Below are 135,587 nucleotides of genomic sequence, written 5' to 3'. Positions count from 1 at the left end.
AATGAAAATAACTTTAACAAAAATGGTCTCCTACCCATTTTTAATCTTATTGAATCGGTACCAAAACTACATCAACTTAAGATAAAATAGCTATCACGAATTGATAACCCTTTGGATACGGTACCATAAAATCAGACATCTTTATGTTCAACACAATTTATGTAGAGTCTAACGAGTAACTGATTGCGATTTTCAAAACGTTTGGTAGAAAGTTTATTTCTAGCTCACATTATGTAGTGAAGATCAACATTAAACATGTCCGCTAGTCGACGGGAAGCAATATTCCAAGCTCTCGCAGCACACACAAACAAACAAACACCGCCTATTTATTTCCTATGTTATTTCAAGATATTAACAGTCCCAGTGTTATTGCAACCACTCGAAATCGCGATGGAGTGATATTCACGATAAAATGGCGACTGCTCCCCTATGTGTCGGTTCATAGATAAAAATTAATGGACGATTTTATTTTTTTATTGCGTCAGCTTCTGCGCGGTACGGTATTCATGGCATTCAGCCTAATGAGGTTAACGTGATAAAAAATCTATGGTCGCGATATTGGAGAACATTATTTGTGGGCACGTATGTGTTTTAATATAGGGGTTGTTCAGTCTAGGTAATGGCTTTGTGCGGTCTTATTTATTGTTTCGTGTAGTTCCCTGCGAGGTTACCTTTACCCTTGAATTCTGAAAGGTCTCTTAGCTTTGGTAGGTTTAGTAGACGTATTCAACTTTGCTTTTACTCACAACCAGCCATTCTTATTTTTGGTACTCGTAATACGTATTATGTTAAGCAAATATATTGACTTATTGTACAAATACAAATAGCTTTTTAAGAACTATTAAACAGGTGTGTGTAGTTAACAAAACCAACATGGCTGAATAACGTGGAAGCCAATTGTGTCTACACACTTTTTTCATAGCAGAAAGTAAAATTCATTTCCATATTTTTTTGTTTCTATAATATAAGTATCGACTGTGGCTTTACCAGTTATTTTTAATATTTTCGATATTAAATTAACACACTCCTTTTATTATTTACTGTAAATTCTGGAATATCCAGTTGAGCACTCAGAAATGAAAATTTCATTTAAAAATACAAAAAAAATGACCATCATATCTTACTTTTTAATTAAATTTCCAGTGTGAAATGGAATCATCGGCTGCCGACCAATCATAATAAAGTTGGTAAAGCGGTAAAGTACAAAGAGTCCGGATCATGGGGATAGCCGGAGGCGCAGGGCGCGGGGCGTGAGGGCGTGGGGGGCGCGTGGCGCGATCTACTGTGAAATATTGAGAGGGTCATCGGCCAGAGGTGCTCAAACTATCCACCATACAATATACATGGGTCATAGCTGTTGGCTCGCGTTTACGTGATGTTTGCATCCACTGAAAGTGTATACTGTTAGGAACAAATGACATTGAAGGCTGAAGTGTTTGGTGATAAATTCGTCTTCATGTCGCGCACGTAAAGTGTTAGGGCTGTCTCAATGACAAACACATATGTACGTGTGTTGACTGCAATGACATCAATTCAGCATTAAAGGTATAAAATAATAAAATAAAGGCTCTTTCTTGGTTAACCCATACTTTTGAATAAATCGGTCTAGAGTTACGTAAATTAAACTCGAGCCGAAACAGTATTTTACAAAAACTACGCGCGACATAAAAAATAAGAGCACCTAAACAAAGAATCACATTAAGAAAAACACAACTCGAGCACATATTCAATTCATGCATGCATAATGCATAACATATATTTTCATAGGTGCACTTACGAAAGCGTGCGAAATATATACGAGAAAATACAGAAGCTCTTGTTCCCGAAGGCAGCCTCTATGAGAATTTGATTACCAGCTGTGGTTATTTTATATGAGATATCGGTATCATGTATACGTGTGTTAGCTACCTGCATAGAAACGGGCAAAAATGTGGATTGTAAGCGGCAAAATATGTAAAGCTATTTTTAAAAGTCTGAAGAAAATTTGGGTAAGATGTAAAAGTATAGGAACGTCAATTAAATCCCTGGAAAGTATTTATGACTACTGGTATAAGTTCATAATCGTCAGCTATGACAAAGCTGACGATTATGATTGAAGTAAATGATTATAAATTATATATAGATAAGGGACTCGATAAGTGAGGAGCTCGTGGCTAAGCTATAACCGCATAAGTGATTCAATCACATGTTAAGCTATGCTTGACGCGGTTGGTCCGTAGATGGGTGACCATCTTTGTCATAACGAGTTTCTCCGTGTTTCGGAAGGCACGTTAAATTGTGGGTCCCGGCTGTTATTCCTACATCTTTGAAAGTCGTTACAGGTAGTCAGAAGCTTGAAAAGTCTGACAACCAGTCTAACCAAGGGGTATCGTGAAATGAAATGAAATGAAATGAAATTATTTATTCTGCAAATAGGATATTTTTTATCACTTTTACATGTCTTTTTTGAGAACGATGAAGCCGACATTTCCTAGCTGACTACCCTAAGAAGAAATGTCGAAACAAACTCAGGGGTCGCAGTCTCTATCTATCTATCTATCTATCTCTTTTAAAGTCCAGACAATTTTCAAATTCGAGTGTATAAACTAATGCAGAGTATTTCAATAAATTGATAATATACCTGCATAAGGTTCATACTTACAAAAAAAAAAATATAAACCGATTTAAAAAATAATAACGCAAATGAGTTGCATGTTATTAAATCAAATAATAATTAATATTAACAAAAATAAATTCATGCAAAAGCACAAAAAATGTCACGTGTTGCCCAGGTAACTGGGTTGAGGAGGTTAGATAGGCAGTCGCTCCTTGTAAAACACTGGTACTTAGCTAAAATCAGTTAGACTGGTAGCCGACCCCAACATAGTTGGGAAAAGGCTAGGCCAATGATTATGTAGATAAGTGACTAATTCGAAACAATTACATACTTAAATCGAGTCAAGCAAGATTTCGTTAAAGCAATCAAAATCATTGAAAGATTAATAAAAAACCGTTCAAGTGCAATTCCGACTGGCGACATAGACGGTGTCGCCCGAATAGCCATACAGCCAAGTGGCAGGCAATGGGACCTTAGTAAAAGGGTTCCATATTTCCTTTTTTAGACCGGCCTACCCTAGCCTAAAACAAAGACTTCTTATTCCTCAAAACACGTACTTCAATCGCACAAATATTTATACAAATGACCCGATGTTAATTTAGGTTCGACATTCCCGACGTACACAAACATGGGAGGATGCCAAATAAACTAGGTCTCATCCACGAATACGTAACCCACTTCGAAGTCAGGTAATTTGTCTGCTACATCTCAATAATTTATGTAAATGTACTTTTATCTCTTTGTTGAATTTTCGACTTAATATTTACGTATAATTAAGCTTGTGTTTCAATGATAGAGTATGAAATTAATGATGTTGTGTCAGCTTATTTAATTTTAGCCTTACCAAAACATGCAACTCTTTACATTCTAGAGGCATCTAATGATATATGAATAATTAATTAAAGTCCTAATATTTTCAATGTATTATTCTAAGACACACTAACAAACGGTATAGAAAAACATCATAAAAATACCTTCACGAGCTAGATCAGTGGTCAATCCTCCTCTACACAGAGGCAGTGGTACGTAATATAGGCAATAATTATCAATAGGTATTATTATCAATCAGACGAATGTGTCTCAAAGAATAATTCATAAGGATTTACTTTTTTTTTAAACTAGAAAGAAGGTTTTATTTCAGTTCAAGCTGTTAAAATAAACGTCTCTTATACACAAAGTGCTGTTAATATAATTCAAAGTTGTAATTGAGATAATATTCCTCTGAATAAGACCGGTTTGGAATCCTAATTATTTTTCTTCGTTACTTTAAATCGACGTGCAATTAGTACCTTAGCGTTTTTAATTAAGATTCTTCCAGCAGGAATGTTTTACCCGGTGTGGTTCATCGGATCCGTACAATGTCCTGCGGTTTTTGTCTCACTGGATACGATACGTTTTTAGTTTTGAATCAATGGGTTCAAATACTTTTAGACTTTTCTTAAAACAAACGTTAGTAAATACAGTAACAGAGCTATAATCATGAAGAAGTATGATTTCAACTCGCGCCACTAAGGTTTCCGTACAAATAGTTGGGTGATAAACAAATTTATTTATCACTAAAAAAATTTATGACTATTGAAACTTTGCTTTGAATTTGTTGTTATAGCGGCAGCAAAAACACATTATCTGTGAAAATCTTTACTGTAAAGCCTGGTGACAGACGGACAGACAGCGTTACCTCAATAATGTTCATTTTTCACCCTTTAGATGAAGAACTCTAAAACGTCTTATTTATTATACCTACACACAGACCTAAACACAAACAAACGACTTATTTCTACTTTACTAAAATAACGTATTCTTAAATTACGTATACTCGTACTGCAGTAGTAGATATCAATACCCAGTAGTTATTTACGTAGAACCACGTAGGAGTTACTTAATGGCAAGCAATCAGTAACTAGTCAAACGTTACTTTATTTTATGGCGCTACTTAAGGTCCGAGCTAAAGTAGGTTTGTTCTGTATTGTACTCAATGAATAGGAGGAAAAATATTGCCTTTTATAATTAGACATTGAACATACATTAATTATGTAAAACACATAACAAATTGTAGTAATTATTACCCTTCATTTTCCGAACACTGCGCGGATGCTTTTTTAACTACATATAAAAAAGGCTAATTACGAGTATGAAGACAGGGCATTGTTGAGTGGTGTCATGCTCATCTATTCATCTTATCCATATCATCTAATCAATCCCCCCAATAATTTCAGGTTAGCAAAAAAACGAATGTAAAAAACATATCAGTAACAAATATATCTACCTACCTCAACATTTTTACTTTGACATTAGGAGCTCAAAGTTTTCACGAAAAGTTTAAACCTACTTAGAAAATTTTAAACATCAATCAACTTCTAAGTGATGATAACATCGGCTCCGTTACAAACCTAGATACCTGTTGGTACTGTTCAAGTCTGTAGGTCTCATGATAACTCTACGCTTATAAACCCAACAAAATTAATTAGTCCAACTCAAACAGTAACGAAACGCCACTTAAAACAACTGCGAAGAAAATCCACAGCAAAATTTAAACAAAACAAACACAAGCATGTTTCTCTTTATTACTCATTTCTTTAAGTTTCAAAGGTTCCCTTGAAAACTGAAAACTGTGGGAAACTTGTCACTAACAGAAGGCTGTTGTAATTAAATTTTAATCCTCAACGAACTATTGTCTGGGACAAAACCAACAAAGATGCGGGAAATGAAAGTTGAAGCGAAGCAGCTGTATCTCGCGAGTTCGACAGAGTTATGTAAGTTTAGGTAGCGGCCATGTTTGTGCCGGGAGCGGGAACTGCCAGCAAGGGACGAGAAATAGTATTGAATAGTGCCACTACTGCCGTACTACTGGAACCAGTGTACATTACTTATTTGCTTTCTGACTGTCGCGTCTGTTTCTCCTCTATCACATTATATTATTAAAAAAATGCTTGGTGATGTTTAATTTTAATGAAGCTAATAAAAGCGTGTTAAAAAGGAAAAGCGACAGCTGAAAGAATAATGTATCTTGCGATTATTACTCAATTCTAAAGCGATTCTAATTTACCTACATAGTACATTTACATAGTAAGGTTTTTTAGACTATTTGTCAGCACCTAATATTTTCTCTACTATCTGAGGTTCCGTAAGCGCTATTAAAGCTGAATGTCAATGGTCAAATGTTATCTAATAAACTCAGTGAACCAATTAGTACAGCTAAGCATTAAGTTTCCTCCAAGTTAGAGTGTGGGTCGGAATCGCAAATAAAGCTTGGGCGCAATCAGCAAAAAGTTCAAATTGAGTTTCAATGCAACAGACAACTGTTTCTATTAGCTATCATCACAAATAATTAACGCTGTGATATCTATACAAATGAAACTGGGTCCATCCACTTTATTTGTTGGCTGTACAAATAAAAACAAAGTAAATTATAGGAATGTAAAAACCGTTATTCAATTATAGAAGTCATATGTTTCTGACAGCAAGGTTAAGTTTTTCCTTATCAAGAATTCCTGATATTTCTCGCATGGCAACTTATTTAACTGTTGCCATGGTTGATTAATTATAATATTAACCGTTATATTGCAAGATGATGTTAAACGGTAACCAATAATTTTAATATTACCTATCAAAACAAGATTGGACTTATGGCAAAACGTACTCGTATTTGTACGGATGAAATCTTGGCAGTAGTATCTTGGTGTTATATAAAATAACAATAGCTTATTTTTTTAAACAAAGTTAGCATTGCAGAGTACCATTTTATATTACATCTCGCTGTTTAGGAGAAATGTAAACAAGGGGAGAAATAAAGTCATTCCATCAATTAATCAACTCAGCCTATCATGGTCCACAGCTGGGCATAGACCTCTCTCAAGTTGCATACCCCATAACTCAAATAACACCCTTTCCTTTAATTCATTTAAGATTGATGCGAATATTGAATATTTTACTAATACTAAAATGTGAACGAAACGAGAAAAATACTTAACCGATCGTCATGAAACTTTTCACACATGTTCTTAGAGGTGTTAGAAATAACAAAGGGTATGTTTGCAACATGCTTTAGAGCGATATCGCACGCGGGCGGGCCTAAGACAGGATTATAATATTCCACGCGGATGGAGCCGCGGGCGAACACTAGTTTTTCATATAAATTCACTACTCCGCCCCGCTTTCCACCGAGTCATGAGCACAACCGGTAAAGTGGTAGCGATCGCAATCGATAGACTTATCCCAAGTTAAAGTGAAGAGCACTCTACAATATATGTAAAACTTAGTCGCCTATCATCTGGGGGCACGAGCCAGTAACGAGATCTTTATTAACTTAATACCTAGTTATAAACCAAGTTCCTAGAAATAAGGTCGAACTTAAAGCCTTATTTGCGGTATTTGAAAGGAGAAATTCGAATTAAGTATTACGTGTGTATTTTAACGCTATGTTCCAAGAAGGACGGTCGGGAAATTGTTGTAGGAAATTATTCATTATAGCTGTTTCCCGCGACTTCGTCCCCGTGGGTAGAAGATAAAAGTTATGATTTATACCTGCCCTGTTTTTTTTTCACATTTTCCATTGTATCTTCGCTCCTGTTAGTCGCAGCGTGATGGATTATAGCCCAAAGCCTTCCTCGATGAATGGTCTATTCAACACAAAAAGAATTTTTGCAATTTGGACCAGTAGTTCCTAAGATTAGCGCGTTCAAACAAACAAACTCTTCAGCTTTATATATTAGTATAGAGTATAGATTAGTATAGAAGTATAGATATAGATAATGTGGTTTAAAATACGTTGTTTATGTCAAGTTGGACAGTCAAACATATGGGCAAAGGTGAAAATTTATCTGTTAATTTTGATTTAATATAAATATACGATGTTTAGCCTTTTGAATATCTTATTCTTATCATTCATGCGAAATTTTATAAGGATTCGTCACATTTCAAACTACTTAATGGAATTTGGATTTTTTTTTATGTAATAAGAATTGTGTTATAAGGACGAAGCGGCACTGACACTAAAAAGAAGAATTTAATAAAATTATGAGATTATGCGTGTGGTGAATTCAAACTAGATACTTATTAATAGTTCCAGCTAGTTGCACAGCACTTACCGTACCATAATCCGGTATAATCCAGAAAAAGACAACGAAATTCATCCCCGACTCACTCCCAAAGGATTTCGTACATTTCGGGAAATTACCATGGGGGTCCCTCCACAGCTATTGTCTCTACATTTATTTACTGTTTAGTAGGTAAAAGGGTGTATTTTAGATTATGTTTACCCAAAATGCGTAAAGGAAAGAAAACAATACATTATCATTAGTATTGATCGGTCCATCTATCTAAAACCGATGATTAATGGCTTCAGTCGAGGGATAGGCATTATTCGTATAAATACCTGTTTCAAAAATAATCACTAACAATTTAACGGTGCTCAAAATTAGCCTTCTACGCAAACAACAACATTAAAGCGTTAAATAAGCAAGGAACAATAATAGTATCTACAATTAAGACATAAACCTTTGAGAACCGCTGTACTTACTCGCTGTTGTGTTATCCCAGACCCATTTTGCAATACATTGTTTGTTCAATTTATACCCCCCAGCTCTCCAGAGATGCGTTATTCTATTGTTGCACTCTATAAATTGCACGCAAACCTTATCTCTATACAAATAAAGTGCATTTCTGTGTAAGCTAACGATAAATGGTCGTGTTGTTTGTTGTTCAGGCATCTTGAGGAAATGTTACGTTTTCGGCACTTAGAAGTCAATGAACTTTGCATAGGGCAGTCGACACTTGAATATACTTCATTTGCAATAACCTTTTGTTTGACTACTTCGCGTGTCAAATTGACATTCGAATTTAATTACTTATTGACCACAGCTATTAGCCGGTAACACATAAAAAAGCTTTGCAGGACCTAGTTAAAATTATAATAAGATTTTTTTTAATTGTTCAAAATTGCGTATAATGAACTTCAACGATCAAAATGGCGTAGTATTAGAAACGTCACTTCATATTAATAGGCACAGGTATGAAAATTATACAGCCTTACCAAAATTACTGTATTAAATGTCAGTTCCAAAAATACCTTATTGAAAGTTTTAATAACACAATGGAGCCACAAAATAAATAACTTTCAGAGTATTTGTCAAATTTTGTTCGTTGTTCATTTATTTTATAAAGTAAAATACCTACATTATTACGCATGAAAAACTTCAGCTTTCATTCGAGTTTTCGTTGAAATAACTTTCCGAATCAATTTACTTACATTTGAGACTAATTTTCGTGAACAAACTTTATAATGGCAGCCTCTCTGTAATCCGGCTATTTATAATGAAACTACTTAGTAAGTACTAATCTACGTAATATAAAATGAATAATTCAAGAATTGGCGAAGTTAAAAACGAGCTAAAAGAATTTAATCTGATACGTCAACAGATTTAGTTTTATATTGAACGACTTATTAAATACTAGCTGTTGCCCGCGACTTCGTCCGCGTGGTTAGAAGATATAAGTTATGATTTATATCTGCCTTGTTTTTTCCACATTTTCCATTGTATCTTCACTCCTATTAGTCGCAGAATGGTCTATTTAACACAAAAAGATTTTTTCAATTTGAACCAGTAGTTCCTGAGAATAGCGCGTTCAAACAAACAAACTCTTCAGCTTTATATATTAGTATAGAGTATAGATGTCGTCATAATATTTATAACTATAGTATTAAAATTAAACATGACATAACGTAGATACACTACAAATGCTCTGAATATGTATTTTATTTACTCACCACACATTGGGTAGTGAGTGGACAAAGTAAAACATAGCTGAGTTTACACAACATAAAATGCGATGAGTGTTGTAACCAGTTGGTACTTGTTATTCATCATTAATATGCAATGTTTAATACCTCTGTAATTATTGAAAAACATTTACACTCGCGACTCGCGATTCCGCCGCATCATTTCATGATTAAGGACTCCGGTTGGATCCGAAACTAGTCGGGCACCCCGATAAATACGCGTGAGTAAACCGTTGCATCATTTAATAATGAATCAGTCTCACGATAGTTTCTATAAAAACATTTACACTATTTGAAAATAACCGTTCAAGCGCGAATCGAACCCGGTACTTTCTATTTTTCTAACAAATGCGCTGAAGAGAACAATTTCGCAAATAATAAAAGTTACCTATCACAATTATGACCTTAGCAAACGTCCCTTAACCTAAACTTTGTAGTTTTTATTATTTGTAAGTAAAGCATCAAAGGGAACATCAATATATATACAATATACTTAGAAGTTGCATAGCTATTATGCTACTAGGGTTTTTACTCTCTGGTTACGGAACCCTAACACCAAACGAATGATTAATAAAGTACTCGCATAAAATTTGCAATACCATTATCAGGACAATACTAAACACACAGACGTTACCTATTCCATTTAAATTCTCTTTTCACAGCTGCATTCATTTAGTAAATCTACCCGAATTTATTGCACGAAAATAAGAACTAAAATTTGTAACAAGATTAAATTTTCAAAAGCAATTCGTGTGCGGTAACCAGCCTTGCGTGGTTGCCGAAGGCTTTAAATATAACATTGTTTTATACGTGTATGAAGTGTTTGTTAGCTGACAGAATGGATGGAAACTGGTACAGATACATTTTTCATGTCAAACAGTATACAATAGGCTGTTATTTTTGTGTGTTCTTTGATGTTACAAGTTGAACTCAAAGGTAATACAACAAATGGTAATAATGATAAATTTAGGTGGTACAATAAATAATGCGAACAAAACTCAAACAGTTGGTCATTAAAAAAATATAAATATTGAAAAAATCTAAAAACCCACTTTTTTAAATTCCAATTCAAATTTTATCAAAATCGGTCCAGCCGCTTTTATAGTAGTAAAAATTCAACCGGAACGACAAACAAACAAACAACAAAGTGAGCGTATAACAAGAAAATGAATTTATAAAAACGTAGGAATAGTATGAGTGTTCTTTTCGTTGCACAACAATTTTTTCGGAATCCAGTAGTACGGAACCCGCAGTGTAGCTGGTCCGACTCGCACTTGACCGTTTTTTCTTTACGACGTTTATTGTACCTACGTTGATTTATAATCATACTATTTGATAAGTTTTGTATAACAAAGTAGTACAAAAGACATTATTTTTTCTATCACAATTCATCTTTCAATGTTATTCTTATTTCGTCTAATGACGCTTGTCCGTTGCGTGAGATTTCTTCATCTCTGACTATTTATCATGTACCTTCTAACGTTTCCTGCGAGTAACATTGATGGACGTTAACTAATAGTGAAGTGACGGAAAAAAGGTTCTATTCACAATGTTACTTATCAGTTTTCCTCACCACTTCCCGTCAAGTAGGTATGTCTGTTGTCTCTATAATTTTATATTGGCTAGTCTTTATACATTAAAAGAAACTGTAGTAAAAAAAATCAAGTTTTATTTCCGACTTTAAAAAAAAAAGCCTGCGTATTGGATGTTTTTGTTGGAATTGTAAGACAATTTCAAAACTATAATAAATAAGGTAAATTGGTATATTTAGCAGGACTGACGCACATCAATTTAAAACGACTCAAATACATCGACTTACTACGACTACAACTTAATAGAAAGATTTAATAAAAGTACGGTCTAGATGGATTTGAAATAAAGTTCCTATTAATAAAACAGTAAGTACATCAAATCCGAGAGTTACGAAATACGGCACAAAGGCTGGATTAGAGCACGTTCCGTTTTTGAATATTAATAACAGCGTAACGTCCGCGAGAATTGACACAAAAATATTAAATTCGTGAAATAGTGGCTTTATTCTGAACCTGGTTTTTATACAGCTATGTCTTATTTTGTGCATTTTAAAGATATCTGTCTAAATCTGTGTTTTAAGGAATTTTGAAGATAGGCGTACAAAAGACATCGACAAAATGTTTGACAATTCCAAAACTAAACAATTCAAAATCGCCATTGCCCTTGAAAAAAAGTAACATGTGTGTGTATAAACATTACACAGTACAAACTATTACGTCCTTGTCAATCTCACACGAAATGAAAAGTGTTCCAAAATATTTAAACACAGACACGGAGTTGTAAAAAGTTTAGTTCGTTTAAATTGTTCTCTCATTCAAACATGACAGAATAAAAGAATAAAAAAAGTGTTGTGTGCATCAAAGGTAGACCAATATTAGAACGATAAACTTTTTATGGTACGCCTTTTTGGAGCCCGCATTGGCGCCTCTAATCCCAGTTTACACGTAACTTTATCAGCACGTGCCATGTTTCCGAAACACAAAACATTACCGCATACTTTGTTACTGAAAGGGGGCTGAAAATAAAAAGGTAACACGACGAGACCTCTAATTAAGCGTTACTCTGAAGTTTGGTAAGAACCGCGCATTTTCTCCGACCACATGTGTTGTGCACAGCCTGTATCAGTAAATTCGATTAGCTACCGTTACCTTGGGCAGTATCGGTTGACCTGCCCTTGCCTTGCCCCTCTACGTGGATATATTAGGGAAATGGGACAAGTATTTTGTACTTGTTCCAACAAAAGTGTTCATTTGTATCCTTTTTTAGTGACTTCTAGAAAAAGAAGTTCGGTGAAAGTTTTAATTTGGGTGTTACAGAATATCTTGTATCTTTATAGATGTATATAATATAATTGTACTATGTTTATTTATGTCAGTAAACTTCTTTTAAACGGCTGGAACGATTTGAGTGAATTATTTTCTTATAAGCTTGAGTGGTGTCCTTGGTAACGTCTTTGAGATTCCCAAATCAGAACAGAACGCTGGATCAGCTAGCGTAGGTTTAATTAGGTATATGTACCTAAACCAATCATCAACTAGTCACTAATAAATCCAAGCTCTTGGAAATCAAAATTTAAAAAGGCAGTCTGAACGAGTAACAGCGTCTGTCAATGACTATGAGTTGAAGTCGATAAGTTTGAAGCGGCTCTAAGAGCGTGGCTTCCGACAAAGGATAGAGCCACTTCTCCCCCCTCCCCCCCATCTGCTGGGGTATTAACTGAAGGGGATTAGCACTAGACGAGGATATAGTCTGAAGGTAGGTATTGAGGCAATAATTCTTAGTGCATATGGTAAGTGACTGAGCTATTATATACGAATAGTTCTTTAACGTGACCTCAACAAACTGTTAAACTATTCTTCAAATTAAAATTACATGTATCCACTTTTGACACGTCAATCACAATTTTCGTGCTAACCAATGATCGATTTGATATTTTCAGTTTTAAATCGGATCAGTAGTTCCTGAGCGTAGCGCGTTCAAACAAACAAGATCTTCTACTCTATTACGAGTTCTCTGACTTTAGAGTGTTTATTTTGTTTGAAGTGAAATGACTCTTTGAATTTGTTTTGGTGATTTTTTTTTCTATAAAAACAGACTTGACAAATAAATGAGTATAAAATCGTCAACGCCAACTCTTCCGACTGCAAACCATATTCCCTGTACCTTCTAAAACAAATAAAAACAAAATATTTATTGAAATACAATTACAATTTACACCTACGTTCTCGCTAACGATATGGATAAAAACATTTCCAGGACGATGCACTTTTCGGGCCTGACCCTCGTCCCCGGTATTATTTAAACTGACGCCCCTCTGACTCCCCTTTGTACCAGGAGAACAGACACAGGTAGCGAACACACATGTAACTAACACTTTGTATCATTTAATATGCTGCTCTGGTATATAAGTTTCAAATACTAATTGATATTGACAAGGGTGTGGATCGGTTTAGTTCAAGGTTTATAATTTATTTTCAGTTTAATACTACATACATTGGGATAGATCCGAAGAGCTGGTAATCAACCAATTTCATTACTGAAGTGATGAATTAAGGTTAAATCTAATATATAAAATTCCCGTGTCACAATGTTAGTTACCGTACTCCTCCGAAGCGGTTCGACCGATTTTTATGAAATTTTGTACACATATTGGGTAGGTCTGAGAGTAGAACAACATCTATTTTTCATACCCCTAAGTGATAAGAGTCGCTCACACTAAAAAAATATATTTTATTTTTTGGACGAAATTGTTTGCTTTTACTTTTTTTATAATGTGGCATTAGAAATACATACAACTAGAAAAAAAATCGGCCAAGCAACGTTTGCTGGGTCAGCTAGTAATATAGAATAGTGAAAATAATTTAAGAAAAAGAGAATAACCAAATTAACTAACTAATAATTTGTCGAGACGTGACCTCATTTTCATTTTCATGACAAGGAGCATAATTGGTTATTTGACTAAAAATCTAATAAGTTCATCAGATAGATTTCCAGACTGATTGTTTTTATCGCGTAGTAAATTTACGCATATTCTATTAAAAAATAAAGATGACACTCAGTTACGTTATCAGCCCCCAACTTTCGTACACACTTTTGATGCTTTTCTTGATTTTGTCATATTTTGTCATCGATTTAATAAAAAGTAATGTTCATAAGTGCATTACAATATCTTTCAATCTACGTAACGAACTTATTGGTTGCTTTCAACCCAATACCCAATTACATATAAAAGCCGCAATTCACACGGAAAGTCAATATACTCTTCAAAATTCTATAAAAAAGCAATACCAATACATTCCCATCGGGTTACCATCCATCTCACTTTGTTTACCCCCAACAATGGATAAAACCAACTAGTGATTCGCAAAACTTTAATAAAAGTGCATTCTTCGCGTTGCAACGTATCAATGTTGCCATGCAGCTAAACTGAACAAAGCCAGCCAAGAGAATGAAACCCGCAGATGCCGCAACAGTTCAATACTGAAAACCTTTATAGAGTGGAAAAAACTGGGAAAAACAAGTTGGAAATCAAAGAAAAACTCGTACGGAAAAAAAACGAACAGTTTACCTATTGGTCGATTCATCTTCTGTAAGCAAACTACCACAATTTTTTAGCAAGTCTAGCAAGTCTAGATCAGCAAGTATTTCATTAGCAATTACAGAACTTAGAGCATCTTCCATTCATTTATGAAAATCAAAATTTTCATTTTCTCATAACTCTATTCACCACAAACATCTTAATTAATTACAAAAGTATTTAATATAATATTCATTTCTCCATTTAGATAAATTACTTTGCTAGCAATCTAAGCATGAAAATATACCAAGAGCAACCAATACAAATTTCTAACTAACTATACATCCATGCCTTTTGTTACGTAACTAGAAATCCACTCGGCATCCTACAAGCCAGTAAGTAGGTTATTATCTGGCAGCGGTTCGTTACCCCGTGACGTCACCTGAACCGGCCACACTTACGTAAGAGCTCCTACTAACTCATGTGCCCCTGGTACCTAATGACCGCTCCTCGTAAAACTGAAATACCAGATCATTGGAACGGTTTCGGCAGTTATTGTAAAATGGAATTTGCACACAACTATAAAACCGGTTTTATTGTTTTCCAATTTTCTATGTTGACTTATGGAATTGAAATACAGCAGTCGATGGATGATATATTTACGACTGTATTCTATGGCTTTTTTGATTGAGTGATTGATATGGATGAGATATCAAGTAATCAGTTCTAGTTAGTTGTCACAAACAACACTTGATTATATTATACTCGGTTTGTCTCACGTGATATCACTCTGCCAAGAATGGTGCAGTGTACAAAGACAAAAATATACGTTAAAGACTTATTATTCCCAGCACTTTATTCTTTTCCTTTACTCAACCTCTAAAAACAATAGTGCATCACACGAACGAAAATAACTAACCATTTTTCCCTTCAATTTATTTACAAAACCTTTCCTTCTTCTGTAATAGCCTATTATTTTTGAATATGGGATTTAACATTAAAATGAAATTGTTGCAGAGAGAAGCATTGCTCACCGTATTTTTTCGAAATTCAAAATGAAGTATAAAGCTCGAGGTTTGTAAAATAAAACAGTACAAAACCGCAAATGTGATTAGATTTCCGCGGCTAAGCCGCTGGCTGAATTCGATTTTATTTTATCTTTGCAAAATGAATGCGAGAGATGTCTGGAAGCCTGTGTTAGATTGTATAATGTTTATTGGTAAGCTGCATTATACTGTGCGAATAAGGGTTAAAAAGTTAAAAGCAAATCTTTCATTTATTAACGTGTTTAAGCTATGCTTAGCTGGAGAGCAATAAGGTTCATAATTATACAGTGTACTGAGAGTGTACCTACAGTATGAACGCATGGAATATATTTTTAAAAGCTAGGAGAGCATCCTGTACCTCAGGGTTTTGGACTTTTGGTTTATTAATGGAACTCAATAAAAACTCCCAAACGCATCTTTCGACTGTCAGCTGTTACATAGCTATGACCGACAAATACTAACTTTGAATTGCATCGAAAGTTCCGCTCAAAACAGTATTCAAATGTATTTTTCTCCTTTTTTTGGAAAATAATAAAAGCTTGTTTTAAAACAAACATTTGTTAGGCCATCCAACAAGAAAAGATAAATACGAAAATTCGCATTTATCAGACAAAGGGAAGTTTGTGAAGTGGGCGCTATGAGCGTCAAAAAGAGTTTTGATATTTTTGTGTAATATGCGGGTCGGGTCAAACTAAAACCTTGTTTTGTTTATGTGTTACATAATTATGAGCAAACCTTCGTACTGACTGTATTTGATTAATGTGAAAAAGGTTTATTTTCATCTCTACAAAAACGACACTGTTGACAAAATAAATTGACAATTAATTTCTTATTATATTTAAAGAAAGTGTATTACGTAATTTTAAGTTTTAATCGAGCCAAGGCTACTACAGACACCTCGAACCTCTTTCTATTTCACTATTTCTTTAAAATATCAAAGTGTGCGAAACAAGAGTGTGAAGATCGTATCAAAATGTTTGTCGCAAGCAGGAATCGGAAACACAGCACGTCACTCATAGTGGGAAATGGCATGTTTCGCCACTCTTCAGTCCGTTCAAACAGTATTAAAAAAAACGAATATTGATTTCAAGTTGTTCACCGTCGTGTTAAACTTAAAAACAATTTTATATTTTGTTAACCCGATTCTTTAAAACTTAATAGATCTTTTAAATGAACTAATAACTTCTGTCTAGACGAAAATTTGAATTTAAAGGCCTAAACATATTTAGGTTACTCAAATTCTTTTAAGATCAACGAAAACTTGACCTACGCTAATCTAAATTAAGGTTGGTTTGTAAGTCCCTTTCAATTTATTTAAGGAGTAGAGTAGGGGTATAAATTGATATTGAGGGTCGTTAAAAAGGTACTTAAAGATCTGTGCTTGAAGATTTGTGATGTAAAAACAGTGGTTTTGTTATTCGACCTAAATTTTGATTTGGAAAATGTCTTAAATCAGAGTGAACCTCTAAAACCCTATGTAAGCACTTGTTTAGAAGTAAAAATCATTTTTGAAAACCGTACTAAAGATTAAATACTCGCAAATTAGGGTTCCGTCGCATTCAAAGATAAATCATTAAGTATAAATGTAGAATTTTGCTAGTTATTGATTTAAAAGTAAACAATTTATCGTATTGGCCATCACAATACCCGAACCAGCCGAAAAAAAAGAAAATTAAATCAATAATCTTAACATCACGTTCAAATACTTTATGAGTGACTTATGGATTTTGTGTAGGTGCAATATAAATTGCCTTTCGTGGAATAAATCCGAATTCAGTTATTATTTGTGTGTATATTGTGCTTTATTTGTCTATAATTATTTCAGATAACACCAAAATGTTTAGAAACAACATATTCACTAACAACGTTATTCTCGGAACAATATCTAAGTTTAAAATAAACCTAATATTTAGCTGTATCAGTTACATCACTCGCGTAAATGTAGAATTTTGCTGAATTGATTACCCTGTTTTACTAAATTAAAAAAAATAAATACAATATCATTATATACAAGATAATATCGTATTTTTTTCACAAGCTATTTGTACGTAACCCGGCACTATTCCGACTGTTATCTGAATAGGTTTTGTTTCACACTAGTCGCCGACACCGAAGTAAGTGAAGTTTTTGAAGTTCTTCAACTTTTACACCAGCTTCCACGCGACCTTTCTCCAAAGACTTTCGCACATCCGTAAATAAATTCAGCGTCATAGACCAAGTCCTGAACGGAATGCGGAATTAATTCAACGTGCCATAAACAAGTGATCCGTGGTGTGAATACATTACGGGTCTGGTCGCGAGAGCCGGGCTGACAGCCGCCTGACAACCGCGATTACTCTCGTAGGATATACATATTAAACAGCCAAGTAAATAGACTAATTATGTTGCTTAAGACATTTATTACAAGTCACGATTTTCAGGCGAGTATTTCAAAGCAAAGGATGTGGTTTTGTAATAGTCTACACTGGCAAAAAAAATGTGGAACAGATAATTAACCATTAAAATACTAAACAAATTCGAAAGCTAAATACTTAATCTTAATTTCAGGTTAGAAACTCGTGGAAGGATTTTGGAGAGGTCTTTGTGCAGAAGTAGAACACAGTGGGCTAAATAAAAAACATGGGCTCGAAACATTCGTATAAAACAATAATTGTAAAATGATACAATCACACACACACATAAAATGAAAACTACACTGGACCGGGATAACTACAGAAGAAGACCTATTCCGTCAAACTACTATTAAGGAAAACTACAACAGGCTGAACGCTAACCTTTACTAGTTTAAGATGCACTGTCAAAAGAAGAAGAAGAAGAATGAAAACTAGTATACTTTATCATTCAAATATATGCGCATATGATTAAAAATACATTTCCTTCACCTCAAAAAGCCTAACATATCTACACATAATACCTACATGATTACAACATCAACATAAGAACCGCCCTAATCGCGAAGGCGTTTAACGGCTATCCATCTACACATCCCCGTCTTCAACAGATTTACTTAGTCACAAAATGATCTCCCATTATAATACCAAACTATTACTCTTGCCACATTTCTTTGAATCAACCTTAAGTTTTAAGGTGTTTTTTGGAACAACAACATTTAACAAGTCTATTAAGTTATTCGATTACCTTTGTTGCCACAGTAGTTCTGTGAAAATTAATCTCAGTAGGTATAAATGTTTGATCGGCACAAAATTAACCATGCAAAGTGCAAGGTAAAGTAAGTCAACAATAAATAGCCCCTGTTTCACAACCCAGCTCCAGAATAAGCGAGTTCAATAAAACACAGAACAGATTCCACACATGTAGCTCATTGCATGTCACATTAGCACAATATTGATCCAGCCTATATTTAAACAACATCGATACTGATTTCCAGCCAAAAGAATTATAAATCAAACTGTGTTGATTTCGTATAGGCAAAACTTCCTTTGATAACAATTTTGTCAATTTAATGAAATTATTATAATCGAATACCATCTTTAATTTTATTTAAGCAATTTATACACGTTCGGCAAAGGATAGGTATATGAGTGGCGAATATAAGTCTCATTTTTCATTTTTATCATACTTGATTTTTTTTCTATGGACCCTAGGTGACGTCAACAACGAATACTTGATATACACTCTTTCACACAAAACACAGTTTAATCTAAACTGTATGGTTAGAATAGAGGAGTGTGTATAGACGTGTAAAGCTGCGCAATTTTGGCTGGTTTGCATGTGCAGTAAAACTGACGGAAAACTCATTTTTCTTTTTTACAAACACTTAAGTCACATGGAGCGGACAAAGACACCCAGACTTAGGACAAGCATTCGCGAATCACAAAAATGCTTGTCCTACGTACTTAGATCGAACCCGCGACAAGTCGCACTCAGTAGGTTTTGCATGGTGACCTCTACCGCTCGGCTATCCATGCAGTCAAACTGACTTATACCTAATATGCCAAAACTCAAATCGATTAAAATATAAATGGTGAATATTCGCATAAAAAAGGTTTCCCCCTTTCATACCCCAGGGAGCACCAATAGGTAAATGTTCAATTAATACAAGGTATTAGTTCTCAATTCACGATCGACATTACAATAGCTGCTACACAATAGCCTGATGGGTGTAAAGATAAAAAGGTTGTTCTGAACGGCCCGGTTTAGTGAAGTAAACCCATTTCTAAAACACACATTGGGCTATGGCATGACAGCGCTACAGGCCGTTTCGCTAAAATGTTTCTATTTATATCTATACCCAGTATTTCAGCCCTAGTTTTTAATTCAAACCACTATCAGAAGTTATAATTGATTTGATAAATATACCATAGATATATCACTACGCCAATAGGCATTTGAGTCGACCGCGAATTCTTGTTCTGAGTCCGGCCTATAATTCACGAAACCAAATAGTCTTTGTGCGACTTGAATGTTTGTAAAAATCATCTATTTTTTAGGGTTCCGTACCTCAAAAGGAAAAAACGGAACCCTTATAGGATCACTTTGTTGTCCGTCTGTCCGTCCGTCTGTCCGTCCGTCCGTCCGTCCGTCTGTCAAGACCCTTTTTCTCGGGAACGCGTGGAGGTATGAAGCTGAAATTTATATCAATTACTCAGGTCTACTGTCCCTTGAAGCTGTGAAAAAATCAAACTTCTAAGGCAACGCAATCAAAAGATACAGCCGTTTATGCCGCAAATTTTCGACACTTGCAAGGGAATCAAAACCTACAGGGTGCTTCCCGTGAACTCAGAATCTTGAAATTTGGTACGAAGCAACGTCTTATACCATAGATAAAGGAAAAATTACAAAAACCATAAATTTTTAGTTACATCACATAATATTTTTTTTTTAATAATTTTAAACTTACTACCTATTTCCTCATAAACGCGTAGAGGTATTAAATTGAAATTCATACCAAATACTCAGGTCTATAATACCTTTAAGCTGTAACAAAATCAAACTTCTATGTCAACGCAATCAAAAGAAACAGCAATTTAAGCTGCATATTTTGAAACTCGCAAGTACTCGCAAGGGAATCAAAACCTAAAGGGTACTTCCAGTCGACCTAGAATCTTGAAATTTGGCATGAAGCAACGTTTTACAATCGAGTCATATATATTTATATGACTCGATTGTGGTAATGAACGAACTTTGTAAACCTTGCAGGTTTGTACGGAACCCTCGGTGCGCGAGTCCGACTCGCACTTGGCCGGTTTTTTTTCTAGTCATCTAAAAAGTGCAAACTTCACTGCTTTTAATAGCTAGTTACAGACTTATTTTATAAAACAGCAAGCAAGAAGGTTATAACATTGAAAAGTCACGTTTTCCATTTAATCGTAGAGCAATTCTGAAAAATTTAAAACCTATTGCAACGATGTAAGGACCATCTCTCGCAATATCGATACAATAAGCTTTGTTCCAATAACAAAATGATAGTTACGGTAAGTGCATCCGTACGGAACAGGATAATAGCCCATTTCCTACATTCTCGTTCACTTGATACTTAAACGAGAGGAATTTAAGCACAATATCATATTAGTTCTGCGATATTATTTTGTGGAAGCCTTAAGATTTTTATAAGATGGTCAGTCAGGGTATTATCAGCAGCAAAAGTTTATGAACACGATCAGACTTAAAAACTCTCAACAATGTGGTGTCCGTTGGCTGTTATGGATTCATTGTGTTATTTATTCTTTTTTTCTTTATCTGAGCGCCCATAAGTATGCATAAGTTTATGTACATGTTATTGTCTTACGGTGTTCTAAAAATCTTCTTAAAAAGGTTTTGTTAGTGGCAGTACAAGTTTGGACACCTAACCTGAACGTCCACCACACTGTCCCAAATGACGTTCCCAACTTTGCTCCAAAAACTGTCGACTCATCCGAGGCTAATAAAAATCATTAAAAAAATAGCAACAAAACCTTTGGTGTCGAAAAATATGTAAATACCTAGTGTTGGCAAAATGATAAATGACACTCGAGTGATTAATGATGTCCGTCAATGGCGAAATTATATCTATACAGGAAGGGGTTACCCTGGCGAGCAAAGGACAACACATACAAGTACCCATGAGCATCAATAGTCGTATACAAATGGGTTATTAATTATTTTTTCCTCAGCCTGAAGAGCGAGGTCAGTGGCGTGCCATGGAGAGGCCTTCGTCCAGCAGTGGATGCAGACAGTCTGACTGATGATGAAACCTGTGGTACCTATGACTACTTTATATAATGTTCTGTTAAGTAAATCCTTTCGTTCTCACTAAATAACATTTTGTAAAATTTTTGAATTCTTTTTATGGTGAGCCTGTAAAATTCTCAGCTTTACTCACTTTAGAAACTGCAGCATGTAAAATTGACTGAAAGCACTTTTTATAGGTATGTGAGTTCACGGAAAATTAAGCTTTTATTACCCTCGGTGTTAATTGGTTATTTTCTAAAAACATAGGTACTTACTTTACAATTAAATTAAAATTTAAATCTTATATCCAAAACAGTTAAAGCTATATTGAAATAGCATTTAACGCACGTACATTAAACATTTTCGTCCTACAGAGTTATTGTTAATATGGGGCCGTATATGGGGCATGGCAGGAAAATTAAATGTCCGAGTTCCAATAATGAAATACAAACATGTGACGAGGGGTAAAAAGTTATTTCTCTTACGTTAAACTGTTTGAAATAGGAATTGTTTTCGATAAGTGGCGTTTTAACGAATCGGCCATTTTGTTTATTTTTCTCCTTTTTATAATATGGTTTCTTGTGTTTTTGGTCAGGAGTAGTTTCATAATAATGTTATTACGTTTTCGTTGCATTGATTACCGCGAAAATGAGTTTTTTTTTTGTTTCGTCTGTATTATTGTGATTACAAATAAACAAAAAAGGTTATATATACCTATCCGCCTTACCTATCTAGCCTTACGTAACTTTTTCTCAAGAACTGACTTAAAATATAATAGGTTAACTGAACAATAGTGGGTAGGCAAGTATAAGCTTACGTGGTATACTAATAAAGATGATTATTATCGTACATATTTGATAATAGCCGACCATTTCTAAGGAACCGCAGGACCGTCTAACATTATTGCAAGACCGCTGCTTGGGGATTAGTTTCCAAAATACTTCGATATTCTTGCAAAATATAGACGATAGAAACTGCGATATAACACTGAATAGTTATTAGTTCATTGTACCTACATTGAATACATTAAATAAGAAATATGCATTGGAAATACTTGATGGTGTTGTGAAAGATCAAAACGGCAATTTTTTATGTCTCTGACACCGGAGGATGATATGTTCACTCCAAATTAATGCTCGGAGAAAAAATGGTCTCGTATCAGAGATTTAGACAGCATGGAAAGCCGAGTTATATACATACATAAGTCGCGACGCGATTTGAGGTACCGCACGCTTTATCGAAGCGTAGGGCATATATTTCAGCGAACCACAAATATCTGAGTCTGTGTGTCTTCTGTGCATGTGACTTGAAAGTGTAGTGAAACCTCTCGTGACACAAGGATTAACTAATACAGGACGGGAATTATTTTTAATCTGACTTAGTTTAGTGAGGTAAATAATCATTTTTCAAATAAAAATAATATATGCTATACTCAGAAAAGTGCTACAAAATTCGTTCGTCAAGGACTGATCCTCGACATTAAAATTGAAGATTTTTCTTTTAAAAGAATTAAAGAATTTAAAAGATTTAAAAGCATACACACCATTCCTCCATATTTTATAAAGCACACAAAACCTCTTTCTAAAAACATATAAATGACACAAAATACTTTACTTAATAGACAAAAAACGACTACCACTTAAATATCCTCTAACTAATTTAAATCAACCCCGTACCGGCACCGACAAAAAACAAAAGAAAACAAAGAGCAGTCACCTTATAAGGCCCTTCCACTAATAAGGCCGCCTTAAAGACAACAAACAAAACATCCGATGTCAACGACCCTTACGCACGTAAGGTCGCTAATAAAGCCTTAAGCTGAAACCTTAGAACTTGCGTATTGATTCGCCAGTTAACAAGAACCTTACTTGAATGTTTACTTCACTTTTACCCTGACAACGTATAAGAGAACTTTACCTAAGAGGTTTTAAAAATAGTATTTATTAAAAAAACGTGATAGCTGGCTGATATATATGACTAAGTATGAATGTAGTAAAATATCGGTAATGTGATATGTGAAAAAAAATCAGATGAGGAACAAGCTTTGTCCTTACTATTGACGGTGACAAAAGCAGCAAGATTCCATATTAAAACTTTTATCAATACGTCGTACAAGAATACGAGAGAAAGATTATACAGACAGCATTATCTATCTGTTCTCATGTTAAATTCTGTAAAAATGAAAGAGAATGTAACACGAGAAAACTCTGATTAATCACATATACATAATAGCAGCTTCATTTCAAACAGTAAAGTCACTTTCCCACTATCATCACTGAAATATAACCGTACAACCTGACCCTCGTACAAAACAAACCATCGTCGTAAACTGCACGGAACCTAAACAAAAACTTCATTCACAAACGTAATTAGTTCCGTACTCAAATAAAAAACTGTTCAAAGTACTCGAGTCGCGTGTTCTGACATTTTTAAAGCTGTTTTTACTACTGTTTGGTTTCAACCTTCATTTGTTTTTAAAGGAAACTTATGACGTCACAAATACCGCTACCAGAGAGACCAACCATCACTTCTGAAAGTAATATCTTTGCATCTGAGAAAAAGAGAAATAGACGCTATGTAGTACGCTATCACGTTCTCTCAACTGAGCCCCAATTATGCTATTTGCAATGGCAGATGAATGAATGGAAATTAAATTAAATTGGCACTATTCGTATTATTCTAAGCATTTTTCCAACACAATTATCGGTCAATACAATGAATTTCCAATTATTGTGTTGACAAAATGCTTAAGACATTAGGAATAGTTTCAAATGTAATCCAATTGCCATTCATTCGTCGGCCAATGTTAACAGCAGAATCGGGCCCCTGTAACTTTGAGACATGGTGATAGGCCCCCTGTCCAATTATAGGTCACGGAGTTAATAAAGTAATATTCAGTTTGTTCGGTTTATATTGCACGTATACGGGCCGCAGACATCGCGATGTGACCCAAATGCATTGCTTCACATTGTGTAGCTGTGAATGCGAGCAGTGGGCACTTGCCTGTTTCTGCGCTTGAAATGTGCTATTGTAGTTGAGAGAAGGCTCTGAGTTTATTTTTGTATGAGTAGCTCACTTATAAAGTGTTTTGCCTGTTTTTTTTTAATCTGACGTAGAATTGACAAGTATGTAGTCTGTTTTATCAGATGATACCTACAAACGATTATGATTGAATAATTTTGATTCAAATTCTTAAAATATTTGTAAACTTGTTTTTAATTAATTGGGATAGCAACAGAAATTCAGTTACCTTAACAGACTATCAAATAACATCTATACCAAAAGTAACATGAACGCACCAGTTTAAAAAAACACAACTTACTTCTTCCCTTTATAAATTAGCCCCTTAGTCGCCAGACAAAGCATCACAAAGTAAGTTAGCATGAAAAAAACCTTAGTCAAGAAAAATAGCTGCAAAGTACAGTAGCGAGAATACAAGCTAACGGAAGGTGGGGTAACACTATCTCAAACACTCCAAACCTCTTAAGCTACTTTACTCACATCAACCTCACCTGATCAAACCACATTACCCTTAAACAAGCTTAAAGTTTCCGAGATACAATCTTCCCGTAAAAAGGACAAACGCTTCGCCTGACTAAACACCAAAGAGTTTTCACTGCAGTCCGTAGCGAAGCTTATTTGTCTGTAGCAAAACAACAAACATGAGTGAACATGCCACATGGCAATGAATTATAAGGACGCTCACACGAAACCGCTCCGTCATTCGGTCCGGCACGCGAGCCGTTCACGAACGGTTCCTGGAAAACTTTATGAGGATGGAAGCTATTAAATCTAGAGGTCGACGATAGCCCAATGACAAGGTGTAAACAGGATTAGTTTTTGGAAGAGGAATTTTACTGTAGAAACGTGGGGAAAGTTAAGGTATTTTGGGTTTAAAAAGTAAAAGTATAGTTCATCGACACAAAATAAAACGTTTTCCCTTCTCCCGCTGGTGCTGTAGGCATTGCAAATGTTAATTTATATTTTATCATTAAGTTACTTCGTTTATTTTGAACTGAAGCCATAAATCTGTTTTCTTTTTACATCTACAGTCACCCACGCCCTCCTAAGACCACAGCTGCCCTTGTTAACCTAGCTACACCCTCGCCACAAATCCTCTAAGGAACAATTAAGCAATCGTCTAATCTTTATCGTGTGATAAACGTTTAAAGAAATACCGTGAAATTGTGAGGGTGAACATTGTGAGTCAGACTCAAAGGATTTGTCCGACGATCCAAGAGGCGAACCCCCGGTTTTAGGGATAAAAATCTTTGATATCGTGTCTTATCCAATACAATTGGTATAGGTATACAAAAACAAAAGAGGATAGATTTTTTGAAATGTTCGGTAAAAAGATCGATATAAGATATAATGCTTCGAAACCTAAACAAGGTTATTTGTCATATGTGCAGTATTCAGGAGCCTCGTAAATCTAATAGTGCTTACGGACTTATGTTGCTGTCTGTACAAGTAATGTAATAATAGTGTGGTCAGGAGTACGGCCAACCAGACATGCGTATAGAATGCGGTGTGCGGCTTATATATCAATGCAAATCAGTGAGCGAGGCAAAGGGGTAGAGCAGGCATGCAGCCTGTGGAAATCTGTGGTCTCCCGGCCCCTCCGGCGTACAGGCATGCAAAGTCAGTTTAATATTACAATATCCTCACCAAACTTATAAGCCAACAATTACAACATTGGAAACATAATTTTACTAATTACTAACAATGAAAACGAACAGTTTTATCTACAGAGCAATATGGTTTCAAAACACCAAAAGTCTCATCGTGCAATAGGCTTTTCAAACGGCACCCATCACCATAAAATGTTGCCAGCCCTCGTACAACAATATAAAACGCCGCGCTCATTTGTCACGAGTTACATCCCGGGTGTGAGACCCAAACAAAAAACGACCAACATTTTTCAGCTAATCTGAAACTACACAAGTGAAAAGCAGTTCGCGTGGAACTAGCTAGTACGGTAAATCTATCTCAGTCTCTCACACATCTAATTTTATTCTTTACTGCCACTAAATCAGCAGAACCGATCAGTTCAAGTAGGTGTGTCCGGTAAAAACGGCCGCTTGAGGTAGACCTACATTCTGAATTAACTCTACTTCACGCTCAAAGAACTCTTCTCAAAGAAAACACAAAGTAAATGGAACGGACGTCTGCCGGAGACATCTTAACACATTCCGACTAGAACGATTTCAAACCAATGAAGTCGAGGCTTTTGTTCGTCAATTTATCGCTACGTTTTGTTAGTTCATTTGGAAGCGCCTGGCGGAAAACAACAGAAAGTTAAGTTCAGGCGACGAGTTTATTCTTGCTCTTATTATTTATGCAGGCGTTTTATTGTGCGCTAAATTATTTTGCGAGATATGGATTCGTAATGGAAAAAATGCTGGGAGAATTCATTAATACAAGGGCCATAAATATTCGCATTATTTCTCAGGGGGTGCGTAATAAATTTGTAATAAAGATGAAGAGAAGTGCGTCGATAAAGGCTCCCCACCATGAGTGCGGGCGATATATTATATAGCGCAACGAATTCGCAACGCCTTGATTCCTCCTGTTCATGCTTGTGACATATTTTACATGAAAATGTGTGTTTCGATTTTTGCGTTGACTCGGGGAATAAGTCTTAAATGCCGAATATAGGTAGGTACAGGTAGGTAAGTGTGGGATGGATGGGTGAAATGTTTATTTTGTGATATCCCATTCCACCTGTCATGGCAATCTACCACAAAATTTTACGAGAGAGTCGAGCCGCGGTGAAGTGGCACATCAAAACGTTGCTATCACCATCAAAATCGAATCACATACATTATGATGTAAGCGTAAACATTAGTTATTAGGGAATCATGGGCGACAATAAACTTGTACTTTATGATGCAACAAACGGCGCTGTATAACCTTTTCGGGCTTCAGAGATCCGTATGTTTTGTTTCTTTACCTTGGATTCTGCTTTTTCATAATTTACACATCCAAAGTAATCTTATCTTTACCAGATAATGATGAATTGTATGGAAGGTAAGAGACTTAGATCCTAGCCAATGTAAAAGTAGATCTACCTGTCCGTTACACTGCTACACTACTCGACAAATTCTGATAAAAATAATAAGGATATCTTGAACTCTAAGAAAAGATGTACGCTATCTATTGCGAATTATCGGCATACAAGTTAGACAGTGTAAACATTTATAAAAGCACGACTTCAATATAACATCTCCAAAAAAAACTGGTAGTTAAATTTATTTATTGTGTAAATCTATTATTGTACCCATGTCCCAATACAAATACCCAATATTTACCCGTGAGTTAAAAATAATATTCCGTCCGTTTTATAATCATCCAGGTATTACCGCTTTACCCAGTTGTGTAATACCTGTATTGTTGTTATTTCATTGTTTTGTGAATGTTAATTAACCATATCGATTTCAGCTTTATTTTACAATGAATGGTACATAATCACTTGTTAAAGCAGTTACCATCCCATGGATATTTATGTCAAAAGAGGTCTCCGCCAAGCTGAGAGACAGGCTGGTATTGTTATTTATACTGACTATAGTCTATTATTAGACGCACTAAATTCACACCTTTATTTAATATACAGATTCATTGTACCTCTATGTAACACCCAAAATAGTCCGAATCTTGTTACCAAAATTGTCAGTGTTACAAATAAACGAGATTTGTCACGTCAAATAAATCGTTGCCGTTCCTAATTCAAAACTCAGGATAGCCAATTATCGAAGAAACAAAAGAACAAAGGATTTATTTATTTTAAATTGTAAAATCAAAATACGTCAGAAGAAACAAATGTCCATCAATTTCTTGTGCGCGACGCCGACGGTCGGCAGGGGGCGCCGTTTATAATGAAGTTGAAAATGTTTGACAACCCTTGCCTGGAATGATGTCGCGCGTAAATTATGAAGGCGTCCCTAGCAGGGCTGGCACTCCGCTAGCTACTTGAATTTAGTTTGTTGAAACTTACCGGGAAAGTTGTCTTTGATCTGAAAATAAAAAAGTTGTTCTTAATATTTTACTCGTAAATGTGAAATGAAAGAGGTTAAATAATAAACATATTCATAGTTTATACATTCCAAAGTTTGTTAAAAGTCCTAAACAAGAAATTAAAATTGTATTTAAAACTTTCAAAGTAATAGATAATAAAATGACATTAAAGTCGAGAAAGGAAACTTTTCCGCACATTGGCTTCTGAACACAGTTACAGAAAAATAAACTTAATTACAGTTGAAATTAAAGCGAAAGTAGTGGTACTTTATCACGAAGTAAATAAATAAAGCCATGGAATGTATGAAATCTTTTCAAAGAAAATAAAATACTACAAGTAAAGTGAATAAGGAAAAACTCTTGAGAGTTATTAAAGTTAAAAGTGGCAACACACGCCAGACTCAGCGCCACGAAAGTAAAGAAAACTTTAGTTCTAAACATTTAATATATTTCTTTTGGATGTCCACGTGTTAGATAAATAACTAAATGTTTTTGGAGAAATATTTATTGTTCACTATCTGTGCCTCGCTGTGTTGCCTGTCTCTCACATTCGCTCTGTAATCACCTCTTTGGAACAATGTACGAGATCTTAAGTGTCGAAACTACGTGTCAAATTGTGTCAAATTTCATCGAACTGTATCCAACCGTTTAAGAGTAAAGAAGTAATAACAATCGCACAAACCTACACTCATAAACTCGCCTTACTAATATTTGTACTATTTTGAAGAGGCGTAATTAGAGGTTAGTGTCACGTGTCGACTGTCACTTCTTATGACAGACACTTCACTAGGCATACATTTTATCCAAATATTTGAGTTCAGTCTCTAACTCAATTGATACTGTATTAGTATTCTACTAAAGATCATTTTGTGTTAGCAAAAAAATAACAAATACGTAAAGTGCCAATAATATATCGTTATTTGTTCAGAAGATACATAGGTCGTGTTAAAAAATATATAGCGAGTTTATTAAACCGAACACGGAAACAATTTTTGCAGCCATATTTTTGAAATACAGCTTTACCTTTATGCATATTCATACAAAAAATTGAAACATCGAAAAGTCAAAAATAAAAATGGCAAACGGCAATAGTTATACTCTCAAAGTTTTATTGTTATGAACTGGCAAACAATTTGCATTGTTACAGAACGTGGGTAGTAAATAATAATAGCTGTAAAACACGCATACTTGTACCATAAAAATACCAGACATGGTAATGGATTGGATGAAAACACTAATATCCGGGAAGTATCACTAAAACCACAGCATACATTAAAAACAACAAACTACACAACAAAAAAAACAAAACACGGAAAGATATAAAGATAGCACATTTATTAGAATTACACACGCGACGAAATTAGTTGTAATCTTGTCTATATTAAATAAAAATACATTAGTCACGCGACAACCCTAGGCCGGGACCCTTAGGAGGGTGATTTCATAGACGATTTTGGGCGGACAAGTAACGAGAAGTCGCAATTTCTACATTTGAGTTATTACCGCGCTTTGTTAAGAAAATTGGAGTTACCTGTAGATTTTTTTGACGTTTCCATTTTTTAAATTGCAGGGTTTGTAGCTATGGTTTTGTAGCCGCTTTTTTCGTAGCAAATGAAGGCTACAATGATACTACGCCGTAGTGTTATTATGAAAATTATTTTTAGTGCCCGAACTTTTTAAATTGCGTCTATTGTGAATGAATGTTTATGTTCACACCACGTATTGTATTTTGAAAAGAGAGGTATTTGACCGACCACGAACCAATAAGGTACCTACTAGTTATAATCCAAACAAGTGATATTTATTATTTTCTGGTATTAATGTTGATATAAATACAGATCTGATTTTATTTTTAGCTTTTTATCAGAAAACTTTCTAGACTTCAATTAAACAAAGATACAAATAAAATAACCGTAGAGCTCAGTATTAATGTGCAGAAAAACATGTCCCTTTCATTGAAAAACTTTGTTTTGAACACGGCATTAATTTTCATAAGTTACTTATTAAAATAACAAACTCTTTTGAAATAAAACTTTGTTACAACATAATCTTCACTTAGCAACTTTTTAACCTGCTTTATCAATTTGCAAAACTTTGTAAAAAAGTAGAACCGGTAAAACCCCTTCAAACTTTCTGACTAACTGGATCAATACCGGACTGACCTACCACAATCAATAAAAAAATTACCGCCCCTTACTAAACATATGCACATGACAATATTACGTGCAAACGTGTAACCAAGTACCGTGGTGTGCGTGCATCCTCTTTGTAATCACATTAACGCCCGTGGCTGTTTGATTAAAACCCTTGCCTAATACCATTTTAGACTACACTATGACATTTTCTAAATTTAAACAATTGTCAAACATTTCACTTTTCAACTTTTCGCAAATTCTGATCTTATTTTGTTTTCTTCATTCATGTATTCAATGTTTTTGTTAGTGTGTGCGTTAATTGTGTATGTGTGTGCAGACGGATCGGGAGCGGCGCCAAAATGCGATCGCGTCACGCACTGAACTTAGGGCTGAATATTGATTCATACTTAATAAGGGGAGCTGCTGACTGTCCTATAAGTCGTATTGCGAGTACGAATAATTGATGGATTTAAGACTTAGCCGGCTTCTGTTGTGTTGTTGTATAATGGCAAATTGTGTGCTGACAGAACACATTATTATACTAATTTATATTGATCAATGTAGGGTCGAGTTATAGGTTAAATAAATATGTTATTCTTATTTTTTTGTGTTCCATATTGTCAAAACTATTGATATTATAATGTGTAATTAATTTAGTTATTTTTGTTACTAATGAATGACAAGTATTTCAAACTTTGTAAGAAAACTTAAACTATGAAACAAAAAAAAAGGCCGACTGCCAAAAAAACATTTAAATAACAAACAGAACACGATCAACATTTAAAACGACCCCGGTCGCATCGTACCAACAGTTGTCGGTCAGTGAGTAGCACGCCTTACGTTCCCCCCTCGTTTATCCCTACACCTATGGTTGCCCAATACTGCACCTTATAATTTACGATCACAATTCGCCACCCTACGCATAAAATGCAATGTCTATACGGAGTTTATTGCTGTATTAACATAAATACTAACATAAACCACACCTTTTTACCCACGGCCTCGGTAGAAATGAGATCGTTTCTGTTGTTTTCTTTTCTCAATTTGCGAATTTGCTCAAAAACTAGTCAACCGTTTTTGATAAAATATTTATTTGTCGTGTTTATGCAAGTACAAGAAAAAGCAAAGAAACTTAACAGAAGAGAGAGACCTTGAATGCTTTACAACATGCCAAAATTATAGTTCTGAAATTACAAAATAGCACTTTCTTAGAAAATGAAAATGACTTTTACCTTTGGCCATTTTTAATGTCGATTAACTATTGTAGTCCCTGTCGTGCAGGCAAATGAAAAAGCAACGTTAATATTAAAGATAATAAATACTTTAAATTGAACATTTAAAATTTCATACTTCATAATATTTCAATTAATAACTTAATAAATGTAATTAATATAAATGTCCTAATTCGAAAAATATTTAAGTAATTGGATCGAAAATTCTTGGAACAAATTGCTATTAAAGTAACTTTGTAGCGAAGGTCACGCAAACTTGACCGGAGGGCATCGATTTAGGGGTGAAAGCTGAACTGACATTTTATTTGTACTAATACTAGACTAGACTGTTTCTTGGAAATCTTGCGATTCGTCATCCCTAAAAAATTGACAGGTTTCTTATAATCAGACATCGAATTTGTTGTTTCTGATTTGTTAGTTATGTGATGTTTTGGCAGACCACTATAGTATCTCTATTATTCTGATCTGATACGCAGAATGCGCTGTGAATAAGATTTTCATTTTGTGACTTGAAACTGTGATAAAATATTTTAAAGAATAGTTACGTTGCAGATACAAGTACTTTATTGATAACTATTTAATGATATCCTACTACTTGACATAATCTATAATAGCGACCTCCTTCAAGTACGCAAGGACAGTTACCAGTTAGCCAGCATTTTTTCAAATCAGGTCACTCATTCTAATTCAACAATAAGGAACATAAAATTTCATGTTTTTAAACTTTTAATAAATCTAAAAGAAACTGATCTCAAAACCAATCTCAATTTAAAAGACAAAAAAGGAGTAGAAAACTTCGAGCAATTTATCACAAAGAATCAACGCGATGAATACTTTACGATACTCGACCCGTCTTACCTTTCAAGGTAATATCAGGGACAAAATACAACCCTGAGGGACCCAAAAGGGTTGTAATTTGAGTTAGTATACGTCACTACGTCAAAATTCGTTGGAAATCGCGAAGGGAACTATGTGGCTACCGTCATTTGTGGGCTTGTAGCGGTATAGAATAATAAAATGAGCGGTTTATGTAAGACTGGTGTAGGCGTGTCTGGGCAAATTAGCCTTGTCATTTAAGGGTCTATTCGAAGAGTAAATTACAGACTTTGACCGTGAAATTATGCCAAAATTAATGGATAGTCTGTAAGATTATTTTAAAAGGCAATTATAAAGAAAAGTCTTGTTAATTTAGTCTTCTAAAAAAAAATAATTAATAATTCTGACTGAAACTTGTTCGTTTCATAGCCTGTTTTCATTTGTTTTTTTTTTCATCCTGTAACGATTTGATAGAATCCCTACCTACCCACGATTTCTACTATTTAATACCTTTGTATTAAATTAATGGTAATGACAATAGTCACTAGTCATACTAGTCACGTGAACTGTCAATAAGTAAAGCATTTGCCATTAGGTACTTTTAGATATGTTTGATGTATTGCAGGTATACATTGGTATTTGGTCTATCTTCTCTAATACTTGGTAATTAATACTTGTCTACTTGGGAGGTCATTGTATCTCTTCATTAATTGAAAGGTGACACCAGTGCGTCAAGTCGTGAACCTAAACCACACATTACTCCCTAGCTGGTGTCGCGACCGCTTAAATACTTAGGTAAGTGGTAACACTTTGTTATAACTACTAGTTAATGCACGCGGCTCTTCTCGCGCATATGTGAAGTGCAAATAAATAAAGAAAAATGATATAGTAGTTTTATTTTTAGGAATTAATATTGATAATGCTACTCATGTAGCAGATGTTTGTTATAAATCATGTCTGTTTCTTATGCTAATGAAGGTAAAGAAGACCAACAAAACTAAAATGTATAAAGCTTTAACAAATTGATGACGACAGAACAGAATTTAAGTGTTACTTAATACATCATCTTCCATTGATCAATCCCACAATCCAAAAGCATTCCTGCAAAAATTGCGAAATATAGGTCTTCAAAATATCGAAGGTATTTCAACCTATAACAAACCATACGTTGGCGTCAGTATTGAGCTCGGATCGACACTTCAAACCGTGGCCGTCATGAAAAATAAAAGTCTACCTCCCTCCACGCAAGAGTGTCGACTTCAATTGTGAACGAAAACTGACGTTCCATCAAAATGGCACACATTTTGAGGTTAAAAAACAGGTGCGCTGTGAAAGCTTAATTGTTATCTCTGTTATTCACTGGATAAATTACTCTCGATGTTAAAATATTGTGGTTTATGTCGTTAAACAATGGGAATGTAGGATCTACTGTTGATCTACTACCTGGTTGTTGTTTTTGTATATGGTAGTGTAACAGCTAAGTATGAACTATTGTTCTGAGGAATCCATGAAAACCTGCCTTTTGATCAATTGAATCAAACATTTTCGTCACAGTAGTACGAAACAGAATCAAATTGTACATAGTTACCAGTTTTAGTGACTGCTAAAGCTGAATCCTGAAAACCACTTTCATATAACCTCAAAAAAGGTTTTAAGACATTTGAAATAATTTTCCCGGATTTTCAAGTTTAACCTCAGCCTCATATAATAGTGTATCTCCAAAGTGGAACAACAGTTTTCGCCCTCTATTATTTATGAAACCGCTTCCTTATCTCTTGTGATTAATTCTGGACAATCCACCATCCCGTAGCTATTAGTAAACATAATCAAACTGACTGAAGTACGAGTTGAGAGTTCGGAGAATACAATTAATTGCTCTTGGGAATTTGCGGATATGTCCCAGGCACTTATGCCATTAGCCGGGTACTAGTGACGGGAGAAACTTCTCCCACTGCGGATACGGGAAGTCGTGTTTGTGAGGCATGAGGTTACCTTACACACGTTACATCATAAACATGGTTCCCAGCTGACTATTTACAAAGATTGACCTATTTTTTTACCGATATCTTTGCACTTCCATTAAAATGGACGTTAAATACCAGCCCTGTCGATCCATTAGCATCGTAAAAAAACGGATAAAGAGAAAATAGAAACTGCAAACAAAACCGTTTGTGCCTGAATACTTTGTGTCAAAACACTCGAAATCCTTAAATAACGGATCAAAATGATAACATTTCTTTTGTTATAGCGTTTATTACTTTAGTCTTTATATATTTTATGAGACGTAATATTAATATATTCATGTACTGTCATAAGTTTATGTCTCATCCTTGGCACGTCAACCTAAATCCAGGGTTACCCCTACGCAGGCTCATGACAGGGATCATCTATTCATCAAGGTTTAAGACAACTAGGCATTTCGGACTGTCAGCATTTCGTCAAGATCTCAAGACTAGGACCATATTTATCTTCGTCAAAACAACAAAGTTGAGCCTTTGTCTGTCTGTCTGTAAGCCCATCACGACAATTATACAGAACCCTTTAAAAAACGATTAAATATTATTTGTTTCCGAAATATAAAGCGCTGACTTCGTTTTCAGCCATCCACTTTTTTTGTACTTTACAATTTATACGTTACATGAGTGATTTTTTTTTAATAAAATTTTATAACGACTGATATGTATTAAACTTCGCCCAAATTACATTTTAATTTCAGTGTGCAATGAAATTCAATTTCACTATACCAATTACTTTACAATCTATGAATGCGAGTCTGTGAAACATTTTAAACGATTAAATACTGAAATCTTATTGTGTGGAAATGAGCGTTCTGCCGAGTGTCGTCTTCCAGTAATATATTTGTGGATGTGGAGAGAAATGTCACTTTCGCCTAGTATTTCGCTATCACACGTCTACAACCATAATAATATAACTTAAGGACGCGGTGTTAATTTTTCTTTTTTTTATTTTAATCGACGATCATGTCACCGAAGTCCAGAGCAATTATATTTCTCCGTAAACTAACGTTGAACCAAATCCAAGTAATTAACCGAAAAATAATGTCAGTCCCATACATGTAGTATGTGCCTGTAAAATATAAACATCTGGAATGGTGTTCTATGTGATCTATTAAATCTGTATTCGTATACTCAATCATAAACGATTGTAGGAAAATACTTCCTTCAGACAGATCATGACTCTGTTATATGTCTGCCTATAACTTATCCCTACAACAAAACAGACTACTTAACAGTTCAAATCGAACACCATACTTGAAATCGATATTATTTAGTTCCAGAAATTGCTTACACGACTGAACCTTGGCAGCTACGGGATATTTGATTACAAGGGCATACGGCTTCAACTGTATTACGAGTCTCGAGGAAATTAACTATACTTAGTAAGCTTACGTCACAATCGTTTAGTGACATTCTGTAGATCCGACGTCAGAAAGAGGGATCGGTTTTATGTTCCGTTCTATCACGTTCTATTTAGCTTATAATAGCTTTTGATAAATTTGTAAATTCTGAATAATATGATCATGAAAATAATGTGATGAGACGTTTACAAACGTCTTTGTTTCGTTACCGCTCAGCTAGTTTTGAACTGAGTCGAGCTCGGAGTCGCGAGTCGCACTTATTGATCTAGTTGAGGAAAGTCAAAAGTATTTAAAAAATCAATTCCATGAAATTCTCGTAGCTAAAAATATACAACAACAAATAATCTACGTTATGAATAACTTTTTACTTCACCAAAACTGTCAAATGGTTTCAGAATAACAAGGAAAAATGAGCATCAAAAATAAAAGCTCAAGTACAAATAATCTCCTGCCAAAGATTAAATAAATCTGAAGGCGGTTCTGAGAGGAAGACAAATTAAAATACAGTCAGATTCGAGTAAATCAAATTGTTGTCAGGGGCCACGGCAGGACTTTGTTTCTTGGATTGTTGACCTCTGACCCTGTTGTGTTGTGGCCTCTATCTCTTATACAAGAAGTTTATAAGAAATACCTACTAATGAATCTTGAACTCATGGTTAAGATGTTATACCTCGCGAATGCTGTACTTAGATTCAGCCCGTAGCCGTTTTTAACTGTTGGCCTGAAAAATATTGTTAGCAACACACTAATTTGAGGATACTCTTAGTGAACGATGCAAACGTAATTAGTTTCTATCTTAGCTTAAAATATGTCCGGTAAAGCAGTCAAAACCTACACCGAGGCTACCTGCAGTGATCTGATCAAAAACAAAAAGAGGTCCGTTTACTGAAATAGAAGACAACTAACAAATCACTAGTCCGTATTACTACAAAACAGTTTTTGTACCTGTCGCTTTAATAGACCATCATTTCCCGAACCAATAACTTATTTTACAATGTTTTAGACAGTTAACAAGGAGGTTACGAGGCGAGTCATTATAGTAACAGTACTTATTGCTTACATAAAGTAAGAAATTGTCATCCATTTACTAGATTACATACCCGTACAGCTCTTCGTTAATTACAATTATGTCACGACACACGTTCTCTTCCCATTATCGAAATGAAAATGTAACAACCGTATTGGAAATAATTTTCCTATAATAAACATTCCGTCTTCACGCAACAATGGAAATCATTCATCCTGACAGTCCTTAAAAGCGAGAGATGGAGATGTTATGTTTCCTGCACAAAATTAACAAATCAATCAAAACATTGTTCAGGAAACAATGGATCCAATCTCAGGAGTTTGAACGAAAATCGAGGCATCGTTGAAATATCGACACCAATACTAGTTTCGATTAGTAGTCGATGAATCAACACTATCGGATATCTGAGCCCTCGAGAAAATTAATCTATCAAGTAATGCCCACTGTCGAGTAAATTGAAACTCAGTATTGAATCGCAACGATACTTTAGGGTATCATAGTATCGAGTACATCGCTTAGATCAAATGGAAAAGTGAATAGAAGAAAAGTTTGGGATCTGAAGTTAGCTGATTCTACTAAAAACAAAGCTCTGTTCATCCAATTCTAAATATAAACTGTGTCTAACTTCGAAGCCACAAAAATACTCTTTGCGGGTTGAAGTTCAAGACTTAAAGTTTCTTTGGTATGGAACATGACATGGTCTTTTCTTTTAAGTGAAAAGTTGGAAAATGGACCGATGGACGTCGCTACCAAGACTTAAAAATTCTATTTGAGAAAGCAAGTTCTATTTTCACTAAAAAAAATATAATGGTCTTAAAGTCCAGGATTCCTTTCATATTTATATTACATTCAACTATTATTTTTATTTTACTACATGAGCTACCAAATATAATTCTCCCATAAGAAATTAACGTCTCTACATCAAGACAGGAAATTGTAGATTCGTAATTTTACCATCTTTTTTGAAGATAAAATAAACTGACTGCCAAGCACAAACATGACGAGAGATTAATATTAAAACCTAAACAAACTCTAGGTATTGATCGGCAGCTGCTCTGTCACTGGTCAAATAACTAAGAGTCCTCTGAAAGCCACTACTTTTTAATTGGACCGTCTCTATGCCCTGTCTCAACCAAATTGAGTCCGCCAATCTACGTTCCCGTATGTATCTTGTTTTGATCTAATTGCAGAGCTAGCATTGGCTTTTGCTGTGCTACTCCATAAATGATTGGTGGAGATTGACTGGCCTCGGCTGTATAACACGTTTGTCAGGTGAAGGATTATCGAGGTCTTTGATAATGGTTCTACGGTTATTTTTTCAGCCATACTGTCAAATTGCTCCTTGATGATTTCTTGGATTAATAATTTTATCTCCATCAATGTTAATGAATATTCGTTGGATGAAATTGATGCAAAATATAAGTACAACATACATCTTAGAGACATTAATACAGAATTTTTACTTCAAGTACAAAGATTCACAAATAAATCTCCTATAGAAACCTCCACTGGTGCGTAATTGGCGCGAAGCTTTTCCCGCTCTATTTCCGCAGTGTCACGACAACTATTAATATCTCCGCCTTCTCAAAGATTGAGCACAATCTCAGGACCTATTATTCCTTTGGCGTTACCAAACAAAGCATTTTTGCACTCGTTTTCGACCAGTTATTGGCCCAAAAACAGTTGGCCTGCGTAATTTTAGTAGATCTTCAGAATTGGGTTTCGATTGGCAAATACCCAGATGTATGCGCGGTTCAATGGTTCCATTACTTGATCATCGACGTTTTGAGCTAACCAGAGGGTAGAGTCTGAGAAAATCTTTTATTTAGGACACAAGTAGCTGAGTACCGAAGAGATAAATTTTTATGATGTAAATGAGAAATGCTAGCAGGTGCCTGTCTATGTTTCTCATATTTTCCATTTATTTTTAATGAACAGTTATGAAAAATATATAATTTTCTTTTCAGAGTTTACAATGATCTTCTGAACCCAAACAACACTCAGATAACACTGAATAAATTGCTGCTTTTTATTTAACGCGCAAATTATGAAAAACGGAACGCTTAAGGTGAGAAGGGTCATTTAGGGCGAGTTTGCGCCCTAAGCTATTCATAGGGTTAAAATTGTCTGCCATTGTATTTAAAACTCTATGGTGCTAGTGTTAAAGCCTTTAACTCGTCGTAAACATTTTTGCCTCGCCTAAAAACCCACGACTACAGTTAAAAAATATAAGGCTACACATGTAAATAAGGAACTTAAAATAGGCTTGAATATTTGTAACTAAAAATTACCTACACTTATTTAGAGGAACTAAGTACGAAAATTAAATTTATAACAACGTATTTCTTACACAGGCTATCATAAGATTGGAGCGGCACTGAGGCAGAACAAAGCTCAAAAAGGGTCTTTCTTCAAAATAAATAAAAAATAAGGGTAAAGAAATATGGTGGCACCACTGTGGTTGACAAATTAATACGAACATGAAACAAAACATTTTGTGTGTGGGTGTCGGAGGCGTTTTGTTTAACTGACGGTGAATTACACGGAGGTATAACATGCTAGTATGAAGATTATTTAAATAAATAGGTACCTACATAAAAGAAACGTTCAATTTATAAAAGATCATTGATTCAGTTTTCTTCTTTTATAGAATGAATGAAGCAGAATGGTAATGGTTTGATACTTTTAAGACTTTTAATTTCTTAGTAAAAAATAAGTAAATCAAAATTTTTTAAACCATTAGGCATGAGTTATCCAATTTTCTGTCTAGACTGAAAATACAGGGTAAGGTAAAGTTATGTTAACAAAAATAAAAAGTGCCTATGTAATAGACATATTATCAACGTTTTGATTCATAAAGTTATTTGAAGGATTTCAACGTACAATAAAATTCTAACTTTACGGCACACAAAAATTGAAGGTAGAGTCAGTAACAAGAGTTCTTTAACACTGACAATCTTACAAAGCAGATAAAAACTTTAAAATGCCATTGGCTAGTATTGAGATAGAATACAAAAGAAGTTTTATATCGAGAAAGTCTAATAAGGACCAATATTCTTGATATCGCGGTATCGCTGAACATTTAATTAATTAATTATCCCCTGGAAAAACATGAGCAATTATTTTCATGTAATAATCAGATTGTCTATAAGGTACCGAAGAAGATCGACGCAAATGTAAACAGTTATGTGTTGAGAATACAATCCGATTGATAACTGGTACAAAGCTAGCATTTACGTAAGTGCTGAATACCGACGTCGAAAGCCGAAAGCCGAATCACGGCTGTGATCAAATATGCTGTGATATACGAGCGCACGGCGAGTAACTGGTGACTTTGATCCCTTCGAAATGTACTGATAGAAGATATTTAAAACGATATCTGGGTATTTGATATTTTAAGGTGTAGATAGGGGTCAGGTATATAGTCAAGAAATATGATGATTGCTATTCAAGGCAAGGTCTAAAGGGAAATGTGTATGAAAGTTAAAGTTACGTAAAATCTTCTCTGTTATAACTGTAATGATCAAGGTCTAGGGGCTGAAATGCTTTAGCTGCATAAATAGTAAAACCACCCGAGGACTCCACGAGACAGGCTTGACCTAGTGTGGAGTCCATTAGTAAACTGTTTAATGTTGTTTCAATTTTAATTAGCTTCTAAGGTCTAGCATGTTAGGAATTGTAAAAATGTAAATGTTATGGCAAATAAATGATTATTACTATTATAGTTAGTTGTTGTTTCTGAACACGTTTTTCAAGTGCTAAACAAAACTCGATCATACAACATACGCTGATTTGTGCGTTGCTCTATTTTATTGTCACCCAACCACCGTTTTGCTTTTCTTTAACACATTTGCACGGAAACCTTAGTGTCATGAGACCGACGCGCAATTGACTGTTTTCGGAATTTTGCGTCTTTGCAATGGTCTTCTTTCAAAGTCCCAAATATTTCTTTTCTAATTCTTTGTAGAACCAACTCTTACCTATTACCGTACCATCAAAACACTACACTACTCTCCTCATACTCCTCAGCTTCCCAATTTCCTCCGGTACAAATTCCCTATTGACACATCATTTAGGCACTCATTCACGCGTTCCGTCTCTACGCATGAAAACGCGATATTAATTTGGGCTGATCGCAAATTACGTGTTTGTTAGCGTACCGAGCACGTTATAATTGTATGTTCCCCTGTCAAATGTTCGTTACAAATTATAGTTTAGTAAATATAGCTGTAACGAGACGATGTATGGAACGATCGCGGCGTGTTTGTATTATGTAATATATTTGATTACTAAAGCTAAGTGATTCGTTAATGTTGGTTAAAGGAAAAATTACTCTATGTAAATTGTTTTAAGATTACATTTTCGTAGCTCGTGTGTTGCGTGTTTTGACTATTTTTGTGTTTTTTTTTTAATGCAACTCAAGTTAAGTTTCCTACCCTTTTCTACTTGATTAAAACATTGTTAAGCTCAGACAGGTTGAAGTAGTCATACAGGTTTATTATTGAACCTATGTAGGGCATGCGTTTGTGTGTCTGTTTGTCTTTGTACAAGTGATTATTTATAAGGATAATCTATAAGGATCTATACAAATCTATAAGTATTAAATTCATAAAGGCAAGAGTGGTTTATAAAAAAAAATCCTTTCAACCATTTTCTCTTATAAGAATAAGATATAATACACAACATTTTCCACACTCGAGTCACATACATGTCCTTCCAATATCGCAATCCGATATTCTAGATATCGGTGACGGAACATTTTCTGAAGGATTTATGAGATCGTTCTCGTCTATTTGGCGACTAGCCGCAAACGATTGCCCTTCGTCTAGCAAACTTTCTGTTGACTTGACTGGTTTTGACTTATATGAAGTCATACCAGCATATTACATTTCATGAGGGTTTCCAATATAGGTCAGTTCTCCAATACTTTTTGACGTGTTATTAAATTTCAGATTGTCATCCCAAAATATGAATTTATCCAGGAGGATCCGTTTGAACATGAGCTTAGTCTGTCTAGAAAGGTTCTGGCTGATCTTTAAGTAATTTTAACTTATTACATCGCCTATGAGACTTACAAATAATATGGATTTCTATTGATGAAATCATTTTCAAAATCGGTCCAGACGTAACACCCTTACGTTAAAAATCTTTACCACTTTATAACAGTAGCTCAGATAACCATTTATGTATTTGCACGATTAGAAATTGATCCCGAAGAAGATTGAAAAATATATGTAAAGAACAAGCTACCCCGATAAAAACTTGAAAACCTTTTTACGTGTGTTATGCAGGTGACATGCAGTCCAACAGACGCAGTGCGGCTCTTTTATCCCGGCTCTCCCAATATTTCTTATAAGTTTTTATTTTCCCTTGATATCAAACGATCTATACCTACTTATTCACAGCATGGACTTCAATCTACTTATGGTCTATTGAAAAACCAGTGACAGAAACTATCGAAGTCAAAGAAAACGTATTAGAAAGCAAACTTTAAAATTCAGTTTATACTTTCAATACAAATATAGAACTAATGTAAACTCCAAATATTGTTTGTTCACAAATACTAGATAGTTAAATACCATATGAACTGAAACTTTAAAGCTAAAGACGTTAGCAAGAAGTTCTAAACTTAATAAAATCAAAATGAGGTTCAATATTCTCTTTACTTAGGATTCATTAAATACATTCAAATAGTTTCCAACCAATATCTTTCTAACAAATAAAAACAAAGAGGTTACGACTGGGTATAAGTGATAACCATACTGCTATAATATCACAAATACGTGATCTTTTTGTAATTAAAAGAAAGTTTCGTCATTAAAAAAAGGTTTACTGTAATAGCTCTTAGTTCAATAAAGTTTTACACCTCGTCGCCTGAACAGCTCATGATTACGGGCGCTCGTAGAACCTGAATACCGGCCATATACTTAATTGTCAAAGGACCTACCTACATTTAAGGCAATCATCAACGAAAATTGGCGAGGAGAGTCTAATTCTAATCGACCCCTTTGTTCTCTACAACAATATCGAATTAATTGACTGACATCGTTAAGAAGTGCTATTTAACAGTTTCGTGGGAAAAAAACTATCTTCTTTATGTTTAGTTATTCATCGGTTTTTTTATAATTCTTTATTCCATGATATTACAGCGTTTGTGACAAAGCAATATTCAGTACATACAGATTCACAGCAAACTGAGTATATTGTTACTTGCCAGTATTGCTATGCAAACGACTAAAGCAAGCATGAAAATAAGTATTCTTTGTTGCCAAAAGACTACAGTCGATGGCCCGTCCATCCGTTCCAAAATTGAAATTTTGAAGCACGTTCCTATAAAAACAAAAACACGTCTACGTTGATTAGCATCCCGTCATCGAGGCGTGCAGCCAAAAAGCGGGTAAAATCTAATATACCGCAGGAAACAGCAATGGCGGCCGTGGCATGGTAGCGATAGCAATCTCTGCTTAAAACAATTGATGCGCGCACAAACAAACATAAATATGTAAACAGCACGTTACAGTCTACTACTCTCCGCTTTGTTGAAACGCGATACGCGTGAACCAAAAGCTCTCATCATAATGTGCTAACGAATATTATTTCATACGTAACGAAGTGTGCTACATACAAAGGTGGTTATAATTATCCGTGTCTTTTATATTATTTTCGAAATCAGAGAAAAAACGCACATCATTTTTAAACCTATAATATAAAAAAAATACTAGATGTCAGATAATTTCAAAGCCACATTCAAAATATATTGTCTTGAGATTTCGATAGCTTTACTCCCAATTTCGACATTAGAAAACCATCAAGAGTCACCATCACTAAAACCCCTTAAAAAAGGAACAAAAAAAAGATAACCTAGGAAAAGTTCCAGCTGAACTACGTCTTGTCGCTCCACTATAACTATGTAGATGCTGAATGAAAACACTGAATTTTTCCTAAAGCGTTTGTTTCGACGTCAAAGGATGGAATTCTGCTGTTTATACCAACTTCAAATAAAACCAATCACCAAAGATTTGCTTCGACACTTCTGTTCACAAGAGATGAGAAGAACGGAACTAGTTGGATTTTGTCAACAAAATAGAGAGATGCAATGGTGTGGAAGGGAAAAGGGGTTGAGTATTGTTAGATAAAAAATGGCCGGGCAATTTGACAATCATTTGACAATTGACAAGACGAGTTCTTTTGTGTCTTTTGAGAATTAAGAGTGTTTTGAGAGGTGTCAGTGCTTAGAATTCTGGAAAAAGTTATAAAAACCATGTATAATGATCACAGACGAATTTAGTAGATATCTACCTACGCGAATATGAAAGGACAATTAAAATCATTAATCTTTTGATTGTGATACAAACGCTTTTGTCGTTAATATTCTGTTTAATTCTGTTATATGGCTGATATTGCTTTAGATTTAACGCCCACGGTAAAATAAATAGAGCATGAAAATTACTAATAACCGTAGGAAATCGACTGAAATAATTTCCGCTCGCTTTTCTTCAGAACTTTACTGAAGAAATTTTAAATGTTACTTTATAATATTTTATAGTCTCTTGGGGTGACTGATTCGTTTATAGTAGTTGAGTTTATTCTTTCTATTATAATAATAACATTTGTCATTTAGGCTGTATAAAATCGTCACTCGCAAAAAAAATTAAGACGAAAATCAAGTTCTAAAATAAATTATACTAAAAGAAACGAATCATGTAAAATTACATTGTGTAAGTAGTGGTCTGATGCCAGTAACTACCGAAAAGAATGCTTTATAAATAAAACAAAGAAATACCTGAAGTGTACGATCTATGTCACAACATCGCCTTACATAAATTGCATAGGTAATGTATGAAAAGCTTCGACGAAATAGAAAAGCTTATATGTAAAATGAAAGCAAAATAGCTCGAGGTCTTTGTGTCTGGTTTAACAAGGTTTTTCCAAGAACTCGAGGCATCTTCAAGCAATGTATATTATGGGTTTATAAAACAACTGATCGCAAACCAAATGCTATAAGGATGCTAACCTCTTTCTCTAAACTAGTTATTGTCTAAACTAATTATTTTACACAATGACCTTCTTCAACTAGTACTTATAATGTCTAAACCTGTGGGCATATCACCACTTTTTTAAATAAGAGCATCGTTCTACCACGCTACAATACTGCTTTAATCGGTGATATGTCTTGCTCCCAGAACTGAAACAGCCTATAATAAAAAAGTGCCAATCAAGCCTGATAAACAAGTGAGGATCACTGTATAATAACCCGCAAAAGACCAGTCGTAAGCTGGACAAGTCCCAAAGGAAAAAGCGCATTAGTAGCGCACTTTATATAAGAGCTTCATGTCGTTTATAACCCGTGTTGTATGACCTTGGCCGCAGCTTTCCGGACTTATAAAAAGCACATTAGCAGCACAACTTAAGGGGTGAGGAAGAAGGACTGGATTCCGTATTGCTTAACCTTGACCTAAGAATTATGAACAAAATGAGTTATAGTTGGAAATTACTCCAAAGAGGTAGCATAGTTTTGGCACAGAACAGAAAATTCCTCTTTGCATAATTTATTTGTTAGGAAAATGATAAAATGTAAAAACATATACTCTTCTATGGTCTGTAGTCATTATGTGTCATATTCTCCAGCACAAACTCTTCAAAACTCCATTAGTCTAGTCAAATCTTTCCCCAATAACTAATAGTTATTGTTTTAACAATCTAAACGACTTCCTTTGTTTCCACCAAAAGGTGGGTTTGTCTCTAGTAGGTACTTTATATTTGCGTGCCGTTTCATTCCGATAATAAAGATGGTATCTTTTTAATGTACTTTGTGTGAATGAGAAACCCTTTCTTCGTCTACATCGTTATTTCAATATTGATATCATCACACCTATATACATAAAGAAGAAATACTTGCGTTCCTTTATAAACGAATATAAGTAAATGTATACCATGTTTATTCAAGCAAAATTATTTATTCGATTCAGATGATTCTGTTACCGTTTTGGAACTGTTTTTCAAACAGATATTGAGCCATTTCTGAAGAAAAATCTCAATAGTATCTGGTCCGACTTACGAATCTATTTAAAAACTTCAACAACATTTTAATTTCAACATAAAGATATTCAAGTCTCTCTCAATCTCTTTCCTCATTCCTGAATAGCAAACTCAAGAACCCAATTACCATTATATATTATTTCCACGACAGATTTTTTCTCCTCTACATATTATATCTATAAAATTATACAAACTAATTCCTAAGGCTTATGTACTCCTGGTATCCTACTCGTAGTTCAAGCATCTATGAGTACCAGGGAGACATAAGTATGGAGGCTATATGACAAAACCCGGCTTCCCCCGCAATCTGCTTATCCTCAAAGGAATAAGTCTGAACGTTTATCGTCATATTATCCTTGCTAAATGCTTCGTGAAGCGCATTTCTGTGTCACGGGTAATATGCCAGCGCTATTATACCGCCTCCTTGCAAATCAACTTTTTTTTCAACAGCCATCATTATTCATAATTCAAACGTTATTTTATATCTCGTTGTTTTTGTTTCTTGCCGCTGTTTGTCGTAACGCCTATATTTTGAAAAAGGCAGAGGTTAAACCTTCCCCATTTTACCTTTAATGTTTCAGGGAGATATTATAACACATCCATCAAATAGAGGTCACGTTATTACTGTGTATTTAGGTGCCATTCAAGCAGGGTCTAAAAATAATTTAAAAAGACCGGCTTATACTAAAAGGTGTTCAAGTCAAGGATTAGAACCTGTAATGTTCAACCTCATTTACTTTCGAAATAATTTTAAAATATGTAACTTACTACCACAAAGCTATTTCTTTATCGTATGTGGCTTCGGCTTTCGACCAAATTATTATCAACTGCACGATTGGGAATTAGATATTTATACAAATTATTATGGGTTTATATATAACGTTTTATAATTATCGGTACAAATGTATAAACCGGGAACAGCATAAACACCGCGCGCTGGAATGTTATAACTTGTCATAAGTAAGTAGTTAAAGGCGATCAACCGACAACAATATTTAGTTAAAATAGTTAACAAACAACCAGCTGTTGATGTTTTTCCTCAATAAACAAGGATAAATAGGCCATATGACCTGTCTCTCACTAACAACTACCCTACTCCAGCGACCCAATTCATCCTTAATTGAATCGACTTCAGGACAGCTTCTGAACAAATTGCCTGTTCGAGCTCTCACTTACATTTTTCAAACGAAATACACCAAAAGGAACGATTACTTGGGTTCACGGATCCTTTATACGTTTGACAATGAAACTGAAAGGCGCACTGCAACTCGACGACAACTAAAATAATTAATAGCTTTATCGGGTACCGGCTAAGTACAACACTGTTGTGGTCAGGAAAGTAAATCAAGGTTAATAAAATTCAGATCAAAACGCAATGCAGTAAATACTTACGTAAGTTAGCCAAATGCGGATGTCCACAAAGTGTACACCAACACACGCCGAAAATGTAATTAGAAACAAAACAACACTTTGTCAACAAAACAAACAAAAAACACTAACAACTATTCGTAACAGTTGAAGACAAAAATTAAAAGAACACAATTCTGAAATTGGAATTGTTTTAAATATTGCACTAGTTCGGGAAAGATCGCGGTGTTTTCGCAACAGGCGGCGAGGAGCGAGCGCCTCCAATGCGGGTGAAACGCGAACTGAAGGAAGATTGTTTCCACGAGGGACGCGGGCATTGGGGTGAAAATAGGGTGAAGCGGGGGCGTACGGCCAACCCGGCTTGAATGGACGCCGCGCGCCGGCCGGCTACGCAACGCATGACGGTTTTCCGTCCGGCGATCACAGAAAACACTCCCCCGACGTTTCGCAATGAATGTTTCTCTAATTATTACGGGTTGGCATTTTGAATGTTTTCTTCTTGGCCAACAACGAGAACACTGGAGATAACGATAATGACTTTCAACACTTGAGAAACGTAAAATAACAAAGTTTAGTAGGACTTGGGATGGGCTAGCTTATAATTTTGCAATACAGTCACGTCTTATAAATGTATACATTCGGAGTCTTTCAGAATGTTAATGACTTTTTTTATAATTCTATATTTTTTATACGTCTAAAAATGAATATTCAAAACATGCAAACGGAGACCTAATACTGTCAATTAACCGATACTATGTAGATAACAATTTCTCAGAAAACAGTGTTTATAATTTATGGGTCTATAGGTTAAATGATTCCAAGATACGGTTTTTACTAAAAACAAATTATCGCGATTCATTTATATGGTTTCATTACGAGTGGATGATAAATTAGGCTAACATTTTAGATCACGCATTCCAGTAAAAAGCTATTTTTTACTTATGAAAAAAATGTCTCTCTACCTATCTACATACAGTCTTCGCGAGAAGAAGCAAGCAAAATGTATATTTTACTTTTTATATTTGCCAAGACGACCTCCATTGTTAAGAGTTCAAAAAGTCGTTTCATTTGCGAGATACTTATTCGGATTTATGAAATGGTACAGAATACATTCTCCCTGATAATTGGAGTTCTACAAAATCCTATTACATTCAACGTAGTTACTGTATGTTTGGTAATGATAAATTAACTTTATAAACTTTCTTAATTATATTTCGGAATGTATGTAGGCAAACGCCAAACGGTAGGACCCATGTTGGGCTGTACAAAATTCGGTAGTCATGCGAGTATTTAGGCCAGAGTAGGGCTCGACAGTCTAACGCTCCTGGCAGCCTGGTACTAATGTTTTACTTAAACCTTCACGGCGCGGAAGTGTAATCAAAATGGAAATGTGATGTTTAAAGTTATGTTAAGTGGGACAGGTCTAGTCTAAACTTTATAATTGAATGTGTATCTATTTATATGCACCCGTACCTATCTACCTATTTGAAGTGAGCGTAGATTTAGCCGACATATATCGTAGGTTAAATTGAATATTGACTATAGTTTGCTGCATACGAATCGTCATTAGTGTAATAAGCAAGTGGTTTAGAAACATGTAGAGTGTTATTACCTACCATTAGAGGCCAATTTTCTTTTAAACGTGTCGCTTAAACGCCCCCTACAGCATTTTGTTCTAATCATGTTGAATATTCTAAGTAAGGTAACTATCAAATAAGACTTTCATATAGTTTCCGTCAGGAAGGCACTTTTTTCAATTAGGTAGGTACGTATGAAAAAAAAGCTGATAGAAATCGAACACTTAATTAACCAAGTCTACTCAAGCACCTTCCAATTTAATTCATCTAAAATCACCCCAACATTAAAAATGCCATCAACAAAATTACTAACATCATAAAAAAATTAAACAAAAGGCATCATGTGGCGCCATTCATTACAGTCTTAACTCTAAAAAATCCCGCCAAATATTTATAAAGCGTAAAGCTAGAGGGAGCGAGCGCGGTGTACGACATTCAAATTCAAATGAATTAAAATCGATAATGAGTACTTCACTAAATCTAGACAGCGCGTCGCGTCGGGTGTCAGGGGTTGTCGACGTAGCCGTGTACCGCAGATAGTGAGGGTGCAACACCCTCGTAAATTGCGCCCTCTTACTAGATTAGGTGCTTTGTTTCCCATTCTAAATACTACAAGTGCCGTAGGGATGCTATCTATACAAATATTTATATACGCGATGCGTCCGTCCGCAAATTGTTTTGATGCATTTGTATATTATCTTTCGATGGAAAAAATATTAACAAAATATTTTGTAGGTAACTAATCTTTTTGCGTTAATGTTGAACCGTTGGGAATGCTAAGAGTTGATTTAGGATTTCAAAATATCAGGTTGTAACAACACGCCATCTCTGCGTTACTTGTAATAACTGTTGCATTAATAGGGGTTGCCCTACATGTTCGATTTGATAATTTCCTAACCTATCTACAACAAACGTTTTTTAGTTTCACAATCTCTTTCATACCCTTCTGAGCAGTGCGCATATCCTTCATAACTTTAAATAAATATCGTACAAAGAAACATTTTCGACGAGTTTCATACCTATGTATATCAAAATAAATAACTTTAAATAAACTTGACAAAACTTAAACACGGTAATTTTACATTGAATTTACCAAAACCCCTTCTTAAAAAAGTATCTGCAGAATGCATTGCGTTGTAAACGATAGCATATAACACCGATCTGGTAACACAATCAATCACAGCCCAGGGTGGCCATAACAAAATACATCAGACCGATAATGTTCCGGTTGTTCTTAGCTCCTGAAAATTGTTTTTCTTATGCGCAAAATATAACAGTGTAGCCAATATGTAAAGTAACTTCAATATTTAGACTAAATAATAGCAGAAAAAACTGTTTATAAAAAAATCTATGAATCGTTCTCTATAAGACACGACACTGCGTTTAATTACTATGTAAAAATATATTAATAAGATAATCGTATAGGTGAAAAAGAAACAAGTTTTATAGAATGAAAAAATAATAATCCAGGTAATTTGTTTAGGTTTATGTTTTTCTAACATTTATTTTTATTGTACCTTAGCGTCTTGCCAAATAACAGAAGAAAATATTACTTACTGATTCAGCGCAGTAACTAAACGCTCACTTCGTTTTGAGTTTTCTCAGCCGCTGTGTCTGCTGTTTAGTTAAACAATTTAATATAGTTTCATATTGTGGGGATGTGTTAAAAGTTATCATTTGAACAAAACGTTGCACAGGATACTTTTCTAATCTATATTATCAAAATAGGTGAGATATTTCAGTACTCTTATTTGTATGGGCAACTTCTCTAATATAACGTTTCACCTTTCGTTTTGTATTAATAATTCCATGGGTCTTCAGTAATTAATCGAAATACTAATCGTTATGTCATCGTTTTTCATTGTATTATACGTATTCTCTCTTTTGCCCCACATTGATTTTTTTATTTCAGGTTATTATCGACCTGTCAAGAAGACATTTTTTTCGTGAAGCTGTACTTGCAAAATTCGCAAAATAGGAGACGAAAACCCCTTTAAGTTTTCAAATTTTATATCGAATCTGCCACCAATAGTAAGTTTTATTCTTTTTCTATAAGTTTTATTATGAAAGTGCGTTTTAGACCATGAAGGCGTTTTATTTGATGTTTGAGGTGTGTAGGTAAACATTTTGTCCATTCAATCGGTAAAGAAGTTTTATTATTGTGTGTTCGACAATGGTGTGTTGTGTTTGTTAGTCTAAGAATTGACTTTTCATCTTTATAATTGTTTATGTTGTTGTTCAATCGTGAATATTCCATGTATAACCTCTAAATACATACATTGTGTTCAAATATCATATGTTTCTGTCACACCCAGCTGATTTGTATATCTAAGTTATTCAAGGCTAGATAATAGAATATTTCTTAGGCATGTTAAGATAATGATTCTGATACTGAGCATGCTACACAGCTAAACTTTGTGTTGTTGATAAGTTGCAGGGTGTGCAGTGAGATCAATGTTTACACTTAATGTATGTTTATCAAATATAACTTTATGTTAGACTTTATTGATAAATGACATCAACAACAATTTACCGATAGCTTATTATAATTATGTGTAACTAACATCAAAATATAATAATAAATGGGACATGTAATCATTAAACCATAATTCTAAAACACATTTGTTAAGTTCTATTGAAACTTGAGAAGCCATATATACTTGAAAAACCCCCAATTCACTACAAAATGTTCAGATAATGACTATATTGTAATGCAATTTGTAATATGTTTTTCTTGAGTTTATATAATCATTATGAAACACTACTACTTATTAAAATCAATAAAATAGCTATTGATTTTGCTCATCAATTAATTTTTTATCATCATTATGATTAAATGAAGGCTGTGTTATATAAAATTATTAAATAACTAATTCAATGCAATAACATTGTAAAATCATCATTTATCTTATGCCGTGTCATAATGAGTGAAGCAATAAAACTTTTTGCTGACTAATGAAACAACATTGTTAAGATATTTCCAATGTTCTGTTTTTGAATTGTACAGATAGACAAATATTTAAGTGTTGGCCTAATACTAATAGCTATTTCTTATTGCTAGTGTGCACAATTATTGAAGTATCTCCAAGCAGTGTTACACATATCACTGTCCCTGTCACATCTACTCTTTTGTAATGTTTGTCTCTTTCCATCTCATATAGTATACTCTAGCTGCAAATCGATAATAACTGTAAACTGTCTATAAAATGGTAATTAAATAATTTTAATATGAACTGCACAAATAGAGGAGTGGTTAAAGGCATTTTGCTAAATCCACTTAGTGTTTTTGAGATCCGCAAATGCTTGTCCTGATTCGGGGAGTCTTTGTGCATGTGAAATAAATGAATCTGCACTTTAGAGTAGAATAAATAATAGTGATGAGATTGCAAATTTAATGATGTGTAAATGTTACATAAAGGAAGGTGTGAAACTGTGAAGTACAGCTGTTGTAGAAAACTAGGATTTCCTTAAAATGTGCCTGACTATTTTTGTTACCATTGTAATATTCTTAAATTCCAATCAAAAGTTATATGTTATTTCATATAAAATACCTAATATCCGAGCAACTAATTTATAAAATTCTTTTAATAAAACGAAGTTGCTTATTCTCATTAACCTAAAATGAATACTGCTGCATAATAATAGTTTGAATTCAATGACCAAACAGAGTAAAAAGTTGATCTAAAATAATAATAATAAAGAGCTGTTCTAAAATAAATAGTTTATTTAATATACCGAGTGGCTAAGCTCAGAGCGGCCACATAAGTGAATCGATCACAGGTTAAGCTACGCTCGACGCGGTTGCTCCGTAAATGGGTGACCATTTTTGTCATAACGAGTTCCTCCGTGTTTCGGAAGGCACGTTAAATTATGGGTCCCGGCTGTTATTCCTACATCTTTTTCAGTCGTTACAGGTAGTCAGAAGCTTGAAAAGTCGTGACAACGAGTCTTACCAAGGGGTATTGTGTTGCCCAGGTAACTGGGTTGAGGAGGTCAGATAGGCAGTCACTCCTTGTTAAACACTGGTACTTAGTTGAATCCGGTTAGACTGGAAGCCAACCCCCAACATAGGTGGGAAAAGACTAGGCCGATGATGATTTACTATACATAACTGATTCTTAATGCATTTCTTGCCTTAGAGCATGTCAGGTTGTCCTTTCCATTACTTATTTAATATTATCAATTTAAATTGTAAACAGTTATCGTTTTCCCCATAAAAGGTTCAGCTACTGTGTAATCCTAGCCTTTATTGTTTATGAAATGTTTTTCCCTAACAATTATAATTATCAATTGTAAAGAAGAAATCTGTATAATGCAATCCGCTCGTACCATACAATTTCCATTATTGGAAATAAGAAATAACAAAAATTCTACAAGAAAAATAGGCAAATAGAATTTCTCAGAAGTGTAATTTGAGCTTATCATATGAAAAAGAGAGTAGCTCATTTGTATGAAGAGTTCACAATATTTTCAGAATTGCCTACTTTCTTGGAGGATTTAAATTCCATGTACATTGTATAACTTTCCAAGAATGTACTGTTTTCAATCAATCTGTTTCAATAATTAATTTTACTAGCGAATGTGACGCCAACCTTACACGTTGCGTCACAAGACACCACCTACATTTGTCGCTAACTCAATAGCGCCATTTAAAGCAAGCTCGACTTTCGAAGCGAATTCATAGTTGATTAAATTACTTGATTGGCATATTGGCTGTCATAGTACATAACATTGGACAGTGTGATCATTTCTTGGGACAAAAATTTAGGCATGTACAAAAGTAACATACATAAGTTTTTAAATATATGTATTAGAATATCTAGATTATAAGATGTACTTAGACTACTATGCTACTGTATTCCTAGTTAGGCGCTTTATTGTAGTCTGGCTTGTAAATGAAAAATATCAGAAGGCCTTTAAACAATATTCGTATTGATAAAAAGTCAGAAACATATAATCAATGATGAATTGATGACTTTAAAAATGACCCCATACCTACTGGTGCTAAGACTTTTTTGCCTTTCAAAAGTTGTGACCTTATTATATACAGAAACCATTTGGACTTGTAAGATACGTAAATATAATGAGTATTTTTTCAGGGTGGTAGAGCGATGCCTCGGTGCAGTAAACGCACGCGGAGCGGCGCGCCCGCCAGCGGCGGCGACGTGCTGCCCGGAGCCACCGCCATCGACGAACATCACCACCACAAGCGATCTAGAAATAGCAGGTACAGATACCAAGGGTCTGGAAATCTGCAGAAGGTCCTTTGGTACATGATACAAAACTATTTTATCATATGAAATGTAGAATATAACAAATGGAGTTTCAATTACAAGATTAATGTAAAGTAGCTCAGCACGAAAAGGTCTATAGTAAAATCAAGAAGATCTTTGCTGAGCCATTTCATAAATAATAGGGCATCTAAAAATAGTTTTTGGTTTACACCAAAAAAACCCTAGTCCCTGTTATGGGCTACAAAGCATATCACGTTAGAAAACTAATAAAATACTCATGATTTAAGATAAATAGCAATGCCACAGTCAGTAAGTGACAATATATTTACCATAGCCAGTTTTTAGTTATTATGTATTCAATGAGTGTGTATCTTAATTTTCAGTTCACGCCGACATTCCAAATCAGAAGACACAAGTTTTAGTGTAAAGAAATGTTTAACTTGGTTCAAAGAATACACGACAGTTTCAGAACCAGATGTTTTAGGTGAGTAAAGTAAAGATATCCTCCATACAATAATAATGTGTCATTTTATCTTTAAATACTTAATGTATTTGTTGCTGTAGGTCCAGAAGGCATGGAAAAGTTCTGTGAAGACTTAAATGTGGATCCTGAGAATGTTGTAATGTTGGTTATAGCATACAAAATGGGAGCAAAACAAATGGGTTATTTTACACAAGAAGAATGGTTAAAAGGTTAGTTTACTATTTCTATGACACTCAACTTAGATCTCCATAAGTTTCTGAGTAAAATAATATATGCATCTTTTTGATAATGTTTTGCTTTGTTTTTCAGGTTTAACGGAGTTACAATGTGACAGTGTGCAGAAATTGCAGAACAAATTAGAATACCTACGCAGTTTACTCAATGACCCCTATATATTTAAGGCCATATACAGATATTCATATGATTTTGCAAGAGTGAGTATGTTTTTTTCTATCTTTATAAAAGATACATATACATATTGATCGACTACAAGAATAGCCGAGTAGTTGAGGTCACCACGTCAATCCCACTGATCGCGACGGGTCCTGGTTTCGATCCCCGGGTAGAACGAGCATTTGTGTGATCCGCTGTTGTGACTGGATCCAATGCTCTGGATGTCTTAGTACATGTGATCCCCGGCAGGACAAGGACCAGCGCTCGCTGGACACGGGCACGGCGCGCGCGCTGCTGGGCGTGCTGCTGCCGCGCTGGGCGCTGCGCGGCTGGCTGGCGGAGTTCCTGGCGCGCGAGCGGCGCTACCGCGTCGTCAACCGCGACCAGTGGTGCAACATCCTCGAGTTCTCGCGCACCGTCGACGCGCACCTCACCACCTACGACGCCGACGGAGCCTGTCAGTATACGCTCACCTGCTATTACTACCATACGAGTATTTAGTATCTTTATCAAACTCAATCATATACCTAGCATAAGATTCTGGATGTTTCTTGTTTCAAAATTCAAGCTGGTATGTTTCATATGTATCATTCATCTGTCCCGTTCTAGCCTTTTCCTAAGCTAGGGTTGGCTTCCAGTCTAACCAGATTCAATTAATTACCAGAGTCTTACAAGGAGCAACTGCTTATCTGACCTCCTTAACCCAGTTACCAAGACACACAATACCCTTTGGTTAGACTGGCTGTTAGACTTTGAAGATTCTGACTACCTGTAATGACTGTCAAAGATGTAGGAATAACAGTCGGGACCCACAATCTAACATGCCTTGCGAATGTTTCATTTGTAATTGACTGTATCCATTTAACCTCCAGCCTATTTACTAGTCACATACAGCGAAATAATAGTTCTCTTTTGAGAATAATTGACGTGAAACGTGTCCTGTTACCGTGCAGGGCCCGTGATGCTGGACGAGTTCGTGGAGTGGCTCCGCGCGGAGCGGGCGGGCGACGCGGCCATGCCGGGCGCCAGCTGAGGCGCGGCCGCGCGCGGCGCCGCCCTCGCGCGACACTAGCCCGCCCGCCGGGCCCGCACTCCGCCATCACACTACGCCAGGGGAAGGGTTGCCATGACATGTCGCAGCCTCTAATATCAAACTACTTTTCATTGCTGTGTTTTCAAGCCATAAACACCCGATCTGTTTGACTATTGCTGATATTATACAATTACATTCTGCTGTTAACAAAAACAATTGAAAGGCAAGTGGAATTTGTTTCTTGTACCCTTTTTAAATCTTCATTTCCTTAGTACTTTCAATTGTAAAACAATATTCATATGTCAGTACTTGTAAAACTACTATTAGTAAATCTATAAAGAGAATTAAAAAACGCCAGTGTTATTCATTCCAAAATTAGGTTGCACAATTGGTGATTTTAACTCTTCAGATATTCAAACAAGTTCTATACATGTGTGTAACTCCAAGTCACTGATATTGTTGTGACATTAAGCTCGACAATATGGAGTGGATAGGTTTTTGTAATGATAGGTATTAAGAGAATGACTTACAAGGAAGCGGTCTGATGAGGAATGTCAGACATGAGTGTACAGCATGGTGTGATACTTGCAAGCAATGGTAAGCCCTTTACTCTGTAGGCCTCTCTAGTATGTAGCTATGACACTGGTACGGACTGCATATATATTTATTTATATGTTTAAAGAGTTTTGGGTATGGTCGTTGCAATTGCTGTTAACTTTCTATTGGACTTTTTTTATACATAGTTAAGCATATACCTAACTATATTTTTTAAACATTCTGTTGGAACCTAAAATACAGAAGACCAAAAAATATTTTTTAATGACATCCGCGCTTAATTTTAGTTACAATTGTATAAAACAATATTTGGTTGATATCAGTGTCATATCTACGTCTAGTTACATCGTAAAAATAATTGTATAGATTAACTCCCATACTATACAACTCAAGCTCATTCACTGTTTTTTTTTTTGTGTGTAAAATTTAAGCCATAAAGGTTTTTTTCTAAATATTGAGTGAATAAAGCAGGGAAATTAAATTATTGCATATATTAATGAATTAGAATCAAATAATGCTTATAGTAATTAACAATAAAGAATGAGGTGATCGAAATATGTATAAATGACAAAAGAGGATGATTACTGCAGCTGATAAATTATAAAATAGCCTTAATTTATTTATTTATCAAGGATATATGATTTTTTGTTCTTCACAAAAATGTGAATATTGTATCAGCTTTTACTAATCGTATATTAGCTTCAGTTGGCGCTAAAAATCGCGCTTACCGCGAGCTCTACAATCAGGGTTGTAGTTAAAAACGAGACACCACTACGCCCTGTGTATGCGGCGACTCACTTCAGTGGCGACAGTTCTGCTTTAAGAACTCATTTTAACCTCTTTTGCCATCTGTACGAATCTATACCTTACATTTTATATCAGCATTGTCCAACTTGCATTAATTCATTATTTTGTCCACATCTTTAAAATTATAATAATGCTAGGAAATACAGCATTATGCCAATAATGCCAAAATATAAAAGCGTGTGAGAACATTATAGTGTGTTTGTTTTGTTCGCGGACATTTCTAATTTATACATTATCGTGCAAGATTCTCTGTAGTGTTTAGAGAATGTAAACTACTTGTACCAATTACATAACAAATAAACAGTAGGTATTGTTTATAAAATATAGTTCTTAGTTATTACACATTCTCTTTTGAATGCCCTTATGAAATAATATCCTTATTTTATTTACGCAAAGCATGTTGCATTATTTTCCTATTATTTCACAAATTATGTAAATATAAAATTAATTATCGCTTTGTTTGGCCAACACGAGGAGCTTGATATTTCATGGTCAGTACATAATATCGTATTTTATATGTATTATTTGTGTTATTAACTTATTAGTCATAAGTTTACGTGTATATTTTTAGCATTTATTTTAGATGTATGTATATTATGATTTCTTCACCGCTCCTCACGTATCTATCCTACGAAATGAAATACGCAATCTCATTATGTATCAAATCTGTGGAAGCAATGTGTTGATTATATTTTTGCCCACCGAACGATGTTATTTTATTTGCAATAAAACAGTACAACAAACAGGCGAGACAACTATTGAACAGGAGATGTGTATATTATTTTGGACCAGTAGCCAACACACGGTGGGATTACTTTAATGTATTGCAATTTGATAGTGCTTTAACTGTCTGATGTCTGCTGCTGACGGCCTTTCGACTGATTTTGAACACAATGCATAGGATACCTGTTATTTGAATGTGTGATTAACATCTCAGGTCATAATTATAATTTCATATAGGACTAGCGCGTAATGAAGATTCTGTACTGTTTCATACATATTGAAGGGTATAAAAAAGGAAACTTATTAATTTAAATATTTTTGTATAAGATGTTAGAAACTTGAGATAAACGAAGGAGTTAAGGATGTATCGCACATTCACATAAAGCTATGATATAAATCCGTAATACACACTTCAAACTTTAGACTGGACTGCCGAGGCCACTATGAATCATGTTCCAATAGACTAGCTTTGTGTCTAGTCTAAACACTAGGTTTAGGTGTAGATATCGTTTTATATAAGACGTGTAGGTAGTATATTCAAATTCTCTGATTATAAGTAAATGGTTTCTCTGTAAGAATGCCGTGTTTACAAAGTTAATACAAAACATTCTGGCCATTATACCGGATGTTATTACATGAGGAATAAATAAAAACATTTGAAAGTAAATTGTGTTTTGTTTACCATTTGATTTAATTATTGTAATTATTATGTAACTCTGCTCTCATTAAACGATTTGTTTACTGAATTAGTGCAGTTTTATTTAATGAAGTTTATCGAGGACCCAAATATACATATTATATGTTTGTATGTACATTGATGTTAATCAATAAGGCGCTTAATTAGAAAAATATTAATTTTATTGTTTTATTTACAGTATCTGTCAGCTTTCATCTTGCTTCTACGGTCTAGTAATGTTTCATGAAGGTTGCCTTCTGTCTTGGCTTTCTTCAACTCAGAAACTCCTCCATCATTGAGTCTTAGTTTCTTATCCTGGAATTTCTGGAACTTTTTACTGAAAATAAATTATTAATTTTATTCAACCTGTGGGTTACAATTAGCCTTGGTCTCTCTTATGAAAAAGACTTCAAATGACAAGGATTTTATATGCAGGAGCATAGATGACCTTTTGCTAAATAGGTCACCTAAATTATGTTTATAAGCTACAAATTCATGGGACTATAGCAACTAAAATACTTACACATAGTTAACTTCGACTTGTGATAAGTCAGCCTGCTCCTCATCAGGCAGTACAGACTTGTTGACCTCCTTGGTCTTGTTACTCCTTATGTTACAGAACTCATTGGGGCCTGCTGCAGTACTGCGGGCAACTACTGCATCATCCTCGGGATCCACTGATATGAACTTGTTTACAGAACTTAGGATAGCTGTTTTACCTGTAAAAATTAAATTTAAATTTTAAATAATTTTAATAAGTGTAAGATATGTTATTGGACTTGCTATGAAATTATTTGGGTGGTTCTCCAAAAAAAAGTGATCAATTAGGAGATGGGTGATCTATGTGATTACATTACATAAAATCAGATATAGCACAGGAGTAATTGAGATAAAAGGGCAGTACCTTCTTGCCATACTGGTTCCCACTGTTCCATAGCGCCAACAGCATCTGACCGTCCTACAACAGTCTCTTTCACCACACCCAAATACTTCCCATATCCGGATTTCAAAGCAAACTTGTTCTCTCCAGCTGGGAAAGCTGTAAAGATCTCTTCTGGGGAGGGCCCGTCTCCCTCATCGTGAGGAGCCCCGAGTGTGAACAAGCCATTGTCTAATGCTGATATGTAAGAATTCTTTCCGAACTCTAATGATATAGAACCAGTTATGTCCTCAATCTTCTCCACCTTCCACCACCCACCATGCTTGACTGAATCATCATCTATTTTTGAATCTTCTGAGTTATCCTTTCTCTTATGTTTGCGCTTTTTAGCCCTTAAAGTGAATGCATTTACAAGTTACTAAAGAGGTTAAGTTAAGCTAAGTACTTATTTCATAAACTTCTGACTTACTTGGGTTTATCTCCTTTTAGTATAAGCTTACCACGCTTAACGGCACTATATTCATCTGCCATAATTTCGAAATTACGTCCTCTTTCAAATAAATGGACTTTATCCTAGCGCATAGAGTAAATATACAACAATATATTGCACCAGGTCTGTTATATCACCACTGCCTGCTTGTCTTTGTTAGTTCAAGTAACATAAAATCCTACTTATTGGCACATAATTTAAAATGTTTATTTTACATTGATTTAATTATGAATGAATAAATATTGTAGTGACTGAAGTAAAGTAGTAAACAATTCAACCAATTCAAAGTTTCATCTCTGCGAAATGACAATTAAAATTGACATTGACGTTCTTACTGAATAACACTGCAACGACTGCAACCTTCTGCATCGAGTTACATATAGAAAAGACTAATTTTATTGCAATCGATTCCAATCGAATTGATAAACAATCTTTCATCAAATAATTTGTTGGTTCGTCGGTGATTTACAATATAATAGTGGTAGTAGATATTAATTTTTCGGTCTTTAAAGTGTGCAAAATGAATGGATTACTTTTACTTTGTGAAAGAACATTGGAAATTACGTTTTTACGAAAAATTACGTCACGATATGATTAATCAATATTTGCAAAATTTGGCTCTTACAGAATCAAAGCAAAAAATGCTAATAATTGACAGTAAAAAATGGCGTGATTGTGTATCGAATTTAACAAAGCGTAATAATGAAAGTAACATAGTTCTCCGAATCATTTTAAGGAACTGGTCCACTTAACATGTCTCATTTATATATTAGCCTATTTAGTTTTACATACATATTGCAATAGTTTTGCAATATGTTTTTACTTTGGATTCTTCATCTCTGTTCTCCCATAGAGCGGAGGACGGAGGTGAATTATCCCTAGTAGATGCCCCATCACATTGTATATTAAAGTTCTCAAGAAGGCCTCTGTGCGTTGGACCTGTGTCCCCGTTCAAGCCTTTAAAAAGGACCGGGTCTCTTCTCATGAAGTTAGCCCGTGAATGGAAAGAAAAAAAAAAGTAACATTATTTTTTCAAGACCTTTAGATGTTAATTTATTGTTTCGACAAATGCACAACTATTACTAATACATTAACAACCTAGATGTAAATATACTCAAAATAAGTAATTAAAAACAAAATCGATAAATAATTGAAATAAAGCATCAAAAAATTCATCGGCATTACTGCCGGGTGAGAGTGTGCCGAAAAGGCTGGTGGCATAGCCACATTGCATGGTAATGCTAATCCTCTGTGCAAGGTAAAAGCCAGCCTTTGGGTCACGGGCAGTGTCAACAAGACGCTTTTAAGATCTTCAAAAAGCGTTTAAGCACTCGGCCCCAACGGCCCAAAAGTCTTGACTCCAAACGGTTTAAATAAGTAGCTACCAACTAGATCAGTATAATTTGCGCACGAAGCGCTTACCTTAACTTCCTAGGGAACAAAGACAGTCTCTAGCAGTTATCGCGTACCAAACCATTAGGTTCTAATACAGCTGGTACGCCTACAGCAATAAGAGCTTGAAGGATAATGTCATTAATATTCGCGTGGCGAGCCCTAAGACCTGCACTGAGGCTGCACAATAGCTCGTTTTTATTGTATTAGAAATACGTATAAAGTGGGTTTTTTTTAAATCGATTCCTCAGATATTCGAATCATAATTGGTTAAAATAAATGGGGCAGCTCTAATTCCATAAAGAATTCCGCTTGCTTTTTAATTACAAATCGGTCTAAGCGACGCTATGCAATGACGTGTCAAAATAAAAACTACTTTAAACTAAAACTGTGTTTTTAGAATACATCACTGCACTAGACACGCTAGTATAGCAAATACATCGTATAACCTGTCTGAAAAATCATCATGAAAATATCTCTAGCATTTAACGCTAGGAAGAAGTCAGAAAAATATTAAGTAAATTTCAAGTATTTTTGAACGCAACATCCACTCATGCCATTTTTCATAGACAATATTCTTCTGCGGCTGCACGCCATTTTGTAACTTTGAGCATGTTGATTCTCCTACAAAAATGCTTTTCTTATCACGAATAAGTTGCAATGGCGGTGTAATTTAATTATTATTCTAGTGAAGGGAAGAAAAAGACCAAAATGGATATGTCGGAAGTTAAATCGTTCAACGCGGAGGTACAAAAGTTGTTACATTTTGGTATCGAACAAAATGTTCCGTGGCATCTTACTAACAATCTTTTTTCTTTCAGTTATCCGGGTTGTACGACAACAAACCGCCTATATCTAAGGCAAAAATGAGTGCAATCACAAGAGGTGCTATAAAAGCCATCAAGTTCTATAAACATGTAGTGCACAGTGTTGAAAAGTTTATACAAAAGTGCAAGCCAGAGTATAAAGTACCTGGTCTTTACGTGATAGACTCTATTGTGCGACAGTCGCGGCACCAGTTCGGTCAAGATAAGGATGTGTTTGCGCCTAGATTTGCGAAGAACATGCAACAAACATTCGCAAACCTCTTCAGATGTCCTCCGGAAGATAAGGTTAGTTACATAAAATGACTGTTTTAGGTTATAATTTGTCCCATTCTTATCTATGCATTGGGCAAATATTGATATCAGTGAATAAACTAGGTACTCTAGCATTTGATAATGCGATGTTAAGACAGATTCTCTTAAGACTCTAAGTCATCACTTGTTGATCAGTCCCAGTATCATTTGTTAATAGAATAATACTATAAAAATGCATTTAATTCATAAGTGATAGTGGAACTTGTATAAATCAATATTTTTGTGTTTGTTTGTCAAAGACAAGTTATTGTTTCAAAATATGTGAGTCAACTGGCATCCTTTCATCCCCGAAATAAAATATAAGTTTATCTATGCTATTCAAATGTTAACATTGATGTCTGATTACTATTTTCTACTTATCTAAAGTAAAGAAAATATTAATAACAAAATTGAAAATATCAAATGTTTTTTTTTTACAGCGCAACATAATAAGGGTATTGAATCTGTGGCAAAAGAACAATGTATTCAGCCCACAAGTTATACAACCTCTTCTTGACATGGCTGATCCCAATCATCCTTTACATCAGGAGATACAGCAGCAACAAAACAATACTGCTAATGGTAAGATCATTTCTTATTTAATCTCTAATCAGTGTCAATCCCAATTGGACATTTTGTAACTCAGTAATTCTTATTGATCAGTAAAACACTATTGATCAATTAGAACTTTTTGAATTTTTAGATCTATGATCCATTTCAAAATTGGCTTTAATCTATTCTATAGAAAGAAAAAAAATGCTTATAAATAATGGTTAATAATTTTAAATTCTTTATAAATACAAATTTTGTTATCAAATTTTATTATCTACTTGTAATTCATAATACATTTTTGTAAATTTCAGGGAGCAGCCTGAACTTGAGTCACAATGCTTCAGATAGCAAATCATCACCAGTACAACAACTGCACACTCCACATACTTCATCACCAATGGGTGATCAGGTAATATACCCTTTGAAAAATATTTTTATAATCATTGGTTGCTGTGGCTTCACCTTTCAACACACAATGTGACAATGCCTAGCAGTTGACAACCCTGGACGATTCATGATTGCATTTATCACAAAATCAATACAATTTTTCATCTTTCTACATGTAGATTGTAAAATAAATTGATATATTGAATACCAAGGTACTCAACAACATAAATAATTTTAAAATATTCAGTTCCAGGATCAACCATCAGGTCAACCAGCTAAGTTCAACAGGAAGCTGCTGAATGACTTTGAGTATGAGAGTGAGGACGATGCACCGCCTGAGCCGTCCGGTGGTCACAGCGGACACAGTGGCCACAGCGGACACAGCGGACACAGTGGACACAGTGGACACAACACACAAAATGCTGCTGAGGCCCTGGGAAGGTAACAGTCTAGTATTAACTATGTACTGACTGCACAAAAGCCGAGTGGTTTAGGTCCCCATGCCTAGCCCACTGAGCGCGACGTATTGGATCCTCGCGTATGACAACCATTTCTGTGAATTGTTGTGAATCCTCCCTCCACACTAGGACTAGAATCCTTAATGCGGGCCATGATTTTTTTCTTAATAATAACATTGATGACGCTTAGCGATATTTGCTTTCGATATAAACTGGAAATCTATAATCTTAGACTTGTGCTATAAAGTATAATACTAACAAATCCAATTATATATCTGTTTTTGATTTCAGGATATTGACAAATCCAGAAATTATGAGACAACTGCAAAGTTTGCAGGCAGAAATGCAAATTATGACTGGAATGCAAATACCTGTAAGTATGGCAGACGGCTATTAACTGATCAAAATCAAATAAATAAGATAATATAAAGTCAAATGAAAAAAAATATAAAAAATACTGATTGATTCTTTCAGAATTTGATGCCAGTGATGTCTGATCTACAAATGCAACAAAATCAAAATCAAAGCCTTCCATTTATGGTAAGAGCATTTTTAATATAAATTTGATATTACAAGCTTGGCAATCAAATCTCTTTAGTCCCTAGATCTAGAGAGAACTACTGTAATTAATTAACTAATTGCTCAAATCTAACAAAATCCCCTTCAAGTTCATGAATGAATGGCTTAATTGATTACACAACTAAGATGTTGACCAACGTATGTGACCTGAATTAAATAAATTTTGTATTTAATATAACGTTTCTTTCTTATTACAGAATTCCCAGCAAGATTCTCAGAAACAAAATGACACAAAAGATGACATGGTTGAGTCTGACATAGAGTTTGTTGAGACTGGCCCACAAGTTATAGAAATTCCTGATGCTAATGATTCTAGGTAAGGTTCTATGCTTTATAGTGACTCCAACAAACAGTTGACATTTATTAAAAACAATTTAGATATTGTATGCATCATTTAATCTTAAACTAACACATAACTAATAAAAAGCCCAAAAAATAATTAGAGTTGGTATCAACAGTCCATCGCCGAAATCACGGAGACATCGATCGAGGTCAAAGTCACCGCGACGACGGCGGAGGTCGTCGAGGTCACGGTCAAGGTCGCCGCGGAGAAAGCGGGATCGTGACAGAGATAGAGATAGAGAAAGGTGAGAATGTATTACATTTATACATTTCTTTATGAATTTCTTAAATAAATATTTTGAAAAAACATAGTAAGTTCAAATAATATATTTGATTTGAATTCTTGAGTGTTGATTAAATGATTGTTTTTCACAGGGATAAGGAAAGAGATAAAGAAAAGAATCACAAAGAGCGTGAAGCTGAGAGAGAAAAGCAGAGGGAGAGGGAAAAGAAAGGATTACCACCAATAAAGAAGGAAAATCTAAGTGGTGAGTTAAAAATTAATGTGTTATTCTTTGTAAATGTGAAGAAATTTGTGTCCGTCCCAGTGAAGTATCTGGGAAACAGAATGTACAATAGAGCGGTGTGTGCGCAGTGTGCAGCACGACGCTGTGGGTGGGGCACCTGTCCAAGCTGGCCACGCCCGAGGAGCTGTGGGACCTGTTCGGCGCGCTGGGCGGCGTGGCCAGCATCGACGTGGTGGCGCCGCGCGGCTGCGCCTTCGTCGTCATGGAGCGCAGGCGCGACGCCGCGCGCGCGCTGGCGCGCCTGCACCGACACAAGCTGCACTGCAAGGAGATCACCGTGGCCTGGGCGCCGCCCAAGGGCGTCAAGGGCCGCGACTGGAAGGACTACTGGGAGGCCGAAGCGGGCGTGGCCTACCTGCCCTGGCCCGCGCTGCACAAGCGCTGGGCGCTGGGCGCGCTGTCGCTGGACGCGCTGGAGGACGGCGGCGCCGTGGACGAGGACACGCTGCCGCCCTGGCTGCCGCCGCGGGTAACTAGCCGCCACTGCCTGCCGCCTCGCCGTCCCGGCGGAACTCAGCTAATGTCAACTCTGTCGCACAGATCCTGCCCAAGTCGATGATGGACAACATGTCGATGCTGGGCATGGCGGGCGGCGGGGCGGGCCTGCTGCCAGGCCTGGGCGTCCCTCTGGCCCCGGCCAGCTTGCCGGCCAGCTTGCCGCCCGCGCCCGCGCCCAGCCTCAACATGCCAGTACCGAGAATGCCGCCGCCCGGGTTAGTACACTACGTTATTTTCAATGTCACTCTGTTTTTCATGCACATAATATGAAACAATAATTATTACTCCATACCATATTTATTTATTTATTCAAAACAAAGGCATACAATTACCGAAAGTAAAAAAAATCGCCAAAATGTATAACAGTTTGTTGGCGATAATAACGCTCATTTTTACAAAGTATTGTGTACCTACACTATTTCTAAAAGTACAATTACTTATGCTGACAGTTCCACAAAATCTTGCTTAATCTTATGATACTGAATTAAGGATAACATGTCTATTAATTACTTTTGTTTTAATATTTTTATGGAAAATATTATATAAATATTAATATATTAACCATCTTTAAAAAAAAAAATTAGGAACATCTCTTCTTTCTTCAACATTAATCTAAATTATCTGCAAAAAGCATGTATTATTCAATTTACTCTTGGAATTTCATGTATCATGTATTGAATGTGTATTGTATTGTCCAGCATGACTGCGGGCTTGCCTGCAGGGCTGGCCGGCCTGCCGCCCACGCTGCGGCCGCCCAGTCTCCCTAACATGTCCAGCGCACCCGGTTTGCCAGGTTACTATGATTCTTATCTTATTTTTGAGTAATCAAATATTACATACTAAACAATAGTCTCAAATATATATGAGATCAGCCATTAACCACCATCCCAGTGTTAAGTATAAATAAATTCTGGGATTTTTTAAATCCCATAAACTTCAATTTCATACTTAATTCAGTATTGGTCATAATATATGTACTGAAAATGACTTGTATTTTAATGAACGTGTTTGTCACAGGTTTGCAAAACGACACAGGTCTTCCACCTTCGGGCCCGCTGTTGAGGTTCCCGCCTGGAATGCCGCCGCAATCCATTCCACAGCCAGGTAAGACTATTACTGATTTTTATTTGACTGCGAGGAAACGGTTATGTTTTTCTTTTTGTTTGTTGACAAATATTGGGAACAAAACTGGCCATCTGCCAAATGGAAACTTACCAACAGCACAATAGGCTACATAAAGTAGTATTGTCATTATGTATGTTATAATATATATGATATATGACTAACTGGTGACGTAACTCATGAATTGTACCAGTGGGTATGATCATGCTATCATCGGCCTAGCCTTTTCCCAACATGTTAGGGTTGACCTTCAGTCTAAACGGATACAGCTAAGTACCAGTGTTTTACAAGGAGGGACTGCCTCCTGACTGAACTGAACTTCTGAACTAGTTTGAGAGACCAGTTACCTGGGCAACACGATACTCCTTGGTTAGACTGGGTCAGACTTTCACAGAGAATGTTATAGAAATTCTGTGGTGTATATTATCATTGCATTGGTTCAGGACACTCATTTCAATATTATTTTGTAAAAGTGTGGTGATAAAAGTGTTTGATATACGTTTTTTTGTGTGTGCAGGCATGGTAGGCGGTGTGGCTGGGTTCCTGGGCGGGCTGCTGGGCGTGGGCGTGGGCGTGGGCGGGCTGGTGGGCGGCGTCCCGCTGCTGCACCACGCGCCGCTGCTGCCCGCCAGGGACACGCCGCCGCCCGCGCGCCCGCAGCATGTATGTACACTCGTGGGGATACAACTTGCAATACCCATAAGTGTTCATGTACACGTTTCTGAAATACTTAAAAACGAACCTACGAACAATTTAATACGACTTTATAAGACAAATATAATTATCTAATTAGAAAAGTTTTGGATATGTCATTATTGCTAAAAAAAAATTTATCTGAAGATTATGATCTCTAAATAGCTCTTAAAAACTGTTTGCCTTTTAAGAATAAACTTGTTGAGTAAGATAAATTGAAATAAAATGAATAAATACGGTGATCTCACAGAGGAACAGCGACGTGAACCACAGCGACGACGCCATGGACCTGGACACGGAGGACGCGCACGGCGACGAGACCGCGCCGGACAACAGCGACAACAGCGGCCCGCCGCCCGCGCTACTGCCCGACCAGGTGAGGCAGGGCAGATACAGTACTCCATAGGGAAACACTCATCAGGACAATACAAACAAATATGATGATTATAAAAGGCGGTCTCATTGCTAAAAAGCAGACAACCTGCGAAATCATAGATCATCATAGATGCCTGTAAATATAATACCAGCCTATATATACGACCGACTGGTCCACAAGCCTCTGTCCTGATAAGAAACGTTTGACAATGCGGTTGAGAGGTTGAAGATTTCAGATCCAGTTTTATTGACTACTAGCTGTTGCCCGCGACTTCGTCCCCGTGGGTAGAAGATATAAGTTATGATTTATACCTGCCCTGTTTTTTTTCACATTTTCCATTGTATCTTCGCTCCTATTAGTCGCAGCGTAATGGTTTATAGCCTAAAGCCTTCCTCGATGAATGGTCTATTCAACACAAAAAGAATTTTTCAATTTGGACCAGTAGTTCCTGAGATTAGCGCGTTCAAACAAACAAACAATCAAACAAACAAACTCTTCAGCTTTATATATTAGTATAGATGGCAGTATAATAATTAGGAAATTACATATAACTTTGAAAAGGTCAGATAAATATGTTGCCCGCATTGCAATTGAACCTGAATCTCATGCATAGCCGCAAAGCCACATGTAATAACTTCATGCTTCATCTTAAATTTTATAAAGTGATATTGTTGTTAGATTTCCAAATATTTTTAATAATGTGTTTTAGACCGAGAGGAGTTTTCGAAATAATACTAAATTAAAGCATAAGTCTCTCTATATCTAAAGTAATTGTTAAAAGGTTATTGATTGAACAAAACTAATGTAATGAAACGAAATGAATGTAGTGTAATTGAACATTGCTATTTAATCCTTTTTCTAAACAAAACAGATCCAACAACTACTAAAGAAGCCTCCACCAAACTTCAATTCTTCGGAACCGCCTCCGGGCTTCAATATATCAGAACCGCCACCTTTCAATGTGAACCAGCCGCCGCCGGACGAGAAGCAGGAAGACGAGAGGAAAGACAGGGACAGAGAGAGGCGGGGAGAGCGGGACAGGGATAGAGACCGGCGCGACAGGGACAGGCGGGACCGCGGAGAGAACAGGCCCGACAACAGGGAGAGGAGGGACCGGGACCGCGGGCGGGATAGAGATCGGTGAGCATAGCTTTATATTAAGGCAGTTTTTATAACACTTTCAAAAACTTCGTTTTTCGGAAGGTATTTTTTGTCATGTCACTTTCGCCAACAAATTGTATAACGGTTTGGCGATTTTTTGTTGTTTTTAGTAAAATTTGTGTATTTGGATGGATTAATAAATATACATACACCAATATTGACTGCACGGATAGCCCAGTGGTTGAGGTCACAAGCGTTACGTGTTGCGGGTCAGATCTCCGCCTAGGACAAGCGTTTGTGTGATAATGAATGCTTGTCCTGCTTGTCCTGAGGCTGTGTGTGTATGTGACTTTAAGTCATATGTTCATAAGGATGGATCTGCATTTTTTTAAGCTAATTGGTTGACCCTATATTAGAAAGTAACCTCAACACTAAAAATTAGAAAATATAAGGGATGTTTCAGAAAAAAAAAACACCAACTTCAAAAAATAGCACTTGGAAGCGAAATTTTAACTCAATGACAAATGTTATCAATATATTTAGGTAATGAATGATGTTGGTGTATACTGTATTGTTTTCAAATTACTTCTGTGTCCTTTGTTTTGTTAAGTAGAGAATATAAGGCTAGCAAATTATTCCACAACATGTTTAATTCCTGGATTATTCAATAAATTTACCTCTCTTACCCAGCGAACGTGACGATCGTCGTGATCGCGACAGGGACCGCGGTCGCGACAGGAGGGACCGAGACCGGGATCGAGACAGAGAAAGGGGAGAACGGTTTGGATCAAGAGATAATAATAGGTAAGAATTGTTACATACTTTGTTCACATATTATACACGGATACATACATAGCGATAACTGGGATATAGCCATGCAAAGCGTAATGATAATCAAATTAGTTTGCAAAGTCGTAAGGCTTATCAATAGATTTATTGTAAAAAGTGTTTTCTATGGTGTAATTACTTCTAATTTCTCTTTAAATTAATTTAATTATAAGATAATATCTGAAGTACAGTAGACTGCTGTTTATACTAATCAATTGGTACCGGGGTCGATTTGGATAATTGGACATAGACTGATAACAAAGAAAAGGAACTGTCACCCATGTTTAACAAATACAGTTCTACAATACGTAAGTATTGCCCTAGAGATAGAGAGTGAGAGAGAGCATTAGCAACTAGGCAAAAAGTATATTACTCATTCACAGTTTTTGGTTTTATTTTTTTATATTATGCTTAAAATCAATTCGGTTAATGGGTGTTAGGAATAATTCGGATATCGGCGTTCTACTCATATTATGGAATGATAGTAGTTTAATTATTTGATGTTTACAGTGTATACAAGTATATTATGCATCTCATATTTTAGCATGTATTCATGTGATGCTTTCTTATGATGAAACCTCAAGACTAAGGTATTATGTTCATGCATGAACAATCCACATTTGTCCAGAGAGCGCCCCGGCAGCCGCGAGAAGTCTCCCCGCGCGGCGGCGGGCCCCGAGCCGGGCGAGAAGACGCTGCAGGAGCGGCTGTGGGAGATGGCCAACGGGAAGCCGCGCGACGACAAGCGGGACGACGCGCCCGACGCCGGTCAGTATACACACACACTTACAACCGCCGGTATTTCTCTCAGAACCTATTTAGCACTTCTTCAACTAAATATTTTTTTTTCGTCGCTCTATTGGACAGTCATACATGGCTGGACAAGAAATATAACGAGCGCAGTTTTTAAGCTGGGATAAGATTGCATTTCTGAAATTTTGATCAGATCCGCCCCTACCATCTCAAGAAGTTTTGTAACTTTCTTACGGATATTATGATTGTTCTTAGTTAAGCTCCTTATAGGTCAGAGCCAGGGTGGGGTTAGCGCCCCAACTTGCCCCAGTGTGGCTACACCCATTTATACTACATGATACAAATTCACACAAATTTTAATATTATATTATACAATGCACCCCACCTGTTCTGATGGGATATATATTGATGTTCTCTGCTACTATTAAGCACTTTCAGTCTCTATTGAGAATACATAGGTAATTTAAAGCACCTTTCTTCCGCAATAGGGTAATTGTCAAAGAAGTTGTTTTTTTTTATAAAAAATAATATTAATAATCATAATGAGTGTTGTATGATGGCGTGAGCCCCGCATTAACGTAGTGTCCCCGGGCGCAGGCGCGGAGGGCGCGGCCCCCGAGGCGGGCTGGGCGCAGCTGGCGCCGCCGCGTCTGCCGCCGCCGCACCACGCGCCGCACTTCCGCGCCGGTGTGTACACGCATACTACATAACTACACTACACAAACGCACTCATATGAAGCAGTCATTAAAAAATTACAAGTTTTTGTTGAGAGCATGCAACAACATTCATTATCCCATACTTGTATCTGCCATATCTTGTAGATGACTGTATGGAATTTGGTATAGCTGTATGTTTTAATGTGTTATGGTGGCCTTGCGGTATGTTTATTTTGTATGCTTGGCTTGCAAGATCAGGTCCCAATGCAGGCCAAAACCAATGTGGCTTTTTCAAATTTATACTATTATAGTTAGTTATTCTAAGACTAACTCTGTAATCGCCAACTCGCATTGACCCGATTTAATGCTCAAACTTTACCTATAGTGGAAGAGGCCTGTGTCCAATGGTAGGACATTTATGTACTAATGATGTTTTGTCATGCCCATCCTGCCCTTTCATTTAATATTCCACTCAGGCATATAACAAGTGTTAAATTCTATTTGAAACAACCACTTACCGTCATAATTATATTTAACGATTTTGGAGGCATAAATTGGTCCTACCTGATATACAGACACATAGACAGATAGACGCTCAATCTTGTTGCGTCAGATGTTAAATCAGTGAATTTTGCCAATCATCTATTCTAAAATTCTAAACCTGGCACTTGTGAATACGTTAAACTTGTCGTCAATGAATCATAGTCATGTATTGGCCAACCGTTATTGGTGTCTTTGCTTGCTCTGCAACTGCTTAACTAATATTCCAATTTTCAAATTCTTTTTCTAAATTGTAAATTCATAAATACAATATGGTTTTCCAATCCTCTCTTTCTCGTAAATTTTAGTCATTAATAATTTGTATCGGTGGCAGTTGATACATAATGTAGAGAAATTCGAGTAACCTCCGAAAGAAATTAGCTCCCGGTAGTGCTATCATTAAAGAGAATTTCAATTTCCAGAATTAAGAATGAGAGGACCGCCTAGGCCCCCGATGTCAGGTATGGCTGGACAAGGTTACTTAATACGTAAACTCGCCCAGCTTCTTAGAATATAAGCTGACCGTATGTCTCTTGTATTTCCAGGACCGTGGCTTGACGGGCCGGGACCTGGACCAGGGCCATTTGGGCCGCGATTCAACGGCATGGGCCCGCCATTCAACCGGCCGCCTTTCGACGGCCCGCGCCCGCCGTTTGATGGTCCGCCCATGTTCGAAGGTGGCCCGCGCTTCGAACGCCCTCCTTTCGCTCGGATGCCATTCGACGGAATGAATCGTCCACCTTTTGACGGACCTCGGCCGCCGTTCGATGGACCGCGTCCGCCCTTCGACGGGCCACGCCCGCCCTTCGAAGGCCCGCGCCCGCCCTTCGAGGGTCCGCGACCGTTTGACGGTCCTCCTTTCGATGGTGAGCGACCACCATTCGACGGGCCACCGCGTTTTGAGGGCCCTCCGGAGTTCTATGACCGACCGCGGAGATTCGACGACCGCGACCAATACGGAGAGCGCGGCTGGAGCGGCGACCGCGAGCGGGACTGGGGAGACCGACCGGACCGACCTGACCGGCCCGACAGGCCCGACCGCCGCCCCGACTGGGAGGACCGCCGCAGGGACCGCAGGCCCCGCGAACATGACGACAATAGGTTTAACAACAGGCCGCAGGACCGCCCCGACCGAAGGAGAACTTTTGACGAAAATCAACAAAACAGACAATCTAGACCGCCCAGAGAGGATAGGAACGACAGAAACAATCCAAGGCGGGACAGAGATAGGAAGTCTAGGTGGGGTGCCGCCGAAGAGGCTGAGGCTAATGGCAATGATGATAGTGAGAAGCCACAAGAAGCCAGTGAAACGGCTCGAGATGAAGCCAGCAATGATGCAACAAGCGCTGAAGCTAGCGAGCCTGTAGAAACTAGTCAAGATGAACAAAGTGTACAAATGGCTGACGCCGAGCAGAACGACAGTATCGCGTCAGAGGGAACAGAGGTCGAGTCTGAAAGGCGAGATGAACCTCGACTTGAAAGAACAGAATCTCCTGAACCGCCCGCTAGGGAAGATACCACAGAAGACCGGAACTACGATGCAGAGAACAGTAAACAGGAGTTCTCGCCTTTACAAACAGAACCAGAGCCGGTCGCTGAAACTAGGAATGAATTACCTGATACCATGTACGATACCAACGATCCTATCGATACAAGCTTCGCAGCGGCCGCGTCTCCAGGTAATAACGATGAGGAAATGCGAGCGGCAAGTCCTCTGTTTGAAAAACAAATCGGTGAACCAGTTGCAGAGGTACAGAAAACCGTCGACATGTTTAGCCCCGAGAGGGAGCACAGCGAGAGCGTCCCGGATGTGGAAGCCGGCGACGCTCACAGTGACGCCGACAGCAAGGAGGGCGCCGCTTGACAGCGGCGGAGGTGGAAACTTGGATATTTCCAGTGGAAATGATTCGGGTGACTCGAGCTCGGGCCGGCCGCAGCCGCCGTAGCCACGCTCTGCGCCGCGCGGAGCGGGGCTACCGCTCATGCGACCGCCCTGTCCGTTATAACGCCAAAGATATTTTTTTATACACGAAACAAAAGTTGAAATATACGAGTGCCTTATTGGTTACCAAAAGTGGTGTTTTGTTTTGATCGCCGGAACGCGAGGCGTGGAAGAGGAACGCGCCTGGGCGCTCAAGTCGAGTGACCCGGGCCAGGTACGGTTGCTAATGATACACATTCGTACGCGCGTCTAGAACAATTGCACGCTCATGCACACACCAGCGACACTCTTGCAACATGTTTCACATTTGACCGCCACAATCAACTCCAATAAGGTCAAATTTCGCTATCTAATATGACAATAACAAGTGCAATGACAAGTTATTTGACGTCGATTGCATTCAATCATCAAATAAACTACTTTTATCCTGTAAACTATGTTGCGATTCACAACTTGCTTGTATAGTGAGAAATATGCACAATTGTACTCGGCGGGCGTCTTTATTTTATTATTGCATAATGTCGAAATGGAATCAAGCAAACAGTACATTTACTCTTAGTAATCTTAATAATAATAAAGTAGCTTCATTGATATTGATCTATAATTGAAATGATTACCATTTCGACATATTATATCGCTAGCAATGTGTGCAAAATACCACGACGGCGGCCGTGTCACCCGAATCAGCCACAGAATTACAAGGAAGAGTAGCGGCGGACTACGGAAACGGAAGATCACGTCTCATATCTATCGTAAACGCGGACTCATTTGTTTAGTTATTGTGTAACGTCGGCATTACGACTGTTTTTATTAAGTTCTTTATTATTTTCTACTTAACTAACTTCGTTAAATTGAATTGTATGTGTATACTTTTCAGTTTAGCAACATTGGTTGCAAAGATTTTCAATTTAAAGATTACCACCAAAAGTTTGTTATACTATTACTCAAGTTTTAAAAACTTAATTGATTTTAATGACTCTTTGTCTTAGTAAATTGGTGGCGGTAGGGAATGGATTTTAAAATAACGACTATTTAAAACTATTTATAGATATAAACATGTTTTATAAAATTTATATAGGCACTATATCTGTAGTTAAATTGTTTATGGATCTAGGTTGTATCGTAGGCTGGCAATAAGTATATTTTACTTTGAAGAACACAGCGCAAGAACTGCGCTATGTATATCGCGCTTATAGTATCGATGTTTATATGTAAAATATTTTTATAAAATTACAATGTCTTATAATATCATTGAGATTTACATAATCCATTAATTTTGAACTTTCAATGTTAGGTATATTTTAGCTGTGTAGATAAACATTATAATTTCAATGCATGCTTCAATGTTTGTCATATTTGCTTGAATAAAATTTTACAAAAGTCTTTGAAGCAATGTTTGATTGGAATCCGGTACAGCTCGTCTTCGCGGGTCCTCAGCTGACGTGCGGGGTCCCTTTTGCACACATTGACTAGTTTGTGCGTTGTTTTCTTGTCACGTTTCAGCTACAGCATTCTACAAGCCGACCAATTGTTTAAATTAACGGCTGACAGCGAGCGTCGTTAACGTCGTGCCTGCTTTATCAAATATTGTTATCATCCAGCACTTCTGACTTTTAGTAAAATGATAATTTTGTTTTGAAACCCTTTATTTTAAATTGTTTGATTTGCAGTTCGTCATTTAAACTACAAACTAATTATTTTAAATAAATGAATCTTAAAGTTTCGGGAAAATGATAATAGTCACCTCAAAAATTTCTCAAAAATTAAATACCGAATAAAAATATCATAATTCTTAGAGTAAGCACATAGCTTCGCTTACTATATATAACCTAGATCATTATACAAACTATTCAATGTTTGTTAAAAAAAACACCAGTTTACCGTATCTCAAAAGCAAAAACGGATCCCCTATAGGATCGGTTTATTATCCGACTATCAACGGTTGTTGTGTCTAGAATTCGTGGCAGATTCTGTCAGCAGATGTAACTGCATAATAATAGAATCGATCACAGGTTAAGCTACTCTTGACTCGGTTGGTCCGTAGACAGATAAGCATCTTTGTCAGAACGAGTTCTCCGTGTTTCGGAAGGCACGTTAAATTGTGGATTACGGCTGTTATTCATAAATCTTTGACAGTCGTAACGGGTAGTCAGAAGCTTGAAAGTCTGACAACCAGTCTAAGGGGTATCGTGTTGCCCAGGTAACTGGGTTGAGGAGGCAGTCGCTCCTTGTAAATCACTGGTACTTAGCTGAATCCGGTTTGACTGGAAGCCGTGGGGTCGGTACATAGTTGGAAAAAGGCTAGGCCGATGATTTCAAGTTCAAATTGAATCTATTAACTCAGTATGGAATATCATACCAAAGAGATTGCAATTGATATGCAAGTGCACATTACAATTTATTTATCTTTGTCGTCACATCATTTCTTATTGCTAATGTAAAATAGTACACCATTCATGTTGGTGCTTTGGTACTTTGTATAAAGTTTCGTTAGAATCTAACATAATGGTGCGACTTGAGGCTTCATTATAATACATCCCTGTTTCATTCCTTTCAAGATGAGCAAGTGAAAATGGTGCTGAAGTGAGATAATATAAGAAAAAAAGAGTAGTGACTGGAACAAATTGGTATTTAAAAGCCAAACCGTTTTTTATTTTGTTGGGGGGGAATTCAATTTTATTAAATAAATGTAAATGCGGACAACATCACATACATTGTTCTGAACCCAAATTAAGTTGCTAAAGCACTTGTGTTATGGAATCCAGATACAACGAAGGTACCACAAACTCCAGACCCGAGACAGTGTGAAATGTGAATTTTTACATTGACGCGATCGGAGATCAAATCTGGGACCTCAAAGCTAGCGACACCTTGAAACCGGCGCGTACGCCACTCGACCACGGAGGTCGTCATTATGAAGATGTATATCTATTATAATATTATAATAATTAATGTATTATATAGTATAGTATAGAGATTATTCGTTGGCTGATACGATATAATTTTTCAGATCCGTCCATAAGACGGTCGAGAAATAAACCTCACGCAGGAGTTGAAACTGTGACTCTTGTTTAAACCAGTCAGTCGCTTTACTAACTTGAAAGTTGCATACGGCTTGGTAAGGCCTAAAGTGAAGCGAATGACCGCACGGTGGAAATCAAACTTGTGTTAGCCCCAAATAAGCTAAAGAAAGATTAGAGGTCGTGGATCAATGCAGGAGTGCGAAATATATGTCACTTATGTTTGGTAAGTACGTCGGCTTTTTTACTTAGGGCCTTCCCTAAACGAATAAGAGCGTTATATTCTGAGGAAAATCATTGGCAAACACCTTGATAGTATCAACTGATATAGTTGATGCACTTGCGGGTAGAGTTACGAGAAGTACAGCATACAATTAGTCACAATCAGGGGCTTGAGTCTGATAGCCCGCTTACCGTATCAGAAACTGGTACTGGATACCTAAAATCAATACAACCCTGTATGGTCTAAGAGTTTTATTCGTAGGTTTAAGATTTCAGTGTTTCCCTATGTGAAAATTATCCGTTTCACGTCATAATGACATATTGAGTCATTTGACGTTCTGTTTGACAGTTTTGCTTGTTGTTTGTATGATTCAGAAATTCTTTTGTCGATCGGTATAAAAATTCTCTAAAATTATGGAAGGTATACAAGTAGTCACCCAGGATTTTGTTAATGTTCATATCACTAAGTCCGATAGTGAAGATGCGGCGCCCGTCGAAAGAAGATTCAAAAAGGGGATCACTGTTCTGGAGTTTAAGGTTAATAGTCGCAGCCCTTTTTCTATTCTTATTTAATTGATTTGTTTTTTAATTAATTGTTCTAAAAATTCTAAGGATATGTTTTCTGAATCGTAAATAAAGCTCCGGCTTGGTTTGTAGATTAAGACGGCAATAAATTTTTAATACATCAATGCATCCTTTACAAAAAAAAATACAGTCCGCTAATAAATAACTACCTTCATTTCTGAAGTTGCGATTGAGAATATGCAAATTAACTTTATGTCACATTATAAACTGGTTAATACTTAATTTTTTAATTAATATTACAAGCAAAAAGTAACTGTATGCTGGTGATATCGCTGTTTTTACAACTTAATTATTAAAAAAAAAAATATTTTTTAATAGTCATACAGCATGTTTAGCAACTTATGTCAAGGCACACTGCCTAGGTGAGGCACTTATACAAACTCATATTAAATAAATAAGAAACTGATACACTTCAGTGGTATGGGTTTATCTCTAGAAATGTCGTCAGGCTCAAACACAAGCCAAGTATTGTTATTTTAGAATAGTTTTTAGTGTCATTTTATTTCATTTTTGCCAAGTTGCCAACTAACACCATCAATATACAAATCACCAACATTTGTTCATACGTATACTCTACAAATAAAGAATTTGAATCTCTTTAAAGTCATATTTTTTTACATCATTCAGACTAAACTGGAACTGGTCACAGGAGGCTCAGCAGCTACCATGAAGCTTAAGATCTATGACAAGAAGAACAACTATGTGGCTGACATAGACAATGATGAGGCACTTCTCGGTTCATACCCCATTGATGATGGAATGCGGATACATGTTGTGGACAAGTTTGCTTTACTCAATGACTTTGGATCATCTGATAGTACTGAGAGGTGAGTAATAAAGAAGCCTTGAAATATTGCCATTGCATAACAACAAAAAAATTGCAAAAGAATTAGAAAGTTTCTTGAAAAATAGTCTTCAATTGTACAATTGTAATCAAATAACTGTTCAAGTTGAGTCTTGGTTCAACTGAAAACATGGATTTAATAAATACTCTTTAGATTGTTCCATATATTAAGCTTCTCATTGAATTAAAATTTCGAAAATTCTTACATATTTTACCCTTGTTTACTGGTAGGATGTATAGCAATATTTATATTATTAACTACCTTTTCGCCCGCGTCGAGATCGGTTATATCGCGTTTCCAAGAGAACTCTTCAAAAGTCCGGGATAAAAACTATCCTATGTTTTTTCTCAAGGTCAACTCTATCTCTGTACCAAATTTCATTTAAATCAGTACAGTGGTTTAGACGTGAAAGCGTAACAGACAGACAGACAGACAGACAGAGTTACTTTCGCATTTATAATATTATAAGTAGAGATTTACCAACATTATAACATAGAAATCATAAAGCTTATTCTGATCTCAGATTCCGTTTGTCTGAAGAGGAGTATCAGAAGAAGGGCGACACGCTGCGGTCGTTTCTGCAGCGGAACCGGCTCGGGAAGTACAATGAGGAGGAGATGAACAAGCTGAAGGAGCAACAGCAGCAGGAGCTCGAAGATGAAGCCAGGTGAGACAAAATAGAACAATAGTTAGAACCTTAAATCAAAAGGCTCAAGATCGTGTTTCGGAAGGCAATTTAAATTGGGTCCCAGCTGTTATTCATAGATTCATTACAGGTAGTCAGGAGAGGAGAAAACCTGACAACCAGTTGTATGGATAACTAAGGGGTATTGTTGGTAACTGGGTTGAGGAGGTCAGATAGGCAGTCACTTCTTGCAAAACTCCGGTAGTTAGCTGAATCCGATTAGACGGGAAGCCGACCTCAACATAGTTACGAAAAGGCTAGGATGATGTTGATTCACTTATGCCTAGTAAATTTTGCGACATAAAAAAAAATCCACACAATTTTACCAAAAGGATATCCTCTTAACACCATAACATTCTCAATTATTCTGTGTTTAGGTTAGCAGAGGCAGTGCTAGTAGGCGCTCGTTGCGAAGTGCGAGTCCCTCAGCAGCCGGTGCGGCGCGCGACCGTGCGCTACAACGGGCAGTTGGACGGGGCCAAGGGGCTGTGGATCGGAGTGCAGTACGATGAACCGCGCGGGAAGAATGATGGCTCGTGAGTATAGCGGTTACATGAAAAGACGAGCAAAAAGAAGTTTGTTATTCTTGATAGCAGAATTTTACTATGCTTAACTTTATGGTTACGTAGATGCCCTTTTCGTCTTGATCCTTATATTAAAAAAAAAAACGCGTCCCGCAGAAACGAATGTCCTTGCTGCCTTGGAATTATTTTGATATTAATTCTAATAAAATTGTCGAAATTATAGAATAAATAGGAAATTTCTTATTAAATTGAGACTGAGAAAATATACATAGTGACAAAGATACAGTATATCTTTGTCACTATGTATAATTTTAATACATTATTTTGAATGTAACTTTCGTGATGCGATCTTTTTTAGAACGGTCTGTCGATTAAGAAAATATCCCGAAATACCTATAAATAACCGATACTTAGAATCAACTTAAGGAAAATTCTATTTCCAGAGTTAACGGCAAGCGTTACTTCACTTGCCCGCCCAAGTACGGCGGCTTCGTGAAGCCTGTGTACGTGACCGTCGGCGACTTTCCTGAGGAGGAGTTCGACCTGGACGACGAGATATGATCACACACACACACACACACAAGCTTACCCGCGACGATACCGGACGTGCGTACAACATTGTTAATGCTTTTAAACTGCAAGAAAAAGATGAATTAATCTCGCGGAAACGCACAACGACATCTAGTGAGCGGCTCGGGTATTTTGTTTTAATTTTATGTCAAGTCCCTGGTCTTTGTAAAACTTTTTATATTTATTGGCCTAATCATGTTGCTTAAATCTGGAATGATAATGTGTAATAATGTCCTGTTTAGAAATTCATTACTGAAGGAAAGTTAGATTTTCGTATAAAACATTTTTTTGGACTGTTGTTTTTATAATTTTTTTGATAAAATTATAAAGTGAATTATAAGATTCTGTATTGAAAATTATTTGACCCAGCTAAAACAATGTTGTATGCACTCCTTGCTATATTTTTGTATTAGCACTATTGAGCTTGCTGGCAGGCTGAATACCCTTAGGCTTTAACAAATGATTTAAAAACCTATATAATACATAGAAATAATGCTTTAATATTTACCTTTTTGTATCTACAAGATTAACGAAGATTAATTATGAGTGATTAATGATAATGGAATATGTTTGTGGCACTGAAATATTAATATTCTAGATGGCCAATGTTATCATGTGAAAGGAAGTTTAATAATTATTTTTTATGACAAAAAGAGGGTAGTTGTGTTGGTGTTATTACGCAGTCTATTCAAACGAACGCGTTTTCTAGATATTCTAAAGAAAAACTGCTCTTGATCAAATGAGAAGGCATTATGTTACGCGCTGTCATGCGTCGTCTCGCTTCCTCACTGCCAACAACCTTGCTTTAAAGGTTTATAGTAAGGAATAATTTGTCAAATGTAATGTAATTATTAAGTTTGCTAATCGAAATATATCGGAGTGTTGAGGAAAATGTCATGTTGGTTTAGTGATCTCAAGAGTTTGCCTCGTTAGTCTGAAGATTTTTGAATGTTTTTTAATGAATTTAACTGTGTTGATTATGTAATGTGTGTTGAAAGTATAGTAGGTATGTTAAGAATTGACCACTAATGTTTATTTTAGTCATACATGTTTTCTATGACTGTTTTCTTATAGTTCATGGCCAATTCTTGGTATACACAGTATACAGCTCAAATGTACGATATGCTTTTATTTTGTAGATAGTTCTACAAATAATTCGTTTCGATTGAACTGCGTCAACATTCCACGGAGAATGAGACTTATATTCCACAGACTCAATCATGGCATACACATATCTTTTCTGTAATTATTTTGGTTGTAACCCTCAATTATGGTGTATTTTTAACAATTAAACGTAAAACTTGAATTTTGGTTTAAATTATTTTCAAAAATCCTGAACATTGCTTTTTTATTATAAGTAGTCCAAGAAGGACTCAATTTTTTTTTATTTTAATGTTAAAATCTTCATTGAATAAGAGGAAAAGTAATGTGTAATATCTATTGCAGTATGCAAACCATTAAAAAAACAACAAAAACTGCAAAATACTTTATTAACCCTATTAGAACTTCCTACGCTTCAATATCTCGGGGCGCCAGTTGATGGGGTGTGTCTCCTCGGACGCGGTGTCGTCCTCTCTGTATATCTTGATGGTCTTGTCGGCCTCCGTCGTGATGAGGCGCGAGCCCGACTGGTCGAACGTCATCGAGAAGATACCCGCTTCCGAGTCCATGGAACCGGGCTGGACTGCCGCCTGACGAAGAATATGTGCGTTAAGTTTGATCTAGGGATCTACAAGACGTTTATAGAATGCGTTTTGCAGATTGGAAAGGTTATGTAATTTTTGCATTGCCTACCATCCTAGTTCATCACGGAACAGTTTATAACCAGTTTGAACAATAACATAAAACAAATCACTAAGCGAAAAAGGACATCTATGATTTGGTGCCTTCCATCCTTCAATTTGATTTTAGTAATATTTTATAAGTATGTTTGCTATATATTTAATATGCACTGCATAAAAGAAGTAAAGAAAAGTGAATATTTAAATTGTAAAAAATAAACATTTTAAAGGTTACGCGGCGCGCCGCCGCACCTATCCAGTGCTTATTGCAAAAATCGGGCTTATGGTTCTAGAATATCTTTTATCACACAAATTGTACTAGTTTTACCAACCTGCAATCTCTGGAAGTTATATCCCGTCCTCCAATCCCAGAAGTACATAGTTCCGTTATCCCCTCCACTGACGAGCACGCCCTCTGGGTTCACCGCCATACAGTTGACGATCGCGTTATGTCCGGACAGGTTCTGTATGAACTTGCCCTCAGGGCACTTCCACTGTTTAATGTTGTCAGGTGAAGCTGACGCGAAGGTGTACAGTGTGGGGTGGACGACGATGGAACGGACTGATTTCTTATGGTTCGTGAGGGTACACATCGATTTGCCCGCTGCGAGATCCCAGAGACGGATTGTTGAGTCGTGGGAGCCGGTTATAATCTGAGAAAATAAAAAAACATCATGTTTTTTTATAGTTGTTTAGACGTCTACAGTCTTCACACGCACACGTAGCACAAACTGTACTTGTTTTTTTTGTTCAAAACTATAGTCATTGCACACTTTTTGCACACACAAAAAAGCCTTCGTCTCATCGCCTATATGACCTACAATATTAAGTACAGAAGGATAAATAAACCAACAAATTTTAATACAAACTAAAAAATAAACACAGTCATGTTTACCTGTGGCTCAGCCGCCTGGCAAGCTAGCGAGGCGATAGTATCGGTGTGTCCGGTGAGTGTGTGCACGTTAGCTTTAGTTCTCATGTCCCACACGCGCGCGGTCGCGTCCCGCCCCGCCGTCACCAACACGTCGATGGTAGGGTGAAGAGAGATCGTGTATACTGCAGACAGGTGACCATGGTAGTGACGGATAACCTGTTGGAAATAAATATATGAGGTATATGGATAAATAAACAGACTGGACAAAACAATTGTGCGCGACGTGTCGCAGGTTCGATCCACGTGTAGGACAAGCGTTTGTGTGATCCACGAACGCTTGTTCTGAGTCTGGGTGCCATTGTGCATGTGGATTGTATGTTTTTAAAACCCCCCGCGTCACATGGATTAAATTCCTTAATGCGGGAGTCGTTTTTTTTTTAAACAGAAACATGGCTTAACTTAGATCCTGCGTGCAGAAAAGAGGGCTCATCAACAACAACGAGTAAGTAAATGATAGCAGAACTTATTATCACAACATTAAATACATCAGTATGGAATGCCTTTCAGACTGATTGACTTATAACATAGAAAAGATAGCTGGATTGGACTGGATGCGTAAATCGGGAATTGTGGCACAACATTTACTGACAAATGAACACCATACAATTGTTTTGAAATCTGAATATTGATCAAAAATTGTGGTTAAGTCCTCATGGCACATACTGTTAGTGTAGTCTGTGATAGTCTTACCTTATTATATTCTAAATCCCAGCACTTGACTTGTCTGTCCTCACCACAGCTGAACAAGTATGGATGCCTTGAAGATACCTCCAAACCTATGAACATAAATGTCATTAAGAACCATACTAGTTATTCAACAAATAGTTTTTATTGATTAAGTTATTACCTCTGACAGTACTGACGTGTCCTGTGAGTGACACCTTTAGTTTACCATTTGCTAAGTCCCAAATCTTGATCACTCTGTCCGCGGCACCTAAGATAAGAAGAAACAGTGAATAGAAGTAAATGTTAATAAAGTCATATAGATATGAGGATGAATTTCAAAATTGGACTAGCTTATTGATTTAGTGGTTAGTGGCCCCTACTGCTATACTGGAGGTTGTGGGTGTTCCCCCCAGGACAACTCATACTTACTCATAATACAAGCTTTGATTAGTTTGAGACCAGATGGTGTTGTGTGGAAGTTATGGAATATTATATTACATTATTGGCATATTGGTACATAATGCCTTGCGGCATTAGGTCCATCTTATGTACCATAATTGTACATGAAGTTTTAATAAGTAAATTATTTTTGTGTATTAAAACCATCATTTAGTTACTTTTTTATTTCTTGATTTGATTTCATGAAAAAGTTTTAGTCAGTTATGATAAAATTGTAAGTTTATCTTTCTTACCTGTGGCAAACCACTCATTGCCAGGTTCAACCGCCACACATCTGACCCAACCAAGATGTCCAGATATAACTCGGAACAGCTTCCAGGGCGCATGCCACTTGGGTTTGGGCATCGCTGGGGGCTTGCGGGGTACTGCTAATGCACTTGAAGCTCCGGTTGGTGGGGCAGCCGCGGGGGCTGGACCAGTGAACGGCAGGAGAGCTGTGTCTGATGCTATAGATGCTGTTTCTGCTATTTCTGCAGCTGCAATAATGTTAACATATCAATTTTGTAATTCTATGCTATATTTAAGTACCATAAATAGAAAGAATATTTTTGTATGGTTGGTAATATTCTCAGTGAATCAATAAACATGACATATGGAATTTATCCTTGGAAAAACTATATTGATCATTGACAATAATCAATGTAAAATTAACTTACCCATTTCAGGTGGTAAATCTGGTTGATTTCTCGCTTCGTGTTGTTTCACTGCCTGCGCTAACTGTACTGTATCCATAACTTGGCCATAGCTGTCGCGGGCTTTGACTCCTTTTAGGACTTTCTCTCTGTAAGAAGTCAAGTTAAAAAATGAGATTTTGCTGGTTTGTAATAATTCTTGTTTATTACTCTGTTTCGAATAAACTTAACCCAACTAACATTGATCACGAATCAAATTCGTACCTTCTGGCGGTTTTATGAGTAGAATATAATAAGAAAACTATTTGCATAATGCGTTAGATAGAAATACTTACGCTTTTTCATCTATCGGCGGTAACAATCCTTGGTTTGATAGAAACATATCATGAGAACGTTTCAAAGATCGGAACACTAATGTGTGTACCGAATGTTTTATCACTTCCTCCGACATCTTTAATATTATATTAATCAGTCAACTTGAATGCAGTAAATAACTATGTATTTAATCCTATAGAATTATCAGAAATAGAATATTCTTATCATATTTTTCAAAACTCTAATCACAAACATAACATGCTTGCCGAGCGCGTCACGTCACTGTCAATGATTTGTGTCAAAGTCAAAAGATTGTCAGTGTCGCTTCTACGTTCGGAAATCAAGGTAGAGAAAAGTAAAAAATAAAAAATTGGTTAAAATTGCGAAGGCAAAGGATTTGAAACACATTGACGCTGCGTTTCATATACTTAGCTACTAAAATAAACACTTTTTTTTTAAAATATCAAACCATATCAACCCATAATTTCCTATTTCTATTCTCATTTAGCCGAGAGTTTATGCTTATTTTTTACTTAATTAAAGAAATATTAGCAAGTATTTGAGGTGACTGAAATGTTATAACTAATGTAGATTTTGTGAAGGAAAAAAACAGTAAATCATAAAATTTTATTGACACGTACAAAAATTCGTCATACATATTGATATAAAATAAAATCTTACAAGTTACACAGACACTAGCAATAGGATTAAAATAGACATTTAAATTACAATGTCACATTGTGCTATAAATGACTAGAAATTGTGACCATTTATGACTAGTTCTAGAGGCATAATAGCATTTACATTGCACAAGAAATTTAAATATAAAACTATTTTATTTACATCGAACAATTTCATTTCTACCGTTTACCGTTACAATTATGTTTGAATACACAGGATAACTTGACACCAATGCACTGTAAGCTTGGCTCTAACGCCAGTAGCTGCTAAATTATTTAAATTCAGCTACCTCTTTCGATAAGTTATACAAAAATAAAAGAGCGAATATTTGATTATTTACGTCGCATTATGATAATCTCTTACTACTCTTCGAGATAAAAAAAATAAGAGCTACAAAAATAATTAGGTGCAATTCTTTTCCAAATACTTAGCTACTATCGAAAGAAGTCCTGTTATTCTATTTGCTACATTTGTAAATGTCCAGATTATGTGATTTTATTAAAAGCGTCCTTCACAGTTTTGAGCAGATTTTAAACCATTTGATACATCACTCGTCCAAACTAATGTTGTGACAGGAGAGAGTGGTTCTCAAACGAGACGATCGATATTGGAGTTCTCGATTGATTGCCAGTCGTAATCGATATCGGTAGTGTCGGCGACGGAGAAGACCGCGCCAGTCTCGGTTCAGATGGCCGACTTGTCCGGGTTGTTGGCGTCGCTGACGCGGCGCGAGTGCGGCGGCCGGCGCAGCGTGCGCGGCTGCAGGTTGAGCGGCGGCAGGTTGGGGCGCTCGATCCTGGTCGGGGACGACACCAGGGGCCTGGCTCCCCTGCGGAGCGTCTCCATTCCATTCCGGAAGTACTCCTCCGTCCTGTCGCTGTAGCTTTCGATTAATGGTGCTGGGTCTTCGTATTCTACGTTGAAATGTCTGGTAATGGCGAGGTCTTCTGGTGGGCCGAGCTTGTATAGTGGGGGTTCGACGCATTCGTAGTGGTGGTCTTCTGTCTCGTCGTGAGGGTAGGTGTCAGCCACGAAGTGTCTTGTCCCGCGCGGAGTGAGTGCGGCCCACAACACACGGGAGTCCAGAGCTGCTCCACCGTATAACGCGTTCGAGCCGGATGCTTTGCCGGCGCCGCCCTTGCAACCACCTCGAGCCCTGTAAAACAGAATGTTAGACTTTAATATACCAGAGAAAGGCTTATTGAAATCCTTGTCTATAAAATAGGGAAACTAGATTGATAACCAATCAAATTAGTATTTTTGGCAAAGGATCAACTTGAAGTTACTCACTCTCTACATTTGAGCAGGAACAGAGCCAGTAGCGCAGCTATACAGAGCACGGCGATGCAGCAGGTGATCAGCACCAGGAACCAGGTGTCGTCGTTAGTGGCCGGCTCTGTAACATATTAATATATACTTTAAGATGTTTTTACAAAAAGTTTTTTCAAAGATGTATATCTGAATTATATTATACTTGCACTACATTTTGACGTCATTAAATTTTAAATATGCGAGGCAACCGAAAAACGGATAATCCTTTCTAAACTGCTCTTGCCAGAGTTTGATTTGTTAGAGTAGCCACTCTAAAACCTATTTGTACTAAGTACCCTAAGGATCTTGAAGTCTTCTTAAATATCCCCTTGTTACTAAAATAATACATCCAAACCGTATAGACTAATTCCCTGCCACACTTGGAAGTGTACTTCAAATTTCTACTAAAAAATTCTTCAGTTCAAAAACGACATACGTATCTCACCATGTCTGGGTAGCTCATGGTACTCCACGCCGGGGAACAGCGCGTTCTCCTCGTTGTTCCTGCTGGGGGGGCACTTGGAGGCGCGGCAGGGCGGCGTCAGGTTGGCGGCACTCGCCAGGAAGGCCGGCAGCGGCGGCGGCGGCATGTGCAGGATCGAGTCCGGAGGGGGGCCCAGCGAGAGACATTCTGCGCCGCATGACATCCTGCTGAAAGAAAGAGAATTGGGAGATGATGATGAGAGACGGGACCCAAAAACCTATACATAGATGTCTCCTAGGTGTTGCTGAGTTTCTGTTATTTTCAGAAGATTACTTATGAACATACAGGAATCTAAATTGCATCTTAATTTTAAAAATCTATAATTTATTTCTGGATGAAAATATTTTATTTTAAATGTAGAGTCGAATTCCGTTGTTACATCTTTACCTACCTAAAGATTGAAAATAAGTTAAAATGAATAAATAGAATGCTGTACAACACTTATTTATAATCGAGCTTTGAATTATGCATGACTGCCCTTATTTATTTCTTTGGTATCTTCATACTTAAGTATCTACCTACCAAGAACTAGACAAGAAAACCTTTACCTATGTATGCAAAGGGAAATTATCGACCGGAAAAATTTCTAGTTTCTGCCCAGTTGAAATAAAAAGAAAACAATACACAAATACAGTTATTGACAACATCCAAAAGCCTACTCACTGTTTACCTATTGATAACAACGATAAACTCATAAAAATTACACACAAACATTTTCACACAAAGAAAATGTTCACAATCTGTGAAAACTGATAATTTTCCTTTGAATATCAATGAAATACGATCTCTATTATAAACAAAACACAACAATAGCAAACAAACTCACTTTAGATCACTATTTATAGGATTTTCACACAAAACAGATGCACTTTACACCGTTCTCGAGTTACACTTGCTTAAAATTTGGTCCATTGGATGCAAGGCGCAGGCGCGACAACCTACCAAGAAAGCTACAAACGACCATTTACACTGTATAACGATGCTATGTATGATTTCCATTGCTGGCTTTGCAAAGATGGTGAAATAGCTATAGCGAACAAAGCCCTCGATGAATACTTAAGCAATACCTTTGTCCTACTGTTGACGTTAACACGTAGTAGCGTAATAAAGGGTACATTATTGATTTACGCAAGCGCGGGAAGGGATTTGCGACCCTCGAATTAAGGGTACTAGTTGAAAGCTCTAAATCGAAACATGTACTATATAGCTATCTCTCTCTTTCTTGCTGATTTTAACGCGGTAATGAGTAGTTCGCATTTTCGTGTTTTGATTTTATAAAAGTGCAAATTAGGTATGTTTTGTGGCTTAATTATTGGGAGTTACGAATTAATTATAACTTTAATTAAACGATTAAGTTAATTATATTACGGTAAAAGGTTAGATTTTGTATTGTAAAAAACAATGTACGATATACATTTCGGTCGGTAGCATTTCAATATTATTCAGTATTTATTTTCGAGAAAAATTATATTACCTAAATGTATTATGTAAGACACAATAAATACATTTTTGTGACTTCATTATACCTATTCGCCCAAGGAAATTAATTGCGAACTGCAAACGTAGTATAAACTTTTGTGTAGACGGGTATCGAACCCACGGCTTTACATAGCTTTAACGCAGTAGGAAAAATAAGTTTTAAAATATGTAAAACTTACAGCATTACTGTCTAATTCCCTATAGACACCCCTACATGTTTTGATGGGAAATATTACAATTCAAATACCAAAGGATTGCTCCCACGTTTGATAATACTTTGTCCATTTTAATAAATGCTTTTACAGGTTGTCAAATTGTCTATGAAGTGACGAGAAATAAGTTACTGAAATTCGATTCGATTAAAAATAAAATTCGATTTTGTGATGGATCAAATTTGAATCGATTTAAGGTTGAATATTTTTTTTTTAGTTTAAGAACGCTTTCCTAATTCGTGTTATTCAGAATCTAAATATATGACATGTTATTATTGTTATCGCTTAGCATTTTATCATGTTATTATCTCTCCTACGTTCAATGTAATATAAAGTTCCCTTCTAGTGAGATAGACACACGCTGATATTAATAATATAGTACACTCTACACGTGGAGAGAAAAAACTGCATTCGCACGCCCGACCTTCGGAGGTCACATACGGCGTAATGAAAAAGAGTTGATTAATTTATCTGCGAGCAAAGTTCATTTGGGTGTTTGTGTACTACAAGAAATTTTATTCATGTTTCAATAAAGAAAGTTACGAATATAATTTAGTTTGTGTAATTGCACTTTAACGTCATTTTCCTTCTCTTCTTCGATCTGGACGTTTCCCTGCTTTGGCATAGCGGTAACCTTATATCTATACTAATACATAAAGCTGAAGAGTTTGTTTGTTTGTTTGAACGCGCTAATCTCAGGAACTACTGGTTCAAATTGAAAAAATATTTTTGTATTGAATAGACCATTCATCGAAGTAGGTTTTAGGCTATATACCATCACGCTGCGACTAAATAATAGCGAAGGTACAATGGAAAATGTAGAAAAAACAGTGTAGGTATAAATCATAACTTATATCTTCTAACCACGCGGACGAATTCGCGGGCAACAGCTAGTTAAATAATACAGTAATTTAGATTTTGTATGCTACCTAAGTTTAAAGTTAAATATAAGGCTATTTGTTACTGCTTCCTCTCTCCTAAGATATTGCTGTGCCCGACAGGGTCCACAATGGTTCTGTATCATTATATTTTAAGACCTTGATGTACTTAATGGAACACAATAAATTAGTTTTTTCTTTTTATCTTTAATTATATTGAGTATTTAGTAAAGTCCGAAGTTTAACTTTCCCAAATTTCGAATCGGTTTTCACCTTTTTCTTAAGATAATATACGTGCGTAGCATGTGGTTTAAAAAAAAGTAGGTAGATTTTGCTTAAAGCATCGCACCAATTTGAAAAAAAACAAACACCCCGAACATCAAAACACCTTCATTATGCTTTTCAACGCAAAATAAAAACCGGATTCGAACCGGACAGTAAAAGCACAAATTACAGCATGATTGAATTAACTTCTGACTTATACTTGTTGAGTGTCAAGGTCAAACAATATGCGGCTTATTGAACTTTCTCGTTACTTAATATGGATGACACACAAGTTGTGTGGAAAAGAATCCTTAGTGAGTGAGTTCGCAAATTGATATGACGGGGTGGAAACGTGGAGGAGTTTAATACGTAGGAGTACCGCGTTCAGGGTCTACTAACATCGCTAAAAGTGTGAAGTTGAAGTTGTGGAAGAGAGATAACGCTCTACGTCATGTAGAGCGCTGTAACGCTTCCGATGACAGAGAGCTTTATAATATGTTTTAAGAGTTGATGGTAGGACCAGGAAATAAGTATTAAGTGGTATTTTATTGTTCTACATCTACAAGTATTATTAATTCGAAAGTTTAGGCGTGGGAAGGGGTGATCTTTTTGATCCCGTTAGAAACGACAAGAGATACAGATAATTGAAGGCTTTGACGGAACGTTATAAGGGTTTACATATTCTGTCTCTCAAAGTTTAAATCAGCCAGATACAAGAGGATACTGAATGTGTATATTTCATAATTTACGAAATTATGACAAATGCTTCGATATTCAAAAGGGCTTGAGCTGCAAACTAATCTTATCTTCTAATCTTAGTTATTTTTGTTTTAAGTAGCATCAAATTCATCATCATCACCCTAACATTTTCCCAACTCAGTCGAGATCGGCTTCCAGTCCGACTGGATGCAGCTAAGCTATGTTTAACAGAGCGAGCACCTATATGATCCCTTAACAAGTTGGAACAAATTATAATTATATGGATGATAAATAAACGAAAAAACCTTTCTTTCTTTAACCACCACAAGGAAATTTCTTGTTAATCAGAACCTTCTACATACTTACTTATTAGAATAATTGAATTGGGTTAGGTTACGAATGCGAGCGCACGGCGACTCCTAATTGTGTTATGTTCATTAGTACCTGCAAAACTGACTGACTTTGTGCTAGGAGAACACTCATCCATTTTACCACAGAACTAGATATCTGAGCTGAATATCACCTAGTGGTTTCTTAGGTTTACGCGAATGTTAGACACGGTCAGTCAGGCATGGTCATGGGCAGTCACCATGATACCTGCAAAGATTTCGAAACGTCGGGAACTAAAATCTAAAATAAAACCGCGATAAAATCCGTAAAAGTAGTTTCATGTCAATGAATATCACCTCTTAAAGTAGTGTTACTGCTTTTGAGTAGAATAGAATAGAATAAATAGCACTGTCAAGCTTCCAAAACTTCAAATTCAATAATACATATAACATTATTACTTAACAGGTGGCAGTATGCAGAATGTAGTAAAACCAATGAAATTATTCCTATTCAATTTCACAATGATAAACTCTACCAGTTTTGGGTGGGCCATTATCGAATAGCCAAATGGGTAAGAAAGAATGTTGATAAAAGTATAAATTCTTGATTTTTTTATTCAAAATGTCTAATAAAGTATGAACCGCCAAGATCGTTACGAGTTTCAATAAATCTTGCACTTAAGAGAAGTTAGTTTTCAAGATTAAGTAGTCCATTTATTTTAAATCTGAAAGAAAAGTGGGTATTGCTTCCACATTTAAACCGCAATTGTTCATCAAACTTGCCAAAATACCACGAACAGCCGGTGCCATCATAAATTTACCAAAATGAAAACAAACATTACATAAAGCGGGCCACCATGTTCTGACGTCAACAAGATGGCGCTTCCATTGATAACGGCGATGGCAGCGCGCGCCTGCCTCGCGCGTACTGCGCATGTGCCGAGTTATACAACCATTGATAGAGAGTGAAGCTATTTAGATCTGACGACGAGCTTTATGTACTACTTACGATTTTAAATGGGATCGGATATAAAATGGTCTGTATAACAATCAATAAACTTTGCTTAAACTTAAAAACCGAGACTTTGTAACTCTACCTACTTCGATAAAGGTGAAAATGTTGCGAAAAGTGAAAATTGGTACCTGTAATGACTTTCAAACTAAATTTTATCTCTTTATAACAATACTAATAACTACAAAAAATATTTAAAGTTATTATAACTTAGAAGTACCATAAGTAAATAAAATAAAAACGAATTAGAGGAAATTCATTACCTACTTAAGTACTTGATCTAAAAAGAAGTACCTGCCTTGCAGCAGCTTAAAAAAAAATGTTGTCATTTACATTTATCTACTAGTAGCGTCGTATATTATAAAAGAAGTTTCACAGTCCAACAGCAGCCTCTTTGCGGTCGGTCGGCGTGAAATGTTCGCTGTAGGCTGAATCAGATGCCGCCCTTGCCGTCGCCTGAACGGACGAGCGCTCGTGAACAAAGCCCGCGAACTTCACTTCAAATTCGTTCTACGAACTTGTACAGATTAATTATTTTGTTTTTGTTTTAATTCCTTGTTGTAAAGCAAAGTTTAAACTGTTTGAAACCTCTTTGGTGAACTTTGAAGATTTTGTGTCGAGTATTTGGTAAGTTTTGTATATTTAAGATAGTTTTGAAATAAAAGTTTTGTAACGGCTTCTATGTTTGAAAAGTTTATAAGTTATTATTAAATTTAATTAATGAATAATTCAGTTTAGATTTCGATTCGATTTTTAGGTGCTCATTATAGATAAATAAAATAAATATAAGAAAATACTAGGTATTTCCCGATGCACGGTACCTATTTATAGAATTATTACATGATTTTTTAACTACTCACAAAAGTTTTTGGTACTTTGTACCATCGATTTTATGGTCTACAGCGCGTAACAAATTGCTACGCTTTAAAAGCTACGCGCTACGTATTTTTCGTAGCGACGGAGTTTAAATTAGCGTAGCAACGTTTTAACGCTAAAAATATAAAGTAATTTATAGACTGTAGAATGTTTTCGGACATTTTACGTTCAATTTTTAGCCAATAATTTGCATGTTCTACGTTTTTAAATAATTTTTAAACCGGTTAGCATTAATTTAGTTTCTACCCGCGTTTTTTCTTAGGAAGGGTAAAAATGAATAATTCCTTCCTCTCTGTGTTAAAATAGATTAAGATTAATGAACACGTTAAACGTTTCTTTGTAAGGCACGTTGTAATATGAACGATGATGGCTGCTTTCAACCCTAATCGATTCTGTCATTATAATAGCTACACGTTACGGCAAATAGATGACTGCCATTACACAACGATAAGGCTGGAAAGAATATTGCGTGACATTTCTTTTTCGTTATTTGAAGTTTTGAATTTCGAATTTCGAGTTGGACCGTTATGTTGATAGTGTAAATCGTTAAACAGTTTTTGTACTATTATCATTGTGTTTTATGAAATCTGTTTTAAATGTCCGACGACAAAAGTTACTTTTGATGAAGGGAAGGTTTTATCTTCACTTTTAATCATTTTTTCCCGAATGCTGTTGATTTTGAGTTTGGGCAGGGATTCGGTTGCGATTAATTTTGATTCCCAACGGCGATTTTTCAACGTTTTTGTAGGTGTTGTGGCTCTGAATTTCTTCTCATTAATTTCCTTTATCTTGATTTGACTGATGATTTGTAAAGATTGTTTACCGTTTAGGGGCTTTAAAGATCAGTTCAGCTGCAAAAGCCTGCATCCAGACTTACTACAAAGTTCTGTATATTATTCTGTACATTCTTTTTTAATTTTATAATTTTTTTATTTCTACCTGCGCTTTCTACAGCTACCACCAAAGTTAGGTAACGGTAAAACGGGGTGAATAGAGTTTCAAGGGGTGAATAGAGAATAGTGTTTTTTAGGGGGTTACATGAATATTTTCTTACATTAAAATGCTTAGACACAGTTACTTAATGAAATACTTGTGAGTTTGCGTATAATCTTTATGTTTTGTCTAGTTAAACGTCCAAATTTTAATAAAAACTCTGTTTCTATCCACCCCAAAAAACCCTCTATTCACCCCGTTTTACGGTAGCTACAATTCAACTAAATGTTATTTTAAAAGAACATACACATTTTCTACATAGTTTTGCAGCCGTCAGATCACTTATAAATTTATTTTGTTTATTTATTTAAACTTTCATGTACAATCATGTTTAGCTGTCAAATACATAAATTGTAACACCATATATATCAGATGTAGCAAGTGGCTTGTTAAATTGAACGTTGTGCGTAGTCTCGGCAACACCTTTGCTTAAACACCGTAGTAATACAATTAGGATTAGTCGGGCCTTTGAGGTAAATTGACGGTGTAATATGATTTGCGTCCCTTACAATGTTGACCGAGACCTTTACGATACGTTTTGGTGTTATTTTAATTGATTTAGATGAAGTTTGTAAAACATGTCTAAGTCTGACATGGTTGAACTTTTATACTATTTCCACGACTTTCAATGAAAAAGGAGGTTTTACTCAATTCGTCTTTTTTCTCTGTTTGTTACCTCAGGACTTCGGACTGGACTGGGCTGAATTGGGCTGGACTGGTTGGACTGGACTTAAATATTCATATTATTTATTTGCATTCCACAATGTTTACACAGATGTTACAAAACGGGTTATTTCTTTTATCATTTAACGTGAAATAGCTGTAATTTGGTCTCATGAATTATATCAAGTTTATCTCTGAAGATTTTTTTATAATCTTGGAGTACCTCATCAAAGAACAAAGAACAAGAAGTAAAAAAATAACATAATAAAATTGTAATTAATTTAAATTGCAATTTGTAGCTGCAGATATCACTTTCAACTATTTTCATAACAGCTGTCTATTAAATTAACTCAATATTTAGTCACTTGAGATAATATACATGAAGTGGAAGCGAGTTAAGTTCGGCAAAACATGGAGTGTCATTTGCAATGCTAAGCGGTGCCCGACGCTCGCATTAATGACGATTCAATTTTAATTGAATTAATTCGGCCGTTAAAATAAAACTTCATGTATAAAGGACTTTATCGATCATGTTTTGTTTGTTTTAATGATTTAGTTAGGATGAAATAAATATAATGGTGACAGATAAAGGAAAAAAAAAGTAAGCTACGGGTTGCACTCCGGGAGTGCCGGCAGAAGAGAAAACTTTTATTTTTCGCTTTCGATGCAGTATTGCGCTAAGGAATTTTTCGTCTTACGAATTTTCGACCAGATTACGTGTCCTGACGCGAGTTTAACAGATTTTACTCATTACAAAAAAAGTAAAAAACTCCATTACTTAAAGAGAGGATTATGACCAAATAGGTTAGGATACCTATTCGTGGTATTTAAAGGAGCAATTCTATGTAAAGTTATCCGACTCTAGTCATATCTACGAGTATAAGAAATTAAGAGAGGTGGATTCAGCATTGCTTTTAAGAAGTGAAGGGGTTGGATTTTAGTTTTACAGTTTAAGCCCTTCAAATTCAAGATTGTTGAGAAATCGTAGGAAATTCATCTTCATTTTTAATTATTTTGGATTCGCATAACAATATACACACTAAACTTTATTAAATACATGATAGTTTTCAAATTGAAAATATTATTTTACATTAGTTATTTGCTTAATTTAGATGTATAATTGTACATGCACTTATTGTTTTGTATTTTCAAAGTAACTTGTAAGTATTCTCTCTAATTAAGAACGTTAATTAACGTTTGTGCTTACTGTAAATACAGTATAAGAAACTTGAAAGACTTTGCAAAGATACAAAGTTTTAGCGAACTATACAAAGATCTGTCTTAAAAGACAAAAGGTCGCCATCATGCAAATTAATACGATCGATCCTATTACACTAAAGAAACGAGTTCTTAGAACAAAAAGTTTTTATGAAAAAAAGGCTGAGAAGTTTTGATATTTGCTCGTAAGTTTTGTTTAATTAGATTTTGAAATTTTCTTTTTAAGATTTTTAGTTTTGGATAATAGAATTTGTTATAGTGAGAGAATAAAGTTAGTAAGAAGGCTTTTCTTTTGCAGTATGGCAGAAAAAGTTTGAAAATGAATATACTGTTTTTAGGGTTGTTTGATTTCATTATTTAGTGTCGAGGTATATAGTTGTTAGTGTTAACTAAAGTTTATAATAAAAAGGACCTTATAAATAAACCGATTTACTCAGAACTGATGGTTTTAGTAAAACTCAAACTTACGTGATATTGGTTTGACTAATGTAGTCCTAATAAGTTAAATTGTCTTCTTAAACTTTACATTTATAATTTAAACAAATCCTGTACGAATAAATTCAAGACACATGCACAAGACACTCATATTCAGAACAAGCATGCGTGGATCACACAAGAGCTTATACAAAGCGCGGACCGAATTCGCGACAATTCGCACACAGTGGGTTTGACGTGGTGACCTCAACCACTCAGCTATCTGTACAGTCGAAGTCTCATTTGAAGATCAAACGAGTCCGTATAGCACCACAAGTATTCAATTTAGCTCATACTATCCTTCATAGCCTTCCGATATCCATTATGACCTACATATTACGTAGAGATTGTAATTATATTGAAAATAGAGTCCTGTGGCCACTACACAAGGCTGTAATTACGTTTATATTTAGATAGTAACTCGGGTATAGTTCTGAAGGCGAACCGGGTTAATTAATCGCAGACTTAAAATTACAATGGAGGGTTTTCGGTTGCCTTAGTGGGGTCAAATCACTGTTGTGTAGTGATCGTGTTTGAAATGATTGTATGTTAGTAACTTGGTTATTTATGTAGTGTGAGTTAATATTTGTGTAAAAAAATGTTCGAGTGTGGGTCTGGTTAGGGGCTATGAGGGTTCCATAAAAAGTATATTTGCAGAAAACATTTTTTTTTATAAAAAATCGAAGGCACAAACAATACATAGCATACAATAGCATGTTAAAATTTTACGTTTTCATTGAATTACAGCCTTATTACTGAGAAACATCAGAGCCTTATAATTACGGTTCCAGTTTTACCTTTTTGGATACGATAGAATGCTATACTGGAAAAACTATAGCATTCGATTTACCATTTTTTAATGCCGGTAACACACTGTTATTCTGGGATCTGTTATTTAATTCTTTGCCTATTATACGATCAAAACAACTAGAAAATCTTTTTCAAATTCTTAAATACGCATCATAAAAAATAAAATGTATTCTTCTCAGCCGCTGTTTAGAGAGCAAGTAACACACAAACCTCGATATAACCATAACAGTTATTATATAAAGTTTGTTAAAGGCAACCTCTATAATCCCAGTCTTCTGATTCAGTCAACTGAATATCGTTCACTTACTTTAGTCCTTTAAAGAAAGATTTAAAAACTATTTTTTAAAACCATTACTCTCTTACTCGACAAAAATCAACGTTAATATTTTGACAGATAGACAGCTAATTAATCAATTTTCAAAGATCTTGTCGTTTTTCTTTTTAACTGAAATAAGGCTGAAAAAGGCTTTGACTGTGCCTTTTCTTGTAATCACGAACTGGACGAAAACAGCATGATATTAATAAATAAAGATAAAACATTGATTGACGTATTATGGTACGTTTTCACAAAATAAAATATCTTTATCTTTAACCATAACACGTGAAATAAGTTGCATTTTTCGTTCTAAAGATCCGTCAGTTTAATTAAAGTATGATTTTATATAAATTCTTATTTAGTTGCGGCTAAAGGTTTCTTAACTTTGAAAATGTATACAAGGTAAGCCTCCACATTTAATATTTTATTTATAAAAGTTACTATTTCAGTAGGAGGGGAAGTAACATGGAATTTGATGTTTCTCAAAGGTCAGTTGTGATGAAATGTCATTTTGTCATAATTCGTAAGAAATTAATGTGGGAGTTACACGAACAGTAATATATTTCAGACGGAACTTGTAAAACCATCTTTTTTTTAAGATTTTTTTTTGGTAATGTTTTCAATTTATTCTTGGATACCTTTGGGTTGCGATTGGCTGGAGAGAGCGATATTACCAAGGAATAACATAAGTGGGATGAGAATAGAAGTAACTCTAGCCTACAGAATCAAAATAGCGAGAGATTGGTTGCTGACGGTGAATACTTCCTTAGGAATCGTAAGGGGTAATGATAAAGAGGATATTATCGCATAATTGTATACTGTTATTGATATATTGAGCTTGTTTACTCGAAGTGTACACTGACCACACGCAACCAAATGATAAAAGATTGCTTTAGAATCAAGACTTAAGAAAAGTGTCATAAATAGCCGTAGCGACTTGTTCAAGAGATTTCGTTTTACATAAGTGGCCTACATGTACTACACATTGTACTCCACATACGTAGGCTCTGTATAAAGTATATGTTAATTACTCTGGTAACAGTTTAATGGTCGCCCACTCGCAGCCTGCATTTGACCGGCCTCATCACAAACCCTGTTACCCTGAAACTGCCACGCGCAAAACAGACGAGTTTTAGACGCGTTGCATTATTTCGTGGAAACATAAGGCGAAAGGAGTTTTTATAGCTAATGTAGCTATTGTTTGTGATAATTGAACTGAATAACGACTGCTATTGTGTCGTTTGAAAGGATTTTGTGGTTCAAAGTATGATTATTGGATTAACTATTTTATGTAAATCTAGCTGCAGCCCTTTTTATTTTTAATATAAATCTTTTATCGGTAATATAAAACTTTCTTAGGCACTATATAATAGTTAGATACCTATACATAAGTATACGGTAAATATGGAGTGTAGCACTGCATCCATTAGAGATATGGACCCTAACCAAAAGTTGGCGGCGCGTGGAAAAAATATCATGAACTGAAAATTATATAGTTTCTAATGACTTAATAATATAGAGAAAAGGAGAAATAATGTGATAGGTCACCTAATGAGCCATGACTTGTTTGTTACTGGCTGTTAATGGTGACGTCATTCATGTCACTATTGTAGCGCCACGCTGTATTATAGAAAGAGAGATAGAAACTCGAAATAAAATGCAGAAGAGGAAATTAAGAAAAGATTTTACGGGATAGGGAAAGATGAAAAACTCTACACCCCCACGTGCTCAGTACGTAAATTGTATGATGATTTTTACGGCTATCCTTAGGCAATCGATGATTAATGAAACTTAGATTTGGTGCGGCAATGCTAATGTACCATTTTCTATGTTTGTTACATCTTAAAATATGAGAAAGCGCTCGTGGCTAAGCTATAACTGCGCAAGTAGATCGATCACAAGTTAGTCCCCAACATAGCTAGGATGATGAATATCTTTTGAATATATTTTTGTTCCTGTTAATGTTCAGTGGCGAGCCCTCAATACGGGTATAAAAACAAGGTACAAAAAATAGGACAAAAAGTTTATTCTATCTGAAAAAACTGAACTTAAATGTATTCTGAAATCATTCTGACAGTGATTACGGTTAATCCTGTTACCGACGTTATAACTCCAGACTGACAACATCCAAAAACGGAATATTTTTTACTCAATATTCAGTATACCTACAAATCTGGACCAAGGATCGAAATAATGAATATTACATGAAGTTTACGCATGTGTTTCGCACTTCATTGCGTTATGAGTATGACGTGGTGTAGACAGATAATGAATCACGCAAGTAATGGAAAGCGATGTGATGTGAATATCGTTCAAGGGATATTAAAATAATGCAGGATACGTTCTGATTGATGTTCAATCGATATATATTAATTGCTTTTTTTTTCGAAGAAATATCAGTCAAAATCGATCATTGCTTTTTGGACTCAAAATGGGAGTAAACTGAATTATCAAAAAGAGAACCTGTCGAATACGAGCCGAATCCGGGACAACATGAGAGATAGAAAATGTATAAATAGGCTGAAGGAAAAAAAAGAGTTTATAAGATACAACCTATTAACATACGGACGGACTGACAACGATCTCACGGTAATATTATTTCGTTTTACCATCAACCGTTGCATTTGACCAATTTCTAGTATCATTAGAGCTACTTCTACAAAGACACCAAATACATTGTGCCAACAAGTTAATTATAAACATCTGTAGTTTTCCTTAGTCGTGTACGTGCCTGTTCCCTCTCTCCATATTTCATGAGCACTACATAACTCTCGCTAATTGGTTGCTGCATAACAACTGGATGTATGTATGTATGTCACTACACTCTCATTTAAGAGCTTTGTCCTTGCCACTCAGCCCACCCAGGGCACCCGCTGTGACAGACTTAATACTTTGAGTTAAACTTATTGTGTTATACTATTTTTGTATAGTTGAGGTTATATTATTTTACTTGTTGATAAAAGAAACTTAAATTTATTTGCCATCCGCAAATAAAAGTGTGACCGTAACAATCAATGCTTAACCGCGATTATCATTTTTGTTTGGCCTTAGCTTAAAATATTTTTCATTGAAATAGGCAAAACTACAGACATTGAAAGGTTTCGACGAATCACAGTTAACTTTTCAGGGATTCAGAAAAACGAATAAACAATAACACTTTTACACTAAATGCCGTAAACTTAATAAAAAAATCACCCATAGTTAGTTACCTAATCTAAAACTAAAAGCGAACTCCTAAACAAAATCTCAAGAGCACATAAAAATCTCTTAAACTTTATCTATTTGTAAAAGAGATGAGCTTCGTAACCAGCAAGTCACTAGTGTCAATTAAAACCAAAAACTAATTACCGTGCGTTCGCTGGGGATTTTTGTTGTGGAAAACCCGCGTCGAGAGGGTTATACTTGACGCGTTTGTAAGTGACTTGCAAATAAAAAGAGCGCTTCAATGTGGAGATTATTTCCAGTGAGGATTTTTAAAATGTATTTTTTACTGTTCGCTAGTGTTTGATTAAAATGTAGAGCGTAGTCAGTATGTACTATGTTATTAGGTGCTTATAAGAGGATTAAAGTTTCTTTATTTCCATATTAGAGAATAGCATATATCAACTAGCTGTCCAAGCAAACGTTGTTTTTTCATACAAATTAGTTCTGAGGAATAAAAAAATAGGGCTATGATATGGTCCTATTCTCAGACCTACCCAATTTGCCAACAATATTTCATGAGAATTGGTCGAACCGTTTCGGAGAATTTTATATAATAGAGAAAAAATAATATACATACGTCTGTAAGAACTAATAAAATATGAACATACAGATGTCTGTACTCATAGTGCCAGATGTATTTTTACTAACAGTAGCAAAATTAAAAAAATAGAACCTCAACCTCCTTCAAATGAAAGATCCTAAGTACAAACCTGACGTACAGTCACGATCATAAACTAGATTACCAATAAATTGAAATATCTCACGAATTACATTATAATGTCATCTGGAGGATCCTGTTTCGCGATAATTCCAAGTAGGTATTCGCGTGTTCGGTATTCGCGATCTTCGGCTCAAAGGGTAAACATACCGAACTGTTGCTTCGGAAACCGCGTTATTATAGACTATGTAACTAGTCTTGTGGAACTTTATCGAAGGATTGTTGTTGATAGTTGTGACGTCATACTTACATACATACAACCTATGTAGAAACATAAAGTTCAGAATAGATAATGATATGCAAGTAGTTTGGTTTCGGCAAACTTATTATGTGCGACTTGTCTCGAGTTCGACCCCCACGTAAGACAAACGTTTATGTGATCCACAAATGCTAGTTCTGAGTCTGGGTCTTTAGAGTGGGATTTGAGTGTTTGTAAAACCTTCCGCGATAAAAATGTAAAATAAGTTGATTCAGGAGTGTTTTTTTAAGAAAAATGTACAAAAAACAAAAACATATGTAGAGTTGGCATGAAATTTTCTGCAGTCAAATCGTCTAATTTTGCTATTTTATTGTCGACTTAGCACTATTTAGAAATTGTTAAGTGTTTACTGTCTGACTGTCTGCAGTCCTTTACCTTGTCCTTAAATATTTAATCAGTATTGACTTATCAAAGGATGTGTGCAAAGGTCTACCACCACTTTCACTCACTCGACACCATTGCTGTGGAAGCGTGACAACGTAATATATTCCGTAGAGTAACATCTCTCTCTCTCTCTCTCTTGTACTAAACACCTATCAAACGACACAGGTTATCGACTAAACTACGGCCAATCAACTGTACAAGGTCAGTCTAAATCCGAAAACAAATATCTCCCCTAACTTTATAAAGAGGTTACATACCTCCAACCTTCGCTTCAATGTGTTCACACTGTGTATTTGTATAAAGTTTACCTGTCCGAAAGCTTTGTTCGGAAACGTTCGGCTGTCATCGGCAAACATCGGGCCGGTAACTTGATATACCTGTCAAAACAATATGTGAATGTTTTCATGTCGTACTAAATATTTTATTATGACTAAGAGAGAATTTTTCATTCATCAATCAGTTAACTTTTATCTGAGGAATAAATATAACCGTTTGACATATTTTCTATATAAAAGCTGTCAAAATGTCAAACATATTCGTCAAATAAAAGTTATCAGGCGATTGAAAATTTGGCCCTTAATTATTTTACTGATGCAATGATGGTATGAATAAATAAGTTTTAAACTGAAATCAAAAACAAGAAAATGATGCAGTAAAGAAATACAAATGTAAATTCGTTCTTAATTATTCGTATCGTTAAACAAAATGTCTTGTAATTTGCCTATGATTAAAATAAAATAGGTCCATTGTAAAAAGTTTTCGGTATTAACATACAGAGTGTAATCAATGCATCTGCAAATAAAAACATAATACAGCTCTCCGAGTTTTATAAAGCTTCATAAACACGGTCGACCCTGTGTAAAGGACTGGCACAAAATTAAAAAAGTTTTAAGCGATATTTGCTTTATTTTTTTTGTCTTTCTGTTTATTTATTTTTTTCGTTGTCATATCAACATTTTAGATACTTAAATAGTCAGTCAGCTATGTTCTTCAAGTTTGTATAGAACTTCCATTTATGAATTAATGGAAGGTTTTAATTTGAATTTATTTTAAGGCATAGTTGCTTTTCATTTCTTTATCATTGACGTTTTCAATTTGTTTGGGTATCCGTTTCTATAATATAAATACAATAAATTATCGAATTCCTAATGTGCCATACCATCTTTTAAATTAAAATTTTACATTTGTACCCCATAAATGGTAGAATACAAGGACGTCTTATCATATTGTAACCTACATTCAAATAAATATATCTTTATTGCTCTCTTTTTAAAAAAGGTATGATCAAATAGGCCAGCCTCGTAACCATGGTAAAATGAAATAAAACAAGTGCACAGGTTCAAAACGTTTTCCACGAAGCTGGTAAAGGAGTATAATATCTATATTTTACACGTAACCTCTGCCTTTGATCGTCAGTAACCCAATTACTGGAAACCGATACCGTAAGGTTACCGTTGTCATGTGTGAGCCGTTATCATGGCAATTTCTTTCCTTTTACCAAGAAAACTGATTCTATGGTAATGCTACGATGACACTTCGAACATACATTTTAAAACGTCATTATTAATGTCAACGTGACAGATTTTTGACCTACTAACGAGGTTGAAATATGGGTTTTTGCTTGTATAAATATTAATATATGAAAACATAGCTGAGACCATCATATTATGTTTGTAATGCACAATCATGTTATAAAACTAACATCATCATCATCCCATATTCGTCCACTGCTGGACATAGGCTTCCCCAATTGCACGCCATCGAGATCAAATTATAACCTTTTATCTTGGTGATCCATTTTTCCCAAATAAAAAAGAATGGCATTCTCCCGCATTTTCCATTACTTTAACTCTGAATAAAAAAGATAAAAATCATAATTTATTCCTTGAATATCTCACCGTAAAGGATTTTCTATCAAAGGGCACGTTCTACCGTCGATGCTTATTTGTTATTTAACATAAATGATAAAGGAGATTGCTTTATCGATATCCACCTTTTTTATCTTTCGTAGAATGGAAAGTTATGTGAACTTTTTAAATGTTAAGTCACGAGGTTAATATACGAGGCAACGCAAGTGTTCCATATTTGGATACTTTATTTTCTTAAGGCTCGTTACTTTGCAGTCTATATAAACCTCTATAAGTTTGTAAATCGTTAGATGCTTGAAGATTAAAGTCGTAAGGGATTGGAGGCTTAAGTCGCCTTATGTAGAAAGAGCTTTTGTGTCAGCAGTTTTTTCTTCATACCTTAAATGAAATAATTTAGATAAGGTTTTACCATTTAAAAAGGTCTTATCTGAGAATGGTTAAATATTTTTAGTGGAACATCTGGACATAACCTAATAGTGTTTTATTCATGATGCAAAGACCAAACAAGTAAGGTGATATATGGATATAATCTTATTTTTATTACAATAATAAATATTCAATCCCTATATCAGATAATCCTATGAAAAAATAGAGCACGCTAAACACAAATAATAAAGATTTCTATTTCAAAACATCGCGATAAACCAATGTTTATTGAGTGAATAATACCGAAGCTCGCGATCTGAATGATAGTCACGTACAGGGGATCAAACGTCTCAACTTACACAAATAATTAACGTCACAGCCTTACAATGTGAACGAATGAGAAATAAATGAACGAATTCAATAAACTTCAGTTGTTTCGTCTTGTTTTGTTCGAGCGAACTTTGAGACTTACTTAATTGAAGTTATGAGTTAGTGATTATTTGAGTGAAATATCACGCCTTATTGGAGGAAATAGGGGGGGGGGTTCTGGCCCTCTTTGTCCCATATCTGGGCAAAGGAGATTCTTTTAGCTTCTGCCGGGAACTTCCATGCTGGACTTAGAACCAGCCCACAATGCGTTTGAATAATCCCGCCACCACTTCTTAGGCTGATCACGGCGTCGCCCTCCATCCGCTGGCTCCTATTGTTAGTTGACCTTTGCCCAGCGGTCACTGTCCAGGCGGCTGTCATGATCAGCCTAATCCCATTTTAGCCTCCTTTTGGAGGCCTTTTGGAGTTTTTGGAACACAGTGTGGTGTTCCAAATCTGTAATTAATGATTGTTAAAACTCGACAACGATACAAGCCGTTTGAGTAAAGACAGAACATTAATTACCACACTTAGTCACTTTGTACATTTGTACTTACTTAATTGCTTGTACAGGATTCGAATTCAAAATAACATATTTCTCTTCTCAAGCTTATTCATAATTTCTGATCCTTTGAAAAACGATGCGGCTAATATCTTCAAGAAATTCTCAAATTCGGAAATCAAACGCTTGATTATCTAAAAGGCAAGGCCAAGGTAAACAAACTTTTTTTCTTTCTTTCCCGAGAGCCTTTACGGCGGCCAGTAAATTTAATCGTCGATTAAAAAAGTAAATAAACATCAGCAACGCAATTTGTTACTTAATTGAGTTTTTAATGAAACCGAGGAGTTACACTTACTTCTAACTTGATGGCCGAAAATAATTAAGCTTTGTCCTTGAGGTATATATTAATATTGAAGTTTTAGAACAAAAAACTTTTTAAGACAGAGCTAAAGTTTGAACGCTCTCTGTTTTAACGCAGTCCGGAGTAAAACACAAACCTGTCAAAGACTGAAAAAAAAACAATAAATACATCAACGGAAATCCAAGCAGTTTCGCGCAAGGAACGCATACATCATACAGTCTACACAAAAAAGCAAATGTGTTGTTTAGCATAAGGAATCGTTCCGTTTACGTCACGCGTGACTCGTGCAACAAATCGTCTGTCGACGCGCGCCCGATCGATCGGACCCGTCAAGGTCACGGGCAAGACTTGATAAATCGGCTCCACTGTCCCCAGCTTTAACTGCATAAGTTCCAGATTGTGTGACGTCACTAACTTGGGGACTGTGACGTAGAGATTTAAGATTAATGGCTTGCAAAACTTTTTGTTGAAAGAAAGTTCTGGTTAATCTCGTAGGGTTGAAGTTCGATTTAGTATAAAATGCACATTTTATACTTGGCAATGTTATTGATGAAACTAACTCGTTTTTTTTGTATTTAATAAAATTTAAATATTTTATTTCTAGTAGACCTAATAAAGGCACCTAAGAAGGTATTTGTTTACATATCTAATCTCTTTAGGACTCTAAGTGCACGGTTCCAAAATGTCATTCCCAGGGAAAAGAACAACAAAACTTCATGTTAATTATGTCCTAATGACTAATTCCTGTGCCTAAAAAGTCCCACATATCCACTGAGTTGTTGTGAGTCATGACACATGTCGTCAAGGTTTTGATGGATGACACGACATGCCGGTTCCATGACAGCCTTGTAACATAAGCCTCTACAGCCGTTTGAAAATCGAATGTATCGATCAGGTCAGAATTATGCTTAGGAAACATCGTGTTTCAAAATTAAGAACATGAAAATAAATATTGATTACAATATTTTTAATTATACCGTTTTTTTTTAACTCTTTAAAAGACCGAACTGATTTCGGCCATATTAAGATTAATTATTGACCTAGGAAGACTGGAGGTCTTCGCGCATGTGTCTTGAATGTTTCTAAAACCCCCGAGAAAGCTATTAAATTCCTTAATCCAGGAGTCATAATAATGTTTAAAGAAAAGGAAAAGTAAAAAAGTAACTCGGAACTAATGTTTTATTACTTTTTCATATTTGCGTTCACTTAGTTTAATTTTACAAAAGTATTTAAGTATCTAAATAAAATACCCGCCTACCTAATTGTTTTATACAATTAAACCTAATCGGCTTAAACGAGTTATCCGTTATGATAGTAATGAGGTAAAATGTCAATTAGCTCGTTCAGTGCTAATTACAGACATCATATTATTATTCACTTTGACACATCCTTATCCTTATCCTTACATATTATAAAACAAAGTCCCCCGCCGCGTCTGTCTGTCTGTCTGTTCGCGATAAACTAGAAAAGTACTGAACGGATTTTTATGCGGTTTTCAACGATTGATAGAGCAATTCTTGAGGAAGGTTTAATAAGTTTAGGTTTTGTGTAAACTGACGATATTACAGCGATATTAGTTAAACATGTCGGAAAAAATTAAGCCATTCGAGAGCTTTCATCGAGAACGCTGCCAAAACCTTTCGAGTTACAACAAAACAATGTATGGCAAGTTTGTACCTCTTTAATAGATCTACAAAAAAGTCCGCGGTGGTATATGTCTATCTTCCAAGGATAACCCACAATAACCATTTTTATGTGTTTTCTTAATACAGTAAAATTATTGGTTACTTACGAACCTCTTTTTAACAATACAGTATTAATCCTTATCCAAATAAATAAGTTAGATATATTATGCATGTAATATAGAACAAAATTGCCTTTTACACTACGCCAAAAATGTTAATAGGTAACGAGTTATCGTAATATTAAAATCTCCGCGCGAGAAATTAAAAATCGATGAAACGTAGCGAAGATATCGTTGGCATCTATATACTAATTGTACTATATATATACTAATTACTATGTATATACTATGTATGTACTATGTATATACTAATTGTTTGTTTGATTGTTTGTTTGAACGCGCTAATCTCAGAAACTACTGGTTCAAATTGAAAAAATATTTTTGTGTTGAATATACCATTAATCGAGGGAGGTTTTAGGCTTTATGTATATCATCACGCTGCGACCAATAGGAGCGAAGAAAAAGTCATAACTTATATCTTCTAACCACGCAGACGAAGTCGCGGGCAACAGCTAGTTAATTATAATCCGACCATAATTAACTTTGTTATTCGATTTCAAGCAATATATTTACCGCTAAATGTATGTATGTGTTTTATTCATCGTGTGTATACACTATTTTCAACTGAAAAAACTGTTGTTCCAAAAAAAATGGGTTATGTGCTGGTGAAAGCATCAAAACCTTTCCCCAAAAATAATAAATGCTCAGATAGTAGTTTCGTTTATATGCGAATGCGAATTGAGAATAGATCATATATATAATTGAGATAAAATCCATAAAAGGAGATATATTTCCCATGCTCAGATCCTTAAAAAAAACCTATCTTAAAAAATGTAGTATAAAATACAACAAAGCACTGTACAAAAGTAACAAATAATTTCTAAACCAAAGTTTATTATTGACTTGTAGATATTCTTTCTATCTCCCCTATGCATCACACATACTAACAAAGCCGATCCTAAGTTTTGTCACCTGTCTCAGTATGTAACAGTACGCAACAATAAACAAGTTTGGACAGGACATCACGACGGTAAAAGATATGTCTGGAAAAACAATAAACTTATAAACTTTCATGGTAGGGGGGACTCTATTCTCATGTGTAAACGAGGCAATATGACATATGTTTTATAATGGCTATAGCTATTTGTCAAGGCTCCGCCCGCGTGCTACTTAAAGTTTTCCTTTAGATAGATATTTCAAATAGAAAATTATTGAAATTAGTTGAAATTTAAAAACTTACACTCAAACTTATTAAGTGAAACAACTGTTAGATACAACGTGTTTCAGTTAAGTTTAGTCCTATTTTTTATACATAGTAGTACTCATGAGGCACGTTTTTATACATTCACTTTTCTTGTTTGTTTGTCGTTCCGGTCAAAGTTTTGCAGCTCAATTTTGAGGCGTTTTCCGATAAACTAGCAGGCTGAAATTTTCAGGGTAGCTTCAAAGCCTATGACAATGCAAATGATGACAAACAATGCAAAAGACTATAAAAATGGCTGCTCCAATTTGATCAAATTTTAATGTCACTCCATGAAAATTTAAAAACGTGGGATTTTAGATTTTAAAATTTATTTTTTATTAAAATACATTCATATGAAACTTTCCACATCTTCGAGAAAACCAGTCAACATTATTATATTTCATTGGTCCAACATTTAATTCAGAAGAGACGACCTTATGGGTTTATTTCTGTATGCTAATCGCAGTTTTAATATATCTCGTTATTGAGTCGATAGCAATTAAATTGCCTTGGCCTAGTTTGCCGCGAGAATTGCATTACGAAGAACGTTCATGAGGTCTTTCATTACACATGATTAAGGAAACCAATTTATTACATTTGCATTTCACAAAGTCTTAATCAGTCCAGGGCCCCGATTCTGCTATTTACAATGGCCGATGAATTAATGGAAATTGGATTAAATTGACAGTACGCGTATTATTCTAACCATTTTTCCAACACAATAATTGGAAATTCAGTATGGGCGGAACACTCACGGTCACTAAATTCTTAAGAAGATAGGAATATTTTCTAATTTAATCCAATTGCACATTGTTTGTGGTATGTATCCAGTTCATCGCACATAACATTCGAGGCCATCCTCATCGCCGTTTTATGTTTGATGGAACCCAGAGAGTACAGACTTTGACCAGATGGCAAAAGCAATAGACCGCACAGAGTGGAAGAATCTAAGGGAGGCCTTTGCCCTGCAGTGGGACAGTAATGGCTGGAAAAAAAATCCAATTGTCATTAATTAATCGACTATTGCAAATAGCAGAATTGGGCCCCAGTAATTCAATCAGAGGAAAATTTACTGTTTCTTTGGTAGGAAAGTCGCCTACAAAAATATTTTCCCCAAAATAGACACGTAATTACAAGTTTTTTATTTTTATTTCACCATTCATCGAAGTTGGCAAGATGGCGTTATTTTTGCGACTTTCAGCAATTCGAATTCATTGACTTGTCGGGGTTTTAATGGTCTTATAAATTATCGTAGAGAAGTCATCGCACTCGCAAACGAGTTTCAAACACTTGTTGCTGTTTGTAACTGTGAACCTATTATAGTACGGTCGACGCACGTCACTGGGCACAATCGAAAACAGGTGCGAAAATGAACCTTAAAGTCGGGGCAATAAAGGACCATCTAAGACATATCATAAGTGTTAAAGACAAGACAATAAAGAAAAGTTCACGTAGATACTTTGAGGATAATGTTTGTTATCTGAAATAGTAACACATTCACTGTCAAGAAATGTATTTAAAAAAAAAGACACTACGAAGATTTAGATAACATTTGTAAGAATATGGTTCAGGTAGAGTACAGAATTTTCAGCCGCTCTTCTTCCAAATTATAACGCTCCAATGTTTATTTTTCTATGGCACTCCTACTCAAGGGCTCTCCAGGCATTCACAAAACCAGTAATAAGTAGGTCTATTTTTTTTTAACAAATAAAAGCCTCCCTTTATTATATACAAACTCCCTGCTATTCAAGTGCCGTGTAACGTTGTGAATCTTTCTCAGATTGTTTAAAATTCCAGCACCCACGCGTTTTAGCACAATATTTGTACAATAATCAAACCAACTTCTATTCGAATCATTCCAATCGAGTACTCAAATACTATTTATGTTAATTTATTTAACTACAACCTCTCCCGCAGACAGATGTGCAAACGAGAGCAGCTCTCTATCTACAATTCTAAACAACTTGAGTTTCGATGAATAAATACTCGATGTATTTTTCGTTAGTTAACTGATTTGATTCGATTTGTATTAGCTATTCTTGACTGGAATAACATAGATTTCGTTTATGACTTTGTGATTCAAAGGCCCTCTCTGATAGACAAGGTCGAGTGGGACAATAACTTAATAGAGTCGCTAAATGAAAGGGTAGATATTTTTATTTATTAAATAATAGGGATGATGTCAATATTTTTTTTCAGAGTCTGTCTTGTAGTTTATTATATAATAATAGTTACATATTTTCATATTTGTGCCGCAAACATAAATTGACCAAATTACAGTGAATGAAACTTACGCGTGACGTCGTGATCGAGTATAAATTTTACCAAATCGTTACGTCACAAGCCCGCTCTCCTAAACTTTAAAGCAGTTAACTTTATCTTTTTTATTTTTCTGAAAAAGAAAAATATACCGTCTAATACTTTTCAATTATCTAACATACTTTTATTTTTAAATGCAATACTCGAGTCATAATATCTCATGGAGTACTTTCACGAGGACTTAAGACTAGAACAAAAGCAATAAGCCTTCTTTCAAACACTGGCCAATGGGCGAACTACTTTCATTATTGTCAGAAAAAAAAGATAGAACTGATAAAACCTCCTTTCTACATTTTATCTTTTTAATCTGTGGCTCGAGGTTATGATTAAACCTTTTTAGTTATGACTAAAGTTCTATTCGTTTAAATAAGCTACTAAAAGTAGTTTTGTCTAGCAATTTGGTTTTAATCAAATTGCTATTTTAATATTAGTTTTTGTTCGTAGTTCGCCTGCCAAGGTTAGAAAACCATTTGCTACGAAAACATTTGTCATTCGTATCGATTTTGGGCACAAACAGTTCCTAGAAAGTATAATTAGTTTCTATGGTTGAAATTTATTTATTATAACAAAGTGCTTAATTTTAATTTTATTTTATTTGACTCAAGGTTCCCTAATAATACAAAATTAAACCACTTAGCACGCGGTTTTAAGCATCGACACGCAGTTGCAATACGTTTTGTTTATAATAAAACGTCCTTACCTACCCGTAAATGTGAAAAAGTATTTTTATCGTCTTTAAAAGACCGTTGCAAACCAAAGTCGTAGCGACGACCGCGACGTAGCATTTACTACGCAGCACGTAGCGGCGTAGCACAATATCGAACGAGAGCATATTATTGGTTTAATCTCATTTATCTGATACTCGAAACTCTTATTCCCTGAATTTATTTAAATCCTGGTACAGACACTTCACTGAAATCCATCGACCCATTACAATATTTATGAATAAATACAATATTTATAAAACAGTTGAATGAGATTCAAAGTATCTCTTGTCGATGAAATATTAATTCAAATACCTCTCCAGTATTCGGATACAAATCTAAAATTATGATTATATCATATTTCTGTTCTGTTCACGTGAAATCATTTATTAAACAATATGAATACAAAAGATGATGTATATAAACGTTTTTATAGATGCTTTTGCAATTGTAAGGCTTTTGTATGGAATAAACTTTAAATTTATCGATATACAGCCATTATTAAAATTGTTAACATGTATATTTCATAGTTTAGATTTTCTTGGAAATTGTAAAGATCTCTTTCTATTAAATTTTCTTAGATCAAATCAAGGGCGCATTTTAAAGGTAACTAGATAAATATAATATAAAATTATTTATCAATACATATAGAATACTTAGAAATGTTCAAAAAATTTCATGTTTCAATTTATTTTTTAATTTTTTGTACATAATTTCGTGTGGGATCATAACTAAATATAGTCGATTATATCTATAATAAAAAGAAGTCGATGTTTCACAAATATATTATTCAATGGCTTCACTAAAAAGGTTTTATTTTTAGAATTCAGAATACTCTGTCGCTCTCCAAAATGTAGATTTAATGATCAAATACAATTTATATTTAACTTGTTATTTTTCGAGTGGTTTGCATTTTGGCTTCAGTACATTTATTTCACAGGCCTGGACCCCGATTCTGCTATTTTACAGTGGCGGATGCATGAATGGCAATTGGATTAAAGTAATTATTCCTATTCTCTTAAGTTTTTTGAAAATCCAATAATAGGAAGTTAATTGTATTGACCTTGAGTATACTGTCAAGTACTGAATTTACAATTATTGTGTAGAAAAATGCTTAAGAAAATACGAAAAATGACATTTTAAGAAAAATTTCATTAATTCATCGGCCGTTGAAAATAGCAAAATTGGGGCCCTGGTACTCATAATTTTATCACTTATTTTGAACTTATTCTTAAGTAAATGTGTTTTCAAATAGATTCTAACTCAGTTTACTGTTAAGCTTTTAGCTCTCGGCATTTTAACACGTCCGTAGGTGTTACAGCCACGTAGTCAAATCCTTTCTCAGAAATCCTTTGCTGAGATGTTGGGACTCCACACCCTGAGGGGAAAAACGGAATCGTATAACTGAGGTACTGTCGGTCCAAATCTCCATCCGTAAACAGACGATGTATTTCTGTTGCTGTATTTAACTATAAATAATAAAGCAAACGTTGTTATTATTATGTTGAATAATTTGAACACTCATATTTATTTATTTCCTATTTCGATTGTTTATTCCCTATTTGTATTATCTTGTATATCTCTCACACTACAGGTATTATTATCAGCTGACGCTTTTAATTTCATCTGGACTTGATATTAAGTTTCTTGACGGGAATTGCGAGAAATTCAGATAATTACTCATTAACTTATAATTACAACTAATTCCTCAAAACGTTTTGTTACGGTAGCATAGTTTCTAATTAAAATTACCGTACATCCAGCATTTTTTTTTGCAATAATCTATAAAAGAAAAACAAAACTATTATCCTCTAATCCTCTCACTACTGCCCACTTACAAAATGATCGATTGTTTTGTAACAATTACATAATTATAATACAGATAATTTCTCCTAAATGTTCAATGCCTTAACAATAAGCACATTGAGAGTAAACCAGCCGTGGTATAGCTGTAGGTGTAGGACGGATCGATGCGCGTTCTGACGTCAGTACTCAGTCCTATAGACACAGCGGATACCGACAAACATTCACACATACATACATATACAGTCGTATTGTGTATACAGGATGGAGTTGAAATCAGATTGGGTTCTAACATGTATTTGTCAAAGGGATGTTTAGATGACTTCATTTTACATATGTTACATGTTGTATCTATGAAGTGAAGTTATGTGGAATTTGTTGTTTTTTCGAGGTGTTTTAGATAGAAACTATTTTGGAAAAGAATAGTTTATTGAATAGAATTGTTTTTGTGTTTGGTCAAGTACTTTTTTGAGGTAGCGTATTTGTTATGTAAAGCAATTGGCAGACAAAACAAGTTTGAAATTTTGATGATATATTTTTTAAACTCTAGGAAAATAGAGTCTGTTTCAAGTCCTTGGATGCAGGGTCTTCGAGCTTTCAATATTTGGCATAATAACCTTTATTTGTGTAAAATTATAAATTACGGTTAATGCTATAAACATTTGTAGGTACTACATAAAACTATGTCTGGTTGGCAACAACATTTATAAACTCAAGAATGCGTGATCCGATTTTATGTCCTTTTTTGATGGATTCGCCTTCCGAATAACAGAATGACTATAAAATAACATCGTAAAAATTCTCGATTTGAAAAGATTTTCTATCTGCAATATTAGCGGGAACTACAAAATCCGAACCACGGTTCAGTTGCTTGTAACACAAATAACTCATCAAAGAATTCCTTTTGATTTCGGAACACAAGTTGTATTTCATTTTCGTTTTTGTAGCGGCGTATATTATGCCAGCCTGTATGTTATCTGAACTGAATTAATTTCGGATTTTGTATGAAATGAAAACAGAATTAGTCGAGTATCGATGTTTCGGTCTTGTTGTGTCTTTGCTATTCATTTGATATCGCTTTGATGTGAGTCTTTGACGAAAATGTTGTTTTATGTATACCGTTTACTTTGAATCATGTTTAACTTGAGGTATCTTCGATGCTAAATTATCAATAACTCTTTTATTTATCTTGTAATATTGCGGGTAATTCCAGTTTAACTGAATTCTGATGGCTTTTCATTTTAAAGTAATTGATTGATTTAAAACTATTGCCCTGATGAAACTAGTGGTTACAACTTAAACGAATATCAAAAATCTAGGTATGCATACTCTTTTTAGTACTCAAAAATGTAAAATTATTGCTAAGGCGCCGTCCGTCTGTCTCGAACCGTAACTGTAAGTAGACTCTTGATGTATTTATAATATGTTGCTGCTATAACAACACACAATTAAAGTTGAGGTGAAGCAATTTTTTTTCTGTTTTCTTTGTATTGAACTCTCGAGCGTCGCATTCCGATCCACCGTCTATTTATATTTGATCGATATTTAGTTCCTCTTCTGACGGGTGTCCATGAAGTCTGTCATAGTCCTAGCCTCTTTTGTCCAAGCCTTTCAGACCACTTCAAACCTCCTATATCTTATTTGTAGACATATACTATTAACGTATAAACAAATAGCCCAGATCTATTTATCATGCTATCGGGCAATGACAATAGTTAATAGCTAGATACACAACAAACACATTTACTTAATATAGAAATGAGATTTTTGTAAAGATAATTCCCAGACAACCTTGGAATTGTCTGAATACGCAGTTATTTATGGACTTCCAAAGTTCGACTGACACTATTTACTGATTAAATACGATGAAACTATGAAAAGTCTTGCTATGTGAATAATTACTTAAATAACATATTGTAGATTGGATTACTACATAGCATAGCCCAGTTTAATCGAAAAGGATCAACATCATCATCGGCCTAGCCTTTTCTCAACTATGTTGGGGTCGGCTACCAGTCCAACCGGTTTCAGCTAAGTACCAGTGTTTTACAAGGAGCGACTGCCTATCTGACCTCCTTAACCCAGTTACCTGGGCAACACGATACCCCTTGGTTAGACTGACTGTCAGACTTTTTCAAGCTTCTGACTACCTGTAACGACTGTCAAAGATGTAGGAATAACAGCCGGTACCCACAATTTGACGTGCCTTCCGAAACACGGAGGAACTCGTTATGACATAGATGGTCACCCATCTACGGACCAACCGCGTCAAGCATAGCTTGACCTGTAATCGAATCACTTATGCGGTTATAGCTTAGCCATGAGCTCCTCAGCTATCTCGAAAAGGATCAACATATGGATGTCAAAAACTAAACGTTTAAGAGTACTTTTAACCATTTTTTCATATTCGTTGTCACGTGTACCTTCTTTTCCAATTAAAAAGAATATCCGTCATTTGCGACTGATCTTCTACCCGAACTTAAAAATGAGGCAGTCGACTCTGAACCAAAAAGTCTTTCTTTTGTTTCCCAACTGCCCAAAGTCTGAAGCGGACTGTCTCTTATCTTAACATAGAGTTTGTACCTTAACTCTGTCAATATTTACCAGTTTTAGTAGATAATTATTTACTACTCATATTAAAATATAACAAATGAATGTTAATATCTAATCAAATAATGAATTTTTATTGAGAAGCATACGCATCGATTAATAATCAATAGAAGACCCTACCACTACTTAAAACAAGATTAAGACAACAGACATGGAAAAGGACGCCAACATACGAGCCCTAGAGTTTTGTCTCGCCTCCACAGCCTTAACAATCTTGTTTCAACAGTAGGTAGGCGTCGACTTGTAATAAAACCTCCGTAAAAACGTGGCCTGGAGATAAAATTAAAATGAAGTCACCGCCGATGTAATCTCGTTTGTATTCACTCAATAAAGCCACTGAGACATCTACTCATCCGCTCTTAACGTACCGCTTATTGAATCCTCTGAACTTTTTATAGTACTTTGGAGTCGCTTTTAAAGATTTTTCTTACTTGTCACGTGTATTTTCTATAATTTTGATTCTTTTGTTCCTTTTTGGATACTTGAATTCTTTTTAGTAAACTTTAGATGACTTTTGTTTATATAATTAGGTCTAGTGATCAGAGAAATATAGTATTAATTTTATGTTTAGTTTAGCATAGTGTGTTATCTGATATGTTTTAGGAAAAATAACATTATTGAATTATTTTTTTTGACGAGAAACTGGTTCAAATTACACAATATTTCTAGGCCCACAATTTATTAATTTAAAAGCTTAAACAAAGTCTCCATTTAATAATATTTGAGCCCTTAGAAGCCGCCACAAATTTTATTACCAACAATTCGTCCATTAATTTTGTTAATTATAAACAAGGATATTTCATCCTTTCGTAGTTTAAATCTATAAAAGGAATCCATTAAAATATCTTGTTTTAATAGTTAAATATAACCACAGGTTGTCTGGAGCAAGTTGTTTCGCTAAGTTCGTCCACGTGGCCCGAGGCTTTTAGTAAAAGCCTTGTTATTTTGGTACAGCCTCGATTTATTTAGGCCAGCCTTTTTAGATACACTCCGTTTTCTTTATAAATAAGGTTCGTTTAAAATGTTAAAGCCTTCATTTACTCAATTATAGCTTTTGTTTACTCCGGTTTCAAATAAACAGTTTATATAATTAGATAGTTTTGCAAGTGATTTTACAGGACAACAAATTTTGTTAGGTACTTGTGAATTTATGTCGGTAACACAGTTACTAAGTTTCAAATAACTAAGGACATATAAGCAAGTCGTTTGAGAGTACCTCGATGTCACTCAAACTTCAGTTGAAGACATTTTAGATATGTTAGTGACACAAATGAAGAGCTCATGATTAAGGACTCACGATAAACCTTAACCAACACATAGCAATACGAGTCACTGAAATGTGTACATTATTTCAATTGCTTTAAGATCGCATTTTCAATACATTCTGTTTCGGATTTTTGTCTAGTGATTTGCCATTCCTTACAGTTTGACAGCATTTCCCTGGGGTACGCGTACGAAATAGACTCAACAAATGTACCAACAAACGATTCAGTTTTTGTTATTCCCGAGACACCAAACGTTTATTTCAGTTGCGTGTTAAATCTTGTAATGCTTTTGAGATGGGTTTCTCAAGGGGTAGGCATTTGTTGACTGTATCGTAAAGTAAATGCGAACATATTGCCTTATCTGCTTGTAGGTACGGTGGCCCACACATCTTACGGGTGAAAACGCGAGTTACGAAATTCGACTCTAATGGTTTGAAATAGGACCTCTATTTCAAACCGAGTCGAACTCTGTTCTGAACTGAATGTTTTCTGCTACTTCTGTTAGGTGGACTGTACGATTTATTACCAATTGATCTCGTTATTATGTCAGATGGCGTGCAGTCAGAAAGTTTCTCTTTTTTCTTTATAATTCTCCCGCTGTAAGTATTTATTACTTTTCTCAGTCGGGGGGCAAACATTCAAGTCACATGCACGAGACATCTAGCCTCAGAAGTAGAATTCGTGGATCACACAGATACTTGTCCTACGTAGAGACCAAACCCTAGATACTTCACACACAGTGGATTTATCGTGGTACCCTTTTCGACTCAGCTATCCTCTTAAATAGCTTTAGTAAGCAGAACATTACAATTAAAAATCAACCTACTTATCATAATTTACCTTATAGTTAATAGTCGACATACTATCCACAAGTCCCAAGACTAAAGACTTGTTTCTAAAAACTTTTCACAAAAAAACCAGTACATGCTTAAAAGCTTGATTAGTCTTAATAGCTACATACATATATGTACTTATGTAATGTATATGACACCACACAGACACATGTAACAATACCTAACAACCTCACAATCTTGTCGGAACAATTAATAAAGTTGGCAGACATGCCGCTGTGTTACAATGATTAATATCTCTGAAGTCTCTTTAGTACCTCACCTGTTCCATCTACTTTAATTTTAGTCACAGATTAATAAATATATGGAGTGTTCATTTTTATTATAATTTTGACAAATAATTTAAAGTTTTTTAAACCCAATAAGTAGGTATGACTGAAGTCAATAGCATTACAGAACTCATTAGTCTCGAGATTAATTTCAGAAACCTGAAAAAGAAGATATGCATTATTAGGAAGTCTTCATCTATGTCGTGGTGGCTTTTCGGTTAGTGGCAATGTGACGTTTTCAATGTTTTGTGTACTTTCTTAATTATTGACGACCCAACTGACAAACGGTGAAGAGAAACATCTGAAATAAAACACGCGCAGTGAGCTGGCATGAAATGTCCCTTTACAAGAAGAAGCCTGTGCCCAGGCTGCCAATGATTTTTATATTAAGTTAGATATAGAAGTCACAAAAGAGGGTTCTGAGTAGGCGTTATCGCAATCGACGAAAAGCTTTCAATATAAATTTATAAACGTTATACTATCGTATAATAAAAATAGCCGTCCTTGACATTCTATAAAACTGAAATAATGTTATCTTTACTTTGAGAGTTATTTGTATAACAAATTCAATTACGACGAATACGACGAGAGTAGGTTTTGTGAAATTATGTTTAATGTATATTTATGAAACTGTACTTTATTTTTAAGCTTCATTACTTAGAAACCTTATCTTAAAAATAAAAATCATCACAAGGATTGACCTTACCTATAAAGAAGATTTAAGCATTTATCACCAAGCTAGCTCACTACGATTAGGCGATTTTATATTTCAATATATTTAATCTAGGTTTCCTCATGCTGTTTTCCTTCATCGTTAGTCTTAATCATAAAGTACTTATAACTTTGAAAAAGTCATATTGTTACTTTGCCTGCGTTGGCATCGAACTGGCACCAGTTGCATACAAATCCATGCATATAGGCCACCACGACTAAAAAGTTCATATAAAATATCAAATAATTTTCCATTCTTCACCATTTGTTAAAAAAAAAACATTTAGGCCATAGCTCCGACTCCACTTCTTTATCACCACAGTCGCGTGATGACTCTACAACTTATCTACTCTGTGTCACAAAAGGAACTTCGCAACGTGTCGAATTGAAATTGAAAGCCTTTGGGATTTGTGCTAAGCTCCTCAGGTGTCACCATGGCAACGGCCTTGTGAACCACAAGAAAATAAATCAATTATGTCACAGCCGGCTGCAAGCTTGAGACTGTAACACAACTCTAAATTGGATTGTTGAGGTAGGACGCGTGTGTTCTATTTCAGAAAAATATGAGAAAGGAAAGTCAGAATGAAAGCTGAGATATATGACACAGAGAGAATGAAGGCAAAGGAAGTATTTACATTTGAACACTTGTATTCTTTGTTTAAGGTCACGATATATTAAAACAAGTAAGGAGTAGAGGTAGAGGTAAGGAATATAATCCTTGTATCGCTGGTGTTTCACAAACGTGTAAGTCACATGACATTCAGGCATAGAATAAGCATTCGTGGATTACACCAACCCTTGCCTTTTTTTTTTGTTTAGGCGGGGGAATCCTCATGGACACCCACTCCCTCGGGGGAGGAAATGGGTAGTGTCAGACTTTTACTGACTAAACCTGAACCGCCGTGCTACGTCATCCGCGTTTTTGTGTCCGTGTATGGCAATGCGTTGCAATCCTTCATACACCGACCACGGGCTTCCACCGGCCAGTAATGTGGGCCGGTAGGTCACTTTCTTGTGTTGTGTGGAGGCCGACGTGTAAAGAGCGTTGGCGTCCTCGACACCAACCCTTGCCCTACGCGGGGTCCAACCTGCGAAACCTCACACACAGTGGGCTTGGCGTGGTCACCTCAACCAGTCGGCTAACCGTGCCATCAAGTTGAAGTTAAATGGCCAATATTCGAACGCTTTCTTTTTCTAGCCATAGTAGGGCCATAGTAGTTCGAGATAATGTGAGTTCTATTATTAGATGCTATTTAATATTCATGTTATACTTCTTCATTAAACTTTCATACATCGTTCCCATCCTTTTGTTGGTGAGTAACAAATACATTTCACCTATAATTATATTTACTTGCTACTCAACCGATTTGATTTTTTTTACCCCATTTGTAAGGAACCCCGCGTTTTGCGAGTCCAACTCTTGACGAGTTTTATAATATAGATTGCTTTCACTATATATTCTATATTTTATATTAGTTCCACGTGTAGCATTTTCATTTTCCGCTCACACTTCCAACGCCATCTAAAATTGTCATGAATAAATAAATAACAATTGGATGGCATCCAAAATAAAATATTGGAACATTTTTCACACGTACAATGAATATGATATTCATGACCCGTGGAAAATAATTATTTTCATTCGCGTAATGCATTTTCACTTCGGCTATTGAAATTTCAACTCTATTGCAATCAATTATGTATGAAATGCAAATGAATCTATTTGGAATCCCACGTCTACCTCACATTTGGGAAATACGTAGGTATCTATTATATTCCTTGTATTATTTAACATACGAAATCGATTTTCAGTTCTATTCTTGGCAAATCATTAGTAATTCATACTTCTATTAACATTTATGTATATAGTTGCGTAGTCAGTTAGAATCAAAAAGATTGATATTCATAATTCATCGTTATTTCATAATATAAACCGTTTTGATTTGTGTTTAAGACATTCTTCTTCATCATCATCAACATCTGCCAATATTCGTCCACTGCTGGATATAGGTCTCCCAAATGCACGCCAACGAGATCTATCTTCGGTTGCTCGCATCCAGCTCCTGTCAGCGATCTTGCGCAGATCATCACTCCACCGTGCCTGAAGATGTCCTGCACTAGATTTGCCGAAGCGCGGTCTAGGCACTAATTACTTTCAATGCTCATTCATTGTACATTGCAAAACGAGAAACGAGTCATAATATTGCAGTAGTAAAAGATTGCTTCACGATTTTTGTCACTCTATGACAACTGCAACAATAGTACAACAACAACTCAAAGTAATGCTAGGTAGGTAGGTTTTTAGACTTCTTGGAGATTGCGATTACAGTTTTGTACAGGTGACAATTTAAAAACATATCTCCTCTACCGCTCTAACGTAATAAAGTAAGGAATCTTAGTCACGTGATTTCTTTAAAAGACAAAAAATATTGAACGAAACTTGACAGATTCTTAGCATCATTAAGACCACAAAAAGTATAGGGGGGGGGGGGGTGATCTTCTGCATTTGTTTTCCTGTCAGCCATTTACCTTACATAGATTCTAGCTTCTTAATCACAGGCTTAGATCTCAGCGCCATTCATATTGTGACTGCTAGTATTACATAAAATGTGTAGTGTTTTATTATCACATTTTCGGCAGCTGCCTGCAGTGGATTGCTTCCCACATTACATCAACCTTTCGTATTGATTACTTCGTATCTAGACTTATTTTAGAGACCGGGTTAGTAGGTTAGGTTTCTAAGTCAAGAATTTTTGCTGGGTTGTCTTTGAACTGAATTTTCGGAACAGAAATGCTTCGATTTCGATAATATTAAGTGCATTCGGAGGCAAGTGTGCTAGCCTTCAGTCGGGAAAAAGTAATTCCGGTATACTAATCATACGTGATGTATTCCTGAGGACCAGGTCAAGATTTTTTTCACATAAAATATCCTCGAGAGATCATTCCAGTTTCATAAATCCCGAAATTACCACAAAACTGCAATTAGGAAAATCAATGCAATTTCCTCCTGCATATTTCAAGACTCGTTTTGCCGGCAGTCTACACCCAAATGGAACAAGTCGAATAAAGCTCAGAGTAAACCATTTTAAAATGGCGTCAGCGCTTTATTTAAATATAGCCTGAAATCCACCGCAGCATCCGTATCCACAAATTGCAGGCAGTCTGACCCCTCGTATCTGGCTCACTAAAAGGTTACCCGTTTATTCTTGGCGCTTACGTGGGAGTACTTAAATTCGTTTGTTTAAGCACTGAAATTCAGGACTGCTATGATGCTTTAGTGGAGTTCTGATGGTTTATTTATAGTAGCTGTGGGTTTGTGTGTGTGGGATTTGCATGGACTTGATATGAGGGTATTTAGGTTATATTACCACTGTGGCTTGTTTCATGTGCCCAACCTCATTATTGAAGTAAACTTGGCAGATTCGTTTTTTTTTTACTTTTCCTCCAATATTGAACTCCAAGGATCCGAATATATCGCCACCACCAACTTAACAAAACGACACTAACAATTGGTCGCCCTTCGAATTTATAACCATAGCAATTGTTGCTTATCTTAGAAATTTTATTTTTTGTTGTCATAGTGGTAAACGAAATACGACATTCAAGAAAATTCAAACTGTTTAGTTATTACAGTACATGCGGTTCAGTTTGGTGTCAGACAAACGAACAGACGTAGAAACACCTAAGATAATTTATAACTCGAAATTACAAAAAAAAAATACTATACATCGAATTCGGTTTCGGGACCACAAGGTTTTCGGCCTTTCACCCAGATTTTATTAAAGATTAATGAAGAAAAAGTGCCTCAGTAATCCTGTCTCCGAAACCGTGATAGTTGCTCATTACGCGTGACACAGTTTCTGAGCGACCAGGACATATTCCCAGGGGAAATCAAAACAGACTCAACTTCAACTACGACAATATTTGCTATTCAAACGACGAAAATAAATCACGTGAAATGTGTAGGAAAAGGTTTAAAGAGAGGAGGTTGTTTATTTATAATTACGCTTAATAATTATTTGCTGAAACCAAGACTTGAATTCATGGTAAACAGGATTGCATTTTGCATCGGAAATGGAAAGGAATGCAGATTGCATCTGAAAGAAGAATTGTTTTTCTTTAAGAAATTGCAAACTCACAAATTCAAACTCCTTTAGTGACATAAATCACTAATATATTAAGTAATTCTTGTAAATTAAATGTCAGTTCTTATGAAAATATTTTCCCCTCAAAATAGATTCTTTATACATAAAAGCTTCAGTAAAACATTTAGCATGCAGTATCCAGGTAACATATTTAACTTGAATATTCTGAAGAATAAAATGATGTTAGGTGAGGGCCTACCAGTATATCGTCAAGTAAGATCGTTGCAAAACGTGAAAAAGAGACAGCAAACTGCATGCATGTAGAGCGCCATCTCGCTTTAGCTACTGCAATAGTGTAACAATAAGGAGAAGTAGAACCCCTGGTCTAACGACGCGCAGTCTATGAGGTTACCGGGTAAATCTGAGTGGATTATGTCGAGTAGCTTCACGGTACTGCCACGTGCAAAATAATATAGACAGGCTTTTATCCGGGTCGTGACAATAACCGGTTTAGCGAGATTATACCCGGATCGGATAGTTCATAATCATTTTGTAACGTTCATTCTGAAATATTGTCGTCAGTTTTATTCCCGAGTAGTAAGTAGAAGTATTTGTGTAATCCAAGCATGCTCGTTCCTAATCTCGGAGTCCTTGTGCATGTGACTTGAGTAAAAGCTACTTTTAAATAAAGTTATTACGTATCTATGTAATATAGTATGTAAAAAGTATAAGGGATGAAAAAAGATCTCTTTTATGCTGTACTGTCACAAATAAAATTGCTTATAAGCTCTTTAGACATATACATTAAACATAGTTATTTAACAAATTCGTGTCACAGTCAGCAAGCAGTGCGAACGCAAACAGGATGTGTGCAGCCCCTGTCGGACGATATTAAACTCCGCCCGGATTATCCGGCTTTATGTACCCGGCCACCCGGGTAAGCTAGTGATACCTCAGTTTATGAAAAATCCGCCCAGATTAAATGTTTAATGCTATTTTTACTAGGAAAGTGTATTTTATCCGGAAAACTAGCTGTTGCCCGCGACTTCGTCTGCGTGGTTAGAAGATATAAGTTATGATTTTTTCTTCGCTCCTATTGGTCGCAGCGTGATGATATACATATAGCCTAAAACCTCCCTCGATTAATGGTATATTCAACACAAAAATATTTTATCAATTTGAACCAGTAGTTTCTGAGATTAGCGCGTTCAAACAAACAATTAGTATATACATAGTACATACATAGTATATACATAGTAATTAGTATATATATAGTACAATTAGTATATAGATGCCAACGATATCTTCGCTACGTTTCATCGATTTTTAATTTCTCGCGCGGAGATTTTAATATTACGATAACTCATTACCTATTAACATTTTTGGCGTAGTGTAAAAGGCAATTTTGTTCTATATTACATGCATAATATATCTAACTTATTTATTTGGATAAGGATTAATACTGTATTGTTAAAAAGAGGTTCGTAAGTAACCAATAATTTTACTGTATTAAGAAAACACATAAAAATGGTTATTGTGGGTTATCCTTGGAAGATAGACATATACCACCGCGGACTTTTTTGTAGATCTATTAAAGAGGTACAAACTCGCCATACATTGTTTTTTTTTGTAACTCAAAAGGTTTTGGCAGCGTTCTCGATGAAAGCTCTCGAATGGTTTAATTTTTTCCGACATGTTTAACTAATATCGCTGTAATATCGTCAGTTTACACAAAACCTAAACTTATTATACACTAAAACCTTCCTCAAGAATTGCTCTATCTATCGTTGAAAACCGCATAAAAATCCGTTCAGTACTTTTCTAGTTTATCGCGAACAGACAGACAGACAGACAGACAGACAGACGCGGCGGGGGACTTTGTTTTATAATATGTAAGGATAAGGATAAGGATAAGGATAAGGATAGCTGTTGCCCGCGACTTCGTCTGCGTGGTTAGAAGATATAAGTTATGATTTTTTCTTCGCTCCTATTAGTCGCAGCGTGATGATATACATATAGCCTAAAACCTCCGTCGATTAATGGTATATTCAACACAAAAATATTTTATCAATTTGAACCAGTAGTTTCTGAGATTAGCGCGTTCAAACAAACAATTAGTATATACATAGTACATACATAGTATATACATAGTAATTAGTATATATATAGTACAATTAGTATATAGATGCCAACGATATCTTCGCTACGTTTCATCGATTTTTAATTTCTCGCGCGGAGATTTTAATATTACGATAACTCATTACCTATTTACGTTTTTGGCGTAGTGTAAAAGGCAATTTTGTTCTATATTACATGCATAATATATCTAACTTATTTATTTGGATAAGGATTAATACAGTATTGTTAAAAAGAGGTTCGTAAGTAACCAATAATTTTACTGTATTAAGAAAACACATAAAAATGGTTATTGTGGGTTATCCTTGGAAGATAGACATATACCACCCCGGACTTTTTTGTAGATCTATTAAAGAGGTACAAACTCGCCATACATTGTTTTGTTGTAACTCAAAAGGTTTTGGCAGCGTTCTCGATGAAAGCTCTCGAATGGTTTAATTTTTTCCGACATGTTTAACTAATATCGCTGTAATATCGTCAGTTTACACAAAACCTAAACTTATTATACACTAAAACCTTCCTCAAGAATTGCTCTATCTATCGTTGAAAACCGCATAAAAATCCGTTCAGTACTTTTCTAGTTTATCGCGAACAGACAGACAGACAGACGCGGCGGGGGACTTTGTTTTATAATATGTAAGGATGTACTGCGGATATTTTGTTACTTTCTCTGCTTACTATAATATTAGCCTATATACGGCCTACTAGTGGACACAGGCCTTTTCATGTAAAAACCCCTTCTCTATATAGTCTAGCTCACTGCAGGTTGGCGATTTCAGGTTCAAATATTCGGAATCCAGATTTCCTGCACCGTTTCTCAGGGTTGAGAAAAATTTGAAAATTCATACTGGTACTTGTATGCCAGTACCAGGCTTGCCTTGAGATCATCCTGCAACTGTAATTTTTACTTTACCTATAGAACATCTTTATACCTATATAGGTAAAAAAAGCTCCGTATTTGAGAACGTCTTAAATATAATCTTAATAATTCATAAAATTGATCGATTTGTCGTTGCTCTCATTATTACCTTAAGCTAAATTTTGGGTCAGAAATAAGTTCATAAAAGTCATTGTAAAACGATGCTCATAAATATACGAGTAGGTAGGCGTTAAAACAGGCTGCGCTGAACATCCGACGTCACACGTTATTAAACGTCCGGATTATCCGATGCATCTGACCCGGGTATGCGATATTACATTACGCCATGCCCGGCTCTGTCCGGTGACGTCATTTAATTGTGAACGACTCGTGAGTTTAATGCTTTCAGATAATGGAGCTTAAAGTTCAGCTATTTAATTATATTGTTACATAGTATATTTGTTTTTGCTTCTTTGCAGAAGGATGATGAATGCGCTTTTAATTTTCTTCTGCTAATAATACATAGCCTATGAAACTGAATTATATCGAAACTTTAAATCAAATGTAACAATAGTGGTTCCTGAATTACTTTTACACGTCTCGTACCACTTTTTCTGCAACAAATTCGAGCTTTTTTTATCTCCAGCTTACAAGCTTATGCTCAAGTTGAAGCTCATTTACATCAAGTAAATATAGATTGTATGACAAGTTTAACAAGCAAGAAAACCATATTCACGATAATTATTCCTGACATCGCCTACTCATTTAAAACACTACGGGTGGAACGGCGGCATGGGGCATCGCTACCTTTAACACCTCAATAAAGGTTTTTGAACCTTTATTTTGACAAAACAATGACCTCTGATCCGATCATTATTTATAACCATCCATAATAATTTATAAGTCCTGAAAATTCATTCACGAACGTTCCCGAGGTGATGTGAAATACTATTATTATTTAAATCATTGCGAACACGCAAAACTGTAGTTAGTAAAAGATGAATATGTAAATAAGTCACTTTAGTCAGTGATAGGAATGTTATGAGACACCGCTTTATTTTAAGGATATTTTTGAGGCTTATTTCAGAGAGTTAACTTAGCTCTTAAGCTTTACTCTCTAAGGAGTATATTAGGATAAAGTTCCTATTTAAAATTCCTTCATTGAAATAAGACTACTAAATATTTTTCAAATTTCAAAGTCAACATTTGACGAAGAAGAAAAAGCGCAAAAAATCTCCACAGTACAGCACGCTGCGCGCTGCCTTTTAATTACAAGACTAAATAGAAAAAAGTACAAAGCGTGGGAAAAATGTTTAATTATTAAATGATGTAACGGTTTACTCACGCGTATTTATCGGGGTAGCCCGACTAGTAGCCAGACTAGACGCGGCGGGACTGCTCATGATTAAGGACTCCGGTTGGGTCCGAAACTAGTCGGGCTACCCCGATAAATACGCGTGAGTAAACCGTTACATCATTTAATAATGAATCAGTCTCACGATAGTCATTATAAAAATGTTTAATCAGCTTTTTACAAAATATAAATACCGTCTAATTTTCCAAATTTATGTTCAGCATTATACTTGAATCCGAAAATACCATACGGTACTTCGAGTGTGTTTACCAACTTGTCTAATAGTAGAGCATCCCAAAATAGAAACAAATAAACGCTTTAAGCGAAGGCTAAAAGGGTGAAGCAGAATGGGGAAAGGTTCGAAAATAACTTTACCACTAGCGAGGAAAAACAACACGCCCTATACCAGCCTATTACACTGAAAATCAACACGGCATTTCGTTTACATTGTTTGCCACTAATTTGTCCTGACGTTCGTGTTTTTTTTATATTTCTTTGCGGTTTTTCGGAAAATAGGTTTGGTAGAATCAGACAAGCGACTTGTAAGGTAACACCTGTTATTGCCTTTTATTAGATCCGTTGCTATTTAATTTTACTTTATAATCGATCTTCTCATTGATGCTTATAAAGCATCAAGAAACTTTTTAGTTTTTTCTTACGTACATTAGGACAATTTTATTATATAATAGACACAATATTATCAAAAAAATCGATCATTCATGTAGATGTTACCAGCTCATACTAAGCCAAACACACCAGTGATATCATCAATGTTTACGCAGAAGCTATCAAAATCGAAATAGTCGGAATTCGTTTTACGAGGCGTGTAATGTTCGAATCCATTTTAATTATCTCGCGATACCTGCCCGAGTGCGCGCACGTCCAGACCATTCTCAGATAAAATCGATTCCAATTTGTATAAGAGCTTTTAAAACAAACGAATATCGGACGGGATTTGAAGTTTGGACGTTCGACGGGCTTTGCCAGTGATAGCGAGCGGTATTTGTTTTGGAATTTACTCTGGTTTGTTAATGCAGATTAATAGTTGAATAGGGATGATGACTGGGTATAAAAAGAAAAAATCTCATTAGTCCCTCAGTTAGATAATTGAAAAGTATGAGACACGTATTTTTTCCTTTTTCAGAAAAACTAGAATTGACAAAGATTAACTGCTTTAAAGTTTAGGAGAGGGGGCTTGTGACGTAACGATAGAGTAAAATTATACTCAATCGTGACGTCACGCGCAAGTTTCATTCACTGTAATTTGGTCAATTTATGTTTGCGGGACAAATTAAAAAATACGTTTCCATTATTATACAAAAAACTACAAGACTGACACTGCAAACAAATTGTCATCATCCCTATTGTTTAACATATTTAATCGACTTCAAAAAAGGAGGTTTCAATTTGATTGTTTGTATATATCCACGATAATCTTGCGTTTGGCTGGAGCAATTTAGATGCGTTTTTCAGAAAATTATTGTCGTAAAGTGTCGGCTAAAAGACTTGTTAGTCTTGTAATGTTGATACTTGGGCATGAAATATTTTTTTTACCGTCTGCGTCAAGCGTCAACTTTCATTTGCTTGTATTTTTTGTTACCTACCTGTAGACTGTGTCAATGCTTTTACGAGTTCTCTCAAACTAAACTCCATTTTAATGTTTTAGCCTGAAAGCAAATGAACCAAAAACTCCGAAATTTTCAATATAGATCATCTATTTAAAAAAAGTATTCAACCATTTGCAATAACAAACTGTTTTCCATATCAAACGAGTATCATAACATGATTCGTTTCTAAATAATTTTCCATATATTATTATAAAAGGGATATAAAACTGATGATATGGTATGAGTTTCCCATTTGCTGTTACAGGGAAGCAATTTAGCGAGCCCTGAGCAAAGATAACAGTCATTAAGGGCCACAAAGAGAGTAAAAGTCAATTTATCTGATGAGTTAATAGATTACCAAGAGAGATTGACTTTGGTGTTATATCATTGAGGTCGGAAAACTGATAAGATAAATATTAGATGATACTTTTCAAGATGGTTTTAGGGCTAAATATTTTTTTGTCTAGATTTGTGCTATTAAGAAGATTAAGTTAATAGCTCCCGCGTTGTGCCATTTTTTCTCTACAGAGAAACGAGAACGATTTTTGGCTGAAGGTTAATTTTGTAACAAAAAAAGTAAGAAGTAGTTCTTGGTGACCAACTTAATATAATTATTTTTTATTTTGAAGAAGTTATTATGTTTGTGTTCTAGAATTGTCAGGTGAATTGATAAGAATAGTTACATAATAATATATCGCAACAATTATCTTTTGCTTAAATTGGTTTTATAATATCGGAATTACCGAATAATTAAGTATTTATTCCTATTAGTCCTAAACAGAAATTATTCAATCTCGAGGAATCCTACGCGTCAATTATAAAAAATTGAATATTGGAAAGCTTTGACTCCAAGTACATCTATGGTATTTGGTTTGGAGCTGACAGATCTAGAAGTGACTAATGAGTGTAGGCAGTATATTACACTATCTATTACCAAATCAAACATCTTGTGGTATCGCCCACTGCTGGTTGGTTATTTGATAGATTTCGACGAAAATTCAAACTTTAATCATTTTACGATCAATATTCTCAAACTAAAATGTCAACAAGACTTCCAAGCTTAATATTGCATGTTGATAGCTACATAACATTATATAGGTATGTATATACAATATAGTGAAGTAATAAGTAAGATGTATAGATATACATACCTAGATATGTCTAGTTTCGCCTTGAGTCGCGGAGAAGATGGCGGATATAAAATATGCAATCTCCGCTGATGTTTGATTGAGAGAATATTAGATGCAACATGTATTACTTTGTATGTTATAGTCGAGTGCTTTTCTGATATATTAAAATGGGTATGGCTGAATTCAAAAACTGATTAAAAAAAGGTTGTTTTCACAATAATAAAACATGGCTCAAACTTCATCTACACAATTTTTCATTCAAAATACGATGCCCGTATTAAGTAATTATACCTTGTGTTGCAGTAAGTTTCACAAAATCTCAAGTCACTTGCGCTAAGACAGACACCTAGACTAAGAACAAGCTTTTATGGATCACACAACTCTTTCCTACGTAGAGATCGAACGCGCTATACGTCGCATATTGTAAGTTATGCATTGTAACCTACAGAGAAAGAACGAACATTTTTTTGTTAAGTTTACTTAGAAAATTAGAAATTTCTTACAGCAATCATATTTCTAATTCGGATATCAGATGGTTACCATTAAGATTAATAAACTCCTTATTAAAAAACAGAAGTGTTTTGATGTAAATAAGCAGATTTTTAATTGCTTCACCTTATTTTGAACATCCAATTCCCCAATAATATTATTCACATTCTATCTAATTTTCTTACAAAAGTTAAAGAGTTAATTAACATTTTAAGTATATTTGGGTTACCTCGACATGCTTACAACAAAGTTACTTATTTTCTGCCTCTTTACACTCAAAAGCTTTTCGAACACACGGGATTTCGGTTGCTAAGAAAATGTTTTACTTGAACATTTTGCCTCAGTGTCCCATTCGTTTTATGTTTAACTTCAATCGGAGTGGATATGATTGTTGATTTTTGGATTACGATCTAGCATAGATATAAAAATGTTCTAAGTACATATTACCTTTTGAAACTGACTTCATCCACAGTAAAAATATTTTGAATAACAGTGTTTTTTGTACAAAAATATCTTCCACACTATGTAGATCCTTGCATCCTGGGAGTTTAACATACAGTCACATGCACTAAGACACCCAGACTCAGGATAAGCCTTCGTGTTCTGGAAAACGCTTGACCTACGTGGGGCTCGAATCCAAGACACGTCGCACTCTATAAAATTAGGGTGACCGTCGTGAAAAGAGACATAGAGTAGAGTCACTCCAATACCACAAATCAGCCTTACCTTATACAATAGTAACTGAAAATCCCTCCAAGCGTAGCAGCGATACTATAGCTGAATATAAGAGAAATACTATCCCTAATTAACAACCTCATTACTCTATACCCGTCATGCTACATCTCATTTGTTTAACATGACTCATTAAACAGCTCATTACACGTTTCAATTATACATACGAGATAGGTATTCCTACCTACCTACCTACCGCTACTCCCGGTAGCGAGGTACCGAGGTATCAAATAATGGACAGACAGTCAACAATCAGTGCTTGTTATCTACAACACGCGATTGAAGTGATGGCAACGAAATGACTAGTGTTGTTTTAATGTCGATACTTTGATATCGATATCATGTAAATCAATGGTGAAAATATTGTTGACCATTATTTTCTCTTAATATTTGGTTTTGATTTGATTTTGATGGTCGATTAAATTTTCCTAATTGGTCGTATTGGTCTTTTTTCAGCTCAGTGATAAATTTAATGAATAATAGTTCTCACTAAGTTTATTACTACGTTATTTTTTAGTAATTGGTTTTATTGAACGATCAAACTAACATTAATTGTTAGTTTTCAACACTGGAAAGTTTCACAATTGAAATTATTTTGCTGAGAAAATCTATACTTATGATTCGTAATAAAGATTTTTCCATCAATTGAATTCAGATTCATTGAATATTTCAAAGTAATAATTAACGCCTCAAGTTCGATCAAGGTACAAGCTACGCCCACATAGTGTTGTTCTAACCAATAACGCATTTCAGAAGTTAAGTAGAGGCCAGTGACGTCACTGCCAAGATTCAGAAATGTTTTTAAAAAGCGATAATGACTCGATAAAAACATAACTAGTGACTCTTGTTGCGCACTTCCAAAATATAATTCCCATGGAAAAAAAAAATCATTATTTTACAAGTTCATAGATACGCCTTAAAGAAGAAAAGAAGGAATACCGAAATTAATCTTACTCGTCATAGCATAGTCATGCAAGAACTCATTTATTATATTTATAGTTATCAAGAAGCCGTACATGGAATCGTTATATTTTTTTAATGTACAGGCAGCAACAAAAGTGTAATCAAAATTGTAGTCCGTAAATTGTACCTACGACTTATGACTTGATTGTCAGACGGTTAACTATGGAAGATAAGTGATTTGTCTAGAGGGACAGAATTCTAGGGAAAACTGGTTGAACATCAATATTATAGAAGATAATATTTTACGTCTCCCGCTGTAAGGAGCTTAATGATTGTGGCGAGAAGTTTTACCATCATTCAAATCCCACGCTCAAAGACACCCAGATTCAGGACAAGTATTCGTGGATGACACAAACGTTTGTCCTGCACTAGGACATGTCGCGCACTATGAGTTTGGTTCTCAACCACTCGGCTATCCGTGCAGTCAAAAATTTTTCAAAAAGTTCATCAACGTTTGCTCCTGACCGTACAGTCTTTTCTAGTGATTTAACAAGCCCGTCTGAAAGTACTTCCATTTGATTGATTTCAGCCTACGCGTGCCTTTGCAGTATAAATTGAAAAACTATACTTGTATATTTTTATTTTCCGCATCCCACACTACCTTTACCGACATTTGAAGCCACGATTTTATCGTCCTGAACTTTACAGTATAAGAGCCTCGTATGAGCTACAAATGCAACTAAATGAACGTGAAGGGCTATTATTTTTTATTATCCTTCTTCCTATTAATATAATAAAAGAGAAAGTTTGTATGTATGGATGATTGTTCCTCTTTCACGCAAAAGTTACGGAATGGATAGAGACGAAACTATACACTTTTTATAACCAGGATTATCACATAGGATCATTTTCATCTCGATTTTATGTTCCCACGTGATTCCCTATGTGATCGCGGGCCACAGCTAGTCTGCTTAGAAAACGGGAAAATTGTTCTCCGTTTGTTATACGATTGCGGTTATGCAAGATGAGTTTTATTGTTTGATCACATACGATATTGTAGGTATTGAGTCGGTAATGATCCGATGCGGTTGCTATATCTGTTGAATATTTTTTGTTTCACGTATAACAATGGGAATTAATTGAAGGAATCCTGTTTATTGTGTGAAGTTTATTAAATGTTTGCGATGCATGTTATTTGTATTTATTTATTTTAAAATTGATGCAGGTTATGCTATTACGGCCTTATCTGCTCTGTAAAATTTAATACTTAAATGTTTTGATAACAATAATCAGGGGGCTGTGTATTTTCAAGATAGAATTATACCTCGAAATGTATTAAAAAACGACAGGGTTCCATAAACGATACATGCTCAAAACATCTAGACTCGGAATAAGCATTCGTGGATCACACAAATGCACATTTTACGAGAGGGTCAAACCCACGAACCTTCGCGCACAATTCATTTAATGACAGTTATCCGTAATCAGATTGTTTCCCAAACACAGCAGTTTTAATTTCCACTTCAAATGTCTCTCAGAGTCCAGTTTCCTTATTTTTAATGGTTACTGGTTATTGGTGGTCCCTTTTCCGCACGTAGGCTCCACCACCACCAGGCGTCCCACTGTGCGTCGGGTTGAGGGAGGCCGTCAATTAGAGTTAGAGCCTTATTTCTAATGTAACCGTATCTTGTCTGCAGGTGTCCAGGATGCGGCTGGTCGTGCCCGGGTGTGTGAGCGACGCGCGCAGCATCCCCGCGCTGCGCGTCTTCGTGCTCGTCTCTGCTATGGCGCTTTATCTTGCTATGGGTGAGTGGTGCAACATTTTATTATACACGTTGAAATTTTCTTGGATTGGAGAGGTTAATCTGGTACAGATCATTCCTGAAAGAGTTATTAAAGTGCCTTGGTAGGTTTAAATTAATTTTTTGGCTTTAACAAAATTGTCTGAAAGTCATCACTGCTACTGGACAATCAATTGGATTTAAATAATGTATGTCTTAACAACTAAATCGAAGAATGGAAAAAGGGTCATGATATCACAAAAACAAAACCTTTATGCTGCCTACCTCTACAGCTGGCATAGTTCGGAGGCTAAATTCCCGTAATTTACTTTCCATTGCTAAATTCGTCAGGTTCAAGTATGTCTTACGTCGCCTCCAGTAGAAAGACCCTAAACCCAAGTATATATAAAGTATAACATAATAATCTCTTATCCAAGTAATGTGACACAAACATAAGGATTTATTTCTCCACAACTCTGGACTCATTTTCTAAATTACTTACATTTGGTAAATTAAACCTAGGACAATCGACCGCACGCGTTTTGTTGCAGATACTATTTAGATCCAACCTTATGTCCTTTCAATATGGTTTCTTTTATAGTCACGATATAAAGGAACATGGGTGGTTGACTGTCCCTAGCACTGGTACCAGGCAT

At 35.6% G+C, this 135,587-nt stretch overlaps 6 protein-coding genes across 13 annotated transcripts; 3 read left to right on the top strand and 3 right to left on the bottom strand.

Annotated features, from left to right (window-relative positions):
* The first annotated feature begins 50,796 nt into the window (after positions 1–50,796).
* On the top strand, positions 50,797–59,124 carry LOC113505934 (DCN1-like protein 5). Of its 2 annotated transcripts, XM_026888814.1 has the most exons (8): positions 50,797–50,956; positions 51,141–51,259; positions 54,328–54,455; positions 54,846–54,946; positions 55,027–55,155; positions 55,256–55,380; positions 55,589–55,796; positions 56,293–59,124. In XM_026888814.1, exons 3-8 carry the CDS (start codon positions 54,340–54,342, stop codon positions 56,370–56,372), a joined length of 759 nt encoding a protein of 252 aa, XP_026744615.1. In that variant the 5' UTR covers positions 50,797–50,956; positions 51,141–51,259; positions 54,328–54,339; the 3' UTR covers positions 56,373–59,124. The 2 variants fall into 2 exon arrangements, with proteins under 2 accessions (XP_026744615.1, XP_026744616.1); XM_026888815.1 differs by lacking the exon at positions 51,141–51,259.
* A 172-nt stretch (positions 59,125–59,296) lies between these two features.
* On the bottom strand, positions 59,297–60,830 carry LOC113505933 (protein FRG1 homolog). Its single transcript, XM_026888813.1, has 4 exons — positions 60,483–60,830; positions 60,038–60,405; positions 59,657–59,852; positions 59,297–59,470 (listed from the first exon to the last, which is right to left on the bottom strand). The coding sequence occupies exons 1-4, from the start codon at positions 60,542–60,544 to the stop codon at positions 59,323–59,325; spliced, it is 774 nt and encodes a 257-aa protein (XP_026744614.1). The 5' UTR covers positions 60,545–60,830; the 3' UTR covers positions 59,297–59,322.
* A 1,636-nt stretch (positions 60,831–62,466) lies between these two features.
* LOC113505932 (splicing factor, arginine/serine-rich 15) lies at positions 62,467–75,757 on the top strand. Of its 4 annotated transcripts, XM_026888808.1 has the most exons (22): positions 62,467–62,642; positions 62,717–63,007; positions 63,454–63,595; positions 63,877–63,974; positions 64,200–64,393; positions 64,702–64,783; positions 64,885–64,950; positions 65,187–65,305; positions 65,448–65,576; positions 65,707–65,819; positions 65,927–66,327; positions 66,399–66,571; positions 67,055–67,149; positions 67,374–67,460; positions 67,996–68,141; positions 68,422–68,547; positions 69,419–69,687; positions 70,339–70,452; positions 71,105–71,244; positions 71,827–71,916; positions 72,849–72,887; positions 72,972–75,757. In XM_026888808.1, the coding sequence occupies exons 1-22, from the start codon at positions 62,607–62,609 to the stop codon at positions 74,288–74,290; spliced, it is 4,269 nt and encodes a 1,422-aa protein (XP_026744609.1). In that variant the 5' UTR covers positions 62,467–62,606; the 3' UTR covers positions 74,291–75,757. The 4 variants fall into 4 exon arrangements, with proteins under 4 accessions (XP_026744609.1, XP_026744611.1, XP_026744610.1 ...); XM_026888810.1 differs by lacking the exon at positions 71,827–71,916; XM_026888809.1 differs by lacking the exon at positions 72,849–72,887.
* A 2,187-nt stretch (positions 75,758–77,944) lies between these two features.
* LOC113505820 (tubulin-folding cofactor B) lies at positions 77,945–82,125 on the top strand. The gene is made up of 5 exons (XM_026888657.1): positions 77,945–78,147; positions 78,823–79,022; positions 79,564–79,707; positions 80,103–80,261; positions 80,693–82,125. Exons 1-5 carry the CDS (start codon positions 78,025–78,027, stop codon positions 80,808–80,810), a joined length of 744 nt encoding a protein of 247 aa, XP_026744458.1. The 5' UTR covers positions 77,945–78,024; the 3' UTR covers positions 80,811–82,125.
* A 165-nt stretch (positions 82,126–82,290) lies between these two features.
* Positions 82,291–85,895, bottom strand: LOC113505819 (pleiotropic regulator 1). Its single transcript, XM_026888655.1, has 8 exons — positions 85,627–85,895; positions 85,316–85,440; positions 84,893–85,135; positions 84,382–84,468; positions 84,225–84,310; positions 83,496–83,690; positions 82,933–83,253; positions 82,291–82,510 (listed from the first exon to the last, which is right to left on the bottom strand). Exons 1-8 carry the CDS (start codon positions 85,740–85,742, stop codon positions 82,319–82,321), a joined length of 1,365 nt encoding a protein of 454 aa, XP_026744456.1. The 5' UTR covers positions 85,743–85,895; the 3' UTR covers positions 82,291–82,318.
* A 324-nt stretch (positions 85,896–86,219) lies between these two features.
* On the bottom strand, positions 86,220–103,137 carry LOC113505817. 4 transcript variants are annotated; one of them, XM_026888653.1, is made up of 4 exons: positions 103,128–103,137; positions 88,035–88,246; positions 87,578–87,683; positions 86,220–87,443 (listed from the first exon to the last, which is right to left on the bottom strand). In XM_026888653.1, exons 2-4 carry the CDS (start codon positions 88,243–88,245, stop codon positions 86,972–86,974), a joined length of 789 nt encoding a protein of 262 aa, XP_026744454.1. In that variant the 5' UTR covers position 88,246; positions 103,128–103,137; the 3' UTR covers positions 86,220–86,971. The 4 variants fall into 4 exon arrangements, with proteins under 4 accessions (XP_026744454.1, XP_026744452.1, XP_026744455.1 ...); XM_026888651.1 differs by lacking the exon at positions 103,128–103,137 and adding an exon at positions 88,909–89,042 and having other exon boundaries at positions 88,035–88,249; XM_026888654.1 differs by lacking the exon at positions 103,128–103,137 and adding an exon at positions 88,909–89,042 and having other exon boundaries at positions 88,044–88,249.
* Between the last annotated feature and the right edge of the window lie 32,450 nt (positions 103,138–135,587).

This window comes from Trichoplusia ni, chromosome 27 (genome assembly GCF_003590095.1).
Source record: "Trichoplusia ni isolate ovarian cell line Hi5 chromosome 27, tn1, whole genome shotgun sequence".
Taxonomy (NCBI): domain Eukaryota; kingdom Metazoa; phylum Arthropoda; class Insecta; order Lepidoptera; family Noctuidae; genus Trichoplusia; species Trichoplusia ni.
The sequence above is the reverse complement of the archived record's forward strand: the minus strand, read 5'-3'. Positions and strand labels throughout refer to the sequence as shown.

Bases quoted from the DNA above. Each gene is read 5' to 3' on its own strand.
- LOC113505934 (XM_026888815.1), top strand. From the start codon at position 54,340: ATGCCTCGGTGCAGTAAACGCACGCGGAGCGGCGCGCCCGCCAGCGGC. The intron at 54,456-54,845 runs GTACAGATACCA...CTTAATTTTCAG, and splicing joins AAGCGATCTAGAAATAGCAG to TTCACGCCGACATTCCAAAT. The intron at 55,797-56,292 runs GTCAGTATACGC...GTTACCGTGCAG, and splicing joins CTACGACGCCGACGGAGCCT to GGCCCGTGATGCTGGACGAG.
- LOC113505933 (XM_026888813.1), bottom strand. From the start codon at position 60,544: ATGGCAGATGAATATAGTGCCGTTAAGCGTGGTAAGCTTATACTAAAA. The intron at 60,406-60,482 runs GTAAGTCAGAAG...ATTCACTTTAAG, and splicing joins CTAAAAGGAGATAAACCCAA to GGCTAAAAAGCGCAAACATA. The intron at 59,853-60,037 runs GTACTGCCCTTT...TAATTTTTACAG, and splicing joins GGAACCAGTATGGCAAGAAG to GTAAAACAGCTATCCTAAGT.
- LOC113505932 (XM_026888808.1), top strand. From the start codon at position 62,607: ATGGATATGTCGGAAGTTAAATCGTTCAACGCGGAG. The intron at 63,008-63,453 runs GTTAGTTACATA...TTTTTTTTACAG, and splicing joins GATGTCCTCCGGAAGATAAG to CGCAACATAATAAGGGTATT. The intron at 69,688-70,338 runs GTGAGCATAGCT...TCTCTTACCCAG, and splicing joins CGCGGGCGGGATAGAGATCG to CGAACGTGACGATCGTCGTG.
- LOC113505820 (XM_026888657.1), top strand. From the start codon at position 78,025: ATGGAAGGTATACAAGTAGTCACCCAGGATTTTGTTAATGTTCATATC. The intron at 79,023-79,563 runs GTGAGTAATAAA...TTCTGATCTCAG, and splicing joins TCATCTGATAGTACTGAGAG to ATTCCGTTTGTCTGAAGAGG. The intron at 80,262-80,692 runs GTGAGTATAGCG...TTCTATTTCCAG, and splicing joins CGCGGGAAGAATGATGGCTC to AGTTAACGGCAAGCGTTACT.
- LOC113505819 (XM_026888655.1), bottom strand. From the start codon at position 85,742: ATGTCGGAGGAAGTGATAAAACATTCGGTACACACATTAGTGTTCCGA. The intron at 85,441-85,626 runs GTAAGTATTTCT...GACTTCTTACAG, and splicing joins CCGCCGATAGATGAAAAAGC to AGAGAAAGTCCTAAAAGGAG. The intron at 85,136-85,315 runs GTAAGTTAATTT...ACATTATTGCAG, and splicing joins AGATTTACCACCTGAAATGG to CTGCAGAAATAGCAGAAACA.
- LOC113505817 (XM_026888653.1), bottom strand. From the start codon at position 88,245: ATGTCATGCGGCGCAGAATGTCTCTCGCTGGGCCCCCCTCCGGACTCG. The intron at 87,684-88,034 runs GTATGTCGTTTT...AATATGTTACAG, and splicing joins ACCCAGACATGGTGAGATAC to AGCCGGCCACTAACGACGAC. The intron at 87,444-87,577 runs GTGAGTAACTTC...TCTGTTTTACAG, and splicing joins TTCCTGCTCAAATGTAGAGA to GGCTCGAGGTGGTTGCAAGG.